This window comes from Dipodomys spectabilis, unplaced genomic scaffold (genome assembly GCF_019054845.1).
Source record: "Dipodomys spectabilis isolate Male_0828 unplaced genomic scaffold, ASM1905484v1 ptg000069l, whole genome shotgun sequence".
Lineage (NCBI taxonomy): Eukaryota > Metazoa > Chordata > Mammalia > Rodentia > Heteromyidae > Dipodomys > Dipodomys spectabilis.
Genome location: NW_024870746.1, coordinates 6,307,698 through 6,442,654, shown reverse-complemented (window position 1 = coordinate 6,442,654; position 134,957 = coordinate 6,307,698). Strand labels below are relative to the sequence as shown.

At 51.6% G+C, this 134,957-nt stretch overlaps 10 protein-coding genes across 26 annotated transcripts; 7 read left to right on the top strand and 3 right to left on the bottom strand.

Moving 5' to 3' along the window:
• Window positions 1–1,133: 1,133 nt before the first annotated feature.
• On the bottom strand, window positions 1,134–20,230 carry Pbxip1 (PBX homeobox interacting protein 1). 5 transcript variants are annotated; one of them, XM_042681380.1, is made up of 14 exons: window positions 19,945–20,230; window positions 19,478–19,527; window positions 18,060–18,164; window positions 10,574–10,660; window positions 8,707–8,833; window positions 8,390–8,457; window positions 8,165–8,312; window positions 6,083–6,145; window positions 5,912–6,016; window positions 5,767–5,790; window positions 5,442–5,524; window positions 5,210–5,341; window positions 2,517–3,748; window positions 1,134–2,125 (listed from the first exon to the last, which is right to left on the bottom strand). In XM_042681380.1, the coding sequence occupies exons 1-14, from the start codon at window positions 20,045–20,047 to the stop codon at window positions 2,026–2,028; spliced, it is 2,427 nt and encodes an 808-aa protein (XP_042537314.1). In that variant the 5' UTR covers window positions 20,048–20,230; the 3' UTR covers window positions 1,134–2,025. The 5 variants fall into 5 exon arrangements, with proteins under 5 accessions (XP_042537314.1, XP_042537312.1, XP_042537313.1 ...); XM_042681378.1 differs by having other exon boundaries at window positions 5,912–6,145; XM_042681379.1 differs by lacking the exon at window positions 5,767–5,790 and having other exon boundaries at window positions 5,912–6,145.
• Window positions 20,231–20,743: 513 nt separating this feature from the next.
• Shc1 (SHC adaptor protein 1) lies at window positions 20,744–33,847 on the bottom strand. 4 transcript variants are annotated; one of them, XM_042681386.1, is made up of 13 exons: window positions 33,529–33,847; window positions 29,237–29,404; window positions 28,613–28,683; window positions 28,030–28,093; window positions 27,756–27,875; window positions 27,477–27,530; window positions 27,229–27,280; window positions 26,929–27,055; window positions 25,639–25,837; window positions 25,483–25,552; window positions 25,268–25,402; window positions 24,853–25,091; window positions 20,744–22,274 (listed from the first exon to the last, which is right to left on the bottom strand). In XM_042681386.1, the coding sequence occupies exons 2-13, from the start codon at window positions 29,399–29,401 to the stop codon at window positions 22,146–22,148; spliced, it is 1,425 nt and encodes a 474-aa protein (XP_042537320.1). In that variant the 5' UTR covers window positions 29,402–29,404; window positions 33,529–33,847; the 3' UTR covers window positions 20,744–22,145. The 4 variants fall into 4 exon arrangements, with proteins under 4 accessions (XP_042537320.1, XP_042537321.1, XP_042537319.1 ...); XM_042681387.1 differs by having other exon boundaries at window positions 25,268–25,399; XM_042681385.1 differs by lacking the exon at window positions 33,529–33,847 and having other exon boundaries at window positions 25,268–25,399; window positions 29,237–30,425.
• An 89-nt stretch (window positions 33,848–33,936) lies between these two features.
• Window positions 33,937–38,598, top strand: Cks1b (CDC28 protein kinase regulatory subunit 1B). The gene is made up of 3 exons (XM_042681391.1): window positions 33,937–34,088; window positions 37,403–37,530; window positions 38,112–38,598. The coding sequence occupies exons 1-3, from the start codon at window positions 34,030–34,032 to the stop codon at window positions 38,162–38,164; spliced, it is 240 nt and encodes a 79-aa protein (XP_042537325.1). The 5' UTR covers window positions 33,937–34,029; the 3' UTR covers window positions 38,165–38,598.
• A 4,270-nt stretch (window positions 38,599–42,868) lies between these two features.
• Window positions 42,869–50,935, top strand: Flad1 (flavin adenine dinucleotide synthetase 1). Of its 2 annotated transcripts, XM_042681389.1 has the most exons (8): window positions 42,869–42,927; window positions 43,435–43,546; window positions 47,295–48,039; window positions 48,862–49,009; window positions 49,501–49,599; window positions 49,676–49,865; window positions 50,536–50,609; window positions 50,726–50,935. In XM_042681389.1, exons 2-8 carry the CDS (start codon window positions 43,466–43,468, stop codon window positions 50,859–50,861), a joined length of 1,473 nt encoding a protein of 490 aa, XP_042537323.1. In that variant the 5' UTR covers window positions 42,869–42,927; window positions 43,435–43,465; the 3' UTR covers window positions 50,862–50,935. The 2 variants fall into 2 exon arrangements, with proteins under 2 accessions (XP_042537323.1, XP_042537322.1); XM_042681388.1 differs by lacking the exon at window positions 42,869–42,927 and having other exon boundaries at window positions 43,247–43,546.
• Window positions 50,936–51,644: 709 nt separating this feature from the next.
• Window positions 51,645–51,830, top strand: LOC122109147 (lens epithelial protein). Its single transcript, XM_042681353.1, has one exon. The coding sequence runs from the start codon at window positions 51,645–51,647 to the stop codon at window positions 51,828–51,830; it is 186 nt and encodes a 61-aa protein (XP_042537287.1).
• A 9,767-nt stretch (window positions 51,831–61,597) lies between these two features.
• Window positions 61,598–77,342, top strand: Zbtb7b (zinc finger and BTB domain containing 7B). Of its 5 annotated transcripts, none has more exons than XM_042681776.1 (4): window positions 61,598–61,636; window positions 61,793–61,893; window positions 73,167–74,353; window positions 75,122–77,342. In XM_042681776.1, exons 3-4 carry the CDS (start codon window positions 73,173–73,175, stop codon window positions 75,585–75,587), a joined length of 1,647 nt encoding a protein of 548 aa, XP_042537710.1. In that variant the 5' UTR covers window positions 61,598–61,636; window positions 61,793–61,893; window positions 73,167–73,172; the 3' UTR covers window positions 75,588–77,342. The 5 variants fall into 5 exon arrangements, with proteins under 5 accessions (XP_042537710.1, XP_042537711.1, XP_042537715.1 ...); XM_042681777.1 differs by having other exon boundaries at window positions 61,603–61,619; XM_042681781.1 differs by having other exon boundaries at window positions 61,603–61,619; window positions 61,793–61,897; window positions 73,170–74,353.
• Window positions 77,343–77,455: 113 nt separating this feature from the next.
• Dcst2 (DC-STAMP domain containing 2) lies at window positions 77,456–91,148 on the bottom strand. Its single transcript, XM_042681497.1, has 15 exons — window positions 90,920–91,148; window positions 90,642–90,812; window positions 90,229–90,330; window positions 89,804–90,001; window positions 89,116–89,181; window positions 88,487–88,700; window positions 88,171–88,328; window positions 87,425–87,589; window positions 85,978–86,145; window positions 85,748–85,848; window positions 83,998–84,128; window positions 83,312–83,439; window positions 82,897–82,990; window positions 82,649–82,789; window positions 77,456–77,579 (listed from the first exon to the last, which is right to left on the bottom strand). The coding sequence occupies exons 1-15, from the start codon at window positions 91,146–91,148 to the stop codon at window positions 77,468–77,470; spliced, it is 2,178 nt and encodes a 725-aa protein (XP_042537431.1). The 3' UTR covers window positions 77,456–77,467.
• A 315-nt stretch (window positions 91,149–91,463) lies between these two features.
• Dcst1 (DC-STAMP domain containing 1) lies at window positions 91,464–109,338 on the top strand. Its single transcript, XM_042681997.1, has 16 exons — window positions 91,464–91,527; window positions 91,772–91,897; window positions 91,979–92,053; window positions 96,310–96,438; window positions 96,760–96,899; window positions 97,867–98,083; window positions 98,172–98,315; window positions 99,400–99,521; window positions 99,922–100,079; window positions 102,945–103,044; window positions 103,431–103,526; window positions 103,647–103,773; window positions 104,245–104,361; window positions 105,823–105,965; window positions 106,091–106,204; window positions 109,087–109,338. Exons 1-16 carry the CDS (start codon window positions 91,464–91,466, stop codon window positions 109,336–109,338), a joined length of 2,124 nt encoding a protein of 707 aa, XP_042537931.1.
• A 411-nt stretch (window positions 109,339–109,749) lies between these two features.
• On the top strand, window positions 109,750–124,366 carry Adam15 (ADAM metallopeptidase domain 15). Of its 4 annotated transcripts, none has more exons than XM_042682041.1 (23): window positions 109,750–109,909; window positions 111,043–111,149; window positions 111,744–111,820; window positions 112,379–112,457; window positions 112,616–112,692; window positions 112,773–112,965; window positions 115,780–115,845; window positions 115,924–115,992; window positions 116,071–116,240; window positions 116,332–116,416; window positions 118,226–118,374; window positions 118,483–118,657; window positions 118,906–118,998; window positions 119,131–119,435; window positions 119,525–119,720; window positions 119,965–120,042; window positions 120,433–120,505; window positions 121,553–121,691; window positions 122,313–122,382; window positions 122,984–123,055; window positions 123,474–123,545; window positions 123,812–123,936; window positions 124,033–124,366. In XM_042682041.1, exons 1-23 carry the CDS (start codon window positions 109,831–109,833, stop codon window positions 124,073–124,075), a joined length of 2,592 nt encoding a protein of 863 aa, XP_042537975.1. In that variant the 5' UTR covers window positions 109,750–109,830; the 3' UTR covers window positions 124,076–124,366. The 4 variants fall into 4 exon arrangements, with proteins under 4 accessions (XP_042537975.1, XP_042537974.1, XP_042537976.1 ...); XM_042682040.1 differs by having other exon boundaries at window positions 122,981–123,055; XM_042682042.1 differs by lacking the exon at window positions 123,474–123,545 and having other exon boundaries at window positions 122,981–123,055.
• A 1,572-nt stretch (window positions 124,367–125,938) lies between these two features.
• Efna4 (ephrin A4) lies at window positions 125,939–130,729 on the top strand. 2 transcript variants are annotated; one of them, XM_042681973.1, is made up of 4 exons: window positions 125,939–126,111; window positions 128,674–128,969; window positions 129,274–129,339; window positions 130,016–130,729. In XM_042681973.1, exons 1-4 carry the CDS (start codon window positions 125,999–126,001, stop codon window positions 130,150–130,152), a joined length of 612 nt encoding a protein of 203 aa, XP_042537907.1. In that variant the 5' UTR covers window positions 125,939–125,998; the 3' UTR covers window positions 130,153–130,729. The 2 variants fall into 2 exon arrangements, with proteins under 2 accessions (XP_042537907.1, XP_042537906.1); XM_042681972.1 differs by having other exon boundaries at window positions 129,274–129,342.
• Window positions 130,730–134,957: the final 4,228 nt, after the last annotated feature.

Here is a 134,957-nt window from a genome sequence, read left to right as displayed (position 1 = left end):
ATGCCTCTTAGGGCAATGACTCTTTGAAAATTTCCAGATCAGCAGATCTGCTTCCTGAATAGGTAAGGAGAAGGGGGCTTGGGGACCTCCCAAAGGCCCTAGAGTTCGTTATGCAAACAAGGGAAATGGGCCCTAGAAATGAAACTAAAAGACTTGAGAGGCCCATGAAAGACCCACGCACATCCCCCACCCCAGGCCCAGCATCTCCCTGCCTACCCACTGGCCTGAATCTCTTTCAGCATCAGGGTTACAAGTCTGCTACTCAGACAGTAAGAATTCTGAGACTCTAGAAGATGAGAAACGGTGGTCCACACAGCTGGCCCTGGGTGAGCCTGCACTGACTCCTCTCCACCCCTACTCCAGAAATTGAAGTCTTTCTCCAGCTTTTATCACTTACCTTCTGCCTGACAGGAAGTTCTTCCTCAGGCCTAAATACAACCCTTTCTGATGCAGAATGCAGGCTCCATTAGACTACAAGCTTCTTAAGGAGGTTCTGTATTACCAGGGCCTCACTATTTCTAGTTCACAGACTTTATAAATGTTTGCGAAATAAGTGATCTTAGTTCCATCCCAGCCTGGCCTGCTCTGCCCCTGAATCACACATTTAAAGCACTTAAACAGTGGCACATAGGCACTTGCTAAATAATCCAGAAATCAATTACAGCCTCCTAGGATCTTCCTCCTAGGGCTCCCGCTTCCAGAGCCCCTAGACCTACCCCTTTATAACTGACAACACAGCTGACCAGTTCTGAGTGCTTGCTGTGCTCATACCACTTTGCCTTTAGCACTATCTACATTACCAGGGTTGTCAAGAAGCCCAGTGTGCTGTCAAAAAAAAGGGTGACACTGGATCTGAGAAAGGACTTCCCAAATAAATAGTCAAAGGGATTCTGGGTCTTATTGACAGGTAGTAAGTGTATGGGGGGGGCGGGTCTGAGACTTGGGGGTGGTAAATAGTGGGGAGGAAAGTATTCAAGAAATGCAGTGCCAGGGTGCCACCTAGTGGATCCCTCATCTCTGTATTCCCCTCCCCCCCAATCCCTCACCTCCCTCCACCCCTGCCCCAGGGGACTGCAGTGAGAACTCTCTTCTCCAACCTTGCTCCAAAAAAGGCAAAATTTCTGAATGCCAAAAACAGGACATCCATTTGCTTTATTTCCTCTCTCAGTCCTTTCATCTCTGTTTCTGAGGACAATAACCCAGTATCCCCAGAGATGACTTACCCCAGGACCACCCAGCCTGGATTGGAGCTCATGGCGTTAGACTCCAAAGCTGACATTTTTCCATCAGCCAGTGGGACAGACAGTGCAGCATTGGATAACATGAGGACCCAGCCTCAAAGGCGGAGGCTTCATGAGGAAGGTGAGGCCAAAGGAAAGGGCATCTGGGAAAAGGAGCTAAGTACCAGTGCCTAGGAGGGCACCCAGCTACTCAGGTGTCCCCTGTGCTTAGAACCGCCTCCCTCCCCTCAAGGGCAAAGCTCTATAGTTCACATGGGGAGGTAAGGCCATGTGAAAAGCAGGAGTAAAAGGGGACTTCACCCCCCCTCCCCCAGAGGACAGTTACTTCTAAATCTAACAAAACCCCAGGGCAAGTCCTCACGCTGGGCTTCCAGCCAGCAGCTCTAGTCCCGTCCCAGAAGGCGCCTTGTCAGCATGTGGAGGAGGACATAACACACATACACAAGAGGACAAAAGCTCTTTGGCTTCAGGTTCAGAAACCCACCCATCCTCCCCACTCCTCTCCCAAGGGCCCTGGCACATTGGCACCACACAATCAGGCTGCAGGGTGCAGCCCGGGCCGGGGTATTTGCATACATTTGCAAAGACAGAACAGCAAGTCCAGGAAAGGCCTTTTTCTAATGAAAGTGGAATCAGTGCAGGACTGGGTGCTGTCTCTTTCCACAGTGAAGGACATCCAAGGACACCAAAGAGCCAAGGGAGGACAGCTGGATGGTGGGAGCTTGGTCTCTAGGGTTCAGATGGGGATGGTGGGCTAGGCCACTCCCCAGGGCAGGTGCAGGAATCAGCCCCTGTGGTGATGCTGATGGTGGTGGTAGTAGCTGTGCTCCTCCCGGGACCCCATGACTCTGGGGTTCCGCAAGTGCTTGTCCTTTTTCCCTGACCTGTGGAAGGACATGGAGTAGAAGGAGGCCTTTACTGGTCAGTACAAGAAAAGATGGGTACCCACTTCTTCCTAAAAAAGAGAACTCAGGCAACTGCCACAAGAGGCAAGGGCTGTTGTTGGATGAATGCTCCAGCTAGAGAGCTACAAGGTACATGCAAGGACAGGTAGGAAAGGACAATCAGAGAAAAATCCCCTAGCCCAAAAGAGGGTTCCTCAGGACCACTGTGGTCCCTCAAAGGAAGACAGGGAAGACACATGAGTGCCAGCTGGGGACTGAGAGGAGAGAGAAGTCCCCAAGCCAGGGTTCGCTCACAGCTAAGTGTTCCTTTGCATTCCTCCTGCCCCACCCGCCCCTGCCATTCAGGTGACCCGCCCCCAGAACTGCCCACCTCTTCTTCAGTGCTTTATCACCAAAGAAGTGGCTGAAGATGAAGTCCTCAAAGTCATCAACTTCGTCATCGTCACCTGTCTGTCGTACCGCCACCTCCTCCAGGCTGTCCTCCAAAGCATCCACAAAATCCCGGAAGCGAAGGCGGTCATGACGGAAGATACCATCCTCACCAAAGTAAGCAGGTGAGAGGGGCAGCTCCTTGGTCAGTTGCCCTGCCCAAGGCAGGCGTGCCAGGTATGTTCTCAGCAAAGCAGCCAGCTCATGTTGTCGTACCGGGGCCAGCTCCATGCCAAAGAAGGCTAGGCCTTCCTGCCGGGCACACTCCTCCACACCTGAGCAGCCCTGGGGTGCCCGGTACTTGTGTCTCAAAAGCTGCTCCCAAGGGGGCAAGGGATCATGACTGCCTTTAGCTCCCTCCCTCCCCCAAGGATGCTTCTGCCTTTCTTCAGAGTGGGGGCTCCCACTTTTCCTTTGGGATTCTTTGGGGTCCTGTCGTTTGCCATCCTTCCTGCTCCCCGACTCCTCTACCCTCTGCTTACCCTCTTTCCACCTCCCTGATAGCCCTTGGTCCTCCTCGCCCTCCCAGCTCTTCTTCTTCTTCTCCCAGCTAAATTCCTCCTTCTTATGCTTCCAGTGCTCAGCCTTTCTGTCCCTCTGCCCATTGTGCCATTTTTCTTTTCCACTCCACTCTCTGGGATTCTGGAAGCGAGGCTTCTGATACCAGGACTCAGATGCATTGGCATGCACAGCAGGATCCTTGCCCCAGTGCTCCAAGCCCTGCAGAGTCTGAGCCAACCTGTGGCCCAGTTCCGTCAGGCTGGCATGAGCAGGGGCTCCTCGGCCAGCTACCTTCAAGCCCCTCTGCAGGTCCTGCTGCACAGACCCCAGCAACCTCCGCTGCCTCTGAAGCTCCTGCCTAAGGGCCTGGGCCTCAGCCTCCAGCCGTTTCTGCTGCTCCAGGAAGCCAGGGTCTGGCTCCTGTCCCCTATGACCTTGCTCTTCAGTGGCCTTGCCACCCTGCGGGCCTCTGCCCCAGTTGAGGCATACCCCATCTGGGCCACGAACACAGTTGGCCTCTAGCCCCTGGAGCCGAGCCCTCAGCTGCTGCAGCTCTGACTCCAGGGCCTTCTGGGAGGCCTCACCCTGCTGCAGGGCTCCCCGGAGCCGGGCATTCTCCTCCTCCAGCCCTTTGGGTTGCTGCATCAGGCTCTGAAGTTCTTCTTTCTGGGCCTTAAATGCAATTAGAAATGGAAGAAATGACAAGAGTCTTTGTCAGACCAGGAGCCAGTGGCTCATGCTTGTAATCCTAGCTAGTCAGGAGGCAGCCTGGGCAGGAATCCTAGCTAGTCAAAGCCAGCCTGGGCAGCAAAGTCCATAGAACTCTTTTTTTTTTTTTTTTGGTCAGTCATGGGGCTTGAACTCTGGGCCTGGACGCCATCCCTCAGCTCTTTAGCTCAAGGCTAGGACTCTATCACTTGAGCCACAGCACCACTTCCAGTTTCCTGGTGGTTCATTGGAGATCAGAGTCTCACAGCCTTTCCTACTGGCTGGCTTCGAACCGTGATTCTCAGATTTCAGCCTCCTGAGTAGCTAGGATTACAGGCGTGAGCCACTGACACCCAGCAGTGAAACTCTATCTCCACCAGAAAACTGGAAGTTTTCTGGCTCAAGTTTGCATCTCAAATGGTAGAGTACTCCCCTTGAGCTGAAGAGCTCAGGGACAGCACCCAAGCCCGGAATTCAAGCCCCACGACCAACCAAAAAAAAAAAAGTCCTTGTCAGAATGGGCCCAATGCCTTCTACCCCAATTCCATTTGGTTATTGTAGGCAGGAATTGAAAATGAAACTCCACTGGTACAGTTCTCACCTTACATGTATGAAGCCCTGGTCTCAATCCCCAACACTAAGGAAGGGGAAAAAAGTTACAGTGGATGCCTGACCTGAACCTATTTTATTGCCTGGGAAACCCAGAGGATTTGATTCTCATCCTCTTTCACATCCTCTGGGATGCCCAAATGTCATTCTGGGTCTCTGCATCTATGTCCTCATATTAGTACACACTTCTTAACTTTCAGTAAAGAGAGACAATATCTGGCTCTCATGGCCTCATTTCTACCTCCAGTTCCCTCACTGTTAATTGATCCCAGTGCTTGGCATAGCCTTGATGTGTTCTTCTTGTTTTGTTTTGTTTTGTGCTGGTCCTGGGGCTTGAACTCAAAGCCTGAGCACTGTCCCTGAGCCTTTTTTTTTTTCTTCTCAAGTCTGGCACTCTACCAGTTGAGCCACAGCTCAACTTCTAGCTTTTTGGTGGCTAATTTGAGGTAAGAGTCTCACTGACTTCCCTGCCTGGGCTGGCTTTGAACCATGATCCCAAGATCTTAGCCTCCTAAGTAGCTAAGACTACAAGTATGAACCCCCAGCATCCAGTTTGGCATATTCTTCAAAGCCTGATTTATACAATGTCCAGGAAGACCATACAAATAATCAGAGTTGACATGCCACATGAAACAACTATGCCAGCCTTGGTGCAGATTCTAGCATGAGGGATGTGAACAGGGAATCAGGAAGACACCATGGCTATGAGAGGAAAAGAGGAGGCTCAGGGTGTGGGTAAGTAGGGAAAACTTCTTTGAGAGGAGGTCACTAGGACAGACACCTGGACTAGCCACACCTGCTTCTTCCTGCTGATACCTGTAGCTGGGCCTGTAGCAGCCGGATGTCCTGGTTCTCCTTGGCCAGCTTGTCCAGCAGAAGGCCCATGTTCTGCAGACTAGGGACACCATCAGAGGGCACTGAGGCCTGAAGCTGTTCCCTTAGCCCATCCTGAAAGCAAAAGAGCTGGTTGCTTCATACTGCCCAAAAGCCAGGGCAGACAGGTTCTTGCCACCAGGTGCCACACACCTGTAGAGATATCTGCACATACCTGCCTATCCCCAACAGCATCCACCAGCTCAGCCTCCAACCCAGGATCTGGGAAGACCTGCAGCTCTGCCTCCTCCATGGTCCCTGTGAAAAAGCAAAGTCTGAACGGGGCACCAAAACAACCAGAACCCATTCTGTCCTCTCCCAGTCACCCCTTCTGCCCTAGACACATCCCTTGGCCGAGAGTCCAGTGAGGTACAGAGCCCAGGGACACACTGAAAAGCTGAAACATCAATATGTGAGAAATAATGTACAACCCCTAACACACCTAATCCCCAATCCAGAGGACCCCAACATTCACATTCACATAATAGACAAGGACTTACCAGTCTCTGACTCTGAGAGACCACCTGAGGAGGGAGATAGGAGTCTGGTGAGGCCTCAGGGGAGGAGGTGGGGTAAATAAGGGAGCAGGATAGGATGGCAAGGCCAGAGTGCAGGCCAAAGGCCCCACAGCAGAGAGTCACTCACCTGAGAAGAGGAGGATCCCCAGGCCCAGCAGAACTAGGGCCCCAAGGAGGCACATGTTGAGGGAGATGCCCAGCTCCCCACCTGAACCCTCGCCTCTGGCCTGGTCTTCTACATCCAAGGACACCACAGGCTTCAGTGGGCTAGGCTCCCGGCCTCGCCGTCGCCGCAGACCCTCCACATCCACGTCAGTGTCATCCTCACTGCTAGAGCAGCGGCCCTCCTCCCTGATCCAAACTGATGGGGGACAGGACAATAAGGCAACAAGAGACAGGACCCAGGGAGAGAGGGGAAGAGGAGGAAGGCACAGGGAGACCCCTAGCCCTGACCACAGAAAGGCACATGAAGACTGCCCACTTCTACCTGGGCATCAAGAGCTGCCCCTGCCTAGACTGGAGGCAGGAGACCTGTCCCCTTACAACCTACCAAAAAAAAAAAAAAAAAGCCACTTTCATGCTAAAAGAATCTTCCAGGGCTGGGAAGGTGGCTCAGTGATAGAGCGCTTACCTTGCATACATGAGGCCCTGGGTTCAATTCCTCAACACCACATAAGCAAAAAGAAAAAAGCCGGAAGTGGGACTGTGGCTTAAGCGCTAGAGCACTAGCCTTGAGCTGAAGAGCTGAGGGACAGCGCCCAGGCCCAGAGTTCAGGTCCCACGACTGGACCCAATAAATAAATAAATGAAACTTCCTTCCTTCAACATGTACCTGGCATCAGCTTGGACAGCCACCCTTCTGGAAATGCTCCCAATTCTCTGGCCACTCATTCTGCCATCTTGGTTCTTCCCTGATCTTCTCCCTTAGAACCTTCCTAGTTCTAAGCATCTCACACTTCCCACAAGATCATAACTCTCTCACCTACCCCACTTACTGCCCTGACTGTAAACAAGCTCCTAACTGACAGTCCCTCCCTGGCTTCCCCAGAACCCTGGGCCTGTGGTCTGACTGCCTATAGCCATGCTTGCTTTCCTCATGGACCATTCAGCACACTGCCCTTCAAAATGGCTCTTTCCTGAAGTTTCCCAAATTAGGGACAAGTACCACTGCTGCCATCAGGCTGACCTCTCCAAATAATTGGATAAGCCTGCCCCTGAACTTCAAGAGTCTACCTTCTTCACAAGCCCATGGGCCCTGTTTTAGGTCAAGTCTGTATCACCTTTGCCTGACCACTGTGGCTGCTCCTAAATGGCTCCAGGTCTCAGCTTCTCCTACCCCTCCCCTTTGGCCCCTATCAGTCTTCAACAGAGACAACTCTTATATGCCAGGGTTACAGCCTGGAACAAACCTCTGGGCCTGTATTAGGGTTCTGGGGAGGGTAAAGGAGGGGTTGTGGGTTAGGAGCTTGCTTTCAATCAGGGCAGTGACTATTTATGTTGACCAGTAGTCGAGGCTGGAGCAGGAACAATGTACAATCCTACCTTAGTCTCCCAAGTTCTGGGATTATAGCATGACCCACCAAACCTGGTTTCTCGTGGCTCTAAGACACAAAGTCATTGGGGCTGGGATCTCTCTTAGATTCCTGGGACACATTCTAACACTGAGCCAAAGACACAAGTTAGACCTATGAGGAGGTACATAAAGGAGATGCAATTAAGGGGCTCCCAAAAGAGAGGGAGGTAGTTCAGAGAGGGAGGTAGTTCAGTCAGGAGAACACGAGAGAAGCAGGGATAACTGGAGGTGCCATTTGAATGGAAGTGAATACAGAATAGGTAGAGAGGGCAGGAGGAAGAGAACAATGTAGGCTAAGGCTGCAGCATCTGGAGAAGTGAGGCCAGAAGTCCTTGAGCTTCTTTGTGCTCAGGCCAGCACTCTACTACTTGAGCCATAGCGCCGCTTCTGGTTTTTGAGTGGTTAATTGGCGGTAAGAGTCTCACAGAACTTTCCTGCCCTAGCTGGCTTTGAACCATGATCCTCAGATCTCAGCCTCCTGAGTAGCTAGGATTATAGACATGAGCAACCAGCACCCAGTAAACATGCGCTTCTTTGTGGAGTGAACATAAGGGACTCTAGAAATTAATGTTGAGTTCTAGAATCAAGAGAAGAGGAGGACACAAGGAAGAGAGGAGTCAACCAGCTATTGGCCCTGCACTGTGACCTCATTCAAGTCAATTTCTCTGAGCTTCAGTGTACTGAGGAAGGAGAGCACCAAGCTGCAAAATCCAGGGTGGACTTGAAAATGTGCTCAGGAACGATAGCTGCTCACTTTCCAGTACCTCCTAGGACAGTGAGGGAAGGAAGCAAGGAGAGAGCCATCACCTGTTTTGGGACTTGGGGGAGGATTCTCCAGGTCCTCTGTGTCTGGTCCCAGGCTTGTCACCATGGAAGTCTCCGGCAAGTCTTCCTGGACCAATGTGTCTCCTGGACCAGGAGGCTCCATACCATGATCATCACCTTCCAGAACACCCTGTGTGGACATACCTGTGTGCAGTGTCCTCTCCCTCTCCCACTACCTTCCTTCGCTCCCCGGGTGAAGATCCTCACCTTGGCCTTGGTCTCTTCTTCCTGAGTGGGACTTTCATTCTGGGGGCTTTCAGTCTGGAAGAGGGTTCCTTTGGTAGGAGAAAAGCCAAGGAAAAAACACTGTCCTCAACTGAACTTCCTACACAGCCCTCCAGGTCTAATTGAACCCCAACAGGTTGTAAGAGGCAGAAAAAAAAAAAAGGCTGGGTGGTTAAGACAGAAGTCTATAACCTGAAGTTAATAGGGAAATAAGACCAAGAAGCATCCCCTTCCCTGAGGAGACAGACACTCCAGAAGATGGAAGGCAGCTATGCCTCCCTCTCTGTAGAGCCCCTTACCTTCTCCATCCAAGGTCTCAACTAATTCTTCACCATCTGCCTTGGAGATGATCCCAGGGTCCTGAGTAGATCTCTTAGATTCTGGATCTGTCCTGTGTTCAGGGCCCAAGGTTTCCACAGGTAGGTTCTGTGGGGTAGGATGTGGGGTAATCTCAGGGATGATCCAAAGAAAGACAAGACAAGGCAAAGTCAGAAGCACAGGGGCTGGTAGGGCTACCCTCAGGGACCCTGGCCCACATCTTGCTCAGTAGCAAGTAGATTCAAAGTGGGACTCAACTCAGCCATTCATGAACCTCACTCACTGCTCCCAGAGGCCAGGCTCCTGTGAAACCATGAAGGACCTGGACCATTGTATAAGCCTGGCAGCCTCTGAGGAAGGCTGGCTGGAACCTGAGCCCTTCCTGTCCCACAAGATCGTCAGTAACTGAGGGGTAGGAGATAGGAGGAGATGGCAAAAGAACAGAGCCTGCTGGGAGCCTGAGGGTCACAGATACATTTAAGGGACATCCTATAGCCACTCTCACATTAGCCCAACCACTTCTAACTTCTAAGCTTTTCTGGCTTTTCCCACTGTCTCCTCTCTCCATTCCCAAACCCATTTCCCCATAGCTGCTGACAGAAACCTAACTTCTCCCTGCTACAGCCAGCCTGATACCCAGTAGTAGTGTCTTTTTGCTGGCTGGGCCTCCAGCCCTGGACACAGAAAGCTTCGGCTTTCTGCATGCTTCCCCTTGGCAGGCTCATAGACTGCCCACCCTGTCTGTGGCTCCTGTTCCCTCTCCAAAAACAATTCTTGACTTTAGTATGTTTCTTTGCAAACTCTTACAAGGCAAGCATCACAACACTGGTTTTCCAGAAGAGGACAGAGAGGAAAAGTGGCTTAGCCAAAATCCCCAGCTATCAGCAAAGACACCCCTACAGAAGGCCAAGGCCAACCAAGATCACAATGCCTGTCTTCTCCCCAACCTGCCTCCCACTCAGTAAGCCCTAGTCCTTGTGTCCTGCTCCAGTGCTACTACTGAGGAAAACTCCTCAGTCCCAGCTGGGCTCCTCAAGGGCCCCTCAAAGTCACAAGGTCTAAAAGGAATTCCATTTCCCACCCTGACTTTAAAAAAAAAATGGCCTACTGGCCTATATATGTTGACCAGTAGTCCAAGGTGGGCAGGTACAATTTATAATCCTTCTACTTCTAGGATTATAGCATGACCCACCAAACCTGGTTTCTGGTGGCTCTAAGATACAAAGCCACTGGGCTGGGATCTCTCTGAGATTCCTGGGATATATTCTCCCTATCCCCTTTTTATTTACCAGTGTCTTATCCTGACAGCTCTTCTCTCTTTTCAAGGTTCCGTCGCAACAACTCCTATCTGGACAGCTACAGAACTTTGGAAATAACTGTTCCTGTTCCCAGTCAGCCTACAGAGTGGCTTAGCCCTCTGCCCAACCCCTTCACTGACTGGCCATCAGGATAAGGCCTGTCTGCCTTACCAGACCCTTCAAGCTTGCTAGATTCCCAGCTTCACTCCAACACTGGCTCTGCCTTGTCTCTACCTCAACCAATGACTTCCTCTCTCTCCCCAACATGTCTCCCCCATGTTGCCTGATCTCCCCAATGTTAACTGATCTCCCAACTAGAACTCCCTCCCTAATCCTCTCAGTTTACCCAAATGATACCTTCCCTTCCATGTATGACCCAAGTCCCAGCACTGGATGCCAGGGCCAGGTCTCTTGGCCATTGAAATTTTTTTAACAACCAACAGTAGGCAATGCAGTTCATTCTCAGGAGCAAGGAAGAGGATGGACCCAGAGTGTAGTTTAGCCCAGCAGCCCCACCGCCAAATGTGGTTCCCAGAACAGTTCTTCCTACCTCTGAGCCGGCAAGCACCCAGCTATTATCTGAGTCTGGGCAGGAGGCCATAGTTGCTGAGGTCCCAGGGGCTGTTGGGGCTGCCACCTGTGGAGGAAGGCTCTCTTAGGACAGGAAGCTCCCTTTAGAAGAGGCAGGATGTGGAAAGCAAACTTGGCAAAGTTCTAAGGATAGAGAGTTGGGCAGCAGCCTCCAGAATCCAGGCTGCTTCCAGTCTTGACCCTGATCCCTCAGTTCTTCTGGGCAGTATTTGCCTTGCAAATCAGCACCTGCCAACAGCCACAGAGAAGCTGTCTCTTCCCAGATCCACAGGCCTTTGAAAACTGTACTGACCTTGAAAGGTCAAAGAAGCTCGTACTGGAAAGGCCCTGGGAACATCGGGTTCAACCCTCTGATGTTAATAGTCAGGGAAGAGAAAGCCCAAAAAGGCTGACACAATTTGCCAAAAAAAAAAAAAGAATAAGATTAAGGAAAACAACATGATAGGGCCTCCCCCTTACAAAATCGGGCAGCTCACAAACACCCACTGAACAGAAGGGCCACTAGGGTCTGGAGAGATGTGATTTTTGTTTCATTCCAGCCTCAATCTCCACTGTCAACTCCTCATCAGTCCTCTCTATATCTGGTTCTGGGTTTTTAGCACTCACTGGCTGTGATTTCCCTTCCTTTCTGTGGGACAGAGCTGTGCATGTAGCTTCTTAAAACCCTCTTAGATTCTCAAGTACACCCAGGACTAAGCAATGCTGGTAGAGCTTAGTCCACACAGTACACCTTAAGTCACTCTCCTTGTTACAGGACTCTGGTCCTAGCCTCTGCTTATCTGCTCTGACTTGGCAAGGTCAGGATGAGGGCATGACTTCAGCCTCCAAAGCCTGACACAAAGCAAGGCAAGAAAAAATGGTCAAGACTATGCTGTCAGGCTGGGAAGCTGCAAATGGGACCAGATATGGTAAAGTGACAGATGAGCTGACCCCTCAAACTCCTGCATGGATGGTGATCTCCCAGAGGAAGATAAATAACTGCCTCCCACAGAACCAAAAAGACAGTATGTGTAAAACAACAGTGGGAAAGGTAAGTGGGCTGAGAGGCTCAGGCAGTGCTACCCTTGAAGCCAGCCACATGGCCCCCATCTGTTTCAGCTGGTTTCAAGTCCTGCGTGGCTAATCACCTTCTGTGGTTCTTGCAAATGAAGATTCAAGACCAGGATGGGTAAAACACACCTGAAAGACTCTTCTATAATGTTCATGCCTCCCAGACACACACACACACACACTCTCTCTCTCTCTCTCCTCTCTCTCTCTCTCTCTCTCTCCTCTCTGTTGCTGTCTCTCTCTCTCTGTCTCTCTCTCCATGCAGAGCCAGGAGAATGGCTGCCATCACTGCTTTCAAATCCAATAGGATACTACCACCGGTAGGTTTCTATAGATATCCATAGACATTGCTGTTCAGCCTTCTGTTCTCTGTCTCTCCCCCACTGTTCTGTCATCATCTCCCCACCCCCCCCATTGCTGCTAGTGACTGTTAACAGGTGGTGTCAGGAAGGAAGTGGCAGCAGCTTGGGCTGAAGTCCCTGTTTATCCCTGGCTTTGTACAGCCTGATCAGGTCCTCCAGAACCAGGCACCATGGCAACCAGAGTGATGTCAGACCCAGTGTCTCCATAGAAACCAGCAACAGTATTTGGGTCAACAAGACAAATAGTTTAGAAACAAGAGATAGTCTGGAGCCCCTGCACTCTGGGTCCTAAACTATGATACCTGTCTCCTGGTGTGTTCACCCAAGATTCCAAGATACCCGGTTCTCCCAAGGCAGCATCTCACTGCCTTATTAGGAAATTTCTTCTGCTACTTATTCTCCACCCTTTCCTGCCATTTTCAGAGTTTTTTCTTCTGGGAAAAAAAAAAAAAAAAAAAAAAACCTCTGGGAAGAAAATTCCCTCTCTCCCCACCATCCCATTCTCCTCATTCTGACAAGATTCAACAAAAACATCTTGAAAAGTTGTCAAAGACGTCTGTCATTTCTAAGAAACAGCTAAAGGGGGAGCTCTCCCACTCTGTAAGAAGTTAGGAAGTCTCCAGCTCATTTTAACCCAACAATTGTTCCCCCAGATCTCTCTGGCAAACAGACCTAGGGCAACAAGAACTTGCCTGAGAGACTCAGAACAAGTCATTGAGTTAGAAATATCCACCTCCCTCCTATCCCGGTCGGTCCCTTAGGTCCTTGAAAAGCAGCTGCACGGATCCAATATTGTGCCCAGTCCTCCTAGACTTTCGTCTCTTCCTTTATCTGGGGATAAGGGAGTCTGTGGACCCTTCCCAACAAGGGCATTACCTGACCCAGCTCTGCTTCAGTCTTCAGCTAAACTTGTAGCAGTCAGCCCAGTTTTCCAGCCCAAGAAAAGAACGGATCACGTGAACTGCCACTAACCAATAAAAAGTAGACTTCCTCGAGGAGGGTGGAAACTTTCAGCGAATAAGAACTAGAATTGGAGAGCCAGGGAGTGGGAAGGGAGATCTACAGAGCACCCTAACCTGCTTTTGCCTCCTGGTGGGCAACTGGGGACTTCTACAAACTGAATTGAGTTACCTCCCTTTCTTTCCTAGTGATTAGAGTTCTAGAAGACCCTGACTGAAATGCTGGTGTCTCCTGAGATGACACAAGAAGCCAAGCTGGGCCACAGACAGACAGAGACAGCTGTGGGATGGGGGAGGAGAAAGGACAGGTGGCAAATCTGTTGGTTTAGAAATAGCCTGCTATGCTCCTCATTGGCCCTAACAGCCAGCCAACTGAGGTGCTGCTGCTAAAAAAAAAAAAAAAAAAGTGTGGGGGGGTGCCGGGGGAAGACACTGGAGCTCATGCCTATAATCTTAGCTACTCAGGAGGCTGAGATCTGAAGATCATGGTTTAAAGCTAGCCCAGGCAGGAAAGTCCAATTAACCACCACAAGTGGCTCAAAGATAGAGCACTAGCCTTGAGCAGAAAACTCAGGGACATTGCCCAGGCCCTAAAGTCAAGCCCCACCAACTAAATAGAAGGAGCAGGTTGTTAAATATAATCCCAGAATTGAAGCAACGCAAGATAGTGAGTTCTAGGTCAGTCTGGGTTACCTACTCCCTCTCAAAAAGCAAAACAGGAACAACAAAAAACAGGAGTGGGAGCTGGGCGCTGGTAGCTCACACCTATAATCCTAGCTACTCAGGAGGCTGAGATCTGAGGATCATGGTTCAAAGCCAGCCAGGGAAGGATAATATGTGAGACTCTTATCTCCAATAAATCACCAGAAAACCAGAGGTGGTGCTGTAGCTCAAAACAAAACAAACAAACAAAAAACAACAACAACAAAAAACAGGAGTGGGGTTGAGAATGGAATATGAAAAGCATATAAACAATTAAATTTGCACTAGACACCGATAGCTCATACCTGTAATCCTAGCTACTCAGGAGGCTAAGATCTGAGGATCACAATTTAAAGCCAGCCTGGGGGGGCTGGGAAGGTGGTTCAGTGGTAGAGCACTTGCCTTGCAATGTATGAGGCCCTGGGTTCGATTCCTCAGCACCACATGAGCAAAAAGAAAAAAGCCGGAAGTGGCGCTGTGGCTTAAGTGGTAGAGCGCTAGCCTTGAGCTGAAGAGCTGAGGGACAGCACCCTGGCCCAGAGTTCAGGCCCCACAACCGGACCCCCCAGTAAATAAATAAATAAATAAAGCCAGCCTGGGAAGGAAATCTGTAAGACTCTTATCTCCAATTAACGACAAAAGCTTAGGGACAGTGCCCAGGCCCTGAGTTCATGCCCCAGGACCAGCATAGGAAAGGGAAAGGAAGGAGGAAGGAAAGGAGGGAGGGAAAAGAAGGAGGGAGGGAGGAAGAAAATGGGCTGTGTGGATGCTCTTCTCATGATTGTAGCTACATTTGATGGCTAGTCCATCAAATAGGGAGAAGGAGGCACTAAACCCAGATCTGAAACATTGGGTCTCCCAGGGGCCTTGGAGCTAAGTCTCCTGCCTGGCTCCAGGCCCAGTCCAGGAATGTGCCCAGAAAGGAAACCTGGTTTCTCACAGCTTGGGCAACCACAGTAGAGTCTGCTGGGGATTGGGAATGGGCTGAATCCTCCTGCCACCAGCTCTTCCAAAGATCCTTGGGAGTAGACATTTTACCTTCAAAGCATCTTCCTAGTGAAGAATTACCCCTCTCTAATAACTGTGTGCAAGGTAAAGGACAGTTTGCTGGAATGTGACCAAGTAGAGCTGTTAATGCAATGTGAGTTGGGGGCAGACTAAGTGGAGCTATCTAAATTGGTAGTGGGAAGCCCACAATGCATTATTTTAAATACAGAAGAGGTAGTAACAGGATGTTATTACTATACAACTAGAAAGGAACTGCCCACCTAGTCAGAAGATGTCAGCCTGCTTGACCTTGTTTATCTGATTAATGCCCATTTTGTAGGCAACCAGCTTGAGTAAAACCCAGTCTGTCCTACCTCCCTTGGGATCCAAGCTTCTTTCTGGCACTAGCCGGGTTCAGGTAGCCCAAAATAAACTCCTTTATCCTCTCTAAAAAGTGGTCTTGATCTCTGCTGGTCTGCACTGCCACAACATTAGCTGTAACAGTGGCACATCCCAACCTTCTTGCAGATAAACAGCAAGAAGTCCTTGTCTGGATTTTCAAGTCATTTTATTAATCCAACCATACAAAAGATCCCATGACCACATCTCTGCCATCCCACTTTCTTCCAAAAAGTAGAGGACAAGGTGGCAGTTGGGATAGACACTCCCCAGGAGCATTTTACAAACTGTGGAGACCACACAAAAATACTAACAAAAGAGAGGCAAACAGAACCACAAACACAACACAAAGTTGAGCAGCAGGGAGCTGCCACCTATGCTGTTTCGGCGTTGGGGAAACTGGGAGAGAAAAGCCAGCCCTTTTCTTCACAGCCTCTAAGGCCTACCGGCTCCTCCAGACAATGTGCAGGAACTGAGGAAAGCAGGGGTAGTAAGAGATGGGAGGGTGGCCTTTTCAGCTAAACCCAGTGCTCAGAGTTGACTCCTCTCAGGAAGGACACACCCCCGGCCTGCCTTCCTACCCCTTTGAGGAATGTGCACATTCACTGTTAGACTAAAAAGAGCACCAGAAGGGGCTCCAGGTCAGGCCCATCTCATCACTGACAAACAGTGCTTTAAAAATAAAAACAGCTGGGAATGGGTGTGGTAGCACACAAACCTACAATCCAGTAGCTCTGAATACAGGCAGAGCCAGGAAAATCATGAGTTTGAGGCTAGCCCAGACAAAGTTAGTGAATTTCTATTTCAAAAGCAAAATGAAAATTGAAGAGCTGGGAGTGTGGCTCAACTCCTACAGTATTGGGTGAGGCCCTGGGCTCAACCCCTCAGAACTGCAAAAGAGAAGGGAAGGAGAATGGAAGAGGTGAGGGGAGTTTAGAGCAGGACTTTGGCTGAGGAATGAGAATTGCTAGATCATCAGGCCCAAAAGGATACCAAAGGATAGCAAAGGAACAGAAGTTTAAAAAAAAAAAAAAAAAGCCTCCAGGTTCTTCTACCTTTTAGTTGCCATGGCAATGAGGATCTCACTGCCTCCTACTGCCTCAATTGGATCCTTTCATACGGAAGGAAATGAGGTATAAAGGCTCTGTGCCTTTCTAAGCTTTAGTTCAATCAAGCCAGAGAGGCAGAGAAATAAGGGCACCAAAAGCTGAAGAACAGCACGGAGTATAATGTGCAACAGAGAGGGGGTGCGGGTTACCACCAAAATCTAGAGTATCAAGTTGGCCCAAACTTCAAATATTCTGGTCTGTAAAACCACATATCCAATTTTTGGCAATATATATATATATGATCATTAAGAGAAAAGCACAAGAAAAGTTGGGAAAGGACCAGTGACTTTGGTATGAGGAAGATTTGTCCTAACAGCATCCCAACCTTACCTATTATCTTGAAACCCCCAAATCACCAAGAAACTGCAATAGCCAGGCACTCTCCTGCTTCTTCAAGCTATTTGGTGCTCTGAATGGGGAGGAGTTAGATAAGCCTAGGGAAGGAGAGAAAAGGGGAGACATCCCCACATAGTCCCTAAAACTGTCAAAGCCCATGAAAGGGCTATGAAGAACCCCATTTCTTTTTAGAGCCAGAAACCTTAATACTTGACTCTAAAAACAACGTTGGACCTGTGGGTCTAGATAGGGGTGTTAGGCACGGGTAGTAGGGGCTCTCCAGAACTTCCTTCATCCACTTTTCACCCCCAGGCCGCTAGAGGGCAACACACAAAAAAATGGCTCTGCTCGGCAGGGCTTTGGTTTCCTGGATCTCTGTAGATCTCAAGGCATAAGTTCCAAGAAAAGTAACAAATACAGGCTCTTCTGCCTGCCTACATCCATTTCTTTTAGGCTCCTAGGAACCAGTGTTTCTGCTCCATGGGGATAGAAAGCCAGTGGAAACAAGAACCAAGAGCTAGACAATCACTCTGGAAGAACAGAGAGGAAATATACACTTGGCCAGACCACCCTGTCAGTCACCCATCGTTAGCAGCCACCAGCTGTCCCATGCTCTCTCGGATGTAGACAGACTGGATCTCCTTGGTCTTCAGGCAGAGATCACAGGCCCAGACGGCAGAGGCCTCAGTGGTCAGCAGCCCATAGGCGTTCTCAGTCATGCCTGTGCATTCACGGTGGAACCACTTCTGGCAGGAGGCCTCACACAGAATGGCATCCTGGTCATCATTCACCTCACTTCGACAGGCACCACATGGGTACACCAGGCCTGGAGGAGGCTGGGGCCCTGAGCCTCCACCTGCCTTGCCAGAAGGTGCCAGGCTGTTGGCATCTGGAGTGCCCCCACCACGTCCACTGCTATTTGGTGGAAAACTGGGCTGATTCCCATTAACAGCGGCAGCAGGGGAGCCTGAGTGGGGCTCCTGGGGGAAAGCAGTAGGAGCGGGTGGGTTCAGGGGCTTCCCTCCATCCTCACTACCTGGGCCAGGAAAGCCAGGGTCTGGACCAGGGAAAGGACTTGTGTTGGGAGGCAGACTGGGAAGCCCTTGACCGGGTCTCTGGAGAGGAGAAGGGCCAAAAGGTGCCCCTGGTTGGGCAAAGCGTTGGGGGAGGGAAGGAGGGCCCAGCTCTCCCCTAGGAGGCTGTCCCATAGTGGGTGAGATCATGGGACCAAATCCTCCCACTGGACCTGGCATCATCTGCCCACCAGGAGGACTAAAGTTTTGACCCAGTGGCTGGTTGAAGGGTTGATTGGGAAAGTTCATATTGCCTGGTGGTGGGTAGCCAGGGCCCTGTGGAGGCATGTTGAAAGCTGGCCCCATAGGATTGGGAGGGAAAGGCGGAGGCTGTCGACGAAGTGGCTGAGGACCCCCTCCTCCCCCAGTGCCATAGCCTGGGGGTACCTGGCCAGCCATGCCCCCCTGTACACGAAAGCCTCCAAAGGGCACAGGACTGCCAAGGAACGGAGGGGCTGCACCCCCCACCTTAGGGGCTCCGAAGTCATCCTCAAAAGGGTTGGACGCAACCAGGTGATCCACCATGGGAGTTGGTGGTGGTGCAAACTCTGTCAGATGTGAATATGCAGGGCCCTAGTGAGAAAGAGAGGAAGAGGGTCAAGGAGGGAAACACTAAACACAATACAAGCCATGGAGGCAAACACAATACACACCATGAAGGCTCAGATCTAAACTCAAGTTGGACCTTAAAAATGCAAAGAAAAGCAGAGCATAGGGATCTGTTTTGAAAAACAGGCAGGACTATGCTGAAATCCCAGCTGACCCTAAATCAGGTATATAACTTTTTAAAAACAAGTGGGATGCTGGTAGCTCATGCCTGTAATACTAGCTACTCAGGAGGCTGAGATCTGTGGATCAAGGTTCGAAGCTAGACTGGACAGTGAAGTTCATGAGACTCTTTATCCCCAATTAACTACCTTCCCTTCCCCCACAGAAAACCAGAAGTGGTGCTGTGGTTCAAGTCGTAGAGCGCTAGCCTTGCACTCAGGGACAGTGCCCAGGCCCTGAATTCAAGCCCCACAACTGACAAAAATAAATAATAACTTTTTTTTGGGGGGGGGGGTCTGGTAGTGGGGCCTGAACTCTGGGCCTGGGCGCTGTCCCTCAGCTCTTCAGCTCAAGGCTAGTGCTCTATCACTTGAGCCACAGCGCCACTTCCGGCTTTTTTCTTTTGGTTTATGTGGTACTGAGGTGTCGAACCCAGGGCCTCGAGCATGCAAGGCAAGCGCTCTACCACTGAGCCACCTTCCCAGCCCAATAATAACTTTCCTAAACCAGACTTTTCTCTGAAAAGCAGAGTAACTATGAAAGCACACCTGACACTTAAAAAAAGGTCCTTAAGGGCTGGGAATGTGGCTTAGTGGTAGAGTGCTTGCCTACCTAACATGTTTGAAGCTCTGGGTTCAATTCCTCAGAACCACATAAACAGAAAAAGGCAGAAGTCATGCTGTGGCTCAAGTGGTAGAGTACTCCCCTCGAGCAAAAAGAGAAGCAGCAGCAGCAGCAGCAGCAACTTGGGGATAGTAGTGCTCAGGCCCTGAGTCCAAGCCCCAGTTCTGGCCAAAAAAAAAGTTCCTTAAGTTCATCATCATCAGGTCTGTCAAAAAAAAAAGTTCCTCAAGTTCATCATCATTATGTCATCAGTTCAGGAAAGATGAAAGGAAGACCATAATCCTCACCAATAATACTTTTGCTTAAACCATGTCTTGGAGGAAAATATTTTCCCCCACGTTCATTATAAGGTTGAAAGAAATAACCAGACATAGAACAAGACAGCTATCTCTTTCCTCTGTGCCTGATGGAAGACACTGAATAACAACAGGACATCAGTAGCCAGTGCATTTAGGGCCTGCTAAGAGTGACTCCCACCAACCACGGCCATTCACCTGAGTATTTGACTTCCTTCGCTTCTTTTCTGGGCTCTTCATTTGCAGACCTGAAAGAGCAGCAAAAGGCAGACACAGGCAAGTTTTCCTGAGGTTTCTACCACATCCTTCTCTCCCACTCTCCCCGAAAGTACTCTAACTTCATTATGTGCTTGTTTGGCTATTTAACAAATGCTAATTCAAATCACACGAAAACCGGACTCAGTTAAGTATTCCTTGAAATCACAGATACCCCACTTCTTGATATCATCTAACTTGAAGTACCTCCTGCTTTCAACAAGGCTCCAAACCCTGCGGTGGCTATGTGACACCGGCCCCAATCTCTTCAGAGCTACACCCACTTATCTGTTCCACGGGAGCCTCCCCCGCCCCCCGGTCCCACAGACCGCCCGCCATTTATCAGCTCTCCCCTCCAAGACTCCCAAATCCTGGGTCTCCCCTGCCCCGGCCTCTGTGGGCGCGCTCACCGGCCTTGCCCTGCTTCCTCCCGGTGCTGGGCGGCGCAGGGGGCGGTGCGGGGCCGCCACCTCCCTCCAGCTTGTCCGGTGGGGGCGGCGCCGAGGCGGCCATGGAGTGGGGGACCGGAGTCAGCGGCGGTGGCGGGGGATGGAGGCGTCCTCAGACCGCACCATCGCCCGGAAGGGGAGTCAGGGGCAGCATGGCCCCCGCGCTGCGGAGAGCGGTCGGCGCGGCGAAGGGGTGGCGCCCAGCCAGAGCGCGAAGTGCGCGCTCGCAGGGCCAGCCACCCGCCCCGAGCCACAGCAACCGGAACCGGAACTGGACTCGGCCACCACCACCGGGCGCGGCGGGGAGGGGATCCGGGAACCGACCCTCGGTGGGGAGCCCGGCGACGGCATGCCGCACCCCTCACGGCCCTGGTGGAGTGAGGCTTCCCGCTGGAGGTGGGGGGAGCCTGCCAGGGCCCGTCCGCGGGATGGCCGCGGAGCCCACCCGTCCACCCCTACTGCAGGCCGTACCACCCGGCGGGGGGCCGGTCCGGGAGGTCCTGGCCGTGGGGCTGCCAAAGCGACTGCCCGCCCCTATCCCGCCCGCCCGAGCCAGCCTCCTCCTCCTCCCAGGACACCCCCCAGGGGCAGGAGAGCCAGCGTCCAGCCTTGCCACGCCCCTGCCAGGCACAAACTGCCACCCCTGGGTTCCCCCGGGCGGGCACGGGGCGTGCCCCAGCAACGAAGCCAGGTGGGGCTGGCCGCCACCTCCCACCGCACAAGGCCCCCAGTGCAAACAATAGACTTTGAGAAGACCCGGTAGAAGAAATAGGACTTTAATGAAGGCTATTTCCCTTTGGTATAATTGAGACCGTGAAAACATTCAAAAAAGGATGGCCATGATTGAAACATTCGACCCTCCCTTATCCCCAAGCCTCCAGACCGAGCCAGACCAGCTTCTCTGTCTGGCCAGTTTCTATGGGCCACACACACAGACCCAATGTAGAAGGTACCCCACATGACATAGCAACAATACTATCACTCTGCTTCCCAGCCTAGCCATAAGAGGCCCAAGTTTTCTTCCTAGTCCTAGGGTGAAACTGATTTGTCCCAGGTTTCTCCTCTAAAATAAAACGATAATGCTGCCAGTTCAGGCTAGGGTGAGAAAAATGACAATCATTGTAAAAGGGGTTCCAAAAAGTCAGGTGTATAAATGTAATCTATTATCATTTTGTGCTCAAAAATAAGCCATGGAAAATAAAAGTATATCTACAGCCCTAACACATAGGCATATGAAATGAAACGAATGCTGTTCCCATTCTACAGATAGTATTCAGATTGTCTACTGCTTTAGTCTCTATGCCCCTGTGCTGGCCTCCACAAAACTCACCTTGGAGTTAAGGGTAGAAAAGGCCCAAATTCATTCATTTACCGCCCCAGAGACAGTGAGGGCTACAGGAGGTAGGGCTGTAGAGTATAACAGGCATGCAACATGGGAGGGGTAGGCTTACAAAATGTATATACAGACCCCTTGGGTGAAGGGGGTTCCCCAGCCCAGGAGGCACTGAGCAATGGAGTGGTCCAACTAACCCCAGCTGGGAGGGGGGCTCTGGGGCAATCTCTTAAGAGTTGCATATCCCCAAGGCGAGGGACAGCTGCCACTCCTGCCTTAGTTCTCCCAACCCAAACCCAAAGGGGTACTGAGCAAGGAGAGGACAGGGTCCAAGAAGCCAAAGTGTCAGAACCCCTGTTTTTGAATTCAGGGGCCTGAGAACTCTTTGCATAAAGTATCTGCAGACCTAAGAGATGGTCAAAGGCACAAAGTTTTAACATAGAAGGGGGAGTGTTCAGAGGGGCCAGGGGTATTCTGAAGTCCAGGGGCAGACCAGAGGTGTGATTCATTCCCCTTCCCCAGAAGGGCAATTGCTTCACTGGGCCTATCACCACAGGACATTTCCATTAGAAGCACCAGCCTTCTTTGGAAATGGAGTGTCAGGTTGGCACAGGAAAGGCCTAGACAAGGAGGCCACTCTGTACATTAATACTTTGGTGAGGTTTGGGGAGAAACAGGATTCTTCCCCAGGCTCCTGACTCAGTATCCATACTACTCCCTCCTCCTACTCAAGGCCCAGCCCTTAAAACATCCCAAGTGAAGTCCTGAGAGTTAAGGAATAGGGGAGAAGAGGCTGGAGGGCATCTCCTGGGAGACAGGCTGGGAAAGATCACAGCTTCCGCTCCACAGGTTGCTGTAGACACAGTTCGCTGCCCGCAGAGATGATGGGCAAGTGATTGTCCATGTGGTAACTGATGAGGTGACTGACACTCTCAAAGCGGTGATCCTTTGTCCGAACCTAGAAAGATGAGAAGAGAGAGTCAATTTAGGTGGGAGCAGTCCAATAAGACCTCTGCCACCAAGGACGACGAAGATGGAACAGTCAAGAAGGCTTAAAGGAGAAATAGAGGGAAGGGATGTCAGCCTTGATCATCTAGGCTTCTCTACAAAGAGACGCTATTCACAGCTGTGGGAATGGGCAGATCAGTGAAGGATGAACAGCCCAGAAACATGAAGCTGAGGGAAAGTGGAATACTTCCTGATTTGAAAGAAGTTGACATAGCTCAGAAGAGGATACAGTTAAAAAAAAAAAAGTTGGCAGAGGAAAGGCCTAGACAAGGAGGCCACTCTGTACATTAATACTTTGTTGAGGTTTTGGGGAAAAACAGGATTCTACCCCAGGCTCCTGACTCAGTATCAATACTATTCCCTTCTTCAACTCAAGGCCCAGCCCATAAAACATCCCAAGTGAGGTAGGTCCTGAGAATAGGGGCTGGGAATGTGGCTTAGTGGTAGAGTGCTTGTCTACAGTGCATGTTTTTTGTTGGTTTTTTTTGGGTCCGGTCGTGGGGCCTGACCTCTGGGCCTGGGCGCTGTCCCTCAGCTCTTCAGCTCAAGGCTAGCATTCTACCACTTGAGCCACAGCGCTACTTCCAGCTTTTTTCTTTTTGCTTATGTGGTGCTGAGGAATCGAACCCAGGGCCTCGAGCATGCAAGGCAAGCGCTCTACCACTGAGCCACCTTCCCAGCTTGTCTACAGTGCATGAAGCCCTGGGTTCAATTCCTCAGGACCACATAAACAGAAAAAGCCAGAAGTGGGGCTGTGGCTCAAGTGATAGAATGCTAGCCTTGAGCAAAAGAAGCTCAAGGATGGTGCCCTGGCCCTGAGTTCAAGCCTCAGGACTGGCAAAAAAAAAAAAAAAAAAAGTATAAGAGGGAGGTTGAGATTGTTGTAGAAAAGAAATCAAGGTAGTGTGGACATCAGTGGCTCACGCCCATGATCCTAGCTAGCTACCCAGGACAGTGTCCAAAAAGAAATGTATTCATTACCTAACTAATGTAATTGTAACCCCTCTGTACATCTCCTCTATAATAACAATTTTTAAATATTTTTTAAAAACAACCAGACTGGCCGGGCGCCGGTGGCTCACGCCTGTAATCCTAGCTACTCAGGAGGCTGAGATCAGAGGACTGAGGTTCAAAGTCAGCCCGGGCAAGGAAAGTCCGTGAGACTCTTATCTCCAATAAACCACTAGAAAACCAGAAGTGGTGCTGTGGCTCAAGCGGCAGAGCGCTCGCCTTGATCTGAAGAGCAGAGACAGCTCCCAAGCCCAGAGTTCAAGCCACACGACTGACCAAAAAAAAAACCAAAACAAAACCAGCCAGACTGGAGGGGAGTGGTGCTGTGGCTCAAAGTGATACAGCGTTAGCCTTGAACGAAAAAGCTCAGAGAAGCCAGGGGCCAGTGGCTCATGCCTGTAATTCTAGCTACTCAGAAGGCTGAGATCTGAGGGATCACAGTTCAAAGCAAGCCCAGGCAGGAAAAGTCCGTGAGACTCTTATCTCCAATAAACCACCAGAAAACCAGAAGTGGTGCTGTGGCTCAAGTGGTAGAGTGCTTGCCTTGAGCTGAAGAGTTGAGGGACAGCGCTCAGGGCCAGAGTTAAGCCCCACGAGTGGCAAAAAAAAAAAAATAATAATAATAAATAAATAAATAAGTAAAAAGCTCAGGGACAGCAACAGCACCCAGGACCTGAGTTCAAGCCCCATAACTGACAAAAAAAAGAAAAAAAACAAACAGACTGAAGACATGGCTTACACAGTAGATAGCCAACAGAGAGTAAAAAATCCAAGCAAGAGTGCAAAGCCCTGAGTTCAAGTCCTGGTACTTTTCACACAAAAAAGAAACAACCAACCAGGAATCAGTGGTTCAAACCTATAATCCTAGCTACTCAGGAGGCTTGAGATCTAAGGACTGAAATTTGAAGACAGCCAGGGAAAGAAAGTGAGACTATCTCCAACTAATCACCCAAAAGAAAAGCCTGAAGTGAAGCTGTGGCTCAAGTGGTAGAGCGCTAGGCTTTGAGACAAAAGCTCAGGGACCTGAATTCAAGCCCCAGGACTAGCACCAAAAAATAAAACAAAGTAACACCAAAGACACAAAAAAAGGAACAAACAAACAAGGACAGTGAGGAAAAGATGCTGAGCCCACATCTGGGGAGCTGAGGTGGCTCCAGCTCTTACAAGATGAAACCTGAGAGTATCCAGCCTCTGACCAACAGACACTGGGCATCACAGCCTCTCTGTAGTGGTTTCCTCGCTTGTCTAGAGGGGCACAGATGGGGTGAGCACCTTCTAAATCTGATGGGCTTAAGGTGTGGGACACTAACACTGGTTATAAAAAACACAGCTCAGACTCAAAAGATATGAGAGAAAACAACCTTTAGACTCTTCAGGAGGATGTCACACACATAAAAGCAGAGGCCTACAGAGAGCTGCCAGCAAGGAAAAGTTTATAAAGCAATGAGGGAAGGGAGCGTCATAAGGGGGTTCTGTCCCTAGCTTTCTGCCACTCTACCCATACTTTAGTCACTTACCACACCCTCAGGGTCTACCAGAAGCAGGTGCTTGGGCTGCCCACTCTGCAGGCCAGTGAGCACATACTGGCCAGGAGTAGTGGTGCTCTCTCGTACCAGGAAGTCCCCATTGAGCTGTAGCAGTGCTTCGGCCTCCCGCCGGCTCAGCTTCCCATGGAACCAGGGTTCCCCTCTAAGCTGCTCAGCCATGGACATGGACTGGGGCGGTGGAGGCACCCGGAGGGCATCTTCAAAGGGTTCTGGGGATATAGAACAAGGGCTAGGAGAGGCCCCAAACTCACCTAAAACCCAGACCCTCAACAAGGGAGACCAAGACAGAAAGCAGATATACAGGAGAAAAGGAACCAAATAGGAAAATAGGGATATACACCCCACACACATACATGCACACTCACAAACACAGAGGAACACTCACTCATGTCAAAGAGGTCCCGGGGTGCACTGCCATTAATGGCAGGATTGGGGGGCCCAGTTGCCCCTGCTGCCTGCCGAGCCTTGTCTAGGTTCTGGACGTTGACATAGGAGGGATCATCAAAGAGCTCTCTGCCTGCTGAGGAGAGGGAGACCATATAGTGACTCTTCCCTCCTTTTGTGCCCCTGGCTCTGCCTGTCTCCGCTCCTCCTTTGTACCTGGGCAAGGTGGCGGAGGCAGCATCTGTTTGCGGACTTCAGGGTCTCCCACACAAGGCTGACCTACAGGCTACAGGGATAACAATCAAATGAGACCAGATGCCATAGTCAGCCACTCCCATCTTAGGCCCAGGCACCACCATCCAAATAACTTACCAGTGTAGCTCCCAGGTGGCTGGGAGTCTGGGCACCGGGTAGAGTGGGTCGGGCAGCCACTGTAGTAGCCCCTTCCCGAAGCCTCATATCCACTATCCCCCCAAGAGGGGGTTCCTTCCCTGGGAAGTCATTATAGTACTGATGATCAGGTGGCTCTTCTTCCTCTTCATCCCATGCTGAACCATCAAACCCAGCCATCCTGTGAGAGACCAAATGAAAAAGTGGACACAAATTGGTGGTGACCAAAAGGCCAGGAGGGACAAGAGTCAATAGTAAAAAGATTTGACAAGTCTCATCACAACTAAAAGGAGATCGTACTATAAAACTCTGATAGCCATGCTATCTCCCAAGAGGAATGGGAAATACTATGTAGACTGGAAAGCTTGCCCCAACACTTCCTCTGGGAAATACAAAGTCCCTCATAGTCCCACTGCATATCCCAAAGGAGTTATGTTTCAAAAAAAAAAAAAAAAAAATTATGCTTGTTGTGAGGCTTGAACTCAAGGCCCGAGTATTATCTGAGTTTTGTTTTGTTTCTTTTTTGGTCAGTCAGGGGGCTTGAACTCTGGGTGTGGGCACTGTCCTTCAGCTCTTCAGCTCAAGGCTAGCACACTTGAGCCACAGTGTCACTTCCAGTTTTCTGGTAGTTAACTGGAGGTAAGCATCTCACGGACTTTCCTGCCCGGGCTGGCTTTGAACGGTGATCCTCAGATCTCAGCCTTCTGAGTAGCTAAGATTACAGGCATGAGCCACCAGTGCCCAGCTTGTTTCTTTTTTCTTTTGCTCAAGTCTTGCACTCTACTATTTGAGTCACAGCTCCACTTCGAGTTGTTTGACACTTAATTGGGGATATGGGTCTTATAGACTTTCCTTCCTGGGCTCACTTTGAACAGTGATCCTCAGATCTCAGCCTCCTGAGTCATAGGATTACAGAAATGAGCCACTGGCACCTGGCCCAAATTCTTGATAGCTTCAACGGACAAGAAAACACAGAATAAAGGATGGAAAAGTAAGCAAGAATCAGAGACAGACCTGATATATGGAGGCTAGTAATTAAAACTCATCCAGCCAGAGAAAGATATGCCAACAGCTCTACCACAGGCAACAAGAGCAAGAGCTGGCCTTGGCCTCAAAAGGCTTTCCTGATGTACGACAGGAAATATAAGAATAGCAGGAAGTAGGAAGCAGGGCACGCGGTTATTTCCTTCCCTGAGCCACTTGAAGCTAAGCCTACTTTTCAGTCCCAGTCTGGGGTCTAAGAGCTGCCCCACACCTTTCCCGTTCTCTTACCTGTCATGGGGGGTGACCAGCTTGGGTGGGTTCCTGAGGTATTGTTTGAAACGTAACTCAAAGGCCTGACCAATGGTGCTGATGACATCCTGGGCAAGCCCTTCAGGACATTCCAGGATATGACAGGCTGGGGACACAGCAGATGGAAGCTGTTAGTGAACTTTGAGGTAATATTGCTGGGAGATTTGGTCAGGAGCCCTCAATCTCCTCAGCAGGAGCCCCTACAACTGCACCCATTAACAACAGGGAAAGTCGACCCAAGCACACAGACTCACCCAGTGCTCCCCCACTACACCTCACCTCTCTGATTCACAGGGTCTTTGGCAACATAGGCAACATATTCGGCTGTGTCCTGGGATGGAAAGAGCAGAAGAAGCCAGTTAGCTCAATTTTATAGCTCCACCTTACTGCTAACCCTTACAACCAATCCTTTTCAGAGTCCTCAATCCTAGCAACCCCACTTCTGTAGTATTTTCCCAATTCTAGCCCCTTATTCACCCCCTACCCCCCCTACCCCCCCCCGGGCCCTTTACTCTTATCCAACTCACCGGGTCCCCGCCGGACGCAAATGAGATAGATTGCATGTGATGGTTGGCAATGATCTGAGGATTAGGGCAGGAGATGGAGAAGGAAGGGAATATAAGTGTCCACATGGGTACCTTCTACTCCTACCCCAGAACCGAGTCTCAGACTCATTCTCTTAGCTTCTGACCCTGTGTCTTCCTCATTTCTTCCTTCTCTATTCTCTTCCTACTCTCTCCCAGCTTTTGGCCTTATCACAGAATCTCCCCCATCAGTTTCTGGCCCCCTTGAAGACCCCTACCAACCTGTTTACAGTCTGCAGCCATGAGGTTGAGGCTACTGGTGGAGACAGTAAGCGTGATTGGCATTCCAGCAAACTTCAGGTTACTCCTCCCCAGGATAGAGCTGAGTGGACGGCTACCAGGCTATGGAAGGGTCCAGAGACTCAGAAGCTGAGGACATCTAATACCAGGAAAGCATACTTCCACCTCTTAACTTCCCCACATGCCCCGCACTTGCAATCCCCCAACCCCTCCATCTCCAGCCCTTTCATCCCCCATCATCCCATCAAGAACATACCTTTCTCCTCCTTGTTGCCCCTTTAGCACCGGGCACAGCCTCACACACCAGAGTGATGGCCTCCCTAGGGAAAAAGGGGTACTAAACTCACAGCTAGCCTCCTACTCAGCTGGGGTTGCCACAGAGCTGGGGGAAGGGAAGGCCAGGCCAGACTCCCAGGGCACTCCAGGCTCTTTGTCGTGGTGGATTGAATTAAGGGCCTTTAATATTTGATGACATTGAGAGCCCGCTTCCTGGCTGATTGGGTTAAGGCCTCAATGGGTATAACCCCACCTCTTCCTAGCTACTAAGTAAATGTCCTGTTCTCTTCCCAAAAGCAGCAATAACCTTCTATCTACTCCCGATTTTCTGGTCCAGCTTCATCCACCAGCTGCTTCTGATACTTTCCTCTTAACCCCTAAGGCTGGATAGGTAAGGAGGCTCTAGGCCAGAGGTGCCTCTTTTCAAAGACTCTCCTAACTTTCTCTTAATCCTCCTTACCTCCCAAAGAAAAGGCAGCACTAGCACCATCACAAAGTGCCCCCACTTTTCTTCACCTTCCCCCAGCCTCATTATCCACAATCCATAACCCCTCCCTACCAACCTTGTGACCTGAGTCCGGGTATTGAAGTCCAAGGCACGCATTGACTGAAGGACCTCCACACAGCCCATGTACTGAGGGGAGAGAAGGAAGAACAAGTCAGCTACCTCCCCCCAACCAGTCACAAAGGGCCACAGGTCTTTGCCCTCTGCGGGCCCTAAAGGAAGTACAGTACTCTTCCCACTGCCTGGGGCTAATCCCACAAGTGAAAGACAACAGGATATGAAAAGGGACAGCTAGGAGGACCTCCTGCTCTGCTGGTGAGAGAATCTGAAAGGCACTGGGTGGGACAAAGTGACAACTCTGGAAAAGGGGAGGAGTCTGGAGGGGAGAATGGAAAAGCCACTCGGCAATGTTTACAGACTTTGATGTGCTAAGCATTGTGCTAAACTGGGGGGTGGGGAGGAGGAGGGCAGGGAGGGTCCCTAAAACAGGAAGGGGCCTAGACAAATTATCCCAGGCTGGGTTAGGAACTGGAGAAGGGGACAAGGCAGGTTTATGAACTAGGACAATGACACATAGGAACACTAGGGAAGAGCAGGAAGAGAAGGTCCTAGCAAAGCTGGAGGTAGCAAAGGCACTAGAGGGAGGATCTTGGAGGGAGTGGAAGGGAAGATGTTCACTCACCCGAACCAAGTAGGAAACCCCAGGTCCCATGACTTTGTCGTTGGGATGCAGCCAGCCCCGCGTGGGCTTATTGACAAAGCTCCCGTGTCGGGTCCACTCCTCGCCCCCCAGCTGGCCCCCTTCTACCCGAGTCCTGCGCCCGCCGCCTCCACTCAGCTTGTTCATGTCCTGGAGGAGGGGCAGGGGACCTGAGTCCAGCATGGCTGCCCCTTCCCCATCCTGGGCAGCCCTTCCTGGCTCCCCCTTAGGCCCCAGGCGTCCCCCAGCAGGATTGGCCAGCTTCAAGTTGCTCATCCGGGGGAAGAAGGAGCACAGGGTAGTGGGACTATCATCCCCAGGCAGAGAAGGCAGGATGGGCCCCAAGGATGAGGCTGATGGGGAAGGCAGCTCCTCCAGGGGAGTGGACCCTGAGGCCCCCTCCTCCAGCGATGACAGAGACTCATTCCGAAGTGGGTTGTACTTGGGCTTGGGGGGAAGGAGATCCATGGCTGAGATGAAAAGGGGGCTGCAGCCCAGCCTGGCCCCCCTGCCAATTTAGGCAAGGGGGCCAGGCAGGGGGCATCCCCAGGCCCTTAGCTTGGCCTGACCCCTGCAGCTTGAGGGTCACGGAGGTCCCTGGGAGGGCGGAAAACAAGTAGCTTCCACACCCCCAGATCAGATCCAGTCAGTTTCAGGCCTCATTCCCAGCCCAACCCAGCTTGCAGCCTCCTCTCCCGACTGAGAAGAGAACAGGCTGGACCCAGAGCTGCCTGGCTCCTCCCAAGGGGCGGGTAATGAAAGAAAGAGACCAATCCCAAGGACAGTGCTGACTCACAGGCTCAGAGGGGCTGGGCCCCCCACTGACCACCCCAACCTAGAATTCCGGCAGCAGTAGAGCTAGCTTAGGCCCCTTTCCCCAGCCCCATACAAACAACTAGCAATCTGGAGTGGAGGAAAGGGAGGGAGAGACGGAAGGATGGAGGAGTAGGAAGGAAACGAAGCAGATAAGCAGAGCCCTGGATCAATCCAATCTGGACAAGGGCAGGCAGAAGGGAGCAGGAAGCTAAGGGAGGCTGGGGAGAAATGCGGGAGGAAACAGAGGTAGCTGTGGATGGAAAATGGAGAGGATTCAAGAGCTCTGCATTTCCCTTCCTGAAAGGGTTTGACACTCAATTCTCCTGCCCAGGCCACCGCCACCACCACCACCACCATCACCACCATTATAACCATATACTGCCGGATGGTAGCCCCAGGGAGCCAGGGCCATTAGAATGCTCTGCTGCAACAGCTGTGGACTGGAGCTAAGGAAGCCAGGAAGAGAAAGAAGTAGTCCCAGTGGATACAGAGCATGGCCAAAGGAAAGGCAAAGCTAGTGAAATAAGAAATAAAGTCCAAGGGGCTGGGAAGGTGGCTCAGTGGTAGAGCGCTTGCCTTGCATGCATGAGGCCCTGGGTTCGATTCCTCAGCACCACATAAACAGAAAAAAAAGAAAAAAAAAAAGCTGGAAGTGGCACTGTGGCTCAAGTGGTAGAGCACTAGCCTTGAGCTGAAGAGCTGAGGGACAGCGCCCAGGCCCAGAGTTCAGGCCCCACGACCAGACCAAAAAGAAACATAAAGTCCAACTTGGGGGTATATCAGGGAACTACCTGGCAAGAACTGGATAAAAAAGACAAGTTGGTAAAGTCCCTATGCAGAATGCCTATTAACCAAGGAGCAATGGCCCAGAACTGTTCTGCCCCTCTCCACAGGCCCAGTTAGCAAAGCAAGATGTAAATATAAGAAAATGGGGATCAGAACACTAAGTCTAAGATCAACCTTTAGAACCTGCCAGGTACAATCACGCCCCACTTCTTATATAAAACCAGTCACTAAGTCTCACAGCAGTGTCCCTAATACTAGAGGAGGGGTCTGGCTGAGGGGGGGATATGAGAGAATGTAACAGTTCCTAAAGAGAATTGGGAACTACAGGTCCCAAACTGATAAGAGGTCACAAGGCAAATCTGTGTGTCAATAAGGAGGGAAGACGCCAGCCTCTGGTGGCCTGCAATCCTAGCTATTCAGGAGTCTGAGATCAGAGTCAAGGTTCAAAGTCAGCCAGGGCTGGGAAATCTGTGAAACACATATCTCCAATTTTGTGTGCCTGCTGCCTCTGCGTGGTCCCCCGGGATGGATGTGATGGATCTTTTCACAATTAACCACCAAGATCCAGAAAAATGGCACTGTGGCTCAAAGTGATAGAGCACTGACCTTGAGCAAAAAAGCTCAGAGACAGAGCCCAAGCCCTGAGTTCAAGGCCCATGACCAATTTAAAAAAAAAAGGGGGGGGGGATGGAGAATGCAATATCAAAAGTTGGGGTGAGGTGGCACATGATTAGTAATAAATCCAAACCCATTCCACAGTTTCCTGCCACAGTTCTGCTTAAGAAGCATTAAGGAAGTTAGGAAGGGACTGAAATACAATAAGTAAAAGGTACATCTTTCAAAAACTCTTAGGTCTATTTCAAAGGATTAAAAAAAATCTATTTTGTTTTTGGTCAGTTGTGGGGCTTGAACTCTGGGCCTGGGCACTGTCCCTCAGCTCTTCAGCTCAAGCCTAGAGCTCTACCTCTTGAGCCACAGCTCCACTTCTGATTTTTTGAGTGGTTTATTGGAGATAAGAGGCTCACGGGTCTTTCCTGCCTGGGCTGGCTTTGAACCGTGATCTTCAGATCCCAACCTCCTGAGTAGCTAGGATTACAGGCATGAGCCACAGGTACCCGGCTTAAAAAAATATATTACTTTAGTGATTAAAATACTAGCACTTAAAATGTTTTTTCCTATGTTTATAACTCTTTCACTGTCCCTTATTGTCCCAGGAGAGCTTGTCACTGAATCCTCCACTCCTCAAGAGGAATTCTGCCATGACCTTACACTCCTAACCACACAAACACACCAGTACACCTTCCTCTTGAGATGGTATGTAGGGGAGTTGAAGCTGGGAATGACCAACAGGTGTGGGTATTTGGGGAGGGGGAGGAAAAGGATGTTTGCCTTAAACTTGCATCAGGAGAAAGCAGATCTGGGACTAGAAGTCCAGGTGATGGGGGTGGGGTGGGGAAGGGGAGAGGCTGCACGTTGCTACACAGCCCAGCAGGGAGGAGGCTAGAGCCGCAAGAAGTAGCAGGAAATGGTGAAAGCCTCAGGAATGTGTCCAGCAGGGAAAGCTCCACAAATGCAACCAGAATGAATGGACTAAAGCTCGGGGGGGGGGGGGGGGGGGGGGGAGGGGAGGGCGGGGAAGAATCAGAGAAGGGGGACTTAAAAAAAAAAACAGCAACAAACAAAAAACACAACAAAAAGAACACTAATCCCTACTCCAAACCAGCCATTTCCTGGTGATAGAAAATTTTTGCTTCCATTATACAGACAACACATCAACAAATCCACTGCCCGTAACTAGGCATGGTCAGGTACGACCTGCAGCTGTTTCTGGAGTGGAGTCGGTAACCAGAAGGAAAATTGTGACAGTGGAGTGGGGAATCTCTGAGCAGTCTTTTTCCCACCCCAGATCCCAAGTTCAGCCCCCTTCCAAGTTGGTCACCCTAGAAGCGTAGGAGAGAAGAAAACCGCTGTCTCTAAATTCTCCTTTTTCACAGCCAGACACAGGCACTTGGGACTTCCCATTTGGTGGAGCCTAAGAGCTCCGCCAAATGAAAACTGAGCGCGAGGCCCAAATAGAGACAGGACAGGGAAGTATCAGCAGGTGGAGGGAGTCTCCGGGATTGAAGACCAGGGTAGGGTGATGACCTGGGACCCACAGCAATAAATCTCCTCAGGGGGCGTGGTCCCCCACAAAGCCTGCTCCAGACTTCCAAGACCCGCGTTGGGACAATCCGACGTGGATGGCGGAAGGGGCGGGGTCCCCAGAGGAGGCGGAACCCCGAGAGAGGCGTAACTTCAACTAAGTCATTCGTTCTTTCTGGAGACTGGTTTAGCCCTTTGGGAAGATAGGTTTTTCACAGAAGTTAGCGGAGAATCCCGGTGAAGAGGAGGAGTTTTGGAGAACTGGACCGACTAATGAAGGGCTTCTTATAGTGGGGCCTGGGAGCGTGTCTGGAGGTGGGACTTCCAGGAAAGCTAGGCGATAGGGTGTGGTCGCGACAGCAAAAGATAAGTCGGGGTTCGGGGAGCCCCCTAGAGTAGGGAGGTGGGACTTCCGGAGGGGGGGTCGTAGAGGCGGGACTTATAAATGAAGACCGGAAGTAGGGTCCCGAGAGAGGGGTTCCGGGGTGGAGGAGTGGGTCACCCAAGGAAGAAAAAAATTCAAGACTCACCAGGGCCTCATGGAGTCTCCGCACCGCGCCGCGGGCCAATCTTGTTCCGTATTACGCCACTGCCTGCCTCATTCGCTGTTCCAACTTTCTTCCTGGCCCGGGCCTCCCCGGAGAAACTTTATTCCACTCACTTCCGGCCTCACTAACCCCCTGACCCTCTACCTCACGGTCCCTCCTTCACCCAGCCCACTTTTCTGACTCAGCCAATGACAGCGCAAGTACGAGCCCAGGAGTCGAGACAGCCAATAAGAGGCCTGATTTTGACCCAAAGCTGTGTTCTTAAGAAACGTCAGAACTGCACGCCAATAAGAACTCGAAGAGAAGCAAATCTAAGCCAATCAAAGGCTTAAAGTTGGAGTTGTCCCGCCTTAGACCAAAAGGACCAATAGGAAGTGCAGGCGGTGTGTTTGAAAGCGAGGCCAAAGAGGGTGGGAGCGCGTGCTGTCGGGAGTTGTTTGGAGGTTGGGAGCTCGCGGCTGGAAATTCGCTGGTGGAGCGGTCATGTCGCATAAACAAATTTACTATTCGGATAAATACGACGATGAGGAGTTCGAATACCGGTTAGTGCCCGCGCGGGGGCTGTAGCGAGGTCGGCAGCTTTGACTATGAGGGCACGAAGAGATACTGGGACCGGTGGGGGGCGGGGATAGGCGCGTACACTTCGCGCCTGCGCAGGAAGTTAACGGGAGGGGCGTGAGATTGGTTGCAAGCCTTGCTCGCCTGTGCGAGTGTTGGGAGGTGTGGTAAAAACAATGAAATGGGATGTGGAGTGAGCCCTTTAATAGTAGCACGGTTGACCGTCTTCACCTTGGTGCTTCTGGATTATTCTCACAACTTTAAATTTCCCTTCGGAAGCCGGGCGCCGTAGCTCACGCCTGTAATCCTAGCTACTCAAGGATCGCGGTTCGAAGCCAGCCCGGGCAGGTGAGATCGTGAGACTCCTATCTCCAATAAACCACCAGAAAACCGGAAGTGGCGCTGTAGCTCAAGTGGTAGAGCGCTCGCCTTGAGCAAAAGAAGATTAGGGGTAGCGCCAAGGCCCGGAGTTCGAGCCCCAGGACCGGTAAAATAAAATAAGCTTCCCTTTGGGAAACTTCTTGTGTCACTCTAATCCTTTAAAGACACCTGAAGAAGGCAAAAGTGGACCTAGAATTTTCCCAATGTCCTCAATACTAGGGGAGTTTTGAAAGAGCTTAAGTGTGGCTTATTGGAAAGACAGGAACATAAGACAAAAACTTAATTGTGGTCCTTGTAGATAACCTTCAGATACTTGAAAGTGATGGAGTGCTTAGGTTTCTGCAAGTCACAAACTTAAAAATATGTGAAAGGTAACAGACTCAACGTGACAACACATGCTGTTTACTAAACCTATGGACGGGATGTGATGGGAGTCCACTGGACTTTGGGGGAATAAAGGTTAGAGGGAAACCCCTAGGGAAGATTGCCTGAAATGATACTGAAATGGTTTGGAAAATACATCTCCTAAGGATTGTGAAGAAAATTCTTGTACTGGATGCAATGTTTGGTTTTGATAAATTCTTTTTTATTTTTTCCCTTGGTTTAATTTATTTTCCCCCTGTTTTTCTTTCTTTTTTTTTTTTTTTTTTTTGTCGGTCATGGGGCTTGAACTCTGGGCCTGAGCGCTGTCCCTCAGCTCTTCAGCTCAAGGCAAGCGCTCTACCACTTGAGCCACAGCTCCACTTCCGGTTTTCTGGTGGTTTATTGGAGATAGGAGTCTCACGGTCTCTCCTGCCCGGGCTGGCTTTGAACCTGGATCCTCAGATCTCAGCCTCCTGAGTAGCTAGGATTACAGGCATGAGCCACCAGCGCCCGGCCCCTGTTTTTCTTACTAGTGCCAATTAGTTGTTCAAAGGGGGTTATTTTGATAGAGACATATGTGCACACTGTGTACCATGATTAGATTCACCCATTCCATGGATTTGATAAGTTCTAGATCCATAATAATTCTACACTGGAAAATGAGAGAATGCAAAGGGTTCTACAAATACTGCATTACAGTAATCTGTGTTAATTGTAATACTTCAGGTAACTTCTGGTTTGTTTTTTGTTCACTTGGAGAATTCTGTTTCTTTACTTAGCCTAGTTAAAGATTTGGGGCACTTTGCAAAAGTTGGTGTGTGTTGACAAAAACATAACTTTTATCTGCCTTGAACCTAATTAACTTTCTCACCTTCAGCTGTTTTTCTCTACATTGGTACTACTAATTAAAAGTATATGCTTGAGCTGGGAATGTGGCTTAGTGGTAGAGTGCTTGCCTTGCATACATGAAGCCCTTGGTTCAATTCCTCTACCACATAAACAGAAAAGGCCAGAAGTGATGCTGTGGCTCAAGTGGTAGCGTGCTAGCCTTGAGCAAAAGAAGCTCAGGGACAATGCTCAGGCCCTGAGTTCAAGTCCCAGGACTGGACCAAAAAAAAAAAAAAAAAAAAACCCACAAACTATCTGCTTATCCTACTTTACACACACAATTGCCATGTTCCTAAAAGTAGAAAAAGGGCTGGGAAGGTGGCTTAGTGGTAGAGTGCTTGCCTTGCATGCATGAGGCCCTGAGTTCGACTCTTCAACACCACATAAGCAGAAAAAGCCAGAAGTGGTGCTGTGGCTCCAGTGGTAGAGTGCTTGCCTTGAGCTGAAGGGCTGAGGGACAGCACCCAATGCTGAGTTCAGGCCCCACAACCAACAAAGAGAAAGAGAGAGAGAGCTCTTTCATTTTTGTAATGAAGCCAAATTTGGTGTCAGGGGGCTTGTTAGAGATTGTAAACTATTTTCATACATTTAGACCAGAATTATCTCAGGGGCTAGGGGGACCTCTTGTCAATAGCACAGAGGGAACATTTAGTACATTTTCTCTGAGTATGATAAAGTCTTATCTGGTGTAGTCTGATTCAAGTCAGAGTAGTAATTTCTTTGCCATTAGCCTTTGATTAGAAAGCATGGAATTTTCCAAGTCTCATGGAACATCCCTTCTGAGTGAGTTAGGAAGATGAGGTCAGTATTCCTTAGGACGACTGAAATTACACTAAAAAAAAATTGCCTTTCTGGCTGGGAAGGTGGCTCAGTGGTAGAGTGCTTGCCTCCTATGCATGAGGCCCTGAGTTCAATTCCTTAGCACCACATAAGCAGAGAAAAAGCTGGAAGTGGCACTGTGGCTTAAGTGATAAGGCTCTTGCCTTGAGCTGAATTGCTGAGGGATAGTACCCAGGCCCAGAGTTCAGCTCCCATGACTGACCAAAAAAAAAAAAAAGGACTTTCTACAAAATAACTTGTTCCTTCCTTCCCAATCTAACTTTTACCTGTTATCTCTATGTGCTCTGTGGGGCTTCCATTGTATTGTGGGTAGTCAACCAGAAGACTGTAAAGCCCATAATATCAGAAAATACATAGCAACAGTGTCTGGAGTTAGATGTTAGTATCTGCTTGAATTATTCCTAATTTTGTGAACATTTACATGTATTTCTAGCTGTTTCCATCCCACAGTAAAAATGTATGTACTTCCTGACATCAGAAACCAGTCTATCTTTTCTGTCCTTGTCTTTGTATACAAGTATTTGCCTAGCTGGGGCTGGGAAGGTGGCTCAGTGGTAGAGCGCTTGCCTTGCATGCATGAGGCCCTGGGTTCGATTCCTCAGCACCACATAAGCAGAAAAAAAAAGCCGGAAGTGGTGCTGTGGCTCAAGTGGTAGAGCGCTAGCCTTGAGCTGAAGAACTAAGGGACAGGGCCCAGACTCAGAGTTCAGGCCCACGACCAGACCCAAAAAAAAAACAACAAAAAAAAAAACCAAACGAGTATTTGCCTAACAGACTGTACCCAGTTCTGACACACATTCCTCACCTTACCATTTTTCTGTTACAGGCATGTCATGTTACCCAAGGACATAGCCAAACTTGTCCCTAAAACCCATTTGATGTCTGAATCTGAATGGAGGAATCTTGGCGTTCAACAGAGTCAGGGATGGGTTCATTATATGATCCATGAACCAGGTCAGTGCAATGGCTAAAAGCAACAAACCATGTAGACTGCTATACTGAGGGACTAAAGGAATAAGAATGCATAACCTAAAGCAGTAGGAATATAGGGAATGGTTTACTAGGTCCTTGAATAGCCAAAAAACAGAAGAAGAAGAGTAAAATAACTAAGAAGATTAGCGACAACTAGTTACTGAAAAGCCTTTAGTCCTAATTCAGTCAGAAGCACCCTTTAAAGCCACATACCCTGGTTGTGGCCTCTGTTTTGTTTTCCATCAGAAAGCATGTTCTTGGATGTATTCCAGAAAAGCAGAGGAAATTATATTTCTTGATAAGATACCAGACACCCACCTGCCAGGCAAAACTAATAAAGGACACCCCAAGGCTGTACAAACATAAAAAAAGAATTGATATTAACAATTCTGTGCTAGGCAGACAGGCCAGACTTCTGGGTCTGCTTCTAAGGCCATATGGTTACATCTTAATTTAGTTAGAAAGATCTGAATGGGTGATAGCTGGGCGGTGGTGGTGGAATACATTACAGTTGTGCATAGAATGGTGTGAGCTTGTTTCTTAGAATTTACTTGCTCTTCCAGAACCTCATATCTTGCTGTTCCGGAGGCCACTACCCAACAAGCCAAAGAAATGAAGCTGGAGAACCATTTCCAACCTCAACTTTACACAGCCTGTCCTTTCTAACATCTTTCTCATAGCATGAATATGTTGCTTTCTTTTTTCTCACTTTGATATTTAAAGGATGTTTGATACACTGTTTGAATGTGCTGAAAACTGCTTTGCTTCTTGAGTAGAGCCACCACCACAGCCCTACCAGAGGAGTGCTTTGTGGGCTTCAAGCTCAGCTAAGTGGGATCTCAGAAGTCATGGTGTGCTCTGTATCCACAGAGCACTTGACAGAGGGAGGAAGCATCTTAAGAATCAGACCATGGCTATACCTGGGATTGTGTAAACCCACTATTTTATTTTTTTCCTACTAGGTATTGTATGTCTGGTGACTTGTGGATTTATCTCTCAATGTATTGAAATTTTCCATTTTATTCAAGAAACCTGTTCTGTGTTTCAAGACTTGATTAAAGAGGAAGTTTTTATAATCTAATTTTGTGATCATAAGGGTGTTTTTCTTATTCTCAGGCTTACAGTCATATTCACCATCGTGGTTCTAATTATATACCCTGCAATTTGATAATGAAAACTCTTTCCAAATGAGGTTTAAAACAGTCTAGCAACTAGTTTGTTAATTTACTTGAAGCAGATTTGATTGTCAGACCTTCACCGAAATGTATTCCCCTACAACTATTAGCATGAGGTAGAGCTTACATTGGGGCAGTCTCATCTCACCAAAACAAATGAACTGTTCCCTATAGTCAGTGTAGTTTTCAGTATTTGAAGGGTATACAAAAGTTAAAGGAAGAAGTTGTCAACTAGAGACTGCTTTTTTGCTCCAATTCCTGCCCAAGACTCCAGCACACCCGTGACGTGTTCACTGTGCCAATTAATTGGGAAAGTTTTTAGTAGTTAGCAAATTTGGCTGAGCATTTGAATTACAAATTCTGATGTCCATCTGAGCTGGTTGTGGAGATAAACTGGTCTGGAGTGGTCTGATCATGGAATTTTTTTTTTATAATTTTAATTTTTATTTTTTGTGAATATACTGTATAGAGGGGTGATCATGGAATTTTTAAAACAGTAGTTAACAGCATTAAGCTTAAGAGAAAACAAGTGTAAATTAGGCTATTTCACCAAGTGCTGGTCACCCAGTGTTCACACCAGTAATCCTAGCTGTTTGGGAAGCTGAGAATGGGAAGATCTCAGTTTTGAGACTAGCCAGACAGAAATATCTGAGACTCCATCTCATGGAGGGAAGTGGCTAGACAGTGTGGTGCATGCCTATCTTCACAACAATTATGGGAAGCCTAAAATAGACACGTGCTGAGTGGACATAAGACCCTATCTCAAGAACAACCTGCACAAACCAGGTCTGGAGGTGTAGCTTCACGGTACAGTGCCTGAGCAAACCCTAGTACTACCAGAAAATTTTCAAAAAAAGACTGTCTCACTGATCGTTTGTGTTCTAGGTCAGACACATACGGCTTATGCCTGTAATTGTAGTTACTCTTACCTGGCTGAGATCTAAGGATCTTGGTTTGAAACCAACCAATGGTACAGACAAATTAACAAGACTCTATCTCCAATTAACCAGCAAAAAAACAGAAAGTAAAGGTGTGGCTGGTAAAGTGCCACTTTTATGTGGGAAAGCCAAGCAAGAGTTCAGGCCCTAAGTTAAAAAAAAAAAAAAAATTCATACTCTAAAAATACTAATGCTATGGACTGGGAAGGTGGCTCAGTGGTAGAGTGCTTGCCTTGCATGCATGAGGCCCTGGGTTCAATTCCTCAGCACCACATAAGCAGAAAAAGCAGGAAGTGGTGCTGTGGCTCAAGTGGTAGAGCACTAGCCTTGAGCTGAAGAGCTGAGGGACAGCACCCAGGCCCAGGGTTCAGGCCCCACGACTGGCAAAAAAAAAAAAATACTAGTGCTAAGTAGGGGTGTTAAGGGTGTTAATCTCCACACCCCTCATCTTTTTTTTTTGGGGGGGGGGTGGGGCCTGAACTCTTGGCCTGGGTGCTGTCCCTCAGCTCTTCAGCTCAAGGCTAGCACTCTACCACTTGAGCCACAGCGCCACTTCTGGCTTTTTTTTTTCCTGCTTATGTGGTGCTGAGGAATTGAACCCAGGGCCTTAAGCATGCAAGGCGAGCGCTCTACCACTGAGCCAACTTCCCAGCCCCACACACCCCTCATCTTCTATCTATTCCTATAATAGTTTTCAGCTGTTATCTTTGGACTAAGAAGCATCACTATCATCTGGAAACTCAGAAATTCAAATTACTGGGGTACTCCATTCCAAACCTATTGAATTCTTGAATTCTAAAGGGATTGGATCCAGCAACATGTTAAACGTTCCAAGTCATTTTTGTGTGTGTTTAAGCTTGAGGACTCAGTAGTAAAAGATTGGAACAGAGTTGACATTTTAGAAGGGGGTGATGCCACCTTTGTTAAATAAAGATATTTCAACATGAAGCTTACTTATGTCACTAGACAAATAGGTACTTTTGGTGTTCCGTTGTTTCATTTACCTGATTGGGGTGGGTGATTTTTTTTATTGTTATTATAAAGGAAATGTACAGAGGGGTTACAGCTACATAAGTCAGGTAAAGAGTACATATCTTTTGGACATTGTCACCCCTTCCCTCACAACCAGTTTTTCCCTTCCATCCCCAACCACAAGTTGTTTTGCTTTTCCGATCATGGCACTTAGCTAAACTCGGCCTGGGCACTGGCGTTGAGCTCTTTTGCTGAAAGACAGTGTTCTACCACATTGAGCCACAGTGCCATTTCTGGTATTCTGATGGTTAATTAGAGATAAGAATCTCTGGGCTGGGAAGGTGGCTCAGTGGTAGAGCGCTTGCCTCGCATGCATGAGGCCCTGGGTTTGATTCCTCAGTACCACATAAGCAAAAAAGAAAAAAGCCAGAAGTAGTGCTGTGGCTCAAGTGGTGTAGAGTACTAGCCTTGAACTGAAGAGCTGAGGGACAGTGCCCAGGCCCAGAGTTCAGGCCCCATGACCGGACCCAAAAAAAAAAAAAAGAATCTCACAGACTTTCTGCCTTGGCTGGCTCTGAACCGCAATCCTCAGATCTCAGCTTCCTAGTAGCTAGCATTACAGGTGTGAATCATCAGTGCCTGGCTAATTTTTTGGCTTTTTAACTTAAAAAATAACAGAGCTTAGCCAGCACCAGTGGCTAAAGCCCCAGGACTGGCCAAAAAAGAAAAAAAAAAAAAAAAGGCTTATCACTAGAGAAAGAACTTAAGGCTGGCCCTTATGATTTTATAGTGTTAAAGTACTTTCAAATCTAGCTCCCAAACCAGAAGCCAGTGGCTCACCCTTGTAATCCTACTCAGGAGACAGATCCAGGCAGAAAAGTCCATGAGACCCTTATCTCCTATAAACTACTCAGAAAAAGCCGGAAGTGGCACTGTGGCTGAAGTGGTAGAGCGCTAGCCTTGATCACAAAGAGGCTCAGGGGGGCTGGGAAGGTGGCTCAGTGGTAGAGCGCTTGCCTTGCATGCTCGAGGCCCTGGGTTCGATTCCTCAGCACCACATAAGCAAAAAGAAAAAAGCCGGAAGTGGCGCTGTGGCTCAAGTGGTAGAGCGCTAGCCTTGAGCTGAAGAGCTGAGGGACAGCGCTCAGGCCCAGAGTTCAAGCCCCACGACTGGACCAAAAAAAAAAAAAAAAAAGAGGCTCAGGGACAGGGCCCAGATCCTAAATTCAAGCCCCAGGAAAAAAAGAAATCCAGCTTCTAAGACATACAATGTTGATGAGAAATATGAGCTTCTCAAAAAGCTTGAAGTCTTTTTGAAAAGCTATCCACCACAAACTTAAATCGAGAAGTAGAATTCCTTCACTTTTCTAAGCCTGTTACTTGACTTGTAAACTATGTGTGTTATTTACCTTTCAAGATTTTATAGACTAAGCCTGGCACTAGTGGCCTGTAATCTTAGCTACTCAGGAAGCCAAGATCTGAGAATCCCGGTTCAGAGCCAGCCTGGGCGGGAAAAGTCTGTGCAACTCCTCTGCAATTAACCACCAGAAAGCCGGAAGTAGCATTGTGGCTCAAGTGGTAGAGGACTCACCTTGAGCTGCAGAGCTGGGGATAGTGCCCAGGCCCAGAGTTTAAGACCCACATTGGGGGTTGGGAAGGTGGCTCAGTGGTAGAGTGCTCACCTTGCATGCATGAGGCCCTGGGTTCGATTCCTCAGCACCACAAAATCAGAAAAAGCCGGAAGTGGCGCTGTGGCTCAAGCGGTAGGGCACTAGCCTTGAGCTGAGGGACAGCACCCAGGCCCAGAGTTCAAGTCCCACGACCGACCAAAAAAACAAAACGAAAAACTACTAGCTCCTGCCCCTCTAGCACGGGGGAAAAAAAGATACGCATGCATGATTTGAAAACAGACGGAGAATAAAGTGAAACCTCCATTTACTTTCAGGACCGGAAAGCCTCACCCCAAAGTTTTTAGAGCAACTCCAAGTCCAAACAGCTCGTTTGGCGCGCCAATCTTTCCAGGACCCGCCCTCCAAAGGCTAAGGTCCCGCCCCCACATTTCCGGGCGAGAAGTGAACGTGTGGTGTTGCCACTAACAACGTAGCATTGCTCCCGCCTGCGGGAATAAAGCACATGAGCGACTGTCATCTAAACCAATAGAACTATGGGATAGAATTTGAGCGACATCCAAGATGACCAATCAATGTGAGGTGATGTAGGGCCGGGCTTTGAGTACGGAAGCTGTCCCAGGACATGAGGAAAGGAAAGACACGGTGAAGGGTCAAAATAGACAGGTGAGATCCTCGGAAAGATCAGTAGTCTGAAGATAGGTGGGAAGAAGGGTTCCTGAATAAAAAGGGTGCTGAAGGCGATTGGGTGCTGGTCAGTGGTGGAGTATTTAAAGGGGCTAAGTCCCAAGTTAAGGCAGACATTTAAAGGGACAGGTGCCCCGAAGAGAAGGGACATTTAAAGGGGCAGATGCCCGGGATAGAGAACACGCTTCTGGACGATTCGGCACACAGAAGACATTTAAAGTGATAGGTTCTCGGGAGACTGGAGTCTAGACATAGGAGCGTGAGTTGGGGCTTAGGACACGTTTATTAAAGATGCGGGGAATAAAGGAGTTGTGGATGTGATTCGAAAATACTGAGTCTTCCTCTAAGGAGGGAACGTGCACTGATGCCCTCCATGTTTCCTCGACTCCGGAGCCTGCTTCCAGCCTATGGCTTCCAGTGCCCTGTAGACCTGGCGGTTCCTCAGTGCTTGCGGCCCCTATTTGGGGGTCTGCGTGTCTACTGCAGGACATTGCACAGGCGCAAAGACGGCAGGACCATGGCATCTAGGGCCTCTGAACTTCCCCCGGGGCGCAATGTGACGGCGGGCATCATCATTGTTGGAGATGAGATCCTCAAGGTGTGTCTGGGACAGAAGAGGGGAGGGCTTGCTCCATTCTGGTGAGGAAGGTGAACCAGGGTGGGAACCCCCTTGCCTGCCATAGTAGAATCCGACCGTGAATGCAACATACTGGAGAAAAATGACTAGTTCTTTCAATGAGTCTGTTAAAAGACTTGTAGCAAATCTCTATAATTTGCCAAGCAAAATGGCAGTGGCAGAAGGGCCACTGACAAGGAAGCTAAGCAAGTAGAGGAGGTGCAGGTGCATGTAAGAATGATATTCAACCTTTTGGGAATGAACCATGGCACTTGCAAAGTGGATAAATGAACTAGAAGGAAGGAACTAGCCTCTCTCCCCTTCTTCTCCCCTCCCTGCCCCACAGTTTGAACTCAGGGCCTTGGCTCTGTCTCTGAGCTTTTGCACTCAAGGCTAACCCTCTACCACTTTGAGCCACAGCACCATTTGCTGTTTTCTGATGGTTAAATGGAGATAAAAAGTTTCACAGATTTTTCTGCCCGGGCTGGCTTTGAACCACAGTCCTCAGATCTCAGCCTCCTGAGTAGCTAGGATTACAGACATGAGCTACCAGCACCTAAGCTAGCCTCTTTTTTCTTTTCTTTTTTTTTTTTTGGCCAGTCATGGGGCTTGAACTCAGGGCCTGGGCACTGTCTCTGAGCTTCTTTTGCTCAAGGCTAGCACTCTACCACTTGAGCCACAGTGCCACTTCCAGCTTTTCCTGTTTATGTGTAACTAAGGAATTGAACCTGGGGCTTCATGCATGCTAGACAAACATTCTACCACTGAACCATAGTCCCAGTCCCTGCTTTTGTTTATTTGTTTGTTTTTGTGGGTCATGGGGCCTGAACTCTGGGCCTGGGCACTGTCCCTCAGCTCTTCAGCTCAAGGCTAGTGCCTTACCAATTGAGCCACAGCACCACTTCCAGCTTTTTCTGCTTATGTGATGCTGAGGAATTGAACGCAGGGCCTCATGTATGCAAGGCAAGCACTCTACCACTGTGCCATCTTCCCAGCCTCCCTGCTTTTGTTGTTTGTTTGTTTGTTTACAATTCTTTTTTAAATCTTTTAGTTGTACAAAGAAGTTCCCATTCTACAAAACAGTATATAAGTACAAAGTGTCTGACAACATTGTCACCCATTTCTCTTAACCCATCCCTTCTCTCACTTTTTTCCTTTAATTGAGATTAGGTGATTACATAAATTTTACATATTTCACAGTATTGTGGAATAGTGATACTTAGAGTCACAAACACATTTTTTAATTTTCCCAAGACAAATTGTCATTATCATGGTCTATACAGTTTGTGCATTCTATGAGCTTTGACATTACAAGTTATTTTTTCCACATCAGGTGATGTTTACATTTCCTGCTTTTGTTTTTAACACTAGCTTAATGCTTGCTGAGCAGATGTTCTTACCTCTTCAAACACCCCCCCCCCAGCCCTAGAAGAAAGATACTAAAAGGGAAGAATCCCTTCTCTGTTTTAGAGGTGTTACTAGAGGACATTGCAGGCATCAGGGTTCTAGTGGTGGTGGTGACATATGTGTGAACTGTGGGCCTTGATTTCCCCTCAGCCATACCTCTACTTCCTTTCTGCATTTTGCTGGTTAATTGATGAGGGTCTGGAGGATCTGTCTGCCCAGCCTGGCTTTGAACCTCAATTCTCAGGTCTCAACCACCTAAGTAAAGAGGATTGTAGATAGGCCTGAGCCACTGGCACCGGGATCAGGTTTGTAAAAAATACCACTGACCTTATTTTTGAATGTTTACTAGAGCCTGGCAATGTGCTTTTACTACATCACATGTATGATTTTATGAACCCTTACAAAAATTCCATGAAGTTGGTGCTTTTATTATATATCTTAATAGATTATGAAACAGAGACTTTGAGTGGTTGAGAAACATGCCCAGGACACGGTGGGGAAAGAATTCCAACCTGGTTTTCCCTTACTTCAGAACACATATTTTTTGTTCAGTTTTGTTTTGTTTAGTGCCAGTCCTGGGGCTTGTCCCTGAACTTTTGTGCTCAAGGTGAATGCTTTGCCACTTGAGCCACAACTTCACTTCTGGCTTTTTAGTGGCTAATTAGAGATAAAGAGTCTCATGGACTTTCCTGCCCAGGCTGGCTTTAAATCATGATCCTCAGATCTCAGCCTCCTGCTAGGATTACAAGGATAAGCTACCTCCTGCTAGGATTACAGGGATAAGCTACCAATGCCTGGTTAGAATACCATTTCCTCCCCCCCCCCCCCCATCCTTTTCCCCCCTCTTCCCTGGGTGCTGTCCCTGAGCTATTCAGTTCAAGGAAAGCACTCTACCACTTGAGCCACAGCACCACTTCTGGTTTTCTGGTTATTTGGAGATTAGAATGTCATGGACTTTCCTGGCCAGGATAGCTTTGAACTGTGATCCTCAGATCTCAGCTTCCTCAGTAGCTAGGATTATAGACATGATCTACCGGTGCCTGATTTAGAACACATATTCTTCTTTTCTTTTCTTTTTTTTTTTGGGAGGGGGGGGTTGGTCATGGGGCTTGAACTCTGGGCCTGGGTGCTGTCCCTCATCTCTTCAGCTCAAGGTGAGCACTCTTACCACTTGAGCCATAGTGCCACGTCCGGTTTTCTGGAGATAAGAGTCTCATGGACTTTCCTGCCTGGGCGGGCTTTGAACCGTGATCCTCAGATCTCAGCCTCCTGAGTAGCTAGGATTACAGGCGTGAGCCACCGGCGCCCAGCAGAACACATATTCTTAAACACTAAACTCTCTACAGAAAAGTAGAGTGATAAAGGATTAGAAAAATAGAAGGGTACATACTACAGACAGCTTTAAATGCTAATAAAGGAATTTGAACTTTATTCCAAATACAATTGGAAACAACAAGTGGCTTTTGAATCCAAGAGTGATGCAATCACAGTGACGCATTAGAAAGATTACCCAGAAGACATACAGAAAAACATAGTGACAGGAGGCTGGCCAGTAGGCTGTCACCATTCTCCAGGTAAAAGGTGCTAAAGACCTGCTTGGTTACAGTGAGAACAGAGGACAGGATAGGGAAAGATTTCAGAAGTAGAGTTAACTTGATGAAGGAATGGCATGACTGGCTGCTGGCAGTGTCTGGGGAGTCATTGACCAAAGTGACAACAGCTGGACACTGGTGGCTTACATCCATAATGTCAGCTACTCAGGAGGCTGAAATTTGAGGATCCTCATTTGAAGCCAGTCCAGGCAGACAAACCTGAGAGACTGTTCTCTCCAATTAACCAGCAAAAACCTAGAATTGGAGGCGTGGCTCAAATGGTAGAGTGCCAATGCTGAGTGAAAAAAGCCAAAAAACACAAGGCCCTGAGTTCAAGCCCCAGTACTGGCACAAAACAAGAAAAAAAAAAAAAAGTGACAACATCCAGGGATATATTGAAACTAGGCTGCCCAATATACACCTGGAGGCAGAACTGAAACTCGAGTATGTGAGGAAGTGGACAAGTTGTCTACACAGGCTTGATAATTGAATCCGTAAATATAGGGGATGTCAGGCTCAAAGTGCAGCGAAGGAGGCCTAAAGTGGCTCACTTCATCCTTGATTCTATTCAAATAGATTTTCCCACTGCTCTTGTGCCCACTTCTGCCTCCTCTGCAGCCTGGAGTGATATCTACCCAGGAGTACCCCATCATCAGACACCAACAGCTAACCCCCTCTTTCCCTTTGTCATCCCCACCACACTGACAATCTCATCCTCCTCCAACTCTCAGGGACACACTCAAGACACCAACACCTACTTTCTGTGCCGGACACTGCGCTCCCTGGGAGTCAAGGTTTGCCGAGTCTCTATTGTACCTGATGAGGTAGCCACCATTGCAGCTGAGATCACTTCTTTCTCCAGTCGTTTCACCCATGTCCTCACTGCAGGGGGCATTGGCCCCACTCATGATGATGTCACCTTTGAGGCAGTGGCACAGGCCTTTGGGGAGGAGCTCAAGCCACATCCTGAGCTGCAAGCGGCCATCAAAGCCCTAGGAGGGGAGGGCTGGGAAAAGCTGTCACTGGTGCCTTCCTCTGCCTGCCTGCATTACGGTACAGATCCTCAAACTGGTCATCCCTTCAGATTCCCGCTGGTCTCTGTCCGGAACGTCTACCTTTTCCCAGGCATTCCAGAGCTGCTGCGACGGGTACTAGGGGGGCTAAAGCATCTCTTCCAAAACACAGCTGTGCAATTCCATTCAAAAGAGCTGTATGTGGCTGCTGCTGAATCCTCTATTGCCCCCATCCTAGCTGAGGCCCAGGCCCACTTTGGGCGTAGGCTTTGCCTGGGTTCCTACCCCGACTGGGGCAGCAACTATTACCAGGTGAAGCTAACTCTAGACTCTGAGGAAGAAGAGCCTTTGGAGGAATGTTTGGCCTACCTGACAGCCCGTCTGCCCAAGGGATCGCTGGTCCCCTACATGCCCAACGCTGTGGAGCAGGCCAGTGTGGCTGTGTACAAACTCGCTGAATCAGGTAAGAACCTCCTGAGAAAGGATAAACCTATACCAACCCACTGGTGTCACTCCAGTCTGGTGTTAAGGGGCCACTAGTCCAAGAAAGGGCAAAAGATAGCTACTGTCATTCTTTTAATAAATGCTGTCTACTTTCACTAGCATTGTGCTAGCTGTTGGGGATATAGCTCAATGGGGTACATATATGACTTGCTCTTGTGGACCAAGGAAGGATAGACATTACGTAGATATTACATGAATTGCCACTGTGGAAAAGACTACAACAGAGAGATCAGCCCTCATCTCATGTCAGAGAAGGCTTCCCTGCCAGTGGCTCATACCTGTAATCCTACCTACTCAGGAGGCTGAGATCTGAGGATCATGGTTCAAAGTCAGCCTGGACAGGAATGTGTAAGATGCTTAGCTCCAATTAACCAGCAAAAGATTAGAAGTAGAGCTGTGGCTCAAGTGGTAGAGTCCCACCAGCCTTGAGTAACAAAAAGATAAAGGAGAGTACCCAGATCCTAAGATAAGCCCAGGTACTGGTAAAAAGAAAACAAGAGGTTTGGCTGTTGGTTTTTAACCAGGAAACGAGAAAGACCTGGAAGGAAGCAACAATATTCTACACTCCCATTCCTTAGCTCTTGCTCCAGAGGAAAAACACTGAAGGCCAAGGTAAGGTGAAGTATGAGGCAGACTGTAGGCCCAGTGGAGAGCATAAAGGAGTTTGAACTTAATCCTAGAAACATTAGGATGATACTGAAGTATTTTAAGCAAGGATAGCATGGCTTCTTTGACAGCCATATTCATTGATCTGATGTCTTCTTCCCTGCCTGCATGGCAGGGTCTTCTCTGGGAAAAAAGGTAGCAAGTGCCTTACAGACCATTGAGACTGCCCTGGCTCAGTACTGCCTCACCGAGCTCTGCGTGGGCTTCAACGGGGGCAAGGACTGCACTGCCCTCCTGCACCTTGTACATGCAGCGGTAAAAAGGTGAGCCTGCCCCTGGGAAGCACAGCCTCAGAAATATCTCCTGTCCTCCAGCTGTCCTGTCCTATCCTGTCCTCCAGCTATCCTGTCATCCCAGAAAGTAAGGAGATGGGGCATAGGTGAAGTAGCCATGCAATTCTGTTCTCCCAACATATTTATTGCTCATGTAACAAGTACCTGGCTCTGAATGTGCAGGCTACCATCCCTGACCCTAGGGAAGTGAGTGTGTTGGGTGTCTGTCTAAGCACTTAGGAAATCAAGGCAACAAGATTGCCTGAGCCTAGGAGTTGAAGATTAATCTGGACAACACAGTGAGACCCCCATTTCCAAAAAAAAAAAAAAAAAGAAATCTCATACCAGAAATCCGGAAATTCAGGTTTGAGGGTTATAATAGTAGACTTCTCAGAGGATGTAGTTTTCTAAGGGAGAGAGTCCTCTGGAAAACCATTTTCCTGTGTTTGCTGGCAAGCCTATGGGTTCTTTCCTCTCCCTAGGAAATTTCCTGATGTTCCAAAACCTCTCCAGATCCTGTATATCCGCAGCATCTCCTCTTTCCCTGAGCTGGAACAGTTTCTACAAGACACCATCAAGAGGTATAGGGGACTGGAGGTCTGGGCTCCAAGAAGGGCTTGATAGGACTCTGACCTTTCACCTTTGTTTCTTTCTAAGGTATAATCTTCAGGTGTTAGAGGCTGAAGGTGACATGAAACAGGCCCTGTTTGAACTACAAATGCGCCATCCTCAGCTTAAGGCTGTTCTGATGGGTACCCGTCGGACTGACCCCTACTCCTGTGGCCTAAGTTCTTTCAGTCCCACTGACCCTAGCTGGCCTTCGTTCATGCGCATCAATCCACTGCTGGTAATGGGGCTAGGATTTACTCTCTTTGGTCTCCTGTGACTTATGGTCATACACTGGCTCCCTGGAAGAAAGCTAGAGTTTGAGGCTTGGACAGGGGGGCTCCATCCTCCATTCATTCTTTTTGACTAATACTTACTGGGCATTTATTCAGTGGCAGGCACTGTGCTTTCTGCTTTGGGCAGACTTGGACCTGTGCTGTCCAATAAGATAGCCATAGCTATTTATTCATACTGGAATACTAATTAAAATGAAACACAAATTACTAAAAATATGACGTATAAATTAATCTCAATTTCTAAAGTTAAATACGGTTAGATATTTGGCTCTTCACTTGTATCAATCACACATCAAATGACCACCATAGATGACAGGACAGATCTAGAACATTGTGGAAAGTTCTACCTGACAGTGCTGGCTTAGACTCATGGTCCTTTCCCTGTCCTGGAACTTACATCCCAGTGGATGGTGGCATGGGAATGGGCAGGAGCAGAGGCTGAAGGCCTTCCCTGTCTCACTACTTATCTACACAGAGCAAGATATACCAGACAGCCAAATAGCCAGATTTCCTCTAGGCCAACAAAGCAGAAGAGCTTAGGATGGGCAAGAGTGGCAGGGGATAGATAGGGGAGAAAGGAATATTGGCAACTATTTTATGACTCTGGTTTCCCAGGACTGGACCTACAGAAACATCTGGGACTTTCTGCGTCAGCTGTTTGTCCCATACTGTATCCTGTATGACCAAGGGTAAGGCAATGAGGAAAGGAGAGTGGATGCAGGGAGGACATGAGGGTGGTAGGACAGGGAGAGCCGCCAGAAGAGCCCACCCGCCCTTGCCTTAGCCTTCTATCTTCCCACTCCAGGTACACATCGCTGGGGAGTCAGGAGAACACAGTGCAGAACCCAGCCCTGAAGTGCCTGAGCCCAGGAGGGCACCCCATCTACCGCCCAGCCTACCTCCTGGAAAACGAAGATGAAGAGCGGAACTCCCGCACATGATCCTGCACATAGGAGGGAGGAAAGGGGGGCTAGCCTGGAGTGTAACCTGTCAATAAACCATGCCTCTCACTGTGCCTGTTGCTCTAGCTGTGCATTCCTGCTCCAGGGGACTAAGGAAGCTAAAGTGAACCAGAGGCTGCCAGCTAAGCTGGCCATGCTTACTCTGATGAGTCTAAGGGTGAAGCTGAACAAGCTAAAAAGCTCGTGAGCTAGGTGCCAACAACTCACATCTGTAATACCAGCTCTAACTCAGGAGACTGTGACCTGAGGATGGAGGTTCAAAGCCAGCCAGGGCAGGAAAATCCATGAGACTCTTATGTCCAATTAGCTATGAAAAGGCCAGAAGTACAACTGTAGCTCAAGTAGTAAAATACTAACCTTGAGCACAAAAGCCCAGGGACAGCCCCCCCGGACCCTGAGTTCAAGCTCCAGGATAGGCACCCCCCCAAAAAAATCTCATGATTCTCAATGTCAGCCTCAGCCAGAGCCCACCAGAGGGCGAGAGCAATACTTGTGCCAACCACACAGGGCAACACCCAAGCCAGAGGAAGAGAAGCTGAGCTGGTCTAGCTATGGAGGATGAAAGACTGGCCAGGCCCTCCGTCATACCAACCCCACCCCTGTCTCTCCCTATAGAGGCTGACTCAGCCTGTCCTAGACCCAGAACCTTCCTTTGCTAGACCCTGAGGCCTTTGTCTGTAGTCATGAGGCCTGATGGGGGTGGGGACAGTTGATAAAAGGCACCAAGGCAGCATCTACACTCTTTTCAAAACTGCTGCTCACATGCAATCCAGGACACAGCCCCTAGCTCATGCCCTACCCTTCTCCCTTGGAGGGGCCCTGCGAGATGCTGGGTTCCGGGTGCCTGTCATTAAGATGGGTACGGGTTGGGAGGGCCTGCAGAAGACCCTGAAAGAAGTTGCCTACATCCTCCTCTGTTGCTGGTGTATCAAGGAACTGTTGGACTAATGGCAGCAGAGAACTGTCTCCTCTCTGCCCTGGCATCATGGCTGGGCTCATTCAGGTGGGCATAGGGCAAACGAGGTATGGCTGCAGCCTTTGTGGCAGAGCTCGCTCTCAGCTTTCTGTTCTCTCTTCTGTAGCCCCAGCAGGACGTCTTGGGCCAGCTGTGGTCTGCCAAGAATGGGCCACGAACAAGTGAAAAGTGGAGTGTGCATCCTGCTTTGAGTTGTGCCATCTGTCAAATCTGCCTCATCTCTGAAACTGTTTCCAGCCCCTACTTTTGATGGACCTCTGGTGGACAGGAGCCTGGCCTGCTGGCTAGGACCCCAGTTAAGACCGCAGCAGGACCTGGCACTTCTCCAAGCTTGGCACAGTGAGCCCACTAACCCAGATGGTTGATTTTTACCATGGCATTAGTACCAGTAATAGGTTTCCCGTTAGGATCACTGTTTGAGAATCACTGAACTATACTTATAATAAATAGGTGCTGAGGCCACAATTTCTAAATGTCTAAAGGGGAATGAGGAAACGTCGGCACTGAAAGGGTCTTTGAACCAGAGCAAAGACCAAAGAGGGAAGGAGCTTGTTGGGGTGGGGGTGGGGGGCAGGGGGGATAAGATTGAAAAACCAGGTTTCCTTATTCACTAGTGCCTGAGTGTGGAGGGTGGAGGACAGGAGAAAGGCCAGTTCTTCCCAACCTGTGTGCAGGGAAGGGGCTAAGCTTCTGGGTTGAGTGAGTGGGGGAAGGGGTCTTCTGTAAGGCTCAGAATATTAGGATGAAGATTCAAAGGACTCAGTTCTTCCCCAAATAGGGGAGCTCTAGTGAGCTTCCAGCTTCTGAGGAGCTTGGGGAAATCACTGAGCTATTCCAGAAGGCCCTGTGAGCTACAAAGAGATCTCAGCTCACACACAAAACTGTAAGAGAAAGGCAGGTGCTGATGGCTGAAACCTGTAATCCTAGCTACTCAGGGACTGAGATCTGATGATCTCAGTTCAAAACTAGCCCAAACAACTAAGCCAGTGAAACTCTTATCTCCAATTAACCACAAAAAGCCACAAGTAGAACTCAAGTGGTAGAGCGCTAGCCTTGAGCACAAAAGTTCAGGGACAGCAGGGTGCCAGTGGCTCACACCTGTAATCCTAGCTACTCAGAAGGCTGAGAACTGAGGATCATAGTTCAAAGCCAGCCCTGGCAGAATCTGTGAGACTCTTATCTCCAATTAACCACCAGAAAACCAGAAGTGGTGCAGTTGCTCAAGTGGTAGAGTGCTTGACTCGAGCTGAAGAGAGCTCAGGGACAGCGCCCAGGAGCAAAGTTCAAGCCATGGACTGGTACATGCACACATATTCTCCCTCTCCCTCTCCCTCTCCCTCCCTCTCTCTCTCTCTCTCTCTCTCTCTCTCTCTCTCTCTCTCTCTCTCTCTCTCTCACCCACACACACACACACACCCACATACAAAGCTATAAGAGAAAAGTACTTATGTGCTCACACAAGTCCCTCAAGTTTACCACGGTGATGTTCTATTAGGAAACAAACAGTCTGGTTTCCCCTTGGCAGCCACCAATCCATGCTTTTCCTGAATCACTCCCATATGTATTGACATACTAATTATAGGGTTTGGTCAGCATTTCTCCAGGATCATCATCAACCTCTTACAGCCCAGCTATTGCCCATCTTCCTTTTTCACCTCAGGTACTCACCTGGAGATAGGGGATAGGCGCTCTCTCTCTCTCGCTCTCTCTCTCCCTCTCTCTCTCTCTCTCTCTCACTCTCATCAGTCATGAAGCTTGAACTCTGGCCCTGAGCACTATCCCTCAGCTCTTCAGCTCAAGGCTAATGCTCTACCACTTGAGCCACAGCGCCACTTCCGGTTTTCTGGTGGTTTATTGGAGATAAGAGTCTTATGGAGGGGCTGGGAAGGTGGCTCAGTGGTAGAGCGCTTGCCTTGCATGCCTGAGGCCCTGGGTTCGATTCCTCAGCACCACATAAGCAGAAAAAAAAAAGCTGGAAGTGGCACTGTGGCTCAAGTGATAGAGTGCTAGCCTTGAGCTGAAGAGCTGAGGGACAGCGCCCAGGCCCAGAGTTCAGGCCCCACGACCGGACCCAAAAAAAAAAAAGAGTCTTATGGACCTTTCTGCCCAGGCTGGCTTTGAACTATGATCCTCAGATCTCAGCCTCCTGAGTAGCTAGGATTACAGCCGTGAGCCACTGGCGCTTGGCTTAGAACCGTTCTTTCCCTTCCTGGCATCAGCTCTTCTTTAGCATTTTCCTTAGTTAACTCCTTTTTCTCTGGGATTTGTTGTTGTTGTTGTTAATTGTAAAAGAAAAGCCTACAGTAAACAACTATAAAAGAAAAAAGTTTCAGCTGGGAATGTGGCTCAGTGGTAGAGTGCTTGCCTGTCATGCATGAAGTCCTGGGTTCGATTCCTCAGTACCACATATTCAGAAAAATCTGGAAGTGGGCTGTGGCTCAAGTGGTAGAGAGCTAGCCTTGAGCAAGAGAAGCTCGGGGATGGTGCCCAGGCCCTGAATTCAAGCCCCAGGACTGACAAAAAAAGAAAGAAAAAAAGTTTCTTATACCTATCTCTCAACTCCTCCAGCTTTCCTCCCTGGAGGGAACCGTGGTTACATACTTCTTAGAGAGCTTTCCAGAGGTCTTTCCAAAGACTGCATCTTCATTCGTTCAACAAATATTATTGCTGGGGGTGTGGATCAAGTGGAACAGTGCCTGCCTAGCAAACGAGGCCCTGGGTTCAATCCCCAGCACCACAAAACAAACAAAAGAAAAACCTCAATAAACAAATATCATCGAGTGTCTACTATTTGCCAGTCTGGGTACTTTTTATATAGTGGTATGTGAACAAAATCAATCCCTGTACTTATACAGCTTGCATTCTAGTAGGTGGGAAGTCTATATAAATAAAAGTATAAAAGTATATAAAGAGGTGATCAATTAGATACTATTAAAAAGAAAAATGTTGAACTGGGGGTAAATGTGGGGTAGTTTATGGTCCTAAGTTAGATTTGAGCTTTTTTGCAGAGTGAAATGAGGAAACATTACAGTGTTGAACATAAACTCATTATGTGTGGGGGTGGGAGAGAGGGCTGGGGCTTGAACTCAGGGCTTAGGCACTGTCCCTGAGCTTCTTTTGCTCAAGGCTAGTACTCTACCACTTGAGCTACCGCTCTACTCTGGTTTTTTTTTTTTTTTTGGTAGTTTAGTGGAGATAAGAGTCTCACAGGTTGAGCACTCGTGGTTCACACCTGTAACCCTAGCTACTCAGGAGGTTAAGATCTGAGAATTTCCAACCCTGGCAGGAAAGGTTCATGAGATTCCAACCAGTCACCAAACAGCAGAAGTGGAACTACAACTCAAGTAGTAGAGTATTGGACTTGAATGGAAAATGCTAAGGGACAGAGTCAAGCCCCAGTCCCAGCACACACACACAAAAAGTGGCTAGATCTTGGGTCCTTATTCTTCACAGTTGGTTAGCATGCTCTGCACATTGCTCTTTTTTAATCCTTTCATATTCTTTGTATAGGATACCACAGGTACCACAGCAGTACATACAAAGCTTTTGCATCTTTGGTAGTGGGGGCGGTGGACAAAGGAGAATCAGAGTCTTAATAAGAAGTTGAGGCTGGGCTGGGGATGTGGCTTAGTGGTAGAGTGCTTGCCTAACATGCATGAAGCTCTAGGGTTGAGTCCTCAGTACCACATCAACTGGAAAAGCAGGAGTGGTGCTGTGGCTCAAGTGGTAGAGTGCTAGCCTTAAGCAAAAGCATCCAGGGAGAGTGCCTAGGCCCTGAGTTCAAGCCCTAGGACACGCAAAAAATAAATAAGTAGCCAAGGCTAGCCTCAAATTCCAAACACTAGACATTCCTGTCTCCCTCCTGAGATTACAGATGTATGCTTTTGTTGTTCTTTTCTTATGGCAGCCTAGTACTTGAACTCCATATTGTTTCTTAGCCCTGGCCTTATTTATCAGTGTGTCCATTTAGACTTCTACAACAGGCAGGACAACCTAGTTTCTGCAAAGCTCTCCCTCTTGCTGGGAGAAAGGTAAGATCCTGAGACATAGCCGGGCACCGGTGGCTCACACCTGTAATCCTAGCTACTCAGGAGGCTGAGATCTGAGGATAGAGGTTCAAAGCCAGCCTGGGCATGAAAATCCATGAGACTCTTATCTCCAATAAACCACTAGAAAACCGGAAGTGGTGTTGTGGCTCAAGTGGTAGAGCGCTCCCCTTGAGCTGAAGAGTGCAGGGACAGTTTCCAAGCCCAGAGTTCAAGCCCCATGACCGACCAAAAAAAAAAAAAAAAAAGATCCTGACACGTAACAGAGAGAGGTTAGTGGTGAGGGCTGTCAAGAGAATTCACCTCTCCCTCTGACTCTGGGGCTTCTCCCTCTTCCTAATAGCCTGCACCTTGGCCAGCTCCAGACCTTTCCAGACTCACCCCTGGCTTCTTGCCTTCTCTTCCTTTCTTAGGTCCTCACTCCCACTAAGCTTGGTGAGATGGAATCTAGAGTCTCAGGTCTGAGGACAAGGTCTTTGCAGAGGTGGTGATGTCTGACAAAGACAACTGGGGAAGAAGTGTGTGGAAGAAGGTAGATTCTAGGGTTATGGTAGGGAGCTGGAGGAAGAAGAATAAAAGAAAGCTGGAGGGAAAACTTCCAGCAGCCCAAGGAATCTGCCAGAGCTGAAAAGAGCCTTGATAGTCGAAATACTGGGGAGGATAGGGAAAATCGCACATACACACACACACACACACACACACACACACACACAGCCAGGTGCTGGTGGCTCACACCTGTAATCCTAGTTACTCAGAAGGCTGAGATCTGAGGATCACAGTTCAAAGCTAGCATGGGCAAGAAAGTCTGTAAGACTCTTATCTCCAATTAACCAAAAGAAAACTGGAAGTGGAGCTGTGGCTCAAAGTGGCAGAGCACTCCCATAACTACCAAAAAACAAAAACAAAACTATACACCATTTGAGAGTGCTTTGCATGGTATAGAATGCTTTGAGTTTCACAAAAGTCTACCTCAAATATAACCAGGACAAAATAATTACCCCATGTTCATGTGAAGGAAACAAGAGCAGAGAGGTGAAGTAATTCATCCAAGGTCAAGTGCACAACACTCTGCAGGACAGCATTCATTTAGTGAACCAAGATTTTTAGATCTTAAGTTTAGGACTAATCAGGCTGGTGGCACACACCTGTAGTTCCAGTTATCTGAAGGGCTGAGGTGGGTCACTAGAGCCCTAGAGGGCTAAATAGTGAGTGCTCTCTCTCTCTCTCTCTATATATATATATATACATACATACATACATATCACAATTTTGGGGGCTTCTTTTCATTAAGTGGACTTCCTCTTCTGAACTGAGCTGGTGTTGGTGTTCTTGGAGGTCGAGCCAGACAAGGCAAGAATGGAAGGTACACCCCCTCATCCCCCACCCTATCCCAACCCACAAACAGCACATATTTCCTACCTCAACCTTAGGCCCCCTTGATTTTGGGCTTCTTGAGTTATTTGGGGGTTGCCTAATCTACCCAGTGCCAGGAGATCTTCATGGCTCATAGCTCCCCATACCTCCATAAAAGAAAAAGAAATGCTAGAGTTTTCTTACAATGTCCTCTCCCAAATAGAGAAACTCGGGTTTTGAGCTTGTAAACTATCATCTCAGGAACGCATGTAGGGTGTATAAGGAAGTAGGGTGAGGAACTCACACAGGGGTGGGGTGTTTAGGGAAGCAGGTTGTTAATATAGGAGGGGGGGTAAGCCCCCCCCACTTACTCCTAAGCTCCCCAAGGCCCTCTATTGTAACTACAGGTAGTAAAATGGGAAGAGTTGAAATGGAGTTGACAAAACCAACCAGCTGGAAAGTGGCTCCCAAGTACAACAGCAAGAGGCTTGCTATCCAGATTGTCCTGCAGATTACATCGGATAGAGAACCCTAGGTCACATGGCTAGTCAATTGGGGAGGTGGTACTGTGAAAGAAGGCTGAGGGCTCAATAATACTTGGAATGGAGGTACCATGTTTTCCCAGCAACACAAAGAACTAGGAAAGGAAAAAGGGTGTGTGGCAAGCGCGCACGCTTGAGCTCAAGGCCTGAGTTCTATCCCTTAGCTTTCTCCACTCAAAGCAAGGTGCTCTACCTCTAGTTAATTGCAGTTAAGAGTTTCATGGACTTTCCTCCCAGGGCTGGCTTCCAACCGCGATCCTCAGATCTCAGCCTCCTGAGTAGCTGCGATGAAATTACAGCCCACCACAGGCAACGAGCTCAGGGGTTCTTATTTGCATTTCATTTACATGTGCGTTATTCCCCCAAATACGAGAAGCCCCCCCCCCCCCCCGCCGCTTTCTTAGTGGTTCTGAGACTCCCGGCTTCCTGAGTCTCAGATTGCACCCATTCCTCCTGCCACTCATTACCTTTCCAACGTTTGCCTTAAGCCCTTTACCTAGCGGTCTTCCAGGCCGCGGCGCTAACCGCGGGCAAGCCGGTTTCAGGAGCTGGGGGGCCTGCGCCGCCTGGCGGCTAGCCGGAGAGAGACTGCGCGCAGAGCGGTTCTGTCTCGCCGGCTCTGGGACGTGGAGTTTTGGAAAATGTTCCCCGGAGCTTCCTGAAGCTAAATTTACTTCCCCCGGCCCTGGGGGGCGCAGAGATCCCGGCGGCGATAGCGCTGCGCTGCTCGGCAGCCGGCTCCTACCCAGAGGCCCGGAATAGGCGCAGAGTTATAAATAGTGCTGCCCGCAGGTGTGGGGGGAGTCGGCGCGAGGGGGGGTACCCCTGGCAGCCACGGTCCCTTCAGGTGGGTTGGGCGGTCGCGGTGGAGGATCTGGGGGGCGGCGGGCGGGGGGACTGCGGTCTGAGCGCCCCCAGCGGTTTCCTGGGTGGCGGGTTTTTCGAGGCAAGCGGAGGCTGTCGGGGGCTGAGTGGCAGCGGGGAAGAGGTGGGCGCCTGGCGCGGGCTGACGCTCGGCTTTCAGCTGGGTCCCCACATTCCGAAACAAGCCCCCAGATCCCACTCTTTCGGAACCCCGCCCAGACAAAACCTAGCCTCTGTAGCCACCAGATGCCCTCTTTCCCCCCAGGCTCTGCAAACATCTTAACTTCTCAGCTGCTACCATTTGGAACACGTGGCCCAACCTAGCCCGGCACCGGGCCCACCGGTCTGAGTCGCAGTTCCCAACCCAAGGTATAGACATAATCCTCCCAGCGGGGGCTTTCACCCTTCTCAGGACAATTTGCCCTCCTCTGGCTAAGTGCCCTACATAGTAAGATCTAGAGGGTCACCTGAAGATTTAAGTCTGAACGTGCGGAGCTGGGATAGTCCCCTATTCCGAGGGGGCGGGGGTGGGGGAGAGCGGCTGCAGGCTCCACACGTGCTCTTCGGTTCCTAGTTCTAGTCTCGGGGTTCCGCGGGAGCTAGTCAGTGTTTGTTGATCGCCTCTGACTCAGGGGTTGGCGCGATAAAGGCCGCAGGAATTTCAAGTCCCCCCCCCACGAATCCGAGGAAGGAGCTATTATTTGTGTGTGTGTGTGTGAGAGAGAGAGAGAGAGAGAGAGAGAGAGAGAGAGGTGCCACTGAGGAACTAACAGTAGGTTCCAGGATTGCTGGCACCGGAATGGGGAGTGGCAATCCAGCCGCAGAAAGATCCGGGTAGTGACCAGCCCGACCCGACCCCAGGGATGGGGGCGGGGCGGGCAGATCTGTTCCCGTAGGTCCCTAAGGGCCGGTGTTAACGCGCCCGCTCTAGATTGCCTCCCGAGGCCCTGGGACCACTTTTTTTTAACCCCACCTCCAATCCTTTCCTCGGCCGGACCCTCGTTCCCGAAGCTTCCCCCCTCTCCATTTCAGTGGTGCATTTGGCACTGCCGCCTTGTCCTAGGCACGGCCTCTTCCCTGGCCCGCGCGACCCCGACGGCTGTAGGGAAAAATCCTGGCCGAGACCCCACCCGTTCCCGGCCCTCCGTACTGGGAATGGGTCTGGAGGGGCCAACGAGAAAACCCGGAGCAGTGATCATCCTTGGGACCCAAGGGGTACAGGGGTGATAGGAAAACCAGGAGTGGATTCCTCGAGGCGGAGCGCCCCACGTTACTACTTATCCTCTCCTTTCTGTAGCCCCCCTAATTCTCCAGTGAGATAATGTCTGGGGTGGGGGGCTGTTTGGCTTGGCCTGGGCCGTCAGGGGCGCCTCACACTTTCCGCCCCTGGCTGGGGCGCAGGGCAGCGGCCCCGAGGCTGAGTCACGGCCGGGGGGGGGGGGGGGAGAGGGAAGGACCCAACTCCGCCCCTCCCCCTGCGCGGGGATCCCGGGTCAGCCCGGGTGAGGGCCAGGGCCCCCCTGGCGCCGCCCATTGTGGTCCAACAGGTTGAGCTGGTGTCCCGCGGAGCCACCTGCTGGAAAGGGAGGGAGGCCTGCTGCAGAGGGGGTGGGGAAGGGAGAGCGAGTCCGACCCGGTTCGGCCTGGCCGGCTGCTGCGAGACCGAACCTAGCCCGAGGGAGCCGGATTTGATTCCGTTTGACACCAGTGGGAGGGGCCCACAGGGGTAGAAGCACCGCAGGCCCAGTTGGAAACATCCCTCGCCCGCTACCTTTCTCGTTACTGGGGGCACTAAAGTATTTTGCCGGCCCCCTCCAGATTCACAAATACAAACAATCCTAAGACAGCCAGGGCACCTTCGCCATCGGCGTCGGAGCAAATTCACGTCAGAACGTTCCTCCTTCGGGAGACTCAGTTTCTCCACTAGAAACCGGCGGGATGGAGGCGGAGAGCCGAAGCTTGAGCACACCTCCCCCTCTCCGACCTGGCCCCTCCCCTCCGACAATGCCAAGGCCGCAGCGGGCACGGACTGGAGCGCAGAGGCTGCTTGCCCTGGGCGCCGTTCCCTCCCCGCAGGGCGCCATCACGCGTGGGGAGGGACACTGGGTGCTCGCAACCTCAACTCCCCCACTCCCTCTGAGGGGGGGGGGGGCGTAGGGGCCGGAGCCGAAGGCCTAGAGGCCCGCCAGCTCCTCCCTCCAGGGGCCCTTGACCTGATTATAGCCCCTCATGGGACCCCAGCCTTCAACACACCAGGTGTTCACCCCTACTCAGTCTATCCTTATGCCTTCGTATATTTCCCTCCCGAGATGCTGACCCCATAAAAGCCCCTCTTGAAAGAGAGGGAGCCCCAGAGGGGCTGCTCCATTCCTAGGGCCGCAGCGGACACTGCCCTTCCCCCTCCCCTTCAGGTTTCAGGCCAGCCCCTCTGCTCCGCCCCCTCACTGGATGAACGCTAAGGCGGGACCCGTTTAGGATGAGCGGGTGCTCCGGCCAATAAGCTGCTAGGGCGGTGCGGGGCGGGGGCGGGGCGGAGCAGCGACAGAGGGCTGGACAGAGACGGGGGCGGGGCTCTAGTTAAGGTGGACCGAGAGAGATAGGGGCTGGAAAGGAGAGAGGTAGAGGGAGAAGGGACCGCGGCAGGTGAAGGAATACAGAGAAAAGGAAAGAGGGGAAAAGAGGAGGGTGAGAAAGACTCGGAAAGCAAAATAAGAGCTTGGAGGAAGGGGGCAAAAAAGGAAGGAGGGACGTGTCTGCGCCCTGCAGGGACTGGCTGGACTAAGGGGTTGAAGTTTATGTCCTTATTGGGCGGAGGGAGGGGGGGCCGGGGGGGGGCCGGGTGAAAAACCAGGAAGTGACAGAGGGTGTTGCTAAGGGTGTGGGGGGGAGTTTGGGGGGTGGCAGGGGGCGGGGGGAGGGAGGGGAGGGATGGGGGGGAAAGCCAGCGGGAGGACAGGTGAGACAGCAGGACAGGTGAGGCGGGCCCTGAGGGGGGGGCGGGTGGGAGCCAGGTGAATGTGCGGCTCTTGGCGGCCGAGGGGGGGCGGGCAACAGGAGGAGGCAGAGGGCGGCGGAGGAGGAGCCCCCCAGCAGCGAGCGGCGAGCGACTGACCGCGGCCTTCTGACCAGGACCGGAGCAGGGCCCCAAGCCCCCGGGCCTGGCGGGGGACGCGCTTCTTCCCACACCCTGCGCCTCAACGGCTCCAGCCAGCGGACCTGACGGCCGAGAGGTTAGTGCTCCCCACTTTTGTCTCCTTGCTTGGGGTCCACTAGACCCGAGACTACTGCAGTGTCCTTCAGTCCGTCCTGTACGTGGGACCCCCCGATACCCTCACATGCAGACCAGATTCCCAACAGTCCCCTTCCCGGTATTTTCCCGGGTACTTGAAATGGGTTTTAAGTGGAAGGAAAGGTAGAAGGAGCTGCCCCCTCCCCAGCTCTGGGCGGAGGGTCCCCAGAAACTTTGCACTACTCTTAAGACCAAACTGAGTGACGGCTACGGGATGGAGAGGTGAGGCGGCGCTCAGTGTTCCCCAAGTCTTTTTTGAGACTTTAAGGGGAGACCCCAGACCCGACCGAATTAAGGGAATGGAAACGCTGACGGACTCTAACTAGGACAAGGCGCCCCCCCCATGCCCCCTGGCGCGGCGGGTTGGACCCCGGCCAGTTGCTGGGGGGGGGGGCACCGGAGGAGCCGCGGCTTGGGGGAAAGTTACCGGCTGGACGATTCGGTTTCTTGCGCTTCCCGAGCCGCGCACTCACTCCTGCGGTAGTGGGGCTCCGCAGCCACCTCGGAACCACCTCCGGCGACCCTCTCCCTCCCGACCCTCCGTCACACTCCCTGCCTTCGGGCTGCAGTCCCGCCGCCACCTTTTCCAAGCCCGATCTGGCCCGTGGAACCTCGGAGCGAGGGTGGGTGACTGGGAAGAATTCTCCTACCTAGCTTCCCGTCTCCCCACGGGCGCGGGCGCACCTGCCCCTTCCCTAACTGGGGGTCGCCACTATGTTGTGGGACCCAATGTGCGTCGCTTGTGGGGGTTGCCATTCAAAGGGGCGGGGGGCGCTGCTTTCAATTTCCAGCTGTCTCTCCCCTCCTCCCACCCCACCCCAAGTAAGAGAGCGACGTGTCCCGGTCAGAGCGGGGGGGGGGGGGGCGGGAGGGGGGGGGTAGCGTGGGCAGCGGGTTGTGCCCGGACACGTGCCTGCCCAGGCGCCCCGGCCCTGCTAGTGTTTGGAGAGAGGGCGGGTCTCCTGCCCCCCGCCCCGTACAACCCCCATGTATCAAAGGGCGGCTGAGACGTGGTGAGACCTCGGGGCGCCCTGGGGGGGTGGGGGGGAGGCGGGGAGCCTGGGTCCGGAGCAGGGGAGGGGCAGAGGCGCCGGTGCTAGCTGACCCACAGGAAACGAGCGCTGCTGACCTAGTTTGGGACACCGGAAGTGGGTGCTGGGGAGAGGGGGAGACCAGCAGGCTGTCCTGGCTTCCGGGCCAGGTGGAGGGCGTTCTTGAATTGACCCCCGCCCGAAGGCCTCAGAGACCCCTAACTGCAGCTGAGAATGGAAATGAGTCAGCACAGCTATTCCCGCTTCCCCCAACTTATTCCTGGAGGAAGGAGGCATTTATCAGGGGTAGGGGTAACCAAATTGGGCAGTGAGGGGTTAAACCAGATGGGAACTCTCTGTTCCTTAAGGGAGTGCTGGGGGGGCGGGGAAAGCCAAGGCCTGGAGGATTATGGGGTGGCCTCCTTGTGCCCCAAACACACCAACTGGTTTGGTCACCCCTGTACCCTCCTGGCACTGTTGACAGAGCTGGCATGGAGTGGGCATCAGATTGGGAGAAGATATCAGGCCTAAGGAGTGATGTGCAGGCTGAAGAAGAACATATTATAACTAGGTTTGGGTGGTAGTTAGTTCTGAGTGGTAACTGGGGAGAAGGGCAGGGGGCTCCCCCTGGAGCAGCTGATGAAATAAGAAGAAATCTCTGCCAGTGCCTCCTGTCCCTGGCCCCCGGGACCCTGGCCTCCCCCAGAGTGCCTCTGTTACATGGTTGCTGTGGGCACGAGGCTGCCTACTGGCACCCCCAGACACTGCCCTCTCCCTTGGGTACCACACCCCCAGACTTGGCACAGGGGTCAGGAAAGGGTTAATACCTCCAGAAAGGGGCTCTTGGGAAGAAAGTAGGCAGTGCCCACTAGGCTCAGGTATCAAGGAGACAGGCCTGCTCTAATGGGGCCCTCTCATCCCTGTCCAGCCCTGACCAATATGGACCCTGTATCTCAGAGACAGGTGCTGACTTATTTCTCCTTCTCCATGGTGCCCCTTGGCACCCAGGGCCCCCAGCTCCTCCTTGGCTTAGTGCCCGCCCTGGGAGGGCGCGGCGGGCAGCGGGGGCTGGGCTAACAATGCACCATCGGGCCCTTTGTGTGCCTGCACTTGGCACCCTGGGGAAGGGTGGGGGAGGGGGACCCAGCAGGCATGGGGGGGCGGAGCGCCTCTGGGGTGGGGACAGTAAGGGCTAGGGGAGAGATTCAGAGAATGAAAGCAGGTGGGGAGGAAAGGGAAGTAGGTCAGATAGGGTACTAGCCCCCCATTCCAAGCCAAGACTAGGTGGCATCATGCTGGTATTTGCGGTCCAGCCTAGGACTGGACATTTGGGATGATAAGCCACTACCCAAGGGACTGCTTAGTTGGAGGAGGCTTGGCTCGGTACTGCCCACTTCTTGATGGCTGAGAGACCCAGTTCTCCTGGCCAAAGGCCAAGGCTCCAAGATGGGGAGTAAATGGGCTCCAGGCAGGGCACTGCCCTCTGATAGAGAAGCCTTTGGGCCTGCTTAGGAGCTTCCTGCCTTCAGCCTGCTTGGCTCCCTGACCTTCCTCAGAGTTAAGTCTGCCCTGCCACCAGGCCTTGGGGCCTATGCCTGTTTTGGCCAAGGGCTGAAAAGGAGGGTGGGGGAGGAAGGTGGGGACAGGCAGACGGATAGGACCCTGGCATGGGGTGTGCCCGCTCTGGCCTCTTCCCCCTCCTTCTGCTGAGTAAACTCGTGAGTAAACTTGACGTTTTGCCCGGACAGTTTGAAGTTGCCTCGCTGCTCCCCCCCCCCCCCAGTCCTGCCAACACACAAGTGGCCAGCTGCCAAGGCGGGCCTGGGGGACTAGGGGGAAGGGGATAGAGATACTGTCATCTAGCATTGAGGGATTGGGTAGCAAGAAAGACCCTGTAACCAACCAGGTTCATATCTTGCCAGGAGTTTTGGATAGGTTTGTTAGCATCTGTTACAGAGCCTTGGGAAGCCCAGAAAAAGTGTCCTCAGAGGAAGTCTTGTCTACTCCTGACCCTCATCTCTGCTAGAGAAAGATATCCAGCTGCCACTGCCCCCCTGAGATGTAATCTTTAATGTTCACAGGCTGCCTGGCCTAGAGGAAAAGCTACCTTTAGTAGATTCCTCAGGGACATCAGAGAAGAATCTTCTGATTCTTGTCCCAAAGTCTGAGATAGATGGTAGCTAGGTGGCCTTGGCATCTTAGTTCTCTTTTCCTGAAGCCTCCCAGCTACCAGCCTGCTCCTTTGTTGATCTCATACCTTGACCTAACCTCATATATGCTTCAATGGGGCTTACCAGAAGGCCTGGCCCTAGTCTGCCCCCAACCCTTCCTTTACTTTCTAGCTTTCCCAGAACTCAGTTAGCCTTCAGAGCTTCCCAGCTAGCAAATAACTGTGCCAGATTCAGGGGTGGAGGATACCATGCGAAAAAGAGGATTGATGGCAGGCAGATGAAGCCAGGGACCCCCACAAATATATCTATCTGCTGCCAATGAGCATCATGCCTCCTCCAGCCAGGGTGACGGGGGAAATGCCTTCCCAGTCCCTGCCAGTCCTCAGAGTGGGGCTCCCCCAAGCCCTTGCTTTCGACCTCATGTCTCTGGCTTCAGTTTCCTTCCTGTTTCCACCCCCCCCCCCCCCAGCTCCTCCCCACCCATATGCCCCTTTCAACAGACATCCTCTCCTTCCTTCCTCCCCCACCCCCCTTTGCCTGGAGCAGGGGTCCTCTCTTCCCAACTTGGGCCTATATAGTCTCTTATCTTCCCTTCAGAGACAGCCCCCTTGGAGATTTGTGACCAAGTCCTCTGCCCTCCCCACCCTACCAACTAGGCTCCAAGGAAGTAGAGAACCCAAGCCTTCTCAAGGGAACTACAACTCCCAAGGTACACATGAAGCAATTGTGGTGTACACTGGGAGTTGTAGTCCTTGAGCTTTCAAGTTGTCTGAGTCTGGAAGAAGGTAAAAGACAGGACTGGGATAGACTACAACATGGGTACCTTGTGTGTTCCTCCCACTTTGTTCTTGTCATTCCGTGTCCATGTGACAGACACTATCTACCCATGATTAACAGCCAGTCAGCTCCCCTAACATGCTACCCATCCTCACCTTAGAGCCCCACCCCAGAGATGCCCACACCCTGCTCTGCTGCCCTTGGCAAGAGTGGAATGAGGGGCCCCATGAACTCCTTTCCTGCCCCCTGCCCTCCAGGCTGGTTCCCTCCCTTTATGGGGATCAAAGGGCAGGGAGCAGCCCCACCCCACTCCCTCACAGGCTGCAGGCCCTAGACTACACTCTTAGGCATTGCAAGGACTTTGGTGCCCAAGCATTTGCTTGGGTAGAGGGAATGCCAAGAGGCCAGCACCTGGTGGCAGAAGAGACACTGGCCCCCACCCTAAGACATGGAGCCTTTGGCAATTGATTATGGGTTGTCCAGAACATTCCAGACTCTCACAGTGTAGGCACTGACCTGACCATTCCACTACTTCTTAAGGAGGTGGCTGAAGAACAGGGTCTTGGCCTTTATCTGTAGGGCCTAGGGCCCTTAAGCCTGTCTGCCTGGCACTAAGGCACAGGGGTAACCCTCCCCCACCCCAGGCCCATAGTTGGCATAGGGTGCTGGGAGCAGGGGGGTAGGAGAGAGAAGGGCAGGACTGCCAGCATCCTGGTGGGTAGGTGCCAACCAGGCCGGGAGCTGGTGAGGGGCAGCAGGCCAGCGGCATTGAGCCAGCAGCTGTTGGGGGAAAAGAGGAGGGGGTACTTTAGGGGGCATTTCTGTGGTCCCCCCCCAGTCTAGCAGGACTTGGGATGGCCTAGTATTTAGAGGCTACCAAAGTACCCTTTGCTGGGAATAAGGGACCCCGGGAGTTATTTAAGTGAAACTTTGTGGCTCAGAGCCCTCCTGAGTTGCCCCTTGGGCCCAGGCGGGTCCCACCCAACCGGCCAGGGTGGCAGCAGCTTGCGCAAGGGGTGGGGCTAGGCGCTTCCCAGCAGATGCCCCCTCCTAGCTCCTTCCTCTTTCGGTGCCTACAGCTCCCCCCATCTGTCTACCCCACTCAGGCCAGCTCTGTCCCCCTGGCCACTGGGGGCTGGCATGAGTGCTGCCCCCTGGCCTGGTTGGCAGGGGCTGGCGCCGGGTGAGGAACTGTGGTATGTGAGTGGGTTTGGGGTGAGGCTATGGGGAGGGCGGGGTGCCGCCTTGCCCAGCCCCTGAGGGCCCCAGCCCAGTACAGGGTGGAGAGAAATCGGACAGTTCCCAGGGGGTAGACAAGGGGCCTAGTGGGGTCTGTAGAGCCTCTTTGTGGTCCTCTAATCCCACATGCCCTCAGGGGCTGGGACCTGGGCACCTGTCATGCCTGGCATTGACTGTCCAGGGTTCCCCTCCTCCCTCTTTGGCCACTGCTGCCATCTGTCCCCGCCCCTTACTTCTTCCTTCTCATGGTCCCACCTCCAGCAACCTCTCCCATTGCTCCTCCTCACCTCTGTCCTCCTGTACTCCCAGCTCCTACCTTTCCTACCCCTCACCTTTTTCCCCTTTTAGGACTGAGTAAGGACAGGCGGGGGTGGGGACAACTGGGGCTTTGGGCACCACAGGCAAAGACTCCGGGCCCTCTCCCACACTGCCAGCCCTTCAGTAACCCCTCCCTCCAGGCTAGGGGGGGGCAGCACCCAGAGGGTTAAGGCTCTAGGGGGGAGGGGCTGGGCCAGGTCGTGGGCGGCCCCTTTGAAGGAGGTAGCTGGAGCGGGGAACAGCTACCCTACCTCAGCCCCCAGCCTGGCCCTCCCCCCACCCTTCCCAACGTGCTGCCCCCAGGGGCCAGGAGGAGTTGCGGCAAGGCCCCTCAGCGTTCAGGTGAGTAGGCTCTGCTTTGGCTCCCGAGGTCAGGCCCCAGGGGAGGCTCCGAGGCCTAGAATTGGCCAAGGGTCAGAGAAGGACTGAAAAACAGGCTAGGAAGAAGGGTGCCCAGATTTCGCTGGAGTCTTTAGGGAACCGAGGATCGGAAGAGCTGGAGTGTGGGGAGGCCTCAGAGTCTAAGGGACGCAAGAGGACCAGGAGAGGCAGAAGAAGGGGCCTACAGGAGCAGAGTGATTGCTGGGCCAGGCCAGGAGGTTGGACAGGCTGGCAGAGAGCCGGGCTCTGGGGATCGGGCTGGGGTGTCCTCTGGGGCTGGGGGGCTCAGGTTTCTGCTGGCGACTTGGCGGGTGTGGGGTTACCAGCCGGCTCGGTTACCCAGCCCAACCGGAGACACTAGGCTGGGGGGAGGGGGGCACAGGGTAGACCCTGGCACCTTGTGCTGTCTCCTAAGGCCCTAAGGGGAGCTAGCACCGCCCAGGCAGACCCTGCTGAGAGCCTTGATGACCAGGATCTGCCCAAGTGGACAGTTGCCTGGTCCAGGGTGGGCACTCTCCGGGGAAAGTCCAGTAGCTCCAGGACTGGAAACTCTGACAGGCAGAGAGGTACCGGTTGTCTCCCTCACCCCACATCCGCTCTCACTGAACACTCCCCTCCACCACTTATTCTCAACTGGCTCCCAAATTTTAGTCCCTTGTTTTACCTGAAGAGCAGATTTGGGTGTCCTAAACCTAGTCATCTCATGGCCAAAGGCCTTGGAGGGCAGGCCCTGGGCTTTGATTGTATTCCCATACACCCTCAACCCCACATTTACCTAGGGAGAAGACAAGAATGCTTGGAGCAGAGGCAAGTGGAGAACATGGGGATAGCTTGAGTGAAAAGAGATAGGAACCGAGAAATGAGTGTTGGCCATGGTTCCTAGTAGGAGGCCTAAGTAAGGACAGGTATGGTTGATGAGCATGGCAAGGGCTGATGAAGTAAAGTAGGGAATAAATCTTAGAGAGGACAAGGGTCAGAGAAGGTAGGAAGGGGACAGAAGGAGGAATCTTTAAGAGAAAGGGGTGGCTGATGGTCAGGAGGTACACAAAGGTAGAAAGGATGAGGACACCCATTCCATCTTCCGCCATCTTTTAACTCCCTCCTATTCTTCTTGATGTAAGGGGCAGTGGGGGGGGTAGGGCTGGTGTCATGCAAAGAAAATGTAGTGGTACCCTGAGGTCTCCCTCAGGGGCCCCCATGCCACGATTGCAGGATTGAGGGGTAAAGCTTAACCCCCACAGCACCGGGAAGCAGCCAACTCCCCTTGCCTCCTTCCCCCTTCGTGGCTTGCGGTCTTTCTTCCCCGCCTCGGCCCCCAGGAAGTGTGAGTGCTGGGGGTGGTGAGGTTAGGAGGAGGGGGGAAGCGTCACATGGGGGATGGGGAAGGCATGCCGAAGCCTGGAGGGGCAGGGGGAGTTCCGCAGGTTGTCTTGGGCATCCCTGGGCAGAGGACCATTTCTTCAGACCTTGCCTTCAAATTTCTCCCTTCCAGTCCTCCAGTGACGTTGTCTCAGCCCCTTCACTCTGTCTCCCCAACTGGGCCTGACAGGGGTGGCCTCTGAGCCTAGAGGCCCTTGGAAAGGGCCTGGTAACATGGGAATAAGGATTCCTGGGTCCCTGAGGACTTTGTACCTGCTATCAAATCTGTATTCCGCCCCCCCCCCCCCCCAACCCCTGGTATAGCTACAGGCCAAAAGCCCTGTCTTCATGCAAACTTCACTCCTAAAAAAACAGGAAGAGAACCTGAGGCGTGGGGTGGGGTGGGGGGACGCAAAGGAGAAAGAAGTAAGGGGGAGGGGTGGCACTAGGAGTATTGGGAAGGGCCTCAGGCCTCTCCATCACCCCTGGCAGGAAGATATCACAGCCTGGTCCTCGTCCTCCTGCACCCCAACCTGCTGCCCCAAGTGAAGCCTGGCCAGGCCCCTCTCAGGCTTCCTGGCAGAGCCTGGGGAGAGGGGGGGCTCCATGTGCTTGTGTCTCAGGCCCATATCTATTTTCTCCGCCGTTAATCCTGGTTCCGCCTGCTGCCCCCCACACTAAGCCTCAGTCCCCTAATCCCCAGGGTGGGGAGAAGGGGGGCCAGCTTTACTCAGCTGCCCCATTCAGGGCCTCCTATCCCTGCCCTTCAGCTGGCTCAAGCCAGCAGTGTTGGCCTTGGTGCCCCCCAGCCCTGCATTGGACAGTGCCTGAGGTCAGCACCTGGAAAGAGTTGTCTCCTTTCTCTTTTCAGCTGGTACCCTCTATCTTTTGATTTCTTAGTGGTGGACACTTCCTGACAAGTGTCCTCAGACACTGAGGGACAGGTTATACTCTCGCCTTTGCTTCCTCCTACCTTTCTTACCTTCAAGTCTTCCCCCAACCAAAGATGGGGCAGGCTTGACACAAGGCCCAGTTTCAAGAGAGCTGCCCACTGGCTTGGCCGGTCTAGCAGGCCTGACAATGAGGGGAGCCTGGGGGGGTGGCAGGAAAGAGGGGAGCACTGGGGTGGGGCCCCCAGTTCTTTCCCCCACTAGGCAGACAGATCTTGCCTGGTTCCTTGGCATAGTTGCCCCCCCTAACCAACATACACACCCATGCCCACAAGGTCTTAGCAAGAGGGGGCATGCCAAGTTGGGTGGGGATGGGCCGCCTTCATGGGGCGTTGGGGGACTTGGCCCTCCGGGATATAGAGGTGGGAAGAATGCCCATGGTGGGGTGGGCACCCTGGTAACAGTGCCCCACCCTGGCAGAAAGAAGGGGAAGGCTTCTACCCTGCCTACCCCTCCCAAATGATGGTGCTAGGAGTGCCCCCTTGGCCTGGTTGGCACCATTATAGTTCCAGGTGGCACCTCTGCTGACATTGGTGCCAGAGCCCTGGGTAAGGGCTGAGGGAGTTTCCCAGAAGCTGGAAAGTCAAATGAACACCTGTCCTCCCCAAGTGTGTCCTCTCTGCCTCTCCTCCTTCCTTGCTACCTCTTGACGATGGGCATTGGATTTGGACCTAAGGGGTTAAACACCCACCCTTACCCAAGCCCTGTGTAAGTTGGTTGTGAACCAGCTCAAGCCTGTGACCTGACAGCATGGTCAGCCAATCAGCATCCCCTGCCACACTAAGTTGCCATGGAGACTGGCCCTGGGGTTGGAGAAAAGAGGCGGGCTTAGCAGCTGGAATAGTGGGGTGGGTAGGGGAGAAGGGAGAGAGTGAGCCACGTGCCTGCCAGGCCTAGCTCTCTGCCAATGGACAGAGAGGACAGCCCCACCCAGCCCTCTTAGGAGGGAAGGATCCTCTTGGGCTCAGGAGGGTGCCCACTGCTTCTTACACCACAGCTACTGTTGCTGCGGCCTTTGCGAACTCACCTGGGTTTTGTTTGTTTCTAAGTCTTAGGACCATTTGTAACTTGTACCATGGGCACAGTGAAAAGAACCAAAGGGGATAGGGATAGATGTGGCCTGGAGACTTGAAGGAACAAGTGATTGAAGGATACCTAGGCGTGACTTAGGAGCAAAGACAGACTGAGTGCTGCTCACTCAAGGCTTTCTCACAGGAGCCCTGGCATTGCGGTAAAGGTACTGAGCAGGGAGACGGACAGACAATGCAGTTCCTGTGTCCTAAAGAGGAAATTTGTAGCCCTTCACTTCCCCACCTCCCCCCCCCCACCCCAGGAAAAAAAAAATCAAAACAAACTTTCCCCATCAGTGGCCAGAGCTGATCAGCTAATCAGACAGGACCCTGACAGAATGTCCTAGAGACTTATCCTAAGGATCATCTAGGCTAGCCTTTAATATTACACATGAGGAACAGGCCTCCTCAGGAAAGGAAGTGACTTGTCCAAGGTCAGGTAGCTCCTTAGTAACTGGCTCCCTGGGGGTGATTTGAAGGAGGATGGCGGCCGCCATCTCTATATAGAATCTGCCTCCAAGCTACACCTAGGATACATCACTGACTGAGCCCCTACTGTGTGTGACATGGTGGCACACTTGGGCTCTTTTATCCCTGGCCACCACTCCAAGGGTCAGCTGGCATTACCCCATATTATAGACGAGGAAAGAATCTGGGAGATAAAATCACTTGTTTAAGATCATGGAAACTCAAACTGGAGCCTGGCTAACTCCAGAGTCCAGCTCTCCCAGGGCCCCAAAACTATCTCCAGTTGCTCCAGACCCACAAAATGTCAGGGCTGAGCCCTTGGTGCTTCCACTCCCACCCCCACCTTGAACTGCTGAGGAAAGTAAAAAGAGAAATGACTTGTCCAATGTTACCCAGCAAGGTAGCAGCAGAGCCAGAATTTGAAGCCCTGACTTCTAGGCCAGACTCATGTCAACCTCTGCCCTACTCCCACCCCCTTACTCCCACCCCTTCTGGTCACTGACTGGGCCTTGAGTAACATTAAGGGAATGGGGGGACCTTCCTAGAATGGGGAGCAGTGGTATGGTAACTGAGAGTGGGACTGGCAGTGGGGGAGGGGGCGGGGGCGATGCTTATCTGTGCGGGGCAGGAAGTACCCGCGCCAGTGACACCCCAGCAAAGGGTGGCTGCTCCCTCACCCTTGGAGGAGGGGAGGATGTATGTGTGTGGGGGGGAGACCTGGGAGTTGTTTATCCTCTAGAAGGGGGATCTGGGAGGGGGCATGAACTTTGGGTGGCAAGGGGAGCAGCCCAAGGAGAAAGACCATGATCATCTCTTGTTGGCAGTGTATTACAGTATTATTAACCTACCTGCTTTTTTATAGCGAGAACCTGGTCATGCCTGGCCTCCAGCAGACCTTGTCCAATGTCAATCTGAACTCTCTTGTTGGCTTCCCACCTGAGCTAGAAGGCAACTCCATCCATCACAAACTGATCCACTTTTCAGAGGACTAAGGCCAGATATAGCCACCAGAGTCTTTCAGCCAATTTTCCCAGAAGCCTAAACCAGGACCCTGGCATCCTACCTGCTAATCCAGTGCTTCTTCTGAAGAGATGGGGATTTGAGGCAGAAGAAGTACATAGATCTCTGGGAAAGAACAGAAAGGCAGGACTCCTGAGGCAGAATAGTACAATGATGAAGGATGTAGACACAGGACTCACAGCCTAGTGTAGAGCCCCACACTGCACTTTACTTGGAAAGTTCCCTCACAAATTCAAACCTTAGTCTCCTAGTGTGGAACAGGCACGATAATCACCCCTTAGAGGGGTTTGGAGATTAAATCAGTATAAAACACTTAGAAGAGTGTCTGGCATGTAGCCACCCCTCAGTAAGTGTCGACCAATGTTGGTACCCCTTCCCAAACCCCCTTGCTAGGCTAAACACTCTTAACTACCTGTCTACTTGACTGCAGGAGAAGATGGGGAGTCCTGAGGATGATCTGATTGGAATCCCATTCCCAGACCACAGCAGTGAGCTCCTGAGCTGTCTCAATGAGCAACGCCAGCTGGGCCACCTATGTGACCTCACCATCCGGACGCAGGGCCTTGAGTACCGCACCCACAGGGCTGTGCTGGCTGCTTGTAGCCACTACTTCAAGAAGCTGTTCACTGAGGGCGGTGGTGGGACTGTCACGGGGGCTGGGGGGGGTGGGACAGCCTCTGGAGCAGCCGGGGCTGGTGTATGTGAGCTGGACTTTGTAGGGCCAGAAGCACTGGGGGCCCTGCTTGAATTTGCCTATACAGCCACGCTGACCACCAGCAGCGCCAACATGCCGGCTGTGCTCCAGGCTGCCCGGCTGTTGGAGATCCCATGTGTCATCGCTGCCTGCATGGAGATCCTGCAAGGCAGTGGGCTAGAAGCTCCCAGCCCTGATGAAGATGACTGTGAGCGAGCCCGACAGTACCTGGAGGCTTTTGCCACCGCCACCGCCACCGCCACTGCCACCGCCACCGCCTCAGGAGTTCCCAATGGTGGAGACAGCCCACCACAGATGCCCCTCCCACCACCACCACCACCACCACCACCTCGGCCTGTTGTCCGCCGCAGTCGCAAGCCCCGAAAAGCTTTCCTGCAGACCAGGGGGGCTCGGGCAAACCACCAGGTACCTGAAGTGCCCATAGTGCCCACCAATCCCTTGGCTTTCGAGGAAGAAGAGGTGGTGGGCAGAGTGGGCAGCAGCGGGGGCAGTGGACTGGGGGACAGTTACAGCCCTCCCACAGGAACTGCCTCACCTACTGAGGGGTCCCTGAGCTATGAGCCCTTTGAGGGTGAGGAAGAAGAGGAAGAGCTGGCATATCCCTCAGCCTATGGGCTAGCACAGGGCAGTGGACCCCCACTGTCCCCAGAGGAGCTGGGCTCAGATGAGGATGCTATTGATCCAGACCTGATGGCCTACCTAAGCTCACTGCACCAGGACGCCCTGGCACCAGGCCTGGATGGCCAAGACAAGCTGGTGCGTAAACGTCGTTCCCAGATGCCCCAGGAGTGCCCAGTCTGCCATAAAATAATCCACGGGGCAGGCAAACTGCCACGCCACATGAGGACCCACACGGGTGAAAAGCCCTTTGCCTGTGAGGTCTGCGGTGTGCGTTTTACCAGGTGAGCATCAAGGGAGGAAGAGGCCTGCCACAGGCTGGCGGGGCGAGGTACAGGATCTGAGCGGAGGAGCATGGTTCTAGAAGGGCTAGCACAGGTGTGGGGATCTAGAATGTGAAGAGAGATCAAGAGAAATGAGGGAATGAGCCAGGTACTGGTGGCTCACACATGTGATCCTAGCTACTCAAGAGACTGAGATCTGAGGATCACAGTTCAAAGCCAGCCCAGGCAGGAAAGTCCATGAGACTCTTATCTCTAATTAATCACCAGAAAACCGGAAGTGGTGCTGTGACTCAAGTAGTAGAGGGCTAGCTTTAAGTTGAAGAGCTGAGAGACAGTGCCCAGGCCCAGAGTTCAAGCCCCACAACTGACAAAAAAGAAAGAAAAAGAAGGGAATGAAGCCCTAGGTTCAATTCCTCAATACCATGTAAACAAAAAGCTGGAAGTGGCTCAATAGTAGAGTACCAGCCTTGAGCAAAAGAAGCTCAGGAGCAGTGCCTAGGTCCTGAGTTCAAGTCCCAAGAGTGGCAGAGAGAGAGAGAGAGAGAGAGAGAGAGAGTGTGTATGTGAATATGTAGGGGTGGTCGTGAAGGAGCTGGTCAAAAAGGCTTCAGGCGGAGGAGTGGCTAGTAGCAAATTAAGCTGGAGGGGGTAAGTGAGGCAGTGAGAGGTGAGAGTGGGAAGTGTGTGGCCAGGGAGCCTGACCAGAATGCACCAGAGATCCTATCCTGAACATCTCCCTTGTCCCCTTCGTGCCCACTCACGTGCCAGGAACGACAAGCTGAAGATCCACATGCGAAAGCACACAGGAGAGCGCCCCTACTCGTGTCCACACTGCCCAGCTCGTTTCCTGCACAGCTACGACCTCAAGAACCACATGCACCTGCACACGGGGGACCGGCCCTATGAGTGCCACCTGTGCCACAAGGCTTTCGCCAAGGAGGACCACCTGCAGCGCCACCTCAAGGGCCAGAACTGCCTGGAGGTTCGCACCCGAAGGCGCCGCAAGGACGATGCACCACCTCACTACCCACCGCCCTCTACAGCCACCCCATCCCCTGCTGGCCTCGACCTCTCCAATGGCCACCTGGACACTTTCCGCCTCTCTCTGGCTCGATTCTGGGAGCAATCAGCCCCCACAGGGCCCCCCGTGTCTACCCCTGGACCCCCTGATGAGGAGGAGGAAGAGGGGACACCCACCCCACCCCAGGCTGAAGGTGCCATGGAGTCCTCTTAAAGAGGGTCGAGTGGCCAGGCTGGAGCAGCACAAGGCCGGGGACACCCATGCCAAGCAATGGGAACGTGGACAGGCAGAGCTGGGATGGGGGTGGGGGGCACTGGGACTTGCTGACATCAGTCAGTCCCTTCTCCCCAGAGCCCTCTTTCCAATTCAGAGCGGAGGCTTTGCAGCACAGGTGCTCCCCCAGATATTATGTATATATTTACAACTCTATTGTAAAGCTGGGGTCCCTGTCCCCAGCTACTCCTGGGGAGTAGAAGCAATAATGTATTTGATTAGTGGGGTCCCACTTCGGCTATGCGGGTTTCTAGGGGTCTGGGGCTTGGGACCAAAGCCTTGCCCCACTCCCATGCCCCTCCTGGGGTTTTGGCGGTGTCAGGGGGTGAAGGACTGCCCCTCCCTTCCGAGACCCCTCCTTCCTGGTTTCTGTTCCCTTTTCCTGACAGTGAATTATGCAAAGGGGGGGGGGTGGCAAAGGAAGGGTAGGTGGGGGGGAAGAAAGGTAAAAACTTGAAAGACTGGGGGGACTGGGCCTGTAAGGACGGAGCCATCCCAGTCCCCCTCCACCCTGCTCCAGCGCTGAGTCATGGGGTCCTGGAGAAGAAGGGGGCGGGGTGGCCTGATTGGCTCGCCCGCCCCTGGGGGCAGCGGGGAGGGCCCGCCCAGCTAAGGGAGCCTCCCCTCTCCTCCCCTCCCTGCTCCTCCCCTCCCATTCCCTCCCCTCCCGCGTCCCCAGGCAGGGAATGTCTTGTTCCCGCCGCTCCCTCCCCAGGGCCAGAGGGCAGGGCGGGCTGGGGCTGCGTCTTACCCTCTTCTCCTCCTCCCCGCCCAGGTGCGAGCCGGAGCCTCCGCCACCATTGCCGCCCCTGACTCACGCCGCCCCCGGGCTGGCGGGCGCAGGGTGTGGGACGGGGTGAGGGGTTGGGGGGGGAGCCCGGCGGGCAAGCTGGCGCCATCTGGCGGCCATGCCCTGCACGGGCGGGCACCCCTGCGAGCTGGCTTCGTGCTCTCTGGCCATGGAGCTGGCGCCCCTTGCCAGGGCGATGGGCAAGCTACTCGCTTGCCGCTGGGAACGCGGGTTGCCCACTGGAGAGAATGGGATCCCAGCCCCAGGTCCTTCCTTGCCTGTCTCTCTCCTTAGGATTGAATCCATGCCTGTTCTGTACATAGCCTCTTCTGTTGGTCTTGTTGAACTCTAGTTTCAGATTTTTAACTACCCAATTCTGCTGGGATGTGTGGGGAGGAATCTCCCCACTTTCCTTCCTCGCTGGGTGCTGGACCCCCATTGCAGCCTGGGCTCTGCCTTGCACTATTTCCCTTCCTTGGCCTGGCGGCCCTTCCCCCTCCTTAAAAGGGGCAGGTTCAGGGGCCCGGTGCTCTCCTTCCCTCCCATGCACCCCTATGCCCATTTGCACAGCTGCCCAGGTACCCCCCAACAGTGGGGAGGGGTGACAGGGAGGGGGTAGTGGGACCAGTCCCTGTATCTATTTAAAAAGTGATGATGTAATATATTGGGGGGGAGGGGAGGTTGAGTGCCCTGGGCCTCATCTTAGCATTTCAGGTGATGGGGGGAGCCTAGAGCTGGGGAGAACTGGGGCTTGGCCCCAAAGAGTGGAGACTCCCTAACTTGCGGCTTTCCCAGTCAGTGCCTTAGGTGGGGAGACATTCCCCCCCTCTCCTATTCCTTTCCTCTACCCCTGCCCCCACCTCGGGTGTAAGCGACAGGAAGAAATAATAATAATTTAAGATTCACTCTTGTGTCCACTTTTGGTTCCTTTATTTTTGGAATGGAAGGGAGGGATCAGGAAGGGAGGTGACAGGACTTTGAGGCTCCTGAGAAGTCTACTTTGGAGGCAGAAGATTTCTGAGGGACCACCTCAGAAATTATCTGAGAATTGCTCTTCCAGGACGAGAGACTCAGCCGACTGATGGGCTTCAGGTAGGACCTGCTGTGGATACTCCTGTCTCAGAGTCTTCTCATCCAAGTCGCTAGGGAGAAGAGGGGGAGAGCAGCCCTTGTCTCCTACATTCTGTTTTCACAGGTGCCTGCCTGCCCCTGGTCCTGTCTCATCTGTTCAAGCCCGGCTCCTGGTTGTAACCAGCCAGTTCTTCTAGTTAATGACCCATCTGTGCATGGAAATATCTTCTGACTTTAGGCTGCTGCTGAGGGACAGTTATGGGGGACAGACTTTCCTAAGACCACATAGCCAGGAAGGGCAGAACCTCTAGCAGCCATAGCAGTCATCCCTGCCCAAGCTTCAGCTGCTCCCTGACAGAACCAGTTGTGGTTTTTGTTCTTTTTTTTTTTTTTAACCTGTTTTGTACCAATACTGGGGCTTAAACTCAAGGCCAGAGTACTCTCCCTTAGCTTTTTGCTCAAGGCTGGTGCTCTACCACTGGAGTCAAACCTCCGCTTTTGTTTTTTTGCTCGTTAATTGGAGATAATCTCTCAGGTTTGTCTGCCCAAGCTGGCTTTAAACCTTGATCCTGCTGGGTACCAGTGGCTCACACCTATAATCCTAGCTACTAAGGAGGCCGAGAACTGAGGATCACAGTTCAAAGCCAGCCTGGGCAGGAAAGTCCGGAAGACTCTTATCTCCAAGAAACCACCAGAAACCCGGAAGTGGTGCTGTGGCTCAAGTGGTAGAGTGCTTGCCTTGAGCTGAAGAGCCGAGGGAGCAAGCCCAGGCCCAGAGTTTAAGCCCCAAAACTGGCAAAAAGAAAGAAAGAAACCTTGATCCTCAGAGCTTAGCCTCCTGAGTAGCTAGGATTACAGATGTGAGCCACCAATATCCAGCTTTTAATTGTACTGGACCCTCTGGAAACTCTCACAGAAAACTTTGCCTTCCCTTCAGCCATTCATCTCATTCATGTCCTCCACAGCTCACACTGGAATGTGCTCACTGGACAGTTTTCTTTTGTAGTCCTCCCAAATGCAGGCAGCTTATTCTCAAACGCAGCTGGCCTATAGGGTTTGTTTGTTTTGGGTTTTTGTTTTATTTTGTTTTGTTTTCAAAGCTGGCTGCCACAGCATCTCCGTCACTGGCACTAGGACAGTTAGGCATCCTGAATACCTTGTCATCTCCACCCAAGAGGCCAACCATAGCTGCTGGCTGCTTGTGTGGTCCCGTAGCCTCCTCACGGGGAAACCTAACTCTCCTCCCCGTCATAACCTCCTTGGCCCTGATAACCTTCACCTCTGCTCCCACTCAGATATCCCGAGATATCCCTTGGCCATTGCCCATTCTCTGAGGCCCTCCTATCCTGCCAGCTCTTCCTCCTGGCCACTGCCCCTGCTCTAACATCTTACTTATGAGGATAGAATCTCCAGACTGCCCCCTAGGCCCTTAACTCCTCAACTCCTGGTCTTCTCCAAGACCAATACCTTAAGACATTCTTTTTCTGAACATATCTACTGTCTCCTAAAAAGTATCTTTCCCCTGGCCCACTCAGAAAAAGCCTTTAACCATTGAAGTCTATTCATGGCTTAAACATTTGCCAGAGTAAACCAAAACCAGCCCACTAGAGCACTCATTACAGGCTACAGTTTTCAACATCACCTGAGCCTTTAACTCTACCTGGATATCTCTTAAACTCCCCAGTCAGCTTCTTTGCACACTCCCTAAGGCAGGTATTTCAGCTGCCACCACCCACTCCTTGAAATCCTCATGCCACTCCCAGCCATCCCCTTTGCTCTCTCAATAAGTGCCCTTGCCTCCTACTCCCCAGAGAAAAGAGGCCATCAGGGAAGAGCAGGCTCAGTTCTGAGGAGAGGGACTGCCACTCTCCTCTGCCTCAGCTAAGCCTGAAACTCTTCTACCTGGCCTAGAACCCATCTCACCTTCAGTATTCTCTCTTTTCCACTTCCTAAACTCACAGCTCTTTCTGTACTTGGATATAGAAATATCAATTAGTGAGCCGGGTGCTGGTGGCTCACGCCTGTAATCCTAGCTACTCAGGAGGCTGAGATCTGAGGATCGAGGTTCAAAGCCAGCCCAGGCAGGAAAATCCATGAAACTCTTTATCTCCAATAAACCACCAGAAAACCAAAGTGGTGTTGTAGCTCAAGTGGTAGAGGGCTAGCCTTGAGCTGAAGAGCTGAGGGACAGCGCTCAAGCCCATAGCGCAGGCCCCACAACCGACAGAAAAAAAAAAAAAAGAAAGAAATATTAATTAGTGCTGAGTCCCTTTATACAAGTTACTGTCATGTGTGAAGTGCTTTTATTTATTTATTTCTTAGTGGTGGTGCTGGGAATCGAACCCATGACCTCAAGCAAGCTAGCCAAGTGCTTTATCACTGAGTCACATTCCAAGTCATGAAGCTAACTTTTTCCATCAAGCTTCCTGTTTTTGAGCTAGGTGCCTATGTATACACCTATAATCCTAATACTTGAGAGGCAGAGGCAGGAAGATCTATACTTTGAGACCAAGTTAGGCTACACAGTGAGACTTTATCTAAAAAAATAAAATGCTTCTTATTCATAACTACAATGGTTATAGTAAAGGAATTTTCAGACTTCTGATGATAGTGGTGCAGAAGCCTTGTGCCTGTTTCTGAGTCCTCTCTAGCACTCTTCAACCCATCATGATCTGGTTTTGGCTTTCCTAATGCCTTGATGTTCCTGCAGCAATGATCTCAACAAGGTTCAATGGCCAGACTTCAGTCCCTATCATTTCACCTTCTCTCAGTGTACTTGGCTTTCCTACAATGTGTGCGTGCGTGCGTGCGTGCGTGCGTGCGTGTGTGTGTGTGTGTGTGTGTGTGTGTGTGTGTGTGTGTGCGTGTGTGTGTGTGTGTGTATTGGTCCTGAGGCTTGAATTTGGGGTCTGGGCTCTATTGCTGAGCTTTTTTTCCCCCAAAGCTAGTGCCATAGCTCCTGCTTTTTTGGTGGCTAACTGGAGATGAGAGTCTCATGGACTTTCCAGTCTGGGCTGGATTTGAATCTCAATCCTCAGATCTCAGCCTCCTGAGATTACAGGTGTGAGCTACCAGTGCCCAGGCTTTTTCCTGTTTTCGAACCTATCCTTTCTTAGGTTTGTTATTGAGCTCCTCAAAATTATATTTCTGTCTCCTCTCTTGCCATGTTCTTCCACCCTATCAAGATGGTCAAGCTCACCCTCTCTTACTCCATATACCAACAATCTCAAAACAGACACCTCCAACCCAGAGCCCTGCTGGGCAGCTTTCCAGCTGGATGCCCTACAGACACATCATGGATCTCTCACTGGGCCAGTCCTCTCTCTCCAGAGCCTGCCTTAACACCTGCCCCCAAACAATCACAGATCCCACTCATTCTTACTATCTCCATCTTCACCAACACCAACTTTTTCTGGATTTAATTGTCTAACCTCTACTCTGCTGCCTTCTCCCTCTTCTTTTTGGTGGTGCTAGGAATCAAGCCCAGGATCTTCATATACAAACATGCTGTCTACCACTGAATCACACCCTCAAACCTTAAACTCAGGGGCCTGGTGCTGCCCCAGAGCTTTTTCTTTTTTCTTTTCTTTTCTTTTTTTTTCCCTGCCAGTCCTGGTGCTTGAACTCAGAGTCTGGGCACTGTCCCTGAGCCTCTTTGGGCTCAAGGCTGTTGATCTGCCACTTGAGCCACAGGGCCACTTTCAGCTTTTTCTGAGTAGTTTATTAGTAATAAGCGTCTCAGACTTTTCTGTCCTGGCTGGCTTCGAACCAGCAGTCCTCAGATTTCAGACTTCTGAGTAGCTAGGATTACAGGTGTGAGCCACTGGAGCCCAGCTAGCTTATAGTCTTAAAAGACAAATATGGGGGGCTGGGAAGGTGGCTCAGTGGTAAAGCGCTTGCCTTGCATGCATGATGTATGAGGCCCTGGGTTCGATTCCTCAGCACCACATAAGCAGAAAAGCCGGAAGTGGCGCTGTAGCCAAGTGGTAGAGCTCTAGCCTTGAGCTGAAGAGCTGAGGGACAGCGCCCAGGCCCAGAGTTCATGGTAGCCCATGTCTGGCAAAAAAAAAAAAAAAGACAAATATGATCATGTCACTAAACAACCTAAGATCTTCAAGTAGCAAGTGAGGTCCTTGTCCATCTCTCCTCATTTAGACTTCCAACTCAGCTCCCAACATTCTCTGAGGTCCCATCCAGACCAACACATACACATACTCCCCACTTGGCTTTATTTACCTTTCTGAATGTTTCACATTCTCCAAACTCATACGTGCATGCTTTCCTCCACTTAATGTAACAAACCACCAGCTTGCCCCAAAAGCCAGCTCTTTTTTCACCTTTGCTTTGAAGCATTCATTAATATAACCTCATCCCAATTATGCTGCTTTTTTGTTTGTTTGTTGGGGCTTGAATTCAGGGCCTGGGTGCTGTCCCTGAGCCTTTTTCTTTTTTGGGGGGGGGGGGGGGGGTCCGGTCGTGGGGCCTGAACTCTGGGCCTGGGTGCTGTCCCTGAGCCTTTTTCTTTTTTTGGGGGGGGGGGGGGCCGGTCGTGGGGCCTGAACTCTGGGCCTGGGTGCTGTCCTTCAGCTCTTCAGCTCAAGTCTAGCCTCAGTGCCACTTCCGGCTTTTTCTGCTTATGTGGTGCTGAGGAATCGAACCCAGGGCCTCAGGCATGCAAGGCAAGCGCTGTACCACTGAACCACCTTCCCAGCCCCATCCCTGAGCCTTTTTGCTCAAGACTAGCACCCTACCACTTGAGCTACACCTTCACTTCAGGCTTTTTGGTAGTTAATTGGAGATTTTTTTTTAAAAGTCTCAGATTTCCTACTGAGATTGCTTTGAACTATGATCCTCAGATCTCAGTCTCCTAAGCAGCTGGGATTACAGGTGTGAGCCACCAGTGCCCAGCTATGTTACTCCTTTATTGGGGTGTTCCCACACTGTCTGCGTGATGTCACTCTTCCCCATCACACAGAGGTGAGCTTCCACAGGCAGAGGTGCAGGCACCTGGCAAGCCTCAATTGCCCACCCACACTCATTTCTAGTCCTAGCAGAGGTTCAGGCACCAGGAAGCCTATGGTAAATACAACGGAACACGTTCCCAGTTCCTAGACCCAACCTGCATCTGCTTCTTGCTCACCTGGCCTCAGTGGTAGACTCCTCAGAGAGGTTCCTGTCTAGTGCTTCTTGCAGCTGTTCCTGGAGAATCGGCTCCTGCTCAGGGTCCCTTCTTTCATCTGTAGCCAGCTGTAGTTGGGGACCTTCCTCCTCACTAGAGTCCCTGGAGAAGCCTCACATCTCAGTTGTCCACAGATGTCCTGGAAGAAGGTTGGGGATTCCCACTGTCCCCACAGACTCCAGCCTTCCCACTACCACTGAGAGACTCACAGTTCCACATCCAGGTTCCCCAGGGTGGAGAGGGGAGATGCACACAGGGTACAGGTGTTCTCCAGGAGGCGGAAGCAGGTGTAGCAGTAGAGACCTAGAGGAAGCCAAGGAGGGAGGTGACTTTGAACTCACCCACCCCACTGTGCTCCCTGGTTTCCAGCCCCTGCCTCAGGGACCCACTCTGGAGGGTCATCCTTGTCAAGCGTGTATACTAAGGCACAACTGTAATGTCTGTTGCATATGAATTTTGTGCACACCCAGGAGAATCAAGGAGAGCTTGGAGAACGTGATCTGCCCATGGCTTCTATGTAGATGAAAACATGCATAGTAATGAAGGCGATTCAAGAGGTAGGATACAAGAGAAGTAGGAGGAGGCAAGTCCCAGCAAGAGAGGCCCATTGAGCCAGGGTCTCACCTCGGCAGCCTGGAGTACTACAGGACACCAAGTTCTCCAGGTCCCCTTCAACTTCTGTCTTCCCACAGCCCAAGCACTGGGCTTGATGCAGCTGAAATTTGCTGAGAAATGGCCTTAGAAAGGGGCACCTGAGGAGAGGAGTCACAGAAGCTCAGCCTGGGTAGCCCAACCTCTGAATGATGGGGAAGTCTTCCTGCAGTCTAATCTCCATCTCTGACTGCAGCTTCAACAGTTTTTATTTCTATTGCCCTGTACTTCCTCCTGCCACTCCCTACTCTGAAGAAGTTTCTCCCTCCTCTCTCTTATGTTTTTGGGCTCTAGGCTTGAACTTCTCAGGGCCTTGGGCACCCACGTCTCTTAGCTTTTGCACTCAAGACTAGCATTCTACCATATTGGCCACAATTCCACTTCCAGATTTGGGATGGTTAATTGGAAAGAAGAATCTCACAGCTTTTCCTGTCCAGGCTAGCTTTCAATTGACATCCTCAGATCTCAGCCTCTTGAGTAGCTAGGATTACAGGTGTGAGCCACCAGTGGCCCACAAAGAATTTTCACTCTCAATTCTCCCTCCAAGGACAGGAATGGGCATTCTGTACAGAGTCACTGGGAAAGGGATCTATTCTGACTTCTGGCCCTTCTTCAGTTCACTCTCAACCCAGTCTTATAGAAAAGTACAGTGGACACACCGGATAGCCAGCACCTGGAGGACACTCAGGTGGCCCTGGTCAGCATCCCGTCGCTTCACTGCTCGCTGCACTGTGGCCAACAGGTTGGTTCGGCGGCTCAGAAGTAAGTTGTAGAGGTAAGAGATCCTTTCCTGACGTAGGGAGACCAGTGATAGGTAGGGTTCTCTTTGATCCTGTATGTTGTTTTCTCTGCCTCTTTCTTTTTTTCTTTGTTTTTTGTTTATTTACTTCTCTCTTTCTCTCTCAATACCTGTCTGTCTGTCTTTCTGTCTGTCTGTCTGTCTCTCTCTCTGTACTGGAACTTGAACTCAGAGCCTTGTGCCCTCTATCACTTGCAAGCCCACCAGGCCTTTGTGGTTTAGTTATTTTTCAGGTAGGGCCTTTTTTTTTTTTTGGGTCCGGTCGTGGGGCCTGAACTCTGGCCTGGGTGCTGTCCCTCAGCTCTTCAGCTCAAGGCTAGCGCTCTACCACTTGAGCCACAGCACCACTTCCGGCTTTTCTCTTTTTGCTTATGTGGTGCTTAGGAATCAAACCCAGGGCCTCAGGCATACAAGGCAAGAGCTCTACCGCTGAGCCACCTTCCCAGCCTCTCAGGTAGAGTCTTATACTCTTAGTATGAACTAAGATCCTCTTACCTATAGGTTCGATGTGCTCAACAGCACCATGTTCAACTTGTTTGTAGAGATGGAGTCTTACTAACTTTTGCCAGGGCTGGCTTCAAACCTGATCTTCTTGATCTCTATCTCCCAGATAAATGGCATTTTCTGTTTTATCTACCTGCCATGTCCTCCTTGGCCATCACCACTCTGCCTTTAATCCTAGTTTTGGCCAAAATTCTCCTTCCTCTGGGAGGCCTTCCCCAGCTGGAACCCTCTTCTGGTTTTCCATGGCCCTTAACTCATTCTTTAATAAAAGCTCCTTTTAAATTACCTCATTAAGGGACTGGGAATGTGGCGTAGTGGTAGAGTGCTTGCCTAGCATGCATGAAACCCTGGGTTCGATTCCTCAGTACCACATAAACAGAAAAAGCTGGAAGTGATGCTGTGGCTCAAGTGGTAGAGTGCTAGCCTTGAGCAAAAGAAGCTCAGGGACAGTGCCCAGGAGCTGAGTTTAAACCCCAGAAATGGAAAATAAATAAATAAATAAATAAAGAATCTCATTAAAAGTGTGTGCATGCTGGGAGCCAGTGCAGAGATTTGAAGATTGCAGTTCAAATCCAGCCTTGGTAGGAAAGTCCTCTTATGGCCAGTCAACCAGCAAAAAGCCAGATGTTAAGGTATGGTTCAAGTGGTAGAGTGCTAATCTTGAGCAGAAAAAGCTGAGGGACAGCACCCATGCTCTGAGTTCAAATCCCAGTACCAGCACACACACACACACACACACACCCATACAAAGTGTGGAGCTTAGTTAAAGAATGAGCTCCAGAATGTTCATCTTGGCATTCTTGTAGAACAGCATGCAGGCAGTAGCCAATCAATAAACTAGTTTCCATCTCCACTGTGAGATGCCAACAGTTTCCCATTTTACCAAAACCTTGAAGACAAGCTCTGCCCCAAATGATACCATTTCTTCCAGCCCCATCTAGGGCCCAGAGACCTACAAGCCAGCCAGTTCAGATCACCTGCTTTGGAGGTCTTCCAGAAGCAAGAGTACTGGGGCTGCCAGGCACCTAAAGCCAAGACAGTTACCCACTAGCTTAGTCTCTTCTCCTCATTTGGAGGTAGGGATTAGCTAGCTTTAGAGCCCTCACCTGCTCCCGGGATGGGTAGTAAGAAGCACAGATGACCCGCCGCAGCCGGCTGACATAGCTGCCAAACAGAGTGACGAAGAAGCATAGGCCATACATAATACCTGGGCGGGGGGGGCGCACACAGCAGGTACAGTAAATATTGCCAGTGGGACAAAGTAGCAGCCACAACCCTGACCTGCCTTCCCCCCTTCCCCTACTCCCAACCCTGGGCCCCTGAGTGTGGTGAGTACCTATGACTATGTAACTGTTGAAGTCCGGCTCTGAGGGGTGCAGGTGGCAGCGCTGGGATAAGACCGTGATGTTGCCTTGTTGCAGGACATTGAAGGCTGACACCAGGTCACGGTAAATATTCCCCGTATAGCCACTCCCTTCCACTGTGACAGACACTACCACAGGACCTGACATAGAGATACTGTGTGAGGGGTACATGGCCGGTGGTCTCTGCCCTACTGTGGAGAGAAAGCCTAAAGAGAAGCATTTATTATTTGTTTTTGTGTTGGTCCTGAGTTTGGGGCATTGTCTTTGAGCTTCTTTTGTTCAAGGATAACACTCTACTACTTCAGCCACAGCTTCACTTCTGGCTTTTTTGGTAGTTTATTGGATATGAGAGTCTCACAGACTTTCCTGCCCAAGCTAGCTCTGAACCTCGATCCTTAGATCTCAGCCTTCTGAGTAGCTAGGATTACAGGCATGAGCACCAGTGCCCAGCCCAGCTGTTTGTTTCTGGTGGTACTGGGCTTTGAACTCAGGGCCTTAAGTTCCCTTGGCTTGCTTGCTCTGCTGGTACTCTACCACTTGAGCTTTGCTTCTAACTCCACTTTTCAGCTTTCACTTTTTGCTGGTTAATTAAAGATAAGCGTCTCACAGATTTTCCTGCCCGGGCTGGCTTTTAACCATGATTCTGAGACCTCAGCCTCTTGAGTAGCTACTGGTATGAGCCACTGACAATGGGCAGAAGCATTTAGTTTAAAGCAATGGCTAAGTGCTGACTGTGTAACAGATACTGGGCAAAATGGGTTATTATTGTTTTAGCCTTAGGTCTTTCTCTCCTTCCCTTCTTCTTTTTATTTTTCCTGTCACAACTTTCTCTCTCTCTGTCTCTCTATCTCTGTCTGTCTCTCTCTCTCTCTGTCTCTCTGTCTCTGTCTTTCTCTCTCTCTCTCTCTCTCTCACCCTCTCTTCCTCTTTAGTCTGACTTCTTGCACATAGATTCAGGTATGTTATTTTCCTAGACTGTGGCACAGTTTCAGTCAGCAGTCTAGTAGGTACTCAAGGCACACAGCTTCATGGATTTCTTACAGTGACCCAGAGAGTGACCATGGTTATCCCATTGTTCAGATGAGCTCTGAGAGGTTAGCAATTTGATTAAAGCACCACTTTTGACAAAGGCCTGTGTTTGAACCAAAGCCAATCCAACTGAGAGTTTGACCTTGACCTGGATACAAGTATTACTAGATATGGACAGGGTGCGTGGTGGTGACATGGGACATTCAGATAGTTCCCTTCCATACCCCAACACATGTGCATGCATGTGTGTATGTGCGCACACATGTGCACACACATACACACACACACACACACACACAGAGGATGAGAAAGAGGAAGAGACTCCAGGAGGAAGAGCCCAAGAACAGGAGGATCGCCTGCAGAGGCACAGGGGGAGGTACAGGTACTCACTTCGAGCCACAATCTCCCCCTGAAGCTGGTACCGGGCCAGGTCCAGCACCCAGAAGACAGCATAGTCCAAAAAGACCAGGAATATCACAAGGATGATGTGGCGTATGAGGTTAAACATGTCCAGTAGGCACAATATCCTCTCCACTCGGGACAGGTGGATGGAGTCTGTAGGGGTGAGTGGTTAAGAGCATGCTCCCCAATTCTCCTACCCACCAGACCCCAGCTCCTGGGCCTGTTTGCTCATCTGGAAGATGGAAAGGAAAGAGGCTGTGAGGACTTTTGGCAAGGGTGGGAAGCGTTCTACAGGAGGGGGGCTCCATATCAGAGGTGTAGGACTTATCATGGCTGTGGTACTCATCTCAGGCTCCCGGACCCCTCCTTTCTCTCCTGCTTCCCACCTCACAGGTAATCCTCCTCTCTGGAGGAGTACTCTGGACTTAGTACTTAGTATTTTCACATTTCTTGACCTCAGAAAGCCTTTCCAACTTTACCTTCCTCTTTCCACATCCACTCCTGCCAGGCCTCACCTCACTGTGGTCCTGGTATTCAGGATGCCCCCAGATTTCCCATCTGGGCCTTTCCTTGCCCTTCCTAGACCAGGGCTCAGTTTCCCCCTTGGCCTTAAGCACAAGTTGTTTCTCCTCCCTCTGGCCCTGCCCCCTCCCGTCAGCCAGAGCCCTGCCTGTGCTTCGGACTGGGAGTTGGGGCCATAGGTTTGGGAGAGGCCCTGTCCTCTAGGCCCTTACTTGGCCGGATGTAGCGTCTAGCCTCGTGAGCACTGAGGGGCAGCACTGTGGGCAGTCCTGAAATAGACCGGGCGGTCTCCATATGCAGGAAGCGCCTGGTGATGTAGATGTTGTCAAAACTGTCCCGGTTCAGGTAGAAATACCGGTAACACAGAGCTCTAGAGGATAGGGGTGTACAAGAGGTCCCTCGGCACCCATGAGCAGACCTACTGGGCACCCCAGTCTGTCCTACCTACCTTCCTCAGCCTCCTAAGATGCTGTGAACCACCCAGTCCTGCATCCCAGCTCTCCCGCAATGGCCCCCACAGCCCCTCACTGGAGGTAGAGAAACGTCAGCAACAGAGGCATGGTGTAGCCCATCAGAGACAGGACCTCCCGGAAACCGTGCACCTTCAGGCTGACAGCCTCGTGGAGATCTACAGCCACTTGGGACAGGCTTCGGGAGGCATTGAGATCCACTGAGAAGTAGTGGGTGGAGGTCATGTTGAATTCAAACTCCTTCCGCACCCGGTTAATCAGCCGCCTCAGAGCTGCAGCCAGCAGGTCCAGAGCAGATGGGAGCAAATTTAAGAGAGCATGGCTGCCCAGGAATAGGGATTGTCCCCACACAGATTAGCCAGAATCCCCAGGGCTCAGACCTGTGGTGGACCAGGAAGGTGTGAAGCCCCCCACATATCTGTGTCATATGTACAGAGCACCCAGCACTAGACCAACCCCCACTACAAAATCTGTTCCCAACTCCTCCTCTGACATCTGGCTTTGATGAAGACTTCCCCCTCTCTGGGCCTCAGTTTCCCAATCCATGCTGTGTAGAGATTGGCCGGTATCCAGGCCTTTCTAGCTGTTGGGTTTTTCATGTATGGACTGGAAGCCTCAAACTGGCAATGGCCATACCAGGATGAGAGACAGCACTGTGTGGCCAGGGCCAGGGAGGAGGTAACTCACGGGTACCGATGACCTTGCGCAGGAAGGGTTGGATGGACTCAGGGATGATGCAGAACACCTGGATTACTGAGAGTCAGTGGAGCTGATGTCAGAAGGAGGGGCAGAGGCATGGTCTGCCACTCCTACTTCCAGGGACCCTCATCCTTCTGGACCTTCTACATGTTCTTTGTGTTACCTATCAGCCTCTAGCATTTGCTCAGGATCTTTAGCCTCGCTGGGTGCTGGTGGCTCACGCCTATAATCCTAGCTACTCAGGAGGCTGAGATCTGAGGATCACAGTTCAAAGCCAGCCTGGACAGGAAAGTCTGGAAGGTCCGTGAGACTCTTATCTCCAATTAACCACCAGAAAACCGGAAGCAGTGCTGTAGCTCAAGCGGTAGAACACTCGCTTTGAGCTGAACTGCTCAGGGACAGAGCCCAGGCTCAGAGTTCAAGCCCCATGACCACCACCACCACCATCAACAACAACAAAGGAACCTTTAGCCTCTAGTTAATGCCCCACCCCCAGCACTGGCTTCTCCTTATTCCTCACCCCACCCCCAAGACTGAGCCCACATTCGAGGTTCCATATGCATTATACCCCTTGTCTCCTGGGCCTACTCTCCTGGCTGAGCCCCAAATTCCACTCCCACCTTCTCCAACACCTCATGTTCACTCCTCCCTGCCAGGAAGCTCCTTGCTTTCTTACAGCTGGCAAGTCCACAGAGCACCACTTTGAAGGGCGTGAACACGTGACACAGGTAGTCGGCTCTCGGTATGGCTGTCATGCAGTTGTCCTTGGCATCATCAAACACGTGAGTGCATTTCATGTAAGGGTTACCCATCTCTGCGTTGCACACATCGCCAATGTGAAGGAGCCAGTACCACACATTCCGCAGGGCCCTGGCTGAGGACAGGTGTGGGGCTGGGATCCAAGGCAGAAGTCCCCCAGCCTCTCTCAAGGACTTGAGGAACTCCAACCAGAATTGTAGAGGCCTGTGGTCAGGGACCAGCTGTGCTGTATTCAATGGACATTAGTCAGAGCCCAAGAAAGGCCCCCAAGCAAGCCTGGACAGGAGCAAGGGTGAAGAGATTGGGTGCATGCTGACCTCCCAGATGTGCTAACATGCTTACCTACGTGCTTCACTCCGTCCATGATGGACCGGAAAAACTTGCGGACCCGGTCGGCCACCACTTTGGCCTTCTGGGCAAGAGCTTTAATCTTGCTCAGGGCACCTGAGGGACAAGGGGCAGCTGTTCTTTGGGGCCTCCCACTCTAGAAGCTAGTTCTCATCTGGTGTGGAGAGGAGGCTAGCTGCTGGGAGGTGGGGATCCTGGATGCTTGGCTTGTGGAGGTGGCTAGTTTGGCAGTGGAGGTGGCCAGGGGACAGGGCTAAGAAGGTTTAGCTGAGCCAAGAAGTTTCTGTTCAGGCCTAGATACTTTTGAGGATAGGACACAGTTTCAACAGAGGAATGAGGCTAAAGGGCTGTAGATCATTCAGATGCTAGAGACCAGGGGCCAGAGGAGATGGGGGTGGGGAACTTACTGACAAGGGGCTGCCTGGCCCGCTCTAGTATTTCAACAGTCTGGTTCAGGGCCAGCTCAGCCCCACAGGCCACAGCCTCACTGGCCCGAGTAAAGTTGCGCAGAGTGTTGGCACAAGGCCCTTGTAGCACCAACCCAAAGGCAGCCAACAACAGCAGTGTCCGGCCATGTCCTGGAGGGGTGGGGAACGGGGGAATGTGTGACAGCCCGAAGATAGCAGCCAGTGCCTTACACAGAGCCCCCTATGTCCCTGCCCTTCCCAGGGGGTGCCAGACTCACGGGAGAAGGCCTGGGGAAGCAGCAGGAAGACAGAGACTCGGGCCTGACGGGAGAATCCCATACCCAGGCTAAGAAAGATTGCCAAGGCAACAGTGCCCACCAGACAGGCCCAGGGGCTATGCCCCTCCACCAGGAGCTCCAGAAGCCCATACATTGTGGCCAAGGACAAGCCCAGGGTAAAGCCGCCCACACTTCGGACCAGGGCCCGTGCCCTGCTGGGCTCCTCCATCATGGCTTTGGATATGGCTCCTGGGGACCTAATGCCTGGCTGTCTCCAGGAGATGTCCCTAGGTTCTGTAGCCCTGGAATTCCTCACCCTGTTCTAAGATTCCAGAGGGCCTGTACTGTGTATCTTGGAATCCTTACCTAGTTCTAAGGACCAGCGAGAGGACAGATCGCTTATCTTCCACCTTTGACTTCAGACTTGGGCTGTGAGTGAGGCAGAGGAGACAGTAGCCCCCTCCCTCCTCTCACCAGAATCTCACAGCCAAGGAAATCCTCCAGGCGACTTCTAGCACTCAAGAAGCTTCCTTGGGACAGACATATGGCTGTTACAAATCATCAGAATGGGAATGGAATAAGAAGGCCGAAGAAACTACCCCATACCAGTGAGCCCATCCCCAGAGACCCCGCCCTTCCCAGCATCCCCCAGCTTCCTTCCATCTGGTCTCTTCTTCAGCAATTCCCTCAGCCTTGCTCCCATGTTGGGGGTCCCTCTTCTCCAGTACTTCCCTTCAGCCCAGCCCTTTCCTCTTTTTTGCTTTATTTCCACTCCCCTTCTTCAGAGTCTCTGCCTAATGAGCCCCTTCCCAGCCAGAGGGGGTGCTGTGGCTGACCCATCCTATCTCTCAGTGGTACAGATGTTCTTGAGCTGGGGGCTGCCCATCTCCTGTAACCGGTTCCTGTGCCGCCATCCAGGCGAGTTCCCTGCCACAGCTTTCCTGCTGGGGGCAGGCACCGGGGGACTCCTGGCCATAGGCAAGTATGAAGCAGCAGGGCTAGGGCTGGGCCAGGGCTGGGCCCTATCAGTTGACCTTTGATTTTACCAGGTACCTTTAGGTCTCTTTCAGCTCCTGGTAAACCCCATAAACATCTATGAAGAGCAGAAGATGGTGGTTTTATACAGCTTGGTGGGTAAGTGTTGGGCAAGGCTGGGCCCCTTGAGGCCTGTGGAACACAACCTGTCCTAAGTGCTAAGGAGAGAGTGCCAATGGGCTAGCTTAATCCCGACCAAGCACTCTGTAGCTTCAACCTCCCCTTGAGCTTGGCCCCAACCTAGGAAAACACAGCCCTTGCCTTCAATAAGCCCCCTCAATCTGGTGAAGGATTTTTGCCCTGTTGCCCACATGCTCTAGTCCAAACCCTCCTACTCTGTGTAATTTCATCTCTTCTGTCCTCTCTGGCTTATTTCCTGTTCCTCCTGAGAAATTCAGTTCATTCATTTGTTGAGCACTTACTGAGTTGTGTAGCCATGAATAAGGTTGACAGGCACCAGCTTTGTTGGAGTTTATACTAAAGAGAATTAGACATGAGGACTAGAGGTATGGCTCAATAAGTAGAGTGCCTGCCCTGCAAGCTCCAAGCCCTGAGTACTAGTGGAATTTATTATTTATTTAGTTATTTTTGGTCGGTTGCAGGTCTTGAACTCTGGGCCTGGGCACTGTCCCTGAGCTCTTCAGCCCAAGCCACAGCACCACTTCCAGCTTTCTGGTAGTTAATTGGAGATAAGAGTCTTATAGACATTCTTGCCAGGCTGGCTTTGAACTACAATTCTCAGATCTCAGCCTCCTGAGTAGATGGCGATACAGGTATAAGTCACTAGCGCCTAGTTAAATGAGCCTTTCTGATGGTGGCAAGTGGTATGAAAAAGGTTAAAGAAGGAGATGTGAGAGAAGGGCTGAAGAGCAACCCTACCTTGAGCAGCTAGAGAAGACTTCTCAGGAAATGTGACATTTGTATAGAGACCTTTGTATAAGAACAGAAAACCCTCCTACAAAAAGTTCATATCTCACATTTAAAAAAGTTTCAAAGCAAGATGTTTTTGGAGTTTGAATAATTCAACAGCTCAATAACTCCATCTCAAAATCCAGGGTCCTTTGGTCTCCTCTCTGTGTCATCTTCAACCTGTCCATCACTTCCATTTAGATCACGAAATGGCTGTAGTAACTCCAGGCATCACATCTTCATAGAATGCCAAAGATCAGAAAAGAATGAACAATCCCTCTTTTTCTTTGGGTCCGGTCGTGGGGTCTGAACTCTGGGCCTGGGCGCTGTCCCTCAGCTCTTCAGCTCAAGGCTAGCGCTCTACCACTTGAGCCACAGCGCCACTTCCGGCTTTTTTCTTATGTGGTGCTGAGGAATTGAACCCAGGGCCTCATGCATGCAGGGCAAGCGCTCTACCACTGAGCCACCTTCCCAGCCCCTGAACAATCCCTTTTTAGAAACCAGAAGTTCACTCTAATCTTCCCAGTAAAATTGTGGAATGTCAATCCATCCACATTATTTCAATCTTACTTCTCTTCAAATGTCTTCCCTCCTTAATGCCCTAGCACAGGCCCATCCCCTGCATGAGGTCATGCAGTAGAAATGGGGGCTTGGCCTGCTCTTTCTCCTTTTTTCTCTATTTCCTTCCCTTTGTGGTTTTCCTTGTGTCAGAATAATAAGAGGAAAAGGAACACAAGTTTGAAGTCGCCAAAGCTGGTATAATTCCATTGCCTGTGCCTTCTGGGTGGTAGTCGCTCACACCCTGGCTATCTTATGATCTTATGATCTCTTTGGAAGCTGTGTGGACCTCAGCAGTTCTGGGTTTCTTGCAGACAGCATTTCTACTTGGCTGACTGCCCAAGAAGCCCCTTTAGCTCTTGCAAGCCATTTGTCCTTTGGGATCCCTCTGCCAGCAGGCTGCCCTCATAGGTGGAGGACCTCACTGCTAGCCTCGCCTGTTTGCTGCCTCCCAGAGCATCCTCTGGTTCCAGAGGAGCCTGCCGAACTGTGAAAGCAGAGCATGTTGCGGTGGACCTCTCCCCTGCCCTGGGGAGAAGCAGGCTCCCATTCTCCCCACCTGATGAGTGCCCCCCTCCCTTGTTCTGGGCAGGCCCTCCAGTGGCCAGTGAAGCTCTGCAACTGGGCAGGCACCCAGCCCAGGAGGTGTGAGGCAGCTTCCCTTTCCTGCAGCAGAGGCCCTGGAGGGTCTTGGACTCCTGACACGCCTTGCTAGGCAAATGACACCCATTTCTGCTCAGACTGTCCTCCTGTGCCTGCCTGTGCCAACTGCTTCTCCCCCCACTTCCAGAAAATGCACATTTAGGGGGTCTATTTTTATTTACTTTTCATATACATGTTTATTTAGTGGTGCTGGATGTTTGTGCTGGTGATGCACACACTCTAAGCTGCTTCTTCCCCCCACCCCTGCAACCCTGCACACATGCACTCGCATTCTCTCTCTCTCTCTCTTTCTCTCTCTCTCTCTCTCATGGGGCACTGTCTCCAAGCTCTTATGTTCAAGGCTCGCTCTCTACCACTTTGAGCCACAGCTCTACATCTGTGGCTAAATAAAGTGAGTCTCACGGACTTTTCTGCCTGGGCTGGCTTTGAACACAATCCTCAGAGCTCAGCCCTCCTGAGTATCTAGGATTACATGCCTGAGTCACTAGTGCCTGGCTAACCCTGCTTTCTATATAAATTGCATGGGTAGAGGAGTAGCACTAGTTTTGCTCTGTTGGGAACCTGAAGAAGATATCTAAAACTCCTTCTTGCTCTCCTTTGAGCTTACTGCAGCTATTTGTCAACTATTGTCTGAGCTAGAGTCTTTGGCCAAAAGGCCAAGACCATCAAATAAGTATCTTTCAACGTCCTGTAATGCCATGATTGGTTTAGACAAATCCAGACATTCCCCCTACCCCCCAGGGGAGCCAGGGCAGGGCCAGGCTATTGCCCTTGAACAAAACTCAAGTTGTTTTAGCAACAGAAGACAGGGGAAGAAAAGAAAATAAGAAAAAAAAAAAACCCTGAGGGGTGGCACCCAACTGGGCTTGCCACAAACCTGTATGATTAGGTGGAGCTAGCCATGTGAAGGACAGGGCTGGAGGGCTACGGGCGCCTTCATAGCGAGCCCTAAGAACTGAAGGCAGGAATGAGTGTGGCACGTTTAAGGAGCAGCAGCCAGGTCACTGTGGGGGCATGCGGTGGGAGAAAAACTGAGTCACATGAGCTCACTTCAGGGGGCTGGGCAGGGGCTGGATCACCAACATCTATTCTGTCTACTAAGTATAGTAGAAAAGTACTGAGTGGTTTACTCAGGGAAGGATCATGACCTGATATGATAAATACAGCAGTCAGAGAGGAAGTAGGGAGATTAGTGAGAAGAAAGGAGTGAGGGTATAGCTCAGGGGCAGAGTGCTAGCCTCTTGCACTAGTGCAAGGCCCTGAGTTTGGTCCCTACCAACTACCACCAAAGGATCTAGACTCTGAGGGAGATGATGGGGACTTAGGAGGACAGTGGATACAGAGGGAAGGATAAAGATCTGGGATTTTTTGCTTTGGCATTCATTAGGTAAACACTCCATCCACGCAAGAATCTTCTCATTTCCCTGGCTAATTCTCACTGTTCCTTTGGCCTGGACTGCCATCTGTGCCTCCTAACAACACTTACTCATCTCCCAGGCTCAGCTGACACATCATCTCCTTTGTCCAGCCTTCCCAGCCCCACCCCTCCCTGCAGAAATACCCCCGCCCTCCTTGGCTCTCAGCTCTCCCCAGAAGCACCTCCCTGCAGCCCTGAGCACATCCCGTGGTAGTCATTTGTTTACTTGTCTGTCTCTCTCTCTGGATTATGAGCCTTGAGGAGCTCCTTGTCTCCTCGCAGAGACCACAGGGAGACTTGTGTGAAACTGCTGGAAGCTACCAGCAGTCCATGATTAAGGACTAATGAGAGGGAGGGGCCAGGCTGTAAGTGGTGTAGGTGTCAGCCCTGGAAATGTCAAGGTGGACTCTCACCATTCTTCTGGCTACTCTAAAACAGGCTCCAGTGCCTGTTTCCAGAATTTTTTTTTCTTTCGCCCACTCCTCTCACTCTGTCTCTAGAGTGAGCATGAATCTAGCATGGCTATGAGAAATATTGGCTTCCTTCCCTGACATATGACATGCCCACTCCTGTGTACACACGTCAAGCTATCTCTCTGTGCCCTTCCAGAAACTGCACCTTGAATGGCTGTTGAATGAATGTGTGCGTGAGTGAATGAATGAATGAGTGTCCTATCTAAGTCAGTGTCAATGGGGAATGGGGGGAGGAGGGTGGTGGATTCTAACGGGGCTGGGCAGGTAAGGGCTCTGGTGAACACGAGGAGCAGCCTTTTCACTTTGCTTCCCCACGTTGTGGGGTCTGTTGGCAGGTTTGGGGGCTATAGGTTGGGGGACGTCCCCTCACATTCGCTGTGCCAGTATCCTCTCGATGCCCAAGATGCTGGGCAGAGAGGGCAGGTTGTTTGTCATGGGATACGCTTTGGCTGCCATCTATGCAGGTAAGTGTGTGTCCCTGAGTGCCAGTTGGTGACTGGAAGTAGTGACCCTGGGTGGGGGTGGAGGAACCATCGATGGGGGCTCAGCGTGAATCTCATCCTGAGCTTCTCAACCTTCCTATGAACTATTCATGCTCTTTGGGCCTGCTTGGTTTAAACAGGAGAAAAGTCAAAGGTTGAATGAGAAGATCTCTTAACAGGCTTACTCAGTTCCATCACAAGGTAGCTCTGAAAGGTGGTCTGCAGGCAAAGGAGAAGCGAGGGGGTAAGTTTGAGAAGGCCCTGACCCTACAGGAAGGTAACACACTGGGCCTCTTCCTGCAGGGCCAGCAGCCAATCTTCGGCACAACCTCAACGAAGTGATAGCATCACTGGGCTGCACTGTGGAGCTGCAGATCAACAACACCCGTGAGGCCTGGCGCGTCTCCACAGCCCCCTTGCGGGCAGTGTTCAAGGATCTGCTGGTCAGTACCTGTGCAAGCAGGGCCTATGGGCCCCTCCAGGGCTGAGTTAATTTGAACAGGGAGCTGTGACCCTGGATTTACAACTTCCCGATGGGGATACTCCTGGATTTGTTTTTGGTGGGGGACGGGAGGGGGGGTAGAGCTGTCTCCAAATATTGCAGAATAGACCCTAATCCTGGGGCATTAAATGCCTGCAGAGTAGCTCCATTTCATTGGGACATACATGCCCCCATTTCCAAATACCAGAATGTGTGGGGCACTGAACTAGAATATTAGGAAATTGGGGACATGGGCCTTTGAAGGAGTTGGAATTGTTTATGGGAGGACTGGAAACTGGGGAGTTGGGACAAATAGAGAAATAGGGAGAAATAGAAATTTGGAGATGGACTCTGAGGGGTTTAGAAGTCAGGGACATTCAGATGGCATAATGATCTGAGAAATTAGTTCCAAAGACCTGAGAACCACTCACCCTTAAGGATCTGGGAGGGAAGGCCTGAGGAAAAGCTGAGGCCTGGGAGATAAGAGGCACAGCTGGGGAGAGGTAAGGCCTCCCAGTACTCTGAACAGAGGGGAATCTGAAGGGAGAGGCTGTGCCTCAGGCTTGGCTCCCTGTCAGCTTGGGGTAAGAGTTCAGAGCTTGGCATGGATAGAGATAGGTTGAGGAGAGCCAGCACTGGTAGCTCACGCCTGTAATCTTAGCTACTGAGGAGGCTGAGATCTAAGGTCAAAGTTCTAAGCCAGTCCAGGCAGAAAGTCTGTGAGACTCTTATTTCCAATTAACCAGAAAAAAAAAAAAAGTGGAACTGTGCGTGATACAGTGCCATGGTTTGCCTTGAGCAAAATAGACTGAGAGTACAAGGCCAAGTTCAAGCCCCACTACCAGCCCTCAGCACTATATATATTCGGGGTGCAGCAGACACTCTGATCTCTATTCCTCCTTTTTTCCCCTCCCTTACTCCAACTCCAGAGTAGCAAAGAATCACTGAAAAGACAGACTCAGAACATCTCTGCTTCCTTTGAAGAGCTGGATGCTCAAGTGAAAAGTGAGGCTGGCTACTCACTTAAAGACGGCATGGACTTAGACAAAGTGATGCAAGGCAAAGGGACCCGTGGGGCCCCCAAAATCAGAGTACCCTTGTCAACACAGAAGATGTACGAGATGAAGACAAAGATGCGTTGCTCCTGTGAGGGGTCCTGCCTAGGGGGGTAGAGCGGGGCTGGGCTCGAAGTACAGGCATGAGCTCCTAAGACACTCCTTGCTTCTTTCCCTAGATGTAGTGAATCAAGGCATACATAGTTGTCGCCGCTGGTTTGACCAAAAACATAACGAATGCATGAAACACATCTGGGTCCCAATCCTCAACCACCTGGTCTGCCTGCCGATGAAGTTCAAGTTCTTCTGTAGCATTGCCAAGGGTCCGCACAGTGGAAGGAGGACAGGGAGTACCAGGGCTGAGTCTTTGGGGACCACATATTTGGGAGGCAGGAAAGCAGTCAAGTGGGGGAAAGTATAGATTCTCTGGGCATCCTCTGAGCCCACTCACCCTACCAACCATTTTGTCCCCTAATGAGTTATAGCTTAACTCTGGGCTTCATCTCTTCATTGGAAAGATGATGGGCATAATAATCATCATCAGCTCTTTAGGATGTTTTTCCCTTCTGTGCCAGTCCTGGGGCTTGAACTCAGGGCCTAGGTGCTATCTCTTAGCCTTTTTCACTCAAGACTGATGCTCTACCACTTGAGGAACCAACTCTCTACTTCTAGCTTTGTGGTAGCTAATTTGGGATAAAAGTCTCATAGACTTTCCTGCCTGTGCTGGATTGAACCAGGATCCTCAGATGTCAGTCTTCTAAGTAGGTAGGATTGCAAGAGAGAGCCATGGGGGCTTAGTGGCCCCGCTAGGGATTTCGAGGCTTCAAGGGGCACTGCATTTGAAGCAGATTCCAGAGCAGGCACTCAGAAGAGCTGCTCTATAAATACTGGCTATCATTTTTGCTATTTGCTGCTGTTTGGGACAGGTGAAAACAATGAGGGTGAGGAATCCGAGCCTTGTTTCTGGGGAGAGGAATCTAAGGACAATGGAGAGGAAAAAAGAAAGGTAGAAAGTCATAGACAGAGAAACGAAAAGCATGGAGGAAGGCCAGGCTCAGATCTCAGGAGGCTGAGATCTAAGTATCATGGTTCAAAGCCAGCTGGAGCAGGAAAATCTGGGAGACTCTTATCTCCAATTAACAAGCAAAAATCCAGAAGTAGAACTGTGACTCAAGCAGTAGAGCACTAGCTTTGAGTTTAAAAGCTCAGGAACAATGCCTAGACCCTGAGTTCAAGCCCCAGAACCAACACACACACACACACACACACACACACACACACACACACACACACACACACACACACACGGTGAAGAGGCTCACAGGACAGCAGGCAAGCCAGCCAGGTCGAGGCTTGCGGACCAGAAAGGATAGGTCCTGATCCTGACCTAGCCCTACTCTTCACTAGTGATGGAAGTTTGGTGCCGCAATCGCATCCCTGTGGAAGGCAACTTTGGGCAGACCTACGACACCCTCAACCAGTCTATCCATGGTCTAGATGGGGAATTTTCAGCTAATATTGACATAAAGGTAGGAGTCAGGAGTATGAGTGGGTGAGTTGTGGGTTGATAGGGAATGGGAGGAGGCGTTAGGGAATGAAGCAGAAGGAAGAACAAATAAGAGGCTCAGGAAGAGGTAACCTGAGGGAGGGAGACAGCCGGAGAATGGTATTCGTGTCAGGACAATGTATGGAGAGAGATTGTACCTAGCCTGTGATATGCACACAGCTGGCTTAGGGATAGAATGGCCAGCCAAGAATGAGATGGTGCCAGGGAACTGTCACAGAGGGTGACAAGCAGGTGAAGTGATCATTCCTGAGGTCCTGGGAGGCTCCTGGGGTATGAATGGGGCTCCAAGTATCACACAAAAAAGGCTGCTGCTAGGTCTGGCCAATGGCAGCAGACTGAGTCTACCCATGTGCCCTCCCCAGGAAGAGAAGCAGACTGGGTTGGTAGGCCTCAACATAAGCTGGGAGCACGTGAGCACTGAGGTGCGAGACTACGTGGAACGGCAGGAGGCCCATCTGGAGTGGGCACTCGCATTGATACAAGTGCTGCTGTCCTGTACCTTCCTCATAGTCCTCCATGGGTGAGTGATGGACCCCCACCCCCACCCACTGTCCCTTCTGCTGCCCAGGATGGGACCCCTGGCCTAAAGGGAGGCTTTAAGGATGGAAATACCCAACCCAACCCCAGCTCTGAATCTGTCCAGTCTTTGCCTTTATATCAAGCTGGATTGGCTGTTTACACGAAATTAAAGAACAGGTGAACATTTTCAAAGAAGAAATGTTATCCATGTTCCCACCATCTTAAAAGGGCAAGTGTCTTCATTCATCTACCTCCTTTCAGCCTTTATTCCTAACTGACTTTTTTTTTTACCTTTAGCTTTGACTTTTTTTTTTCTTGCCCTTCATATTCCTCTTGGCTCTGACTCTGTGCCATTTTTATGGTCCAATTTTGCTTTCATTCTCCCTCACCTGCTGCGTTGGCAGCAACGTTCTGCTCATTTAGAACAAAGTCCTCAACCCCACCCAGCCTGATGTCCAGCTGAGCTGTCCTGGGCCTCTTTCTGCTCTCTGCCCTGGGCCTCGCCCACTCTCATTCTGGACCCTGTGTTTCCCATCTCCACCTCAGATGTCTGAGATGGGGGGCTGGGAAGGTGGCTCAGTGGTAAAGTGCTTGCCTTGCATGCATGAGGCCCTAGGTTCCATTCCTCAGCACCACATAAGCAGAAAAAGCCGGAAGTGGTGCTGTGGCTCAAGTGGTAGAACACTTCCCTTGAGCTTAAGAACGAACAGCGCCCAGGCCCAAAGTTCAGGCCCCACGACTGACCAAAAAAAAAAAAGTCTGACATAGGCAGGGGCTGAGCAAGGGTACCTATAGAGGCCCTTGCTGTATGCCTCTGTCCATAGGGCTAGGGTGACTGAAAGTTAGTGGTTATAGGTGTACCCAGGGCCTCATGAGACAACAAAGATGGATGAGCCATCTTCCTGCCCTCAAGATGCTGTTGGTCTAGTTGTTGTGGTGAGAGACAATTAAAAGACAGAGATGATCCAAAGGCCATACAATGCGCTGGGGCCAGGCACCAGTGGCTCACGCCTGTCATCCTAGCTACTCAGGAGGCTAAGAGCTGAGGATCATGGTTCAAAGCCAGCCCAGCAGGAAAGTCCCTGAGACTCTTATCTCCAACTGCAAGTGGTGCTGTAGCTCAAATGGTAGAGCGCTCGCCTTGAGCTGAAGAGCGCAGGGACTGCTCCAAGGCCCAGAGTTCAAGCTCCATGACAAAAAAAAAAAAAAAAGGCTGAGGATCCAAACAAGGCATGGGAGATGAGTAGGTAGCTCTGGAATGGCCATAACTGGGCTCCAGAAGACTTCAAGTGGAGAACCATGGTTGAGGAAAGGAAGGTAGTATCTTGAGGAAAGGTCTTGGTATCTGTCAGTGTACAGGGGCAGCAGCTGGGCTGGATGACTGAGACAAAAGGGCATGATCAAAGGAGTCTGAAGAATCGTCTAATAAAGCCCTAAACTGAGAACGGCTATGAGATGAGGTGGGCAAGCTGAAAGGAGGGATGTGAGGCCAGGTCATAGGTTAAGGAGCCTGGTTGGGATGGGGCAGAGCAGGAAGATGACCTGAGGCGGAGGGAGGAGCAGCAGGTTTCAGAGCCAGGTTGGGGAGGGAAGGAAGCAGGCACAGAGTAAAACGTCACTTCCAGGCTTTCAACCTGGATGAGATCACTCACTAAGGGGAAAGGAGAGGTGGGAGGGCAGGCTCCAGAACAGGAAGTCCACATAACCCTAACCCCATGATAGGTCTCTCCACAAGGGGGCGCTCCCAGCCTATCTTTATATTTGTAGTTCTTTTTCTTTTTTGGGGGAGTGGGGGGTGGGGGTTACCCTTGGGAGATGAGGACCAAACTCAGGACCTTGCACTTGCCAGGCAAGCATTTTTCCACTGAGTTGAATCTCCAACCCTGAATTTAGTTATTTCTATCTCACAGGCAAAAATGTGGATTTCTTTTTTAAACAGGGCCCCAGAAGTGATGGCTTTAGAACTTCTGTTTCACACTTTACCGAGTTTATTTCATATACTTTTTACAGTTTTCAACACATTTCAAACAATTAACTGGTGTTTTTTATTTTTCCCTTTAGGCAACAAACATGAGATTTGGGGAGAGAAATGGAGGCTAGAATAGACACACATAGCCTCACTGTGAAGGGAGATGGTGAATTGGGATGAGTTTTGCTTGAGGCAACCTCTGAAGAGGTGTGTCAAAGGCAAAAGAAGCCAGAGCTTGAGAGGAGGCTGTGGGTGTCGAAGGGAACTGGATGGTTCCTGAAAAATGTGAGGGCCTACCTCTGAGCCTCTGCTCCATGTTTGCTCTGCATAATACATGCACATAGGCAACATATAGCACATCTCACTTCCCCCCAAGACTGGCCACACCCTTCTCTGAGCCCCCTCATCTCTGTTGGGTCTCAGCAGTCACATAGCTGGAAGGCCACTGCTATACAATTGGAAGGAAGGGGTATAGCCTGCTTCCTCTGTCATCACTACCATATACCCCAGCTTCAGGCAGAGGGGCCTCAGTAAATACCTGTTGGCCAGCCGAGCGCTGGTGGCTCACGCCTGTAATCCTAGCTACTCAGGAGGCTGAGATCTGAGGATCGAGGTTCAAAGCAAGCCCGGGCAGGAGAGACCGTGAGACTCCTATCTCCAATAAACCACCAGAAAACCAGAAGTGGCGCTGTAGCTCAAGTGGTAGAGCGCTCGCCTTGAGCTGAAGAGCTGAGGGACAGTGCCCAGGCCCACAGTTCAAGCCCCACAACCGACCAAAAAAAAAAAAAAAACCTGTTGGCCACCTGAATGAATGTGCCTCAAGGAAGCCTGCAGTTGGGGATGGGTGAGGAGATCCTGTATCAGGAGACTGAGACATGGCTATCTAACTGTCCACAGGTCCTTCTCTTACATAGACAGCTATAACCAGGACATCCGCTTTGACAACATCTATATCAGCACCTACTTCTATCAGATTGATGAGCGCAGGAAGAAGCTGGTACGTGGGCTCTGCCCTGTACAAGGATGCCTCACTGACTCTGTTGTCTGTGGGCTTGACACTCCAGGAGACCAGAGGGGAAAAGGGTACACAGAGGGCTCTGGGGTTCGTGTGTGTGTGTGTGTGTGTGTGTGTGCGCGCGCGCGCCAATACTCAGCTTGAATTCAGGGCCTGGGCACTGGTCCCTTAGCTCTTTTGCTCAAGGCTGATGTTCTACCATTTGGGCCACAGCTCCCCCTTATGATTTTTGCTGCTGAATGGACTTTCCTGCCTGAGCTGGCTTTGAACCATGATCCTCAGATCTCAGCTTCCTGAGTAACTAGGATTACAGGCATGAGTCATGGGCACCTGGCTGAGGTTCTTAACCAGGGGATGTTTATTTCCAGGGAAAACGGACTCTGCTGCCACTGCGCAAGGCGGAGAAGCTGACTGTCATCTTTCCCTGCAAGCCCACCATCCAGGCCTCAGAAATGAAAAACTTGGTGAGGCTGGTGTGGGGATCAGGCCTCTTGATGAAACCACAGACTTGAGGGTGGAGCGTATAGGGCTCCAGCAAAGGCAACCAGCCAAAAGACAGCCACCCTAGCCTATGCTTCTGGCAGGTGAGGGAGCTCCTGGAGACCCTGCCCATCCTACTGCTGTTGCTGCTGCTGTGTGCACTGGACAGGGCTCTCTACACGGTCTTTGACACCATCCGCCAGCATTCCTACCTGCAGTACTCCTTCCACAGTGAGCCATATCCCAGAGTCCTGCAACCCCCCATTTAGCCTTCTCCTGTGACCATCTCCTCCCTGTCCTCCCCAAGGTCAAATCTCAGCCCTGGAACCCAGAAGCTATTATTGGGGAGCTTCGATTATCCATTCACCCAGAAAAATGGGTCAAGTATTTCTTTTCTTCTTGCCAGTCCTGGCACTTGAACTCAGTGCCTGGGCACTGTCCTTGAGCTACTTTTGCTCAAGGCTAGCACTCTACCACTTGAGCCACAGCACCGCTTCCGGCTCTTTCTGTTTATGTGGTACTGAAGAATTGAACCCAGGCTACACGCATGCTAGGCAAGCACTCTACCACTGAGCCACCTTCCCAGACCTGGGTGAAGTATTTCTATGACCCCCTCCTTAACCTCCAGCCCCCATCCTTCCCCAGTTCTTAATTCTAACTTTTCTCTGATCCCTTACCCCCAACTTCCTATTCTGATCTTAGGCAATCATAAACTGGAGGTGAAGGTTGAGGGAAACTCTATGCTTGCCCGGCTTCTTCGGAAAACCATCGGAGCCCTGAATACCTCCTCAGATGTCCGGGTGGAAACAAACAACATGCGTGAGTGATACTGGAGATTGGATTTATGGAACTGGGGCTGGGGAGGCAGGTCAAAATGTTCCAAGGTGCTGGGCGCTGGTGGCTCACGCCTGTAATCCTAGCTACTGAGGAGGCTGAGATCTGAGGATTGCGGTTCAAAGCCAGCCCAGGCAGGAGAGACCGTGAGACTCCTATCTCCAATAAACCACCAGAAAACCGGAAGTGGCGCTGTAGCTCAAGTGGTAGAGTGCTCGCCTTGAGCTGAAGAGCTGAGGGACAGCGCCCAGGCCCAGAGTTCAAGCCCCACGGCCGACAAAAAAAAAAAAAAAAATGTTCCAAGGTAAAGAGTTAGGGAGTAGCCTGGTGTGGATGGCCCACATCTGTAATCATAGCTATTCATGAGGCTGAGCATTGACAGTCAAAGCCATGCTAGGCAGAGAAGTCCAAGAGACTCTTATCTCCAATTAGCCACCAAAATCAAAAACAACAAAGAAAAAAGCAGAGTGGAGGTGTGGTTCAAGTGGTAGAATGCCAGCTTTGAACGAAAATGCCAAGGAAAGCTTGAAGTTCTGAGTTCAAGCCCCAGTACAAGTAGACACACACACACACAATTCTGGCCTGGTTCTTGAGAGTGAGGAGATGGGGACTGAGACAGAGAAATCAGAGTAGGAACATGGTGGTGTGAGCAGAGAAGCCCAGCAATCTAAGCAGTGGTATCCAGTAGAACTTCTTCTCTTTTCTTTTCTTTCTTTCTTTTTTTTAAGTTGGTCATAGGGCCTTGAACTCTGGGCGCTGTCCCTGAGCTCTCCAGCTCAAGGCTAGCACTCTACCACTTGAGCCACAGTGCCACTTCCAACTTTTTCTGCTTATGTGGTGCTGAGGAATTGAACCCAGGGCTTCCTGTATGTAAGGCAAGCACTCTACTACTAAGCCACCTTCCCAGTCCCTTCTTTTTCTTTCTCCTTTCTTTCTTTTTTCTTTTTTTTTGTTGGTGGTGGTGGTGATGGTTGTAGGGCTTGAACTAAGACCTGGGCACTGTCTCTGAATCTTTTTTGCTCAAGACTAATGCTCTACCACTTTGAGCCATAGCTCTGTACTTCTGGTTTTCAAATGGTTAATTGGAGATAAAGAGTGTCTCAGACTTTCCTGCCTGGGCTGGCTTCAAACCTTGATCCTCAGATCTCAGTATCCTGAGTAGCTAGGATTACAAGCATGAGCCACCAGTACCTGGCTAGAACTTTCTTTATGATGGAAAAGTTCCAGATGTGTCCATACTGCATGCTGGGCCCAGTGGTTATAGTGCTGGCAGGGCAGCCTTCCCCCACAGGGTAAAGAGCAGGCAAGAAGAAGGGAATGAAACTCCCATTGTCTCCTATGGCCTCCTAGGCCCTACCTCCAACTCCTGTGGGGAGGTCAGCTCAAGGCTGTCCTGTCCCTCATCTTGTCTTGACCAGACCACTGACTGTTTTTCCCTTTCCCCAGCCTGCCTGCCCCAGCCCGTGTGCATGGATACCAAGGCCTACTGGAGGGCTATACAACCGACCGGCCTGCTAGCCTGTCTCTGCCTAGCCCAGGCTTATGGCTACCGGCTCCGGAGGGTCATTGCAGCCTTCTATTTCCCCAAGGTGTGTCATCCCAGACCGCTTCACCCCTACACACATACACAAACACACACACATACACACTCAGCTCCCTTCCAATCCCATCTTCCTGCTCAGCCACCATCACTGAAACCTTCCTTCCACTATAGAGAGAAAAGAAGCGGGTCTTGTTCTTTTACAATGAGCTCTTGAAGAAGAGAGCCGCGTTCACACAACTAAGGAGGGCTGCCATCCTGAGGCGGGCACACCAGCAAAAAGCTCCAGTAAGTCCAGGCCTGATGTGCCTGCCAGCTTTCAACTGGATCTGAGGACAGTGGGGGTGGGCACCTTCCATCAGTCTGCCCAGCACGTCCCAGTGTGCTCGTCCTACTGGAGCAGGGTGAGTCTGACAGGATGCTGGAGGTCAGGAATGTGGTTCTCTATGAACCTCAGGATTCACCCCAGCCTAAGACTCAGTAGACAGGAAACCCGCAGAAAAGGGAAACTAGATCTGGTTGAAGGAAAGCGAGAGGGATGAGGGAACCTAAGGAAAAGCCAGTTTCTGATGAAGGTGCTGCAGACCAGTTCAATGAAGTTTAGAGGAAGAGAAGGAAGCAGGTAGGCTATGGGCCAGGAGGCCTAAGGCATGTGCATTATGAAAACATCAAGGAGTCCAGAGACCCAGGTTTCAATCCACATACTCCCTCAAGTAATTCCTTCCCTCATTACTACAACTATGTGACCCTGAGCTATGGTGTGGTTTTTCTCTTTTGTAAAATATTGTAACTATTCCAGGTTGTAAAGATTAAGTGAATTTTATTCTAGCATAAGAATAAAGCTTATTGTCATTTTGTGTCCCTTGGGCAAGTATCTCTCCAAGCATCAGGTTTGTTTTATTTTTGTTTCTGTTTGTTTTTTTGTGAGAGTCCTGGGGCTTGAACTCAGGGCCTGAACATTGTCCTTGAGCTTTTGTGCCCAAGGCACAAAAATAAACACAAATTGAGCCACAGCACCATTTTCTGGCTTTTGGGTTAGTGAAGGCAGGAGTGTCACAGACTTTCCTGCCCAAGCTGGCTTTGAACTGTGATCCTCAGATCTCAGCCTCCTGAGTAGCTAGGCTTACAGGGGCATGCCATGTATACCAGCTTTATCAGTTCTTTTACCTGAAAAAGAGATGGTTAAAATCTGGCAACAGTGCTGGGAAGGTGGCTCAGTGGTAGAGCACTTACTTGCCTTGCATGCTTGAGGCCCTGGGTTCGATTCCTCAGCACCACATAAGAAAAAAGCCGGAATGGCGCTGTGGCTCAAGTGGTAGAGTGCTAGCCTTGAGCTGAAGAGCTGAGGGACAGTGCCCAGGCCCAGAGTTCAGACCCACGACCGGACCCAAAAACAAAAAAAAAACTGGAAACAATGGCTCATCCCTGTAATATCAGCTACTCTGGTGGTGGAGATTGGCAAACTCACAGTTTGAGGTCAGCCAGGCAAACCATTAGTAAGATCTCATCTCAACCAATAAGCCAGGTATAGTGGTGTGAGCCTGTGTGTGATCCAGCTGTATGAGAGGACTTAGGTAGGATCTTGGTCTGAGGCTGGCCACAACAAAGACCAAGACCTTACTAGAAAACACAACATCCTACCTGAAAAATAACTAAAGTAAAAAAAAATAAAATAAAAGTGACTTAAGTGGTAGAATGTCCATCTAGTAAGTTATAGGTCCTGTGTTCAAACCAAGTGAGTATTGCCGAAAGAGACCTAGAGACAGAGAAATAATGATAATAATATCTTCTGTATATGGCTGTGTGTGTGTGTTCACAGAGCTAGGGAAGGAACCCCAAGGCCTCACACAAAGTGTAAGCTCTGATACTAGCTATACCCAGCCCATACGGTTTTTTCTTTTAAATTTGAGATAACATATCTATAATCTCTTAGTACAAGACCCAACATTATAAACAGAACTATGAATAAGAGCTTTTTTTTTTCTTTTGTCAGTTGTGGGTCCTGAACTTGGAGCCTAGGTGCTATCCTGGAGCTCTTTTGCTCAAGGCTGGCACTTAGAGCCACAGTACCACTTCCAGTCTTCTGGTGGTTAATTGAAGATAAGAGGCTCATAGACTTTCCTGCCTGGGCTGGCTTTGAACAGTAATCCTCAGATCTCAGCCTACTGAGATGCTAGAGTTATAGGTGTGAACTGCCTGTGCCCTGCTCAGCTATTCTTATTTAATTGGCCCTAACAAAGTTCATAAAAGTGAGACTGACTTTGCTTGACTTTTTTCTCCAGTGCCTAGGCCTTCCCAGCCTCTATGACACATGAGACAGAAAAAAATGTCTAATAAAAAAAAAAAAGAACATACTGAGATTCCTTGACCAGTCCTGAAGTAAATGGGACTTAATGGGCAGATAGAAGTGGGAGGAACATGTATTCTAGGCCAAGGAAACAATGTATAAAGATTCAAGAGTCCAAAGGGAATCCCAAGTACCCAACGCTGGCAAAGGAGAAATAAGCACAAAAGAGTCAGTATTAGAGAGGTGCAGCAGAGCTAGAAAGGGACAGATTACAGAAGGCTCCGAAGGCCAAGCCCAAATGTCCTTTTGTCTGGCAGGCAGCTGGGCCCTGGGAATTTCTGGAGCAAAGAATGATCTGATTTGGTGGCTTGTGAAGGATTCCTGGCAATGGAGGGAGGGTGGGGTTGGGGGCGGGGCGTATTGATAACAAGGTTTGTAGTTTGGAATCAGCCCTCAGATCTGCTCTGGTTTGACCTAAGATTAGAAAGTCACACCATCTCTCTGAACTACACATTTCTCATCTGTAAAGTGGGGATGACCAGTCCTTCTATTTTCTCTACTCATCTGTAGGCCTTGACATGTGGACCAAATAAGATGATTTAAAGGCGCAATGATAGCTACTGCTACTGTATTTCCCAGCCTCCTGCCATTCCATCAGAGTTGGAGAGGGAGGCTCTCTAGGGCCTCTTTCCAAAGTACCCTCGCCCTCTAGGACTCTCCTGGGCTCAACCCAGCCTTCTCCAACAAGTAGGCAGTGTCAGGCCTTGGTGACTTCAGACAGTAAGGGCTGCCCAAGTGCCCCAGGCAAAAATCCCCCTTTTCCCTTTGGTTTCCCATCGGGTACTAAATCCCTCCACTCTTCACCGCCCTCCCTTCTCCACAGCGCCACCACCTGGTAGACGCCCTGCACCGCCGCTGCCCACTCCTGCGCGGCTGGCTGTGCCGCCGCTGCGTGGTGTGCCAGGAACCCGAGACCTCTGAGTCCTACGTGTGCCCGACGCTGGACTGCGAGACCGTGTACTGCCTGTCCTGCTGGGATGACATGCGGCAGCGGTGCCCGGTCTGCACGCCCCGTGAGGAGCTTTCCTCCTCCGCCTTCAATGACAGCAACGATGATGCTAACTACGCGGAGTGAAGGCTTGCGGCTCGCTTTCCCGCCCACCTTTCCGGTTAATAAAACGCCTGGCACGTTCCCGCTGTCTGCGCTTGGCGAGGGTCGGGGACGGGTTGAGCCGGGCGCCGTCTAGCAGGCAGTGGGTCCCAGCCACCCAGGTCCCAGCCAGGGATCTGACCAAAGCCTGGGTGGAGGGAAGGGAAGGCGTGACAACCAAGCCAGTCCGACAGGGTTTGCCGCAGTGTTTCGGGAAAGTGGCTTAGGCCGGGAAGCGGGGGCGGAGCCGGTGCTAGGGGCCCCCGGCAGCTCCTTTAGGACCCCGCGCGGCGGCGGAGGCGGGCCGACGAGGGCGGGGCCTCTGTGGGGGCGTGGCTTAACTCCAGGCCGGTGGGCGGGGCGAGGCGGGGCCTGGTGCTGCGCAGCGGCGCGGTGAGCGTGGAGCCGACCCCGCGCCTCGGCTTCTGCCAGTGGTCGCGCACCTGCTGCCCTCGCCCGGCCCGGGGCGCTGCTGCCATGCCGCTGGCGCTGCTCTGGGCCCTGGGGCTCCTGGGCGCGGGCAGCCCGCGGCCCTCTCCGCCGCTCCCAAACACAGGTGAGTTCCGGGCCTGGAAGGAGTGGAGGGAGGGGTACCCTAGGGAAAGGTGCGGGAAAGTGAGGCGGCATTGGGGTACCCGGGGCGGGCCGGAGAGCCCACCCAGAGCACGGCCTGCCTGGTCTGCTGCACCTGGGCCTGGCGACTCGGCGATGGAGTGCCAAGGGGGGGAGAAGGGATGGATACTGGTGCTCGCCGTCCGGTCGCCCTCTGCGTTGTCCCGCAGAAACTTTCAGTTCAGGTACCGGGCATCGAGGGGCCTTGCCCGGCGCCCCCTTTAAAAGTGGTGGAAAGAGAGTCGGCTCCCCTCTGGAGCCCAGCTGGCCGTTCCACAGGGTGCCAGGGTCCCGAATGGGCAGGGTTCATGAGATGGAAGGGAGGAGGATTCTTTCCTTCCAGGCCCAGCCCCCGCTCCCCCCCACCCCCGGTGCGGTGGCCACCCGCAGCGGGGCGGGGCGGGAGGAGCCGGGAGAAGGGAGCCTCGCCAGGAAAGAGGCCGGGACACCAACTCCTCCTTGGAACTTTCACTTCCCGCTGCTGTCTTGGGCCGGGGGGCCGAGAGGGCAGGCGGGGGTGGAGTGTCCGGAGAGAGCCATGGGGTGGGGGGGGGGCAGCGCTCGGGGAGGAAGCGGAGGCTGTGTGGAGCGGGTGTGCCCGACTGGGCATCAAGGCTATTTAGAGAGGTAGGGGTGTTTGCACTGCTCACCCAGAAATGGGTGTTGCCTGCCTCTCCGAAGTGAAGGAAGGGGAGGGTGAATGGGCACTCAGCCACAAGGCTTCGCCCAGTGCTGAGAGAGGGTGTTCCTGGGGTGTGTGTGTGTGTGTGTGTGTGTGTGTGTGTGTGTGTGTGTGTTGTGAGGGGGGGGATAATTGGAAAGGTGTGGGAACAGGGGAGGGTCCCTGTGAAAACCTAAGATCGGCCAGAAGGATCCAAGGAACAGATGCAGGCTGAGCAAGCTGGACTCCCTCTGGGCTGTAGGGATGGGTTGGTGGTGGAAAGCAGCCTCTCCCTCCAGTTTCCCCCTTGAGTTTCAGCATGCAATGCACAAGCCCATCACATCTGAAGGCACCAGTGGCTCCAGTTCCACTATAGATCTCCTGGCCTTCTCTTGGGGTTCTCTGGGGCTCTGCAGGTGGCACTGAGGAGCAGCAGACCAGACCAGAAAAGATCCTGAGTGGGTCCTTAGAGCACCAAGTCCTTCAAGACAACCCTCCAGTTCCCCTAGCAGAGGTGCTTCAGGTGAGTCCCCCCCCCCCCCCCATCTCTCAGCTAATAAATACCACTACTCTCATCCTTAGTTCTCAAGTGTCTCAAGGCCAGAGCTCAGCTGCAGAGTCTGTGTGTGGATGGAGTTCTTGTTGCAGGTCCAATCCAGGTGGAGCTTCCTCTCCCCACACGCTAGCACCTGGCTTTACTTAACGCCTCTCCTCTCTGCATGCACTCCTCAGCCATCCATCTCCACTGGGTGAATTCTGACTAGACTTGCTCTTTTCATCTCACATGGTTGGTGTCAGGCAGTGCCTCACCAACTCCCCCCCTTACTAAAGCTGAGTCAGAGGAAGGGTTGGGGCCCTGTGCTGGGTCCTCCATGATGCTTCCTCTCTGGACAGGAAGCTGAGAAGGGGCGGCTCAGATACCTTCCTTGACCTCCCCACACAACCCCCCAGAACAATGCCCCAGTCCAGGCAGGGCTTCCTGGCCACTCCCTAGGGATCCCCCACTAGTGTATGACCTAATTGTTGGTGCTCTCCTGAGGGCCTGAGGTTTGCTGGTTAGGGAGAATAGGAATTGTGGACAGGGCTAAGGGGAGTGACATCCTTCTGATACCCACAGACCAGTTCACCTGAAGCCCTGAGAATTCAATTGGAGCTGGATGGTGAGAATCATATCATAGAGCTGCTACCAAATAGGTAAGATGGCAGGGGCTGGAAATATGCTTGCCTAACATGCATGAAGCCCTGTGTTCAATTCCCCAGTACCACATAAACAGAAAAAGCACTGTGTCTCAAATGGTAGAGCACTAGCTTTGAACAAAAGAAGCTCAAGGACAGTGCCCAAACCCTGAGTTCAAGCCCTAGGATTGGCAAAAGAAAAAAAAAAAAAAAGATGGCAGGAATAATAAAAAGCATATGCCCACATTTACATAGTATTTACTATATGCCAGGCACTAAGCCCATACTCATGTAGGTTCTTCTTAACAATTCTGTAAGATAGAGACAATTACATATCATTGTCCTCATTTAACATATGAAGAAGCTATGGCACAGAAAGGCTAAATAATTTGCCCCAGGCCACACAGCCATCCTGTGTCAAAACCTCAATTGGAACCCAGATAGCCTGGCAGAGAGTAAGTGAGCCAACTCTTGCTGCCTCAGGGGAAGTGGGCAAGTTAGGAGCTTTGCTTGGCTCCCAGAAGATCATCCATTACCTGTGTCAGGTGCTGACCTTCCTTTTTCTTCACTCCATAGGGATTTGGTTCCAGGCCGCCCAACCCTGGTGTGGTACCAGCCTGATGGTACTCGGGTTGTCAGTGAGGGGCACACTCTGGTGAGTCAGGCCTGTCTGTGTCCTTTTTCTAGCCTGGGCAATGGAGGGAGGAGCAACTGGAGGGTAGCATTCCTGGAGGAATTGGGAGGACGCTGCAGGTCTAGAGTCCTCTGGGTTCAAGTGCCGCTCCCCCTGAAACAAATGTTTCTCTGCTGTAGGAAAACTGCTGCTATCAGGGAGGAGTGCAGGGCCATGCGGGCTCCTGGGTCTCCATCTGCACCTGCTCCGGGCTCAGGTACAGTGGGTGGGTCCCATGACAGTGGTGCAGGGCTCAGGCATGAAGCTGAAATGTTCTGACTTTCTGTCTCTTCTTAGGGGGCTGGTGGTCCTGTCTCCAGAGAGAAGCTATGCCGTGGATCTGGGGCCGGGGGACCTTCAGGGTTCTCCCATTATCTCTCGTATCCAAGTTAACCTCCTGCCACGCCACTCCTGTGCCCTGCGCCGACGTGTCCCTATGCCCACTCAGGCTTCACCGGATCTCCCTCTGGGACAGCACCATCCTCACCGGGTGAGGAGGAAAGGCAGGGGGGCTGGGCTTCAGTTGTGCCGCCACCTTTACTCTTCCCACCAAGCCAAGCAGGCAGGTACTGTCCATCTTTTATTGAGGAAACAGTTGGGTACCAGTGGCTTAAGCCTGTAATCCTAGCTACTCAGGAGGCTGAGATCTGAGATCCTGGTTCAAAGACAGCTGGAATAAGAAAGTCCATGAGACTCTTATTTCCAATTAATCACCAAAAAGCCAGAAGTGGAGGTGTGGCTCAAGTGGTAGAGTGCCAGCTTTGGGCAGAAAAAAAATTTAACAGTGCCAAGGCCCTGAGTTCAAGCCCCAGTACTAGCACCAAAAATATAAAATGAAGTAATTTCAGAGTTACCCAAAGTCATATCACTAAGTTTTATATCTACCATCAGAAGCAAGGGTTCTACTCAAACTCCTTGCCTGTCTTACTATTTCGATTTGCAGAAAACCCCCATTTAGGCAGAGAAGAAACATAGTTGCCAATGAGAAAGCAATCAAAACTCCCAAATTAGAAAATTTGTAAAATAGGGAAAACAACACTGCTTATGAGGTTGATGTGAAGATTAACTGTGTGTGTGTGTGTGTGTGTGTGTGTGTGTGTGTGTGTGTGTGTAAAGTGCCTAGAACTGTGCCTGGTGTATGGTATTTTTGCCATTATTATTATTATATTTACTATTATTATGGCATTCTACCTCTAAACCATACTTCTTTTGCACCAGTTTTTTTTTCTTTTTTTGGTCTGTCGTGGGGCTTGAACTCTGGGCCTGGGCGCTGTCCTTCAGCTCTTCAGCTCAAGGCGAGCGCTCTACCACTTGAGCTACAGCGCCACTTCCGGTTTTTCTGGTGGTTTATTGGAGATAGGAGTCTCACGGTCTTTCCTGCCCGGGCTGGCTTTGAACCATGATCCTCAGATCTCAGCCTCCTCAGTAGCTAGGATTACAGGCGTGAGTCACCAGCGCCCGGCTCCAGTTATTTTTTTTAAAGAATTTTATTGGCATACATTAGTTGTATGAGGGGGTTTCATTGTGACAGTTCCATCATGTGGGCAATGTACTCCATCAACTTCACCCCTCATTCTCCCTTCTCTTCTTTTTTTTTGTTTTTTGTTGTTGGTGGTGGTGGTGGTGGTGGTCATGGGGTTTTAACTCTGTGCCTAGGTGCTGTCCCTCAGCTCTTCAGCTCAAGGCGAGCGCTCCATCACAGCACCACTTCTGGTTTTCTGAGTGGTTTATTGGAGATAAGAGTCTCACAGGTCGGAGCCGGTGGCTCATGCCTGTAATCCTAGCTACTCAGGAGGCTGAGATCTGAGGATCGCCATTCAAAGCCAGCCCAGGCAGAAAAGTCAGTGAGACTCTTATCTTCAATAAGAAGTAGTGCTGTGGCTCAAGCGGTAGAGCACTTGCCTTGAGCTGAAGAGCACAGGGACAGCCTTGAGCTGAAAAGTGCAGGGACAGCGCCCAAGCCCAGAGTTCAAGCCCCTCGACCAACAACAACAACAACAAAAAAAGAGTCTCACAGATTTTTCCTGCCCCAGTTGGCTTTGAACTGTGATTCTCAGATCTCAGCCTCCTGAGTAGCTAGGATTACAGGCATGAGCCACGGGTGCCAGCTCCCTTCTCTTTATTAAGACAATTTCAACAGATTTTACTGCTATATTTTCAAACATATAAAGTACCTTGACCAATATTTGTTCTTATTTATCCTTTCTGTTGTTCACCCCTCCCACTGATACCCAGCCTAAACTTTTTGTTTTGTTTTGGTTTGGTTTGTTTGTCAGTTGTGAGGCTTGAACTCTGGGCCTGGGCACTGTCCCTCAGCATTTCAGCTCAAAGTTAGCACTCTACTACTTGAGTCACAACACCACTTCTGGTTTTCTGGTAGTTTATTGGAGATAAGAGTCTCAGAGCCTTTCCTTCCCGGACTGGCTTTGAACTGTGATCCTCAGATTTCAGCCTCTTGAGTAGCTAGGATTACAGGCATGAGCCACTGGTGCCTGGCTTAAACTAGTTGTTTTTGAGATAGACTCTTGCTTCCTGCCCAGGCTTGTGCTTGGACTATGATCCACCTGTTTTAGGCTTCTTATCCACAAACATGTCCAACATCTTTCCAGTAAGATGGGAGTCCTGAGGGCTTTTCTGCCCCAAAAGAACCTCAGTCCTTCTAATCTCAGCCTGTCATATAGTTCAAGGGTGTCCTCACACATAGCATCTTTCGACCAAGAAGAGTTCTTGTGAACATTTCTACCCAGGCTAGCCTCAAACCATGATCCTCCCATTCTCAGCCTCCCAAATGATAAGGATTACAAGCCTAAGTGATTGGAGCCTAGTTTATCTTTTTTTTTCTTTCTTTTTTTTTTTTATTTTTAAGAAGTACTGAGTTTGTAGTAGGAAACGAGGGCTCTACTCCAAGCTTTATAATCTACTTTTTAGCCCACTTTGGGCAAATAACCAGCCTCTCCATGGTTCATCTGTGCAATGGGTTCTTTTTTTTTGGGTCCAGTCATGGGGCCTGAACTCTGGGCCTGGGCGCTGTCCCTCAGCTCTTCAGCTCAAGGCTAGTGCTCTACCACTTGAGCCACAGTGCCACTTCTGGCTTTATTCTTTTTGCTTATGTGGTGCTGAGGAATCGAACCCAGGGCCTCAGGCATGCAAGGCAAGCGCTCTACCACTGAGCCACCTTCCCAGCCCCCTGTGCAATGGGTTCTTCACCTTCTCTATCTGACCACACAGGATGGGCATGAACACAGCTTGCTCCATGCCCTGCAAGACAAGTTTGCCTGACTCTCCCCTTCTTCCTTACCCACAGCGGAAGCGAGACGTGATAACGGAGAGCAAGATTGTGGAGCTGGTGATTGTGGCCGATCATTCCGAGGTGAGCCTGCTGCTGCTTTAGACCTCTCCTGCCCCCTGCACACTCTGCCATCTTTCATGGTAACCTCTTGGCCCACAGGTCAGGAGGTACCCCGACTTCCAACGCCTGCTGAACCGCTCACTAGAAGTGGCCCTCCTCCTAGACACGGTGAGTGTTGGACTAAGAAGTAGTCACACAGCCCTCTGACCTCAGCAACCCCTCTCCTGAAGCCCATCTCTCTTCCAGTTCTTCCGGCCCCTGAATGTGCGGGTGGTACTAGTAGGCCTGGAGGCCTGGACCCAGCATGACCTGGTGGAGATAGTCCAGAACCCAGCTGTCACACTGGAAAACTTCCTCCACTGGCGCAGGGTGAACTTGCTGCCTCGATTACCACACGACAGTGCCCAGCTGGTGACGTAAGGTCCCAAGCTCCACTCCCTAGCTTAGGCTCTGAAGTGCTGATTACCCTGGCTTTAGGCTCTGATCTTTAACCTCATCCTCCCACAGTGATACTTTCTTCTCTGGGCCTACGGTGGGTATGGCCATCCAGAACTCCATCTGTTCTCCGGACTTCTCAGGAGGTGTGAACATGGTGAGCTTCTCACAGGTCTCCTCTGGGCTCCCGGGGCAGTTCACTGAAACTCCCTACATGCTAGACCAACCTCAATACTCTTCTTGTCTGGAGCTCTTTACCTGTGGCCAGTGCATCACAGTGTGCACAGCTGACTCCCTATTTCTGCAGGGTAGGTGATGGGCTACTGAGGCACAAAGAACACAGGTGAAGCTGAGCACTGATGGCTCACACCTATAATCCTCACACAGGAGGCTGAGAGCTGAGGTTGACAGTTCAAAGCCAGCCTGGGCAGGAAATGTCTGTGAGACTCTTATCTCCAATTAGCCACAAAAAAAGCCAGAAGTAGAGCTGTGGTTCAAGTGATAGAGCACTAACCTTAAGCAAAAAGAGGTCAGGGGCAGTGCTCAGGCCCTGAGTTCAAGTCCCAGTACCAGCACACACACACACACACACACACACACACACAGGTGGTCTCCAGGGGCTATGTGATAAGGGAAGTGACAGAGCTGAGCTAGAACCTAGAATTCTGTTTTTTCCTTTTGTGCCTGTCCTGGGGCTTGAACTCAGGGTCTAGGCACTGTCCCTAAGCTTTTGGGCTCAAGGCTAGTTCTACCTATTGAGCCACAGCTCCACCACTGGCTGGTTGGTGTTTTTTTTTTTTTTGCTGTTGTTGTTGTTTTGGGTCCAGTCATGGGGCCTGAACTCTGGGCCTGGGTGCTGTCCCTCAGCTCTTCAGCTCAAGGCTAGTGCTCTACCACTTGAGCCACAGCACCACTTCCGGCTTTTCTCTTTTTGCTTATGTGGTGCTGAGGAATGGAACCCAGGGCCTCGAGCATGCAAGGCAAGCGCTCTACCACTGAGCCACCTTCCCAGCCCCCTGTTTGGTGTTTAATTGGAGATTAAAGTCTCATGGTCTGGCTTCAAACCATGATCCTCAGATCTCAGCCTCCTGAGTAGGTACGATTACAAATATGAGCCACTGGCACCTGACATAAAACCCAGAACTCTTATCATGTAGGACTAGATTCTCCTCTTACTTCAAAAATTAAAGAGATTGAACTACTAAATATCCCCATGCTGCTGATCACATGTATGGTGTATAACATGTGAACACCGTTATATGTTATAGACTGTGATAGACAATTTGCTCCAGGAAAGTTAGAATGAACTTGTGACTTTAAATGAGCATCATTATTCCATAATACTGTGAAATTCGGGAAATTATGTAATCACTTAATCACAATCAAAAAAAAGAAAAAGAACCTCGGGGAAGGTAGGGAGGGAAGGGATGGTTGGTAGGGGGAAAACAATGGAGGGGATAACAATGCTCAATAGGAAGAGTACTCATTACTTCACTCATGTAACTGTAACCCTCTGTATAGCATCTTTACAATTAAAAAAAAAAATTAAAGAGGTTGAAAATAAAAGCTCAGGGATAGTGCCCAGGCCCTGACTTCAAGCCCCAGAAGCAGCACACACATACCAAAAACAAACAAACAAAAACAAAATAAAAGGCTGGGAAGTTGGCTCAGTGGTAGAGGCTTGCCTTGCATGCCTGAGGCTCTGGGTTCAATTCCTCAGCACCACATAAGCAAAAAGAAAAAAGCCGGAAGTGGGGCTGTGCCTCAAGTGATAGGGCACTAGCCTTGAGCTGAAGAGCTGAGGGACAGTGCTCAGGCCCAGAGTTCAGGCCCCATGACCAGACCAAAAACAAACAAAAAACAAAATAAACAAAAACCATTAAGGAGGGAGACAGTGTGAAATCTGTCCCAGGAGTAGTCAGGATGGAGTGAGCATTGTGTTGGGGTATCCACTCTCCAATGACAGGACCACTCGGCAAGCATCGTGGGGGTTGCCTCTTCCATAGCCCATGAGCTGGGCCACAGCCTAGGCCTGGATCATGACTCGCCTGGGAGAAGCTGCCCCTGTCCAGGTCCAGCTCCATCCAAGAGCTGCATCATGGAGGCCTCCACAGAGTGAGTGACTGCAGGATACTGGGGGGTGGGGGTGGAGGTACTGGTAAAGGGACTATGCAAGCCAGGAGACTCCTTAACCCTAACTTGCTTTGTTGCCCCTTCCCCTAGCTTCCTACCAGGCCTGAACTTCAGCAACTGCAGCCGACAGGCCCTGGAGAAAGCCCTCCTGGACGGGATGGGCAGCTGTCTCTTTGAACGACTGTCCAATCTACCAGCTATGTCCTCTTCGTGTGGAAATATGTTCGTGGATCCGCATGAGCAGTGTGACTGTGGCTTTCCGGATGTAAGCCCTTCAACCAAAGCCCTATCTCTTCTGCCCCATCACCCTGGCTAAGCTGGTCTCCTGAGCTGCAAGCTGCTGCTGAGGGACCTGTCTGTCTACAGGGACAGCCATGGACTAGCAGGCTCTAGCTCTCATTCATTGTGGGGCTTCTAGCACCTTCTGGGTTTGTTTCTGGGGAGGAGCAGGTAAAGGTGGGTCCTGGGCTTGGCCTGCGCTGATGCTTGGTTCGCTCTGCATCCTGTGCCCAGGACTGCACTGATCCCTGCTGTGATGCCTTCACCTGCCAGCTGAGGCCAGGGGCACAATGTGCATCTGATGGACCCTGTTGTCAAAACTGCCAGGTAGGCACAGACTAGAATGATTTCACCCAGAGCTCCCCTGCAGGGGTCCAGGGGAGAAAGGCTTATTCTGACCCTGAGCTCCTAGTTGAATATGCCCAGTACCCCATGCTGCTGCCTTCCCACCCTTTGCAGCTGCGCCCAGCTGGCTGGCAGTGCCGCCCTCCCAGAGGTGACTGTGACCTGCCCGAGTTCTGCTCAGGAGATAGTGCCCAGTGCCCTGCTGATGTCAGCCTGGGGGACGGTGAGCCCTGTGCTGGTGGACAGGCTGTGTGTATGCACGGGCGCTGCGCCTCTTATACGCAGCAGTGCCGGTCTCTGTGGGGACCCGAGGCCCAGCCTGCCGCCCCATTTTGCCTCCATACAGCCAACACTCGGGGCAATGCCTTTGGGAACTGTGGACGCAGCCCCAATGGCAGCTATATCCCCTGCACATCTAGGTAAGCGGGGAAGCCAGGCTCCTCTTCTGGGTTGTTAGGAGACTGGGCCCTGTATCTGCTGACCCTGTTTGCCTTTATTCTGCCATCAGAGATGCCATGTGTGGGCAGCTGCAGTGCCAAGGGGGTACAGCCCAGCCTCTGCTGGGCTTAGCCCAAGGTTTGCGCTGGGAGACCCTGGCAGTCAATGGGACACAGCTGAACTGCAGCTGGGTGCATCTGGACCTGGGCAATGATGTGGCCCAACCCCTCCTGGCTCTGCCTGGCACTGCCTGTGGCCCTGGCCTGGTGAGTAACCTGGGTGGGCAAAACCAGATCGAAGGTGACGGAACCCCAGCAAGCAATGCCAGGGTCGCACTGTCTACTGGTGTAAAATGTCTGGGCCGCGCAGGAAGTCTGATTCTTACCTAGGATGGAGGTTTTGCTCCCTGAGCCTCCTCTGTAAAAGTGGTGAGGGCCTGAGCCTCATCAGCCTGCCAGTCCCAGGAAAGCTTTGTGAGCCTGTGATCCTTTTTCTCTCTCCATGGGGCAGGTGTGCATAGACCATCGATGCCAGCCTGTGGATCTTCTGGGAGCACAGGAATGTCGAAGCAAATGCCACGGGCATGGGGTGAGCTGCTGTGGGGAAGCCAGAAGGGGAGAAGTGGCCCTCCAAGAAAAGAATGAGAGGCTCTGGACACAGAGGGACCCGAGTGTCCAGTCTTTGTTCTACCTCTTGCTAGCTGTGTGCCCTGGGGGGGGGGGGGGATAAGTAACCTTCCTCAGTTTCCTCATCCATCAAGTGGGCACACGCGTACCCACTTCCTCAAGGAGGAGACAAGAGTGGACACTGCTAGCATAGTACTGAAGTACTGCTGAGCATTAGCTCCATTGAATTGCCTCTGACATGGATAGACTTCTCTCTTCCGCTTGTGGAAGTCCAAGCTCTTGACAAATGGATACGAGGAAAGGAAAGGGTGACAGCATGCAGACCCCCTTACTGCTCACCCTGAACCTCCAGGTCTGTGACAGCAACAGGCACTGCCACTGTGAGGAGGGCTGGGCACCCCCTGATTGCATCACCCAGCTCCGAGGTAACCTGGGGGAGGGGCAGCTGGGAGGGGAACGCGGCTCTGCCTTTGCCTTTCCCCTGACCCTCCTCTAACCCCTTCACTTCCAGTTCCCTGACTCTCACCCTTCCGCATGCTCTAACAATTTCACTCCTGCCTTTCCACTCCTTCCTGGGTAGAATTCTTTTTTCTTTTTTCTTTCTTTCTTTCTTTTTTTTTTTTTTTTGTCGGTCGTGGGGCTTGAACTCTGGGCTTGGGCATTGTCCCTGAGCTTTTCAGCTCAAGGTGAGTGCTCTACTGCTTGAGCCACAGCGCCACTTCCAGTTTTCTAGTGGTTTATTGGAAATAAGAGTCTCACAGACTTTCCTGCCCGGGCTGGCTTTGAACGGCGATCCTCAGATCTCAGCCTCCTGAGTAGCTAGGATTACAGGCGTGAGCCACCAGCACCCGGCCCTGGGTAGAATTCTTAACCCTGCTGACTGATCAACTGATTGATTGAGGGAGTACTAGAATTTTCACTCAGGGCCTTGTGCTTGCCAACCAGGTGCTCAACCACTTGATTTATGCCACTAGCTCTTTTCACTTTACTTATTTTTGAGATAGGGCCTCATGTTTATGCCTGGGCCAGCCTGGACTATGAGCCTCCTATTTAAGCTTCCTGTGTAGTTGGGATGCCAGGCGTGACTACCATTCTCAGCTTTATTGGTTGAGATGAGGTCTCACTGACTGCCTGGGCTGGCCTCAAACCACTATCCTATCTCTACTTTCTTAGTAGCTAGGATTACAAGTGTATACCACCACCTCTGGATCTTGCCTACCTTTACTTTGTTTTTTGGGGGGGGGGGGAGGGTCCGGTCGTGGGGCCTGAACTCTGGGCCTGGGCGCTGTCCCTCAGCTCTTCAGCTCAAGGCTAGCGCTCTACCACTTGAGCCACAGTGCCACTTCCGGCTTTTTTCTTATGTGGTGCTGAGGAATTGAACCCAGGGCCTCAGGCATGCAAGGCAAGCGCTCTACCACTGAGCCACCTTCCCAGCCCCTCTTGCCTACCTTTAAACCTGATCATCTCCACAGCAACTAGCTCCCTTACCACTGGCCTGCTCCTCAGTCTCCTGCTATTGCTGGTCCTCCTGTTACTTGGTGCCAGCTACTGGTACCGCGCTCGCCTGCAGCAGCGACTATGCCAGCTCAAGGGAACCAGCTGCCAATACAGGTATGAATATCCCTTCCATGTTGCCATTTCCTACGACTGGGGACAATTCTCACCTCCCCTGTGCAGCCCTGCCCCCTGCTTCTGAGACCCAAGCTTCTTGGACCCTGAACTTGCTGACCACCATTAGCACCATAATCACACACCTCCCTTCCTTGCAGATGTCCTGTAATTTCCCATTGCCAGGTTCACTCCCTGGGGGGACAGGTGGGGTACCAAGGCCATTTCCCCCAGGAACCCAGTGTGAGATACAGCGGCCCTTCTGCAAAATGATCAACTTCTCCCTCACCTAGTTAGGCTAAACCACACAAAACCACTCTCCAACGGGCTGCAAAGGGTTAATTTCAACCAAGTGCAGCTGAGTCGTCAACAGGGTCTGAGGTTAGACTCTTTCCTTCTTTTTTTGTCTGACACTGGAACAGTACCTGATGCTTTCATGCACTGGCTGGTGCTCTACCAACTGAGCCATGCCTCCAACTACTGGTTGGTGTTTGTTTGTTTTTTCCCCTCCAAGACCAGGATACAAACTCTTGATTTGACACCTTTACTCACTGGCTGATACTCTACCACCTGAGCTACTCCTCCAACCCACCTGTCCCTCTTTTTGCTTTTCCTTATGCTCAGGGCAGCCCAATCCGGCCCCAGTGAACGGCCAGGACCTTCACAGAGGCCCCAGATGATGCCAACCATTAAGGTGAGCCCTGGATGCCAGAGGAAAGGGAGCCCACCTTGCTGACATTTGCCTTGGACCCTAGAGATGGGCATTGAAGGTTGTAGACTCAGAAAAAGGACAACACTGTTCATTCAGAGTCAGAGGAGTCAGGGCCAGCCCTTCCCATCTCTGCCCTGGCTGCAGACAGGCTGGAATGGGAGGGCCAGAGGCTCAACCAGAGGCTCAGCTGAGCTCTTTCAGGTGGCCCAACTGATGGCTGTAAGAGGTGGGTCTATCCCTGCCCTCCACAGTGACCAGTGCAGGGGACAAGGGGGGTAGTGCTCAGAAGGGCCTTCAGTGTGCCAGGACCTGACAAGGCCCAGGACACCATGTGTGGAAGCCCTGGTGAGTGCCCCGGGCCTGAGCCCTGTGGCTCTGCTGACAGGAGTCAGTGTGTGCAAGCAGCCTGCATGCTCACTACAACGCTGGTCACCCCTGCATGCAGATGAATAACCGCATGCACAGCCCCACACTTTTAGGGCCCTGCTGCTCCTACCTGGACACTAACCCCTCTCTGCTCACATCTGTCTCTCTGCTCCTTCCTACCCACTCTGCCTGTCTGCTCCTTCTGACCTCTCAGCAGGCTAGTGCTCTTGGCTTCCCGGCCCCCCCTTCCAGGCCGCTGCCGCCTGACCCCGTGCCTAAGAAACTCCAGGTAAATCTGGGATGGGCCCCGTCCTGTCCCAAGACAAGTGGGAGGCTTGGTGTCCACCTACAGCTCTCATCCCTGCTCCCTGCCAGTGGTGCTCTTCATTAGGTGCCCAGGGTGCCCCCTCTCAGTCTCCTGACCCCAGCAACCGCAAAGGGTGAGCTTCCTGCCTTGGTCTCTACCACCACCTGGTGGTCAGTGGCAGGACTGCAGTGGACCAGGGCCTGCAGAGTTGATCTACACCTTTCGCCCTCTTGAAGTGTCTATCTGCTGGCATGCACACAAGCCCTCTGTGCATGCCCCCCTTCTCTCAGGCCCCTTGGCTGCGTTTGCATGTTGACTTGAATTTCTGGGGGGCGGGCACTTCTGCATGTCCACTGCCATTGACTGTCCTTTCACAGCCACCACCCCTCTCTCTGTTCAGGCTGCACTGGCTGACCGACCCAACCCCCCCACCCGCCCTCTGCCCGCTGACCCCGTGGTGAGGCACCCGAAGGTAACAGTGAGGGGGAGAGAAGGGCACAGCCTCTCCCCCCACCTTGAGCTGTGGTGCTGGTAGACGTGGCAGTGATAGCTGTGGCAAGATGCCCTGTCTGTGCCTGGGGACACATATCCCAGTGGCATCTTTAAGGTGACAGGTTTGTTTGGAGCCAAGGATGACCTCTGGTGCTGCCCCCCAAACTGGTGTTTCCCAGCACCAATGTGTCAAGGGTGGGCAACACCACCATTATCCCCCAAGCTGGCTCCTGCCTTCTCTCCCAGTCTCAGGGACCTGCTAAGCCCCCCCCACCAAGGAAGCCACTGCCTGCAGATCCCCAGGGTAGGCGGCCGTCACGTGACCTGCCTGGCTCAGGAGCTGGGATCATACCGCTGGTGGTACCCTCCAGGTAGGTGAGGAGGGTGTGACTGAGGATGGGTGAGCAGGGTGAGAGATCTAGGGAAAGAGCCCCCTGATCTTTTTTCTTTGGCTTCCCAAACTCCAGACCGGCACCCCCACCCCCAGCACTATCCTCGCTCTACCTCTGACCTCTCCTGAGGTTTTGCTGTTGCCAGCCAAGATTTAGGACTTAAAGAAGCAGAATCCCTGCTGGAGTTCCCCCAAAATGACTGAAGGAACAGGATCCTAGTCATTGAAGTGCCTGCCCAATGTTAAGGAACCAGGCCCTGCCAGGCACTGTCAAGCAGCATCCTGGGGACAGGTCAACATGGACTCAACTCAGTCTTGGGGAAAGGCTGGGGTTGGATGGGACTGAGAGGCGCTTACAGTCTGCCTCTGCTCTCCTACAATAAACGTGAGACTTGTGTGAGCGCCTCTAAGTTTGTTGCCCGGGCTCTGTTGCATTTCCAGGTCTAGCCGCTAGGAGACGCTGCTTCCTCAGACAAGTGTGGGCTGGGGAGGGCAAGAGCTACAGAAAGGGTCAGTCACAATGTATCCCAGGGATGCTGGAGGTTTGTTTCTGCCCAATCTGGGATGGTTCTCAAAGCAGTCCTGTACCACAGGAATTGTTTGTCCCTAGCCTCCCAGAGTCCTCACCCCCAACGCCGCCCAGCCCCCGCAGCAACTATAGACAAGCTGTCAGACCTGCATCCCCACCCTCTGACCAGTGGCTGGGAAAAGTGGATCTCACTGGTGCGCTCAGCACCCCGGAGCTGGGGCGGAGCAGGGTGGAGGCTCCCAGGATCCCAAGGCTGCACACCTGCCTCCACTCCCCCTCCCCCGCCCCCACCTGAGGGCTCCAGAACAAAGGTGCTTTGTACAGACCGCCACCTCCTCATCACTTCCATGTGGAGATTGGGGCTGCATGGGCCCTGGTCCAGAATGAAGGTATGGGTAGAAAGGCGCAGGCTCCAGCTCCAAAGTAGGCATTTAGCACCTACAGGGACAAGGATCTCTCCCGGGCCCCTTTTTCTCTTCCCCTGGTACCATCCCTGTCTATGCAAAGGAACAATATCTGAAGGCCTGTGGACAAGTTCTGTGGATCCTAGCCTGTACCTCATTTTCCCCAACCTGGACTAACCGTGTGTGCCTTTATTTAAAATCGCTCAAACTTTTTTTTGAGTCTGGCTATATTGCTCAGGATGGCCCAGAACCTGAGCTGGAGCTGCCCTTCCCCTCAGCCTCCCTACCAGTTGGGACTACCAGCACATGCCACCGTACCCAGCTTGCCAAACTTTTTTTTTTTTTTTAATCAGTTGTTTGTATGTTGAGACAGGGTCTCCCAGCTCAACCTGGACTCCAACTTGTGATCTTTCTGCCTGAGCCACCTGAATGCTAGGAATTCGTGTGTGTGCCACCTCTGGCTCCTGCCTCCCACGCTTCCAATAAAGTTTTCTATCTTGTGCTAATGCAGACACCAAAGACAATTACATGGCTGTATTTCCAGATTCTCAGGAGGCGGAGATTGGGAGGATAGCAGTTGGAGGCTAGCCAAGACAAAATGTTAACTAGACCCCCTCCCCCATCTCAATCAATAGCTGGGTGTGGTAGTCCAAGTCAGCCACACCAGATTCAGGAAGCACATAAAATAGGAAGAAGGGGGTCCTTCCCCACGTGAAACCCTATCCCCAAAATAAAAAAGGACTGAGGACGTGGATCGTGTGAGAGTACCTGCCTTGAGTTCAACCCCTAGTACCACCACAAATCTAAAACCAAACCCAACACTCCGTGGAATACGTGTTCCCTCCGCCCCCACTTCCCAGAAGCGGCCTCGGTAAGATGTAGCCAACCTAGCGCGCCACAACGGGTTAACAAAAGTTGATTCTGGGTGGAGAAGAGCAGACGTGTTCTCATTGGTGGAAAGTTGTCCAGGGGCGTGGCCGGAGAGTCTCGGACCCCACCCCCTTTCCGCAACACCCCCCCCCCCCCCTTCTTCACTTTGTACCTTTCTCGCCCCGACTGTGAAGCGGGCCGGGACCCGCCGGGCCAGACCAGACCGGACCCCGGGGGCGATGCGGCTGCTGCCCCTGCTGCGGACTGTCCTCTGGGCCGCGCTCCTCGGTTCCCCACTGCGGGGAGGCTCCGGCCTCCGCCACCCCATCTACTGGAACTCCAGTAATCCCAGGTAGACGGGCCGAACCGGGCGAGCGCCCCGCCGGGCCTGCGCGCTCCCGGGCTGCGCGCGCCTCCGCCGCTCGCTCTACGCGGCGCCGCCGGAACCCAGCCGCGCGCGCCGGGGCTCCTTTGTTTGAGCCGGCGGGGGAGGGGGAGGGGCGAGGCGCGCCTTGGGTCTCCCCTCGCCCGCACGTGTTGGGGGGACGGGCGAAGGACCCCCAGTCCTGAGGCTGGTCGTCGGAGTCTGGGAGCCCGGAGCTGGGGGGCCCTTGGCGCGCGCTCCGGGCCCCGCCCCCTCGTTTCTCTTCTGGGGATCCCGAGCCTCCGGACCCACAGAACCTGGGAGGGGGCTTGGCCCTCGGAAAGAATGCGGTTTGCTCCCGGCAGCCTTCAGTCTCTGGATCTTATTTGGTATCTCTGATTCCATCTCAGCCTCTGTCGGCCCTACTATTTCTGTCCAAGTTTGGCCCTGCCCTTCTGGTTGAATCACCTTTGGGCAAGTCGTCTGACCTTCCTAACCTCAGTTATGTCATCTGCAAAATGGGCTAATAATACCTGTACCCTGGGAAGTCAGACAGGCTAACTGAGGTCATGTGTGTGAAAAGAGGTGCAGCCTGTAACAGAAACGACTATTCCTTTCTTTCTCTTGAGCTGCCTGTCTTTGAACCTCGGTATTTTTTTTTTTTCTCTTTCCATCCTCCTCCCCTCCTCTCCCTGCCTCTCTGCCTTTCCCATCTGTTTTCTTTTCTCATTTTCTACTTCAGACAATCTGTGACTCTGTTCATTTATTCACTAATATTTGATAAGCCAGGACTGTGTGCTGGGGCCTTGGGCTAGGTTGCTGAGGATTAGCAAGATGAGATCAGGACCCTGCCCTGTGGGGAGTCCACAGACCCCCCAGGAAGGCTGGCCCAAAGACAATGGGAGAAAGGAGTGATAAGAGCCATTGTTGTCCTCCCGAATTCTTCTATCTCAGTTCCAGAACAGTGCCTCTGAATCACTCTGGGGACCCGTGGAAAATTTAGGTTTCTAACCCCCAGCCCTGACGTTCCTGGTTCATTCATGCACTCCACAAATATTTATTGAGCTCTGCCTTGTGCAGGGCACTTTTCCAGGCACTGAGTATTTCATGGTACAAAATGTACAGAGGCCCTGTCCTTGCTCAGCTGTGTTCTGGTGGGTGTCTGCTGAGCCCAGGAATCTTCCCTCCTAATCAGAGCTCCTTATGCAGGTGGTCCTTGGACCACCCATCGAGGGACACTTGGAGGCCTTTCATAAATGGAGCTTCACTGTGTCTGGTGGGTGGGGGAGCAGCGGAGTGATTCATGTAGTATTTGATGCTGTGGCGGGTACTGTCTGTCCCAGAGCTTCCCACCTTTACTGGCTCCTTAGGCAGCTCCCAAGAGATGAGGAAGGGGCCCCTGAAACAGCTAAAGACAGTAAGATGTGGAGAGGGGCTCCCCACCACACAAGCCTGTAATCCTAGCACTAAGGATGCTGAGGCAGGAGGATCATGAGTTCTAGGTCAGACTAGGCTACATAGTTAGGCCCTATTTAGGCCCTGTTTAGACACAATGGCTCATGCCTTATAGTCTTTGTTATTCAGGTAGTCAGGATCACAGTTTATCGCCAGTCTGGGCAATAAATTCAAGAGACCCCATCTCAACCAATAAAACCTGGGTGTGGTGGTATATACCTATTGTCGCAGTTGCACGGGAAGCATAAATAAGTGGCTTGTAATCCAAGCTGGCCCAGGTATAAACATGAGACCTTATTGGAAATATAATGAAAACAAAAAATAGCCCTTTGGGCTTTAGCAAGTACAAGGACTTGATTTCAAACCCCATGACTGCCAAAATTAAAAACACGACACTCAGCACTCATCTCCAGTACCTTCTCTCTCATTCTCATGCACTATTGGGCTAAAGTCTAAAGGACAGTCTGCCCATCACTGTGTTTGGTACTAAGATCCTGACAGTTCCATCTTCTCCGTCTGTAGCTGCTCATGGGCTCTGGCTGCTCCCCTGCCCCTGGGCCCCAGATTCCACCTAGCACTTGCCAAGCCCAGGTATGGGGTGGTGGAGCTTGGGAGGTAGGTAGCATTTCTGAAAGGCAGGGCTAAGCTGACTTGCCTTCTTTTTTTTTTTTTTTTTGTCGGTCGTGGGGCTTGAACTCTGGGCCTGGGCGCTGTCCTTCAGCTCTTCAGCTCAAGGCGAGCACTCTACCACTTGAGCTACAGCGCCACTTCCGGTTTTCTGGTGGTTTATTGGAGATAGGAGTCTCACAGTCTTTCCTGCCCGGGCTGGCTTTGAACCGTGATCCTCAGATCTCAGCCTCCTGAGTAGCTAGGATTACAGGCATGAGCCACCAGCTCCCTGCTGACTTGCCTTCTTAAACATATAAGCAAACCTGTTGGGCTGTCTCTCAAGATGTGTCAGTCTGGGGAACTTGGACCTTTCTGAGCTGCTTTATCTCCAGGGGTGTGAGAGAGGCCAGCAGGGATGTCTGGGCAAGTGTATCCCCCATCCTGCATCTCATCTTATATGCCTCCCTTCAATCCCTGTGCCCACAGACTGCTCCGAGGAGACGCCGTGGTGGAGCTGGGCCTCAACGATTACTTAGACATCTTCTGCCCACACTATGAAAGCCCAGGGCCCCCCGAGGGCCCTGAGACCTTTACTTTATACATAGTGGACTGGCCAGGCTACCAGGCCTGCCAGGCAGAGGGGGCAAATGTCTTCCTGCGCTGGAAGTGCTCTATGCCCTTTGCCCCCATGGGCCCAGTGCGGTTCTCTGAGAAGATTCAGCGCTTCACACCTTTCTCCCTGGGCTTCGAGTTCTTGCCTGGAGAGACTTACTACTACATCTGTGAGTGATGGGGGCACGCAGCAGGCCTCTTGGAGAAGATGGGACTGGGAGTGGGGCTTCCTGTCTCTCCACCAGTCTCGGAGGAAGGAGGGGCTGAGCAACGGGAGAGAGCTTTGGAGAACAGCTGGGGGGCCAGGGAGGGTGGTGGCCCCAGAGCAAAGGACCTGGACATGGCTGGTACCTGGGGTGGTCCCAAGTAAGGAAGAGCTTTTCAGGAACTGGAGAGAGAAGGTGGGAGGATTGGAAACTGAGGAATACAAAAATGCAATGCTGTCATGACTTCTTCCTCCCAATTTCCCACTAGCGGTACCAACTCCCGAGAGTCCTGGCCAGTGCTTGAGGCTCCAGGTGTCTGTCTGCTGCAAGGAGAGCAGTAAGTGGGGTGATGGGAACTGGGGGAGCAGCCCTCCTAACAGTCTGGGGGGCCTAGAAAGGAAGGAGGGAGTGGGGAGGATCTAGGACCATCACCCTAAGATCTAAGGGATCCAGGTGGAGTGTTAGGTTCTCCTCTCCCAGTTTAGTCTTGTAAGCATTTCTATTACCCCCTCCCCTCTTTTTTTTTTTTTTTTTTGCCAGTCTTGGGGCTTGAACTCAGGGCTTAGCCTCTGTGCCTGAGCCTCTTTAGCACTCTACCACTTGAGCCACAGTGCTACTTCTTGCTTTTTCTGAGTTTTGTGTTGGAGAGAAGAGTCTCATGGCCTTTTCTGCCGAGGCTGGCCTCAAACCATGATCTTCAGATCTCAGCCTCCTGAATAGCTAGGATTACAGGTGTGAGCCACCAGCATCTGGCTTACTGTACCTCTTTTTAAGCAGGACTAAGAGAATGTGGTCTCCAGGATAAGGTCCATTAAAACCTTTAGCTAGACACAGGTTGTGTCTAGCAGAGGAGACTTAGAAGTTGGAGATTGGAAAGGATGAGTAGATCATGGGAAGGTGGAATGTCTGGTTTGGAGATCCTGGACAATGAGATGGCAAATGGGAAGGGCAAGAAGGAGGCTGGTGAAGAAATGTGCAGATCCATCAGTACCACCCCTTCCCCCTTACAGGGTCCGAGTCAGCCCATCCTGTTGGGAGCCCTGGAGAAAGTGGCACATCTGGGTGGCGAGGTGGGCACACTCCCAGCCCCCTGTGTCTCTTGCTGCTCTTGCTGCTCCCAATTCTGCGTCTCCTGAAAGTTCTGTGAGCCAAGCAGATCCTCCCTGACACCCCAAGGAGCCAGAATGCTCTTGGGACCCTCCATTGGGAGGGGTCCTTGCCACACCTGCACTGGGAATACCATACCAGACAGACAAGATGGAGCATTGATGAGGGAAAGGAGGGGGGGTCTGAGGTGACCCTCACAGATGCCTGATCCCTCACCACAAGCTGAAGAGGAGCCACCAAGGAGCTGCAGGAAGGCCCTGGCACCCTGGAGCACAAGCAGGACATAAAGTGGCTTTTGGCACCTGCTTTCATGGTCTCATCCCCTCTCCATGGAAGACTGAGATTTGGCGGGATCAACTCCTTGAGCCTTTGAAGCCAAGGCTGAAGACCTAGGGACAGGTGGATTGCTGGTCCAGGGCGAAGGTGAAGAAGTCCTGCCATCTGTGCCCTGTGATCCTCTTCCCAGGGGCAACACTTTGCCCTCCCCAGGGGTCATTTCTCTTGTCTTCTGTGAAGACAGACTTGCCATGATGATGAATTTCATGCTGGTTTGTATTTTTATAAATATCGGGACCAAACCTTCAATAAAACACCCCTCTTTGTGTTGCCCTTTCTAACCTATCGCCCTCTTGGCTCCTTCCCCAGCACCAGGACTCCCTGAGGCCTGGGCTCGAAGCTTGCCTTGGCCTGACCGGCATGCCAGCTGTGCCCAGGCCATCTATGCCAGGCCTCAGTGGGCACCCCTCTGGGTAGCATGGAGTGGGTGCCAACAACAGCTGTGGAGCTTGGCATCCTCACTCACCTCCCTAGCAGGTTTCATGTGCTGAAGAAGGGGCAGATGCTGATGACAGCCCACCTGCCTGGGGAACTGCACCAGTCCAGGCAGCACCTAGCAGGGTGCTGGGGCAAAAGTGAGGGGTAGTAGGCAGATTGCACGTGGACTTCAGAATGCCCGGGTCCCAGAGCGCTGCCTGCCCTCCCCCTCCCCAAGGGCACTCTGGGCGGTGCCTGGCCTAGAACTGGGAAGGTGGGGTCAGATCAAAGCCTCCTTCCCCAGCGGCCTCTTTGTTCTCCGCTTTTATAAGGAGGAGGGGGTGGGGCTGAGGAGGGAGGGCCCCCTTTGCTCTCAGCCCACCTCTGGCAGCCAAGGCTGGGATCACCCCCCCCACACACACACACACACACACACGCCAGATCAGCTCCCTCTTTCTGAATTGTGTCCCGGGTGGAGTCGGAGGAGGGGGTGCCTCTTCCCCTGCAGCTGTGCTCTACCCGCCCCGTTGCCCCGCAGCCTCCTCTGGCAAGGTGCCGGCCCGCCTGGCACTGAGCCAGCGATCGATAGGTGGATGTTGTGCTGATTAGCTCGACCGGCTGCGGCAGCAAGAGGCAGCGTGTGAACATGGCGGGGGGGGGGGGGGGGGTTCGCTGGGGGTCCAGAGACCAGCAACACGGAGATGCTGGAGATCGCCAGCCCCTTCCCCCCCCCCCATCCCCCGCCTTGCACACCTAGGTCAGACTGGGGTCCTTCTCTGGAAGGGGGCGGGGCTCTCCATCACCATCAGCTCCCGACTTCCGTTACCGTTCATTTAATTCCACGGAGGGCAACCCCGCGGCAGAGCAGCCTAGAGTCCATCCTTTCTCCTGTTCGAGGACACTTTCAGAAAAATGCCATGTCTGTCGGTGCTTGTGCCTGATATTTATGTATTAGGGCCCTTGCTCCAAATCTCAATCTTTTAACCCGAGTGAGGGTTGGGGCGCTAAAAAGAGTGGAATCTGAGCTGAAGGAAGAGCTGGGTCTTGTGGTGCTGAGTTCGAATGCCGTCTCTACCCTTATCCAAGGAGAATGTCTAAATGTTGCCATGGAAACCATCTGTCTTGCTACTTCCATCCCCAGGAGAAATCGTAGGTGGGGCCCCTGCCTCTGGTTAGCAGCCCCTGCCTTGGATTCAGAATTATAGAGGTCTCACCCAGCTGTCAGCGGCCCTAGACACCCCCTCTTTGCGAACCAAGCCAGGCGCGCGCGCTCCCGAGTTGCGCTGGCGCGCGGATCCGCCACTGATAAGAACGCATGTGCGAAAGAGACGCGGGGCCCAGTTGGCTTTCACCGCACCCAGACTCACGGGCGCGCACTCGTCCCGGACCCACGCCCTCGCCAGCCACCCGGCTCCGTGCATGTTTGACGGCTGATACCGAGGCGGCCTAAGGACCCACACGGGGGGGATGGCACTCAGCCCTCCCCGGCCACAGGCACTCAGGCCCAGTGGTCCCTTCTTACATTCCTTGTCCTCACAGCCTGAACCCTGCGTGGCTGGAGCACTCCTCCAGGAGAGCTAATGCCAAGTCCAATCTCAGGGCCAAGACAGGCTGAAGGTGTTGAGCGGCCTTTGGGGCACCCGGCCCTACCCACCAAAAGTCCTTGAGGCGTGTTCCGGGGCGCGGCTCCAAAAAGCTAGGCAGGCCTGCAAGTTTTGGGGCGTCACCAATCTCTCCTAAAGTCAGCGACAGCTGCGGGTGGGGCCCTCGATTTGCTGGGCTTGCCCCAGTCTCTCCTGAACAGATGCGAAAATTCCACTCATCTCTACCTCGCCCTATCTCCCTGCCCTGAGAGTCTTCTGGACCTGATGGCGTTCCAGACTTCACCGGGTTACAAATCATGCTTTTCTCTCCTTGAGACGAAAGCTCGAAGTTTTAAAAAAAAAAAAAATCCTTTTCTGTGGTCTTTCCTCTCCCTTTCTTTCCTCTTTAATTGTTTTCTTCCTTCCTTCTCTTATTCATTCATGCAGCGCATTGTGAGCTCGGGTGCGCCCTCCATTCAGTTAGCCATTCTAGCTGGGGTCGTCGGGGGATCCCCAGCAGTGACGCAATTGAAAAGCATGCACTTTGGCTTCCTAATAGCCAATAGAATCCCAAGGTCTGGGGCATGAGGTCATCTGCGGTAGTGCCCATTGGTTCAGGCCTGGAAATGAAAAGGACGTCCCCATAGCAACCGACGGTGCGTCCGAGCGCGCGTTAACCTAGAGAGGGGTCCCGGCGGCTGGAGCTGCTGTGGCAGCTTAAGTTGTTAATGTCCTGAGTTCTGCAGCCCTAACCCAACTAAACTTTTGTCTTTCTTGAGGTCCTTTCTCTCCCTCAAAGTAATGGTCACCACCACTTAGGTGCGGGGGGGGGGGGGGGTGACTACTGGCAACAGCGCCAGGGTCTTGAGTGCAGAGCTACTGCCACCAGGAATGTCAATTCTCAGATCCTTGTGTTCATCTGCATATCGTCTGCATCTCATTTGCATTCTCTTCATTTAAGGTCAAATTGGGCAGACATCTCCACCTCCCCATCCCTGTCGCTTGTCTGTATCTGCAATCTATTCCCTTAGTGGCTCTCTAATCTATTTCTCAGTTGTCTAACTCCATGCCCCACACCACCTCCCGCTCTCCAATGTCTGAGGTGGGAGAAGGCAAAGCCTTGCTGAAGGAGAAAGGGCAAGGAGTGGTCTCTCCCGCTGGATGCTGGTTGACAGATGGGGAGTGCTGGTCTGCACTGCTTGAAGACCAAATTGGCAAAGCAAGTGGTGGGGGGAGGTGCTGAGGCTGGGTTGAGGGTCTCCAGGGCCAAATCACCCACATGCCTGGCAGGGGTGCTGGAACTAGAGATGCCTGGTTCCAGCAAGGGGCAGGCCTGCCCACCTGTCTGGTGCCGGGCAGCTTCCTTCCTCCAATTAAACACTAATGAGGTGTCATTAACCCTTACCCTGCCTCCTAGCTGTCAGGTAGAGCTCAAATTTACAGTCCCACACTTGAGGGAGAGGGAGAAGAAGAGCCTTTGAGGAAGCTGAGAGGCACTGAGCTCAGGGCACCAGGAAGCAAGAAGGGAGAGCCAGAGGCATGAGCACCATTCATGGTTATCATCTCTGGATTCTAGGAATGAATGGCACTATCCAAATGCATTTATTTTTTGTTCATGGATTCAGAATTATCTATTAAGCACCTCTATTAACTTAATACCAGACTGCATGCTGGATGCTGGGAATTCATACTTGCCTCTTCAAGACACAGACTGACCAATGAATAATTATAATGGCAAATGTAAATGCTAATCTGGAGCTACGTATAAAGTACCATGGGAAGACAGGGAAAATAGGCCTTCAGAGAAGGCTTTGATTTTTGAAGGACAAAGATTACGACACAGAGAGGATGTATACAGCAAACTGTATCTGACACAGTGTAGGTCCATGTTTAGATATGTTTTCAGGACTGTTGCTGTCTTCCTTCTCATAGGTGTATGTTTCCTATCTCCTTGCATATAGGTGAGTGTATGCATGTTGTCTGGCTCTCTCTGTGCCTGGAATGCCTTCTCCTGAATACATATTGTGGTTTTATTACAGATCAATGTTTGCTGTGAAGCTCTTGTGCAGATTGGCCTGAACCTGCCCAGCCCAAGGGAGAGAAGTAGAGAACTGATATTGGCTCTATGGGAAGGGTGAGCAAGTACTGTCTTCACACCTGGGGCCCAGACCCCTGGTTCCCCAAGGGGCAGCAGGCTAGCCAAGAAAGGTAAAGGGCTGGGCCCTGGCTGTGGTAGGGTGTGACCAGGCCATATATCCCTCTGCACCTGACTTCCCAGAAGACACATAGGGGTTACAGACACAACTCCTCACCAAGATCCTGGGCCCCCTCCCCCAGCGGGTTCTTCTGTCTGTGCTGAGGAGCAGGCCGGCTCAGACCTGTCTGTTGGCATTCTCTCTCTCTCTCTCTCTCTCTCTCTCTCTCTCTCTCTCTCTCCCTCCCTCCCTCCCTCCCTCCCTCCCTTCCTTTCCCTCCCCACCCCTCTTCTCTCCTCTCTCTCAGAATCCAG

What these genes read in the sequence shown, in the direction of transcription:
- Shc1 (XM_042681384.1), bottom strand. Translation starts at nt 29,722, where the DNA reads ATGGATCTCCTTCCCCCCAAGCCCAAGTACAACCCACTTCGGAATGAG. An exon ending in CTGGTCACCCCCCATGACAG is followed by an intron (nt 25,838 to 26,928) that starts GTAAGAGAACGG and finishes GGTCTCTCACAG; the next exon opens with GATGGCTGGGTTTGATGGTT. An exon ending in GCCACCTGGGAGCTACACTG is followed by an intron (nt 25,553 to 25,638) that starts GTAAGTTATTTG and finishes TTATCCCTGTAG; the next exon opens with CCTGTAGGTCAGCCTTGTGT.
- Cks1b (XM_042681391.1), top strand. Translation starts at nt 34,030, where the DNA reads ATGTCGCATAAACAAATTTACTATTCGGATAAATACGACGATGAGGAG. An exon ending in GATGAGGAGTTCGAATACCG is followed by an intron (nt 34,089 to 37,402) that starts GTTAGTGCCCGC and finishes TTTCTGTTACAG; the next exon opens with GCATGTCATGTTACCCAAGG. An exon ending in TTATATGATCCATGAACCAG is followed by an intron (nt 37,531 to 38,111) that starts GTCAGTGCAATG and finishes TTGCTCTTCCAG; the next exon opens with AACCTCATATCTTGCTGTTC.
- Dcst2 (XM_042681497.1), bottom strand. Translation starts at nt 91,148, where the DNA reads ATGGAGGAGCCCAGCAGGGCACGGGCCCTGGTCCGAAGTGTGGGCGGC. An exon ending in CAACAGTTACATAGTCATAG is followed by an intron (nt 85,849 to 85,977) that starts GTACTCACCACA and finishes CCCCCCGCCCAG; the next exon opens with GTATTATGTATGGCCTATGC. An exon ending in CTCCAGGTGCTGGCTATCCG is followed by an intron (nt 83,440 to 83,997) that starts GTGTGTCCACTG and finishes TCCTCTCCTCAG; the next exon opens with GTGCCCCTTTCTAAGGCCAT.
- Dcst1 (XM_042681997.1), top strand. Translation starts at nt 91,464, where the DNA reads ATGGCTGTTACAAATCATCAGAATGGGAATGGAATAAGAAGGCCGAAG. An exon ending in GAAGAAACTACCCCATACCA is followed by an intron (nt 91,528 to 91,771) that starts GTGAGCCCATCC and finishes CCTATCTCTCAG; the next exon opens with TGGTACAGATGTTCTTGAGC. An exon ending in GACAAAGATGCGTTGCTCCT is followed by an intron (nt 98,084 to 98,171) that starts GTGAGGGGTCCT and finishes TTCTTTCCCTAG; the next exon opens with ATGTAGTGAATCAAGGCATA.
- LOC122109147 (XM_042681353.1), top strand. Translation starts at nt 51,645, where the DNA reads ATGCAATCCAGGACACAGCCCCTAGCTCATGCCCTACCCTTCTCCCTT.
- Pbxip1 (XM_042681378.1), bottom strand. Translation starts at nt 20,047, where the DNA reads ATGGCCGCCTCGGCGCCGCCCCCACCGGACAAGCTGGAGGGAGGTGGC. An exon ending in GAGGAAGCAGGGCAAGGCCG is followed by an intron (nt 19,528 to 19,944) that starts GTGAGCGCGCCC and finishes CTGCTCTTTCAG; the next exon opens with GTCTGCAAATGAAGAGCCCA. An exon ending in GAAGGAAGTCAAATACTCAG is followed by an intron (nt 18,165 to 19,477) that starts GTGAATGGCCGT and finishes CTTTCTCACTAG; the next exon opens with GGCCCTGCATATTCACATCT.
- Adam15 (XM_042682040.1), top strand. Translation starts at nt 109,831, where the DNA reads ATGCCGCTGGCGCTGCTCTGGGCCCTGGGGCTCCTGGGCGCGGGCAGC. An exon ending in TATATCCCCTGCACATCTAG is followed by an intron (nt 119,436 to 119,524) that starts GTAAGCGGGGAA and finishes TTCTGCCATCAG; the next exon opens with AGATGCCATGTGTGGGCAGC. An exon ending in CTGCCTGTGGCCCTGGCCTG is followed by an intron (nt 119,721 to 119,964) that starts GTGAGTAACCTG and finishes TCCATGGGGCAG; the next exon opens with GTGTGCATAGACCATCGATG.
- Zbtb7b (XM_042681776.1), top strand. Translation starts at nt 73,173, where the DNA reads ATGGGGAGTCCTGAGGATGATCTGATTGGAATCCCATTCCCAGACCAC. An exon ending in TGCGGTGTGCGTTTTACCAG is followed by an intron (nt 74,354 to 75,121) that starts GTGAGCATCAAG and finishes CTCACGTGCCAG; the next exon opens with GAACGACAAGCTGAAGATCC.
- Flad1 (XM_042681388.1), top strand. Translation starts at nt 43,313, where the DNA reads ATGCCCTCCATGTTTCCTCGACTCCGGAGCCTGCTTCCAGCCTATGGC. An exon ending in GTACAAACTCGCTGAATCAG is followed by an intron (nt 48,040 to 48,861) that starts GTAAGAACCTCC and finishes CCTGCATGGCAG; the next exon opens with GGTCTTCTCTGGGAAAAAAG. An exon ending in TGCGCATCAATCCACTGCTG is followed by an intron (nt 49,866 to 50,535) that starts GTAATGGGGCTA and finishes CTGGTTTCCCAG; the next exon opens with GACTGGACCTACAGAAACAT.
- Efna4 (XM_042681972.1), top strand. Translation starts at nt 125,999, where the DNA reads ATGCGGCTGCTGCCCCTGCTGCGGACTGTCCTCTGGGCCGCGCTCCTC. An exon ending in AGAGACTTACTACTACATCT is followed by an intron (nt 128,970 to 129,273) that starts GTGAGTGATGGG and finishes ATTTCCCACTAG; the next exon opens with CGGTACCAACTCCCGAGAGT. An exon ending in TGTCTGCTGCAAGGAGAGCA is followed by an intron (nt 129,343 to 130,015) that starts GTAAGTGGGGTG and finishes TCCCCCTTACAG; the next exon opens with GGTCCGAGTCAGCCCATCCT.